This window comes from Cyprinodon tularosa, unplaced genomic scaffold (assembly GCF_016077235.1).
Source record: "Cyprinodon tularosa strain WSP-4 unplaced genomic scaffold, ASM1607723v1 ctg449, whole genome shotgun sequence".
Classification (NCBI taxonomy): Eukaryota; Metazoa; Chordata; class Actinopteri; order Cyprinodontiformes; family Cyprinodontidae; genus Cyprinodon; species Cyprinodon tularosa.
The window spans coordinates 373934-518112 of NW_024039173.1; the positions used below are offsets into that span (position 1 = coordinate 373934).

General features: G+C 39.4%; 2 protein-coding genes, 1 long non-coding RNA gene and 1 other non-coding gene across 6 annotated transcripts; 1 reads left to right on the forward strand and 3 right to left on the reverse strand.

The window, feature by feature from the left end:
* Positions 1 to 17121: 17121 nt before the first annotated feature.
* trnal-uaa lies at positions 17122 to 17204 on the forward strand. The gene has a single exon. It is a non-coding gene; the product is annotated as a tRNA-Leu (tRNA).
* Positions 17205 to 27625: 10421 nt separating this feature from the next.
* On the reverse strand, positions 27626 to 73431 carry trim71 (tripartite motif containing 71, E3 ubiquitin protein ligase). 2 transcript variants are annotated; one of them, XM_038300394.1, is made up of 7 exons: positions 71760 to 73431; positions 54213 to 54380; positions 42924 to 43058; positions 36917 to 37159; positions 36326 to 36826; positions 35869 to 36009; positions 27626 to 32099 (listed from the first exon to the last, which is right to left on the reverse strand). In XM_038300394.1, the coding sequence occupies exons 1-7, from the start codon at positions 72510 to 72512 to the stop codon at positions 31527 to 31529; spliced, it is 2514 nt and encodes an 837-aa protein (XP_038156322.1). In that variant the 5' UTR covers positions 72513 to 73431; the 3' UTR covers positions 27626 to 31526. The 2 variants fall into 2 exon arrangements, with proteins under 2 accessions (XP_038156322.1, XP_038156323.1); XM_038300395.1 differs by having other exon boundaries at positions 31527 to 32099; positions 36326 to 36823; positions 71760 to 73430.
* Positions 73432 to 79214: 5783 nt separating this feature from the next.
* Positions 79215 to 95649, reverse strand: topaz1 (testis and ovary specific PAZ domain containing 1). The gene is made up of 14 exons (XM_038300366.1): positions 95594 to 95649; positions 95300 to 95386; positions 95001 to 95058; positions 92292 to 92443; positions 88189 to 88281; positions 87987 to 88102; positions 87831 to 87894; positions 87582 to 87753; positions 87050 to 87153; positions 86813 to 86978; positions 84214 to 84366; positions 83853 to 84065; positions 83582 to 83765; positions 79215 to 79511 (listed from the first exon to the last, which is right to left on the reverse strand). The coding sequence occupies exons 2-14, from the start codon at positions 95339 to 95341 to the stop codon at positions 79289 to 79291; spliced, it is 1740 nt and encodes a 579-aa protein (XP_038156294.1). The 5' UTR covers positions 95342 to 95386; positions 95594 to 95649; the 3' UTR covers positions 79215 to 79288.
* Positions 95650 to 113290: 17641 nt separating this feature from the next.
* LOC119793280 lies at positions 113291 to 123547 on the reverse strand. Of its 2 annotated transcripts, XR_005282082.1 has the most exons (4): positions 123417 to 123546; positions 122212 to 122285; positions 120546 to 120677; positions 113291 to 113772 (listed from the first exon to the last, which is right to left on the reverse strand). It is a non-coding gene; the product is annotated as an uncharacterized LOC119793280 (long non-coding RNA). The 2 variants fall into 2 exon arrangements; XR_005282083.1 differs by lacking the exon at positions 122212 to 122285 and having other exon boundaries at positions 123417 to 123547.
* Positions 123548 to 144179: the final 20632 nt, after the last annotated feature.

The window sequence follows — 144179 nt, forward strand, 5'->3', positions numbered from 1 at the left end:
GTGTAAGAAGGGTTGTCATGTTGATTAATCATCAAGCTAAAGATAATTATCCTGAGAGGGGATTTCTTTCACGTCACTGAGTCTTTTTTATTCATGCCTGAAGACCTTTATGGTGACGCAGAATAATGAAATCTCCTAGGTCTTCATTAGAGGTTTTACTCACAACCTTTGCTGCACAGAGTGAGGGCACAAGAAAAGAGAGTAAAAAAAGGAGGTGCTTTTAGCAAAAAAGACAAAGGCTGTAACTTTGGAGAAAGACAGAAATTAGAAGTGACAGCAAATTTGCACTTCAAATGGGTTTTTGTCCTCCTTTTCAAATCGGTATATAGAGCAAGAGAGAGTATGGTATTAAACCGTGTTAGAGCATAGACACATTTAGTAGAGGAAACAAGGAGCTTAAGGGTAAACATAATGAGATGTCTAAATGCTCATGAAACCACAGATGGATAATTATTTGTGCAGCTTGACCATAGAAATTGAAAAAAGAACTATTAAGACGGCAGCTGGAGTAAGGAACAGCTGAAAGTCTGAGGAAAAGGGAACTGTTTCAGATGCATTAAGTACAGCATATTAGCCTCAACATTATGGCCACTGAAAGCTAAACTACGCAACAATTTTTATCTTTTAAAGACACAATGTTAGATACAGAAACTCTGCATCTCTGCTTTTTAGATTGAATGACTTTCATGTGATGGAACTGAAAGAAAAAGTTTTAAATTCTTGCAAATCCCTTCACGGCATTTAGTGGATTTTATCATGCTAAGATGTGTCAGGTTTAAGACGTGAACATTAACCCGGTATATAAATGTAATTATGTCTACGTTCAATAATGCGGAGAATTTGTACTGGTACTCGACGTCTGCCGCTTTTTGATGGACGATGGAAATAAAACTGGCTTTTATTTGTGACAAAAAAGAATCTGTGAATGAGGGGGAAGGTACATTGGTTTAATACTACAGATGTCCAATCAGCATAACGATATGCCACACCTGTGAAGACCTTGGCAAAGATCTGCTCAATTTAGACGGATTTGGGAACATAGAAACAGTCTTAACAACAGATGCATACAACAATTTTTTTCCAATCACTGCATTGCGTATAGAGGCTCTGACTCTGCAGGATGAGCAGATCCAGATCTGTGCAGATTTTTCCACTCCTGTGTCTGTGCCCCACAAATTGAAATGATTTCCTACATTTGACTCGGACAGATTAAGGAAAATTAGGGAAAAAACACCAACAACAACCCGGTGCTGTTACAAAGCAAAGTCCCACTCCATGGCCGCACTGCTGCACAGCATTTCAAACACGAACAGATTTTATAGGTCTATATGAAAAATATAAAGGGAATTACGTTGATAGAAAGAGCTAACGCAGCAATAAATGCTGTGGGATGGTTTATATGTTTAGTGGATAAGGCAGTGAGAAGTAATTCAGAGAGCTTTCTGCAAAGTTTGCCAGAGTTTTGGTTTTGTTTTGTTTTTTATCCTAAAGAGGGGAGAGAGATAAGCTGTGTTTACCTGCACTGTTTGCCCCTCATTTTGTTTTTTAGTAAGGCTCAAATATGATCAGTACTTGGTACATTTTTGTCCTCCTGAACTCCTAATATTGGTAAAGTCTTCTGTTTTTTAAAAATGTTTCATTTATTCCTTATGCTCAATTTGCCCCACCTGCGATGTTTACGATACGATATTAGGCTACCTCAGAATGCGATATATACTCCAAAACTGACTCTTTCCCCGTGCGACTGATAGATTTTATTTTGTATTTTCCCTTCAACGCAGATGTGTTTTATTTTGTCCTGTCAGACTCATGAAATGACCACTGAATTGCTTAGTATTTCTACTAAAATGCGCTTGGTATCTACCTCAATCAGAGCTACACAAGCCCCCTGCAGAATGGGATCATCCCTAATTTCTTTCAATGAGCACTAGACATCAAGACCTCCTCTGACATGATTTTCTGTCAGATCAGATCGGACACAAAATAGGATTCTTTGTGTCCAGGGCCTTTAGACATTTGGGGCTTGGCTTCAGAAAAATGGAAGCAGCAGCCAAGTGTTAATATCATATGCTGGTGAAGATTATTAGTCATCCAGGTCATGGTCACAAAACCCCATGTACGTCCTGTGGAGGATGAGGAGAGCCCACCTACTCCCACCCAACCTTACCACCTTCTACAGAAGCACCATAAAGAGCGTTTTGGCCAACTGACTGTGTGGAGGCTGCACCACCGCAGACTGGAAGAAAGTGAGGAGAGTGGTGAGAACAGCAGAGAAGATCATCGGGACTCCTCTTCCCTCCATTAAAGACATTCAATCCCAGCGCTGCGCGTCCCGAGTCCGTAACAAGATCCCTCACACCCCCACCATGTACTGTCGTCCCTGCTGCCCTCTGGGAAGAGGCTTCGAAGCATTTAATGCAGGTCTAGCAGATTTCAAAGCTCCTTTTTCCCCTTCGCCATTAGACTGCTGAATGTTGAATAAAACGGGGAATGTTGGAAAAACTGTAAATCATATCTCAGTCTTATATTTACATTTGATCAATTCAATTCAATTCAGTTTATTTATATAGCGCCAAATTCACAACACATGTCATCTCAAGGCACTTTACAGTTCAACCAGATCAAATTGATACAAAGTTTTCTATCTAAGGAAAACCAGTTGATTGCATTGACTCATTGACTCAAATACAATCCCCCACACTAAGCATGCTTGTAGCGACAGTGGAGAGGAAAAACTCCCTTTTAACAGGAAGAAACCTCCAGCAGAACCAGGCTCAGTGTGAGCGGCCATCTGCCGAGGCCGACTGGGGTTCAAGGAGACAGAAGCAGAGATACAAAAAGCAGCTGTAAAAGGCGGCCCCGTCCAGGAAACACACAGCCAGGCAGACGAGCTCCAAGGCAGCTCCCATGCCAGAGGACGAAGAAAGCACATCCACTCAGTCACGGTCAGAGAAACAGGACCACACTGGAAAACAGGCCGATCTCCAACATCTATAAACAAGGGTGTTGATAGAAGCAGCACAGCTGATGTTTCTTTCCAGGATGACGTCACAGCCAAACAGGAACAGACGAGGCAAAGCTACTCTGAGGAAAAGCAGAGAGAGCAGAAGGTTAGAGATTGAACTAACAGATTCTGCAGAATAGGAGAACAGAGAGAGAATGAAGCAGAATGATGAAATGGGGGTCCCTATGTCCTCCAAAAGTCTAAGCCTATAGCAGCATAACTATAGAGATAGCTCAGGATAACCTGAGCCACTCTAACTATAAGCTTTATCAAAAAGGAAAGTTTTAAGCCTAGCCTTAAAAGTAGACAGGGTGTCTGCCTCACGGACTAAAACTGGTAGTTGGTTCCACAGGAGAGGAGCCTGATAACTAAAAGATCTGCCTCCCATTCTACTTTTAGAAATTCTAGGAACCACTAGTAAACCTGCAGATTGAGAGCGAAGTGCTCTGTTAGGAACATAAGGAACAATCAGATCTCTGATATAAGATGGAGCTTGGCCATTTAAGGCTTTATATGTGAGAAGGAGGATTTTAAATTCTATTCTTGATTTAACAGGAAGCCAATGAAGAGAAGCCAGGATAGGCGAGATATGATCTCTCTTTTTAATTTTCATTAGAACTCTGGCTGCAGCATTTTGGATCAGCTGAAGGCTTTTAACTACAGTTTGTGGACTTCCTGATAGTAAAGAATTACAATAGTCCAGCCTTGAAGTAACAAATGCATGGACTAGTTTCTCAGCATCACCCCTGGACAGGATATTTCTAATTTTTGCAATGTTCCTCAGATGAAAGAAGGAAATTCTAGAAACCTCCTTGATATGGGACCTAAATGACAGGTCCTGATCAAAAACAACACCAAGATTTTTTACTTTATTATCTGAAATCAGTTTAATCCCATCCAAATGAAGTGACTGGCTAATCAGTTTCTTTTTCAGAGACTCTGGTCCAAAGACTATAACTTCTGTTTTGTCTGCATTCAGAAGCAGAAAGTTAAGAGTCATCCAGGTTTTTATGTCTTCAAGACATGCCTGTAATCTATGTAATGGGTTAGCTTCATCTGGATTTATAGACAGATATAGCTGGGTATCATCAGCATAACAGTGGAAATTAATCCCATGCTGTCTAATAATTCTACCAATTGGGAGCATGTATAAAGTAAAGAGAATTGGTCCTAGCACTGATCCCTGTGGTACTCCACAGGTAACCTTTGAGCGTGTTGAAGATCTATCATTAACATGAACAAACTGAATTCGATCAGATAGATAAGATTTAAACCAGTCTAGTGCTGTTCCTTTAATTCCAACAAAATATTCAAGTCTTTCTAAAAGAATATTATGGTCAACTGTATCAAATGCAGCACTAAGATCCAACAGGACGAGCACAGATACAAGTCCATTATCTGAGGCCATGAGAATATCATTAGTGACTTTCACCAGAGCTGTTTCAGTGCTATGATGAGCTCTAAAGCCAGACTGAAACTCTTCAAAAAGTTCATTATGGTGGAAGTGATCGCAAACTTGTTTGGCAACTACTTTCTCAAGAATTTTGGATAAGAAAGGAAGATTGGATATAGGTCTATAATTGACCAAGTCATCTGGGTCAAGAGACGGTTTCTTAAGCAGAGGTTTAATTACAGCAACCTTAAAAGCTTTAGGTACATATCCCTGTAACAGAGATAGATTAATCACATCTAAAATGGAGGAGGAGATCAAAGGGAATACCTCCTTAAATAACCTGGTTGGAACTGGATCTAACATACAAGTTGAAGGCTTAGATGAAGACAATAATTTTGCTAATTCAGAGAGTTCAACTGGATCAAAGCAGTCTAAACCCAGTTCAGATTCCATGACTACCTCAGGTACAATCGCGGATAGAGGAGTGCTTATGATCTTATTTTTAATAAGATCAATCTTATTTATAAAGAATCCCATAAAGTCATTGCTGCTAAGAGCAGGTGGAATGGACGGTTCAACAGAGCTATGGCTCTGGGTGAGTTTGGCAACTGTATTAAAAAGAAATCTAGGATTATTCTTATTCTCCTCTATTAATGAGGAGAAGTATGCTGCTCTTGCTTTACAAAGGGTCCTCTTATACAGCAGTAAACCATTTTTCCAGACTAGGAAGGACTCTCGCAGGCCTGTGGAGCGATATTTTCTCTCCAGTTTCCTAGCATTTTGCTTCAAAGTACGCAGCTCTGCATTAAACCAAGGAGCAAGCTTTCTATTTTTAACGGTTTTCATTTTCAAAGGAGCTGCGTTGTCTAAGGCAATACGCAGAGAACTAGCAACCCCATCAACAAAATCATCAACCTGTGAAGGGGAATAAGCTAAACTTTTGCACTCTGCAGCACTCTGCAGGTGTGTACAGGACTGTACCATTAGATAATTGAAGAGGGAGGAGGTTGATCTGATGTATGGTATTTTCTTTATTGAGTTTGAGTATTTGTTTGGATTGAATTAATTTATTTGTTTCTGTATTTATTGGTAAAAGTATTTCTTAAGTAGTTGTTTGTTTAAACCAAAATTTCCTTTTCTTCTTATTGTGAAGCTGAACAGTCTTTTTAAAAATGGTTTCTTCCAATTTAGTTCCTCCTCTATTTAAGAAACATGTCTGCCATTGTTCTTGGTTGGTGTGGTTTGGTTGATGTCCTGCACAAGAAGAAATTAAAATTTTGTCTGCTGAAAACTCTACAAAGCATGTTCTTCTTTCAACCAGTTTGGGTCCCACCTCCAAGACTGCTTGGCCTCCTGACAAGCATGTGACACCATTATTACATTTTATTATTCCTGCACTTTAAGAAATGGAATTGTCTTGAGAGCAGTACTGAAGGAAATTTCGTTTTTTATAACATCTGTGTGTATAAAATGACAATGAGGTATTTCTAAGTCTAAGCCCTTCCAAAAAACTTAAAAACAAACCACTGGGCTTTGTTTCCTAGTTTGAAGACATCCACATATCTAAACAAACGGCTGAACTTGAAACCTATTTCAAGTTCAGGGATAATTTTTACAGACAGAAGCATGGTTCCGCCATGGGATCTCCCATGTCACCAATTGTAGCCATCCAAAATGTGGCTGGAGTTTCTCAAAAACTCAAGAGGATTTTCTTCAAATACAAAATCCCAGTACAAGTAATACCAAACAAGACCCTTAAACAGATAATAGTGCATCCAAGGACAAAACCCTCAGAGCACTCCATTAGTGGAGTGGTATATGCAGTTCAATGCAGTGAGGAATGCTCTGATCTTTATATTGGAGAAACCAAAAAACCCTCTCCACAGACACGTGGCCCAAACTACCACAATCTTAGTGGTAGTTTACCACCAGGATTTTCTTTTGAGGAATGCACATGCCGGGTGGTTTGAAAAGGGTGTGAAGGAAGCCATTTATGTTAAGAGAGAAAAACCAACCTTAAACAGAGGGGGGAATCAGGTTTTAGCTCATAAAAACCTACAATGAAGCAATAGAGCTTCCCGCTATCATCTCAAGCCCCATAGAGTGGTACAAAACACCTCCCCTGTTCACCCAGGCCAACAATTCCCCCTAATAACCCCCCCTTTCAGAGGCATAGACCAGCATTGCAGGCTAACAAAGAACCCAAACGACTCCCTATTCCTAAGGGGCGGACATGTTCTCCCAGTTCAATTTGCATGAATGGGAGGCAGTCCCGTGGATTGTTTTTATGTTTTTTTTTTAAATGTTAACATCATATTTCACTTCAAACCCACCTATTCTCATTTCACTTTGTCAAAAATAAACCTAATCTTTTCTGAAGATGAGCTATATGTTTGCCTACTTACCTAACTAGGGGCCATACCTACATAGTGAGCACAAAAACATCCTCAAAACACCTTTTTTTTTTGACAGTTATATAGAAATAGGAATGTCTAAAACACAACAGAATTAATATTTGTCTTGTTTGGTGGTTAAAACAGCCCTGCAGTGGCCCTCTGGTCATATATCTGGTACATCAATAAAGTAACCCTGATCTTACAAGAGATTATTCATTATCAATAAGACGAGTCTGTGTTTGATATTTTCCCCCCATTGTAAGACAGAGATTTTTGGATAAAGAGGAAACAAAACAAGTTTAAAACCTGCTGATGGAGGTCTGCCTCTGGCCTGCTCTGTGAGCACTTCCTTGTCCGAGCCTTTTAAAGATGATTACTAGGAGCAGGATCAGAGAAAAAACACAATGTTGTTAACCTTGTGCATTTTTAATGCCCGTCCCTTTAATATTTGATGAGCCAAAGAGGCTTCATGGATATTGCAGCATTGAGTGTCAGATGTGAACTTTAAAAATATCCAAGCTTTGATGATTCAATCTAAGTTTCAGAAAATGAAAAAATGCATCTTTTTTTCTCTTTATTCTTCTATAAGAATATTGGCTATTTGCTGAACACTGAAGTGACATTGAAAATTAAATAACAAGACAGGGTTATTAATCAGGGCGCCTAAAGTTTCCTGAGGGGCAATATTAAGCTTTAATGTCAGCAGCAGCAGCATTAAACCTTAGAAGTGTCTTATTTACGCACTGAGCAGCCGCAGAACGCCTTTAACAATCAACAGAATATAGGAGAAGGATTTCCAATTCTAAAGCGGACTTTTTATATCAGGAGGCATTATGGGGTTACTGCTGAAACATTTACAGTGTTCCCATCAAACTGCCAATAAAAACGAGTGCTTCCAAATGACCAATTAACTGATGCAGAGATAGATTTATTCCAATGAAACCAGCGACTACAAATGGCTAGCTGGTAGTGGCTACTTAATCGATCAGTAATCTGCTGTGCCAACAGTGTCATGTTTGCTGTAGTCTTCTGATATTGGCAGAGTCATTACCTCTGACGAAACAGCGGAGCTGTTTAAACCGTTTATGATGTATTCACATGGCTTTGAAATGTTTGAGCCTATATTATTTAGCTTTGTTTGTCTGCTTGGTCAATGAAACGTTTCCCACATGTTCCCTGTAGATCATTAACACTTCCTCTCAATGCAAATACTTAAAGATGTCGGAGGAATCGTTCCAATGGGGCCCAGAAGGTTTCTGAGCCACAGGTATAAAGAGTTGAAGAGAATAAAGTATTTTAATAAATATAACCTATATGATTTAGAGTTAGAATTTGCTAAAACGGACAGGTTTCCATGACATCTCTAGGTTTGCAGTGGGTTATTGTCAAAATTTTTTATTCCTTTTGTTGATATGTTGAGAAGGCTTAACTGCAACATTTGAGTTACGATTTTAAGAAAACACCTCGACACATTTCCATTAAAAAAACCACCCACACAGGCAGGAAATGATGGTGCAGTTAATGACACATCAAAGCCTATTTAGATGTGCTAATGCCTCTTATTAAAGCACCAATGGATTAAGTCCGAAAGTCTGCTCTGGCTCATCGATTTTACAAGATACCAAAATAATGAAAAATAACTTTCCATTTTTCAATTTCTATTTATTGTTAACATTATTTCTACTTCCTCTAGGCAAGGCAAGGCAAGGGAAATTTATTTGTATAGCACAATTCAGAACAAAGACAATGCAAACTGCTTTACATGATTAAAATATAGGAAAATAAAACAGAGCAAACCAAGTAGGAAAAAAAAAATTAAATAAAAAAAATGCAGAAACAAAAAAGAACATTAAAAACAGTTGGACTAAAGAAAATAAAAAAGTTGAACTAATGATGTTTCAGTTGAACTGTTTAACAAGAACAGTCGAAGGCAATCCTAAACAAATGTGTTTTTAGTCTTGATTTAAAGGAACTCAGGCTTTCCGCACTTTTACAGTTTTCTGGAAGTTTGTTCCAGCAAGCTGAGCATAGGAAATAAATGCTGCTTCTCCATATACAATGATTATACAAAACAATTTATTAAAATCACACCAATCAAACTCTAGACTATCTTTGTGTCCTGGATCTCTGAGCTTTCCTGTTCTGATCTGTTTGCCTGACCTGGCTTCAGACTCCTGGACCTCTGAGCCTTCCTGTTCTGATCTGTTTGCCTGACCTGGCTTCAGACTCCTGGACCTCTGAGCCTTCCTGTTCTGATCTGTTTGCCTGACCTGGCTTCAGACTCCTGGACCTCTGAGCCTTCCTGTTCTGATCTGTTTGCCTGACCTGGCTTCAGACTCCTGGACCTCTGAGCCTTCCTGTTCTGATCTGTTTGCCTGACATGGCATCAGACTCCTGGACCTCTGAGCCTTCCTGTTCTGGCTTCAGAATCCTGTATGTACTTCAGGGCTGCAGCGTCTGGTTTACTCTGGGCGGCGCCCGCCACATCTTATTGGCAGCCCACCAGCTGGTTTCCTGTGGGCTGAACCAAAAAAGGAAACACTAACCTGTGTTTCCTTTTACTGTGACAGACGTTTATTTTGATAAAGGATTTCTGAGCAATCCCTGTCTTTCCTGAATACTGGGTGCTCTGTTCTGAGTCTTGAGAGTTGTGTAAAAAAAAATCATGTATTGTAAAAAAAATAATAATAATAAAAAATAAAAAAAGACAAATCTGAAGCACTGCTACCATGTGTATCTATTTATTTTATAACACAGCTCTTCAGAAAACTTTGTGGGTAATTTTAAAGATAAGTTAACCATCTTGCTAAAATACCAAACGAATTCTCCTAAACTCCATAGGAATAAAACGTCAGAGAAAAAATCCAGGCGTTTGTGCTTCAACATTAAGCAATCTTTAAACCTCCACTGGGTTTCTGCTCTCGGCAGGAAGGAAAGGGAATCTTCTCTTTCAAGCAGCTTCAAAAAAAGGAAAAACTCATAAAAGGAGCCTTGCAATCTGTTGCAAACTGTACAGGTGCTGGTCATAAAATTAGAATATCATGAAAAAGTAGATTGATTTCAGTTTCTATAAATCCTTTGTTTTTATTGGTCTTCAGTAATATTCTAATTTTCTGATATGATGAATTTGAGATTTTCATTTGTTGTCATTTGTAATCATCAAAATTAAACAAAATAAACATCTGAAATATATGAGTTTGTATGTAATGTATGAATATAATATACAAGTTTCACTTTTTAAATGGAATTACTGAAATCAATCTACTTTTTCATGATATTCTAATTTTATGACCAGCACCTGTATAGGCTGTGCTGAGTGGGACTTGAATGGGATTTGCTGATGGTGTTTTATTTCTGTAATGATTTTATGAAAGACTTCATGTATCATATCTGATTTGCTCTTCAACTGTTTTTCCTGCCAATTTCTATTTGTATAATTTAGGGATCAGTTTTTATAAGCCTCTAGTTTTCAATCGTCTTTTTCAGATTTTTGTTGTGTCCTTGTGGCAGGCAGGTCTATTTGTATTAGACCCTTCATGTGAAAGTACTTGGCAGTAGCAAAGGAAAGCAGAAAAAGACACAACATCACTTTAATGGAATTACCTTAAATGTAACACACAATTTTTTTTTCTTTAAACATCCAAAATTAAACCTTTATTTTTCTAATATCTGATTCAAACCATCTATGCTGCACCGTCTATGCAAACATCTGTATTTATCTTATATTTATCATCAAAATATATGTTTTTCAAATAAAAAGTACTCAGAAGGATCATAATGACATTTATTTGGTACGTTTGTGCATGTAAACAATGTATTCTATTGGTTCCACTTTGCTCAAAATGTAGAGATATATAAAACATGTTTAATATGAATATGTGAATAATATGTGAAGAACATGTGAATTTTTCTAAAAGGGTTCTGTAGCCCCTAACTCAAGGAAAAAAAAAATTGAATAAATAATTTGTGTCCAGGATGTGTGGGGTTTGCAGACATGTGGTTTCAGTGGACTTTTTTATTCTAACCTTGCAAGCAAGATGAATTATTGCAACATTTGTGAATTCACAAACTCATAAGAAGCCAAATAGATGTATTAGCCTGTAATACAGATATGAACCAATGAAATGTAGTGATGTGTATGATGGGAAGCAGAAGCGTAAAGGCTGAAGCAAAACAATCAAATGTCTGCACAGGTGGGCGTACCTGTGAATTCCGCTATGCAGTCTATTTTAGCTGGGATACCCTCTATTTCTTTTTCTAAAACAAGTACAAGGACAGAATTTGTTCCACTGGACCTGTAAACATACTGCATGGAGAGATCAACTCTCTTAATCCACCCTGCCCAGGGGTGGATCTACCGAGGGGCAAAGGAGGACAACTACCCAGCTGTCCCCCTGCTTTTATGTTTAAATTCATGGAAATACGAATCCCTTGTTTTTCAAAAAGCCTCTTATAGCCTTCAAACTGTACATTATTTACTAAAATTATTTGATATATACAATAATATACATGTTTATATGATATATAATTTATCATATAAAACCAGTTTATCATATTTAAATATCCGAAGATGTTTAAACAGAACTGCTTGTGTGAACAATGTGAGGGTTCTTGAACATTGCAGAACACAATTAAAAGGGAATTAAAAATGTAAAAATTTCTGGTGTCTTTCGGGTAAAGAAGAAAGCTGCCGGACCACCTGCTATGTGTTCATTCTTGGTATAAATTCCAGTGCAAAGATGTCAGATTTAAATGTCTTTATTTTACATCCCAACCCAACAATCATCACTGTAAGACCTCCTAAAAGTGATGGTTGAGATCAATCCTGTATAGTAATTCAAGTTATTTTTCTAATATGTCTTCTGTATTTATTAATTTATTAGTTTAATTTGTGTGATATTTTTCTTTATCTTTACATCTTTACCTAAAAGTTGTCTTTGTTGGAGAGAAAATGTCACAATAAAAGTTTTAAAGTGTTTTCAATTTAATTTACAATTTACACCTCAGTGATTTCTAACAAAATTCAGCATTGACGTCAGACATATTCAGCCTCCTTTGCTCCGCCAGGTAACATGTTCTACATCCCCCACTGACCCTGCATGATCCCTTGCAGTGGCGGCCGGCCCATAGGGGGCGCTGGGGCACCGCCCTCCCTGATAAGAAGAGAGAAACGTAAAATATATTTTTAGAAATTAACTCATAAATGTCAGTTTTACTCTCTAGACTGTGTACCTATAAGCAAAACAAATTATATAAACTACATTTCCCTATCTACTGTCATTAATTTGTGGATTTCCACAGACAGACTCCTACCGTCTCTGTTCTGGGGGCGTTGATCAGACTGACCCACATTTGCAGAGAATCTGTCAATCATGTATTATTGCTAGGTGAATTTAATGGCCAATCAGCGTCTCAGAACTTTATGGTCTTGGGGCGCTGAAAATACTGCGCTTTAACAGGCTTCTGAACCCAAGCGCAGGTGCAGACAGTTAGAGGGAAGATGGCGAATGTAACGAGCGAGATGCAGCTTCCACCAAATTCGGTGAGATCCTTATTTATCTATCCGTTTGCCAGAAGAACATCCCTGTTGTAGGATATGAACATTTCATGTCATGGTTATTGTGACTGTGACGAATCCACCTCGTCGCTTAAAACAACCTCTCTAACTTTGCGCGCCACACACACATTCCTGTTATACTGTGTTTGTGAGGACCAATACACTCGCGCTGAGACCAGTAGCTCCATGAACGTAAAACACACAAGCTGTTCCTGGTTACCTGCTGGCGTATTGAGGGTGCACACTTAATATTTCAGTGGGGTTAGCCGTGTGTGTGTGTGTGTGTGTGTATGTGGGTGTGTAGGGGGTGTGGGTGTGTGGGCGTGTATGTGTTTATGCTACGGGGACTTGTCATCTTCAGTCTGGCTGCGTCTTTGCTGGGTTCAAACCCAGTTTGGTGTAATTGAATAAGTCAATGAATCTGTGTAAAAGAATTAAGTTGTAAAAATTATTTGTTTTTGTACATCAATTGTTTGTGGAGGTAATATATGGACAAAACTGATTTATGAGAAGAAATCAGAAATAAGAGAGCCTGAGGTGAGGGGCTTAAACTATTTAATGAGGGCTGTGGGAAGAAAAGCGGCAATTTTTGTTTTCTGTTTCTTTGTTACATTGCTGGTAACCGGAGGGAGGCTGAGGCCCAGAGTATCTTGTACATGTTTAGTTTCTTTTGCACCCTGTTTTGAGTTTTTGAGCACAATAAATCACCAACACCGGTAACCCGACTGAGCCTGGATTCTTGGAGGCCAAAGAACCCCGTCACAGTGACCCAAATCATCACTGTTACTGTTATTATATAGTAAATTAAATCATTACTGTTAAATTGTATGTATTGTCCAATTGTTTATTTGAATTCTTATTCCGGATTAGTTGGAGACATACACTAGGCTATATCAGCCCCACCAAAAATATTTTTCACCAGCCGCCACTGATCCCTTGTTGCAGTCTAGTCTTGTAAAATGTTATGAATGAGCCCCACACTGCTATGGAGGACCAGCTCTACCATATTTAAAAATAACTACAGAAATAAATAAATGCTCAAGAAATAAATAAGCATACAATTGATTGCCCCCAAAAATACAATAAATAAATAAATGTAGGTAGCAGTTAAATTATACAGTGAGTCTTTTTACTTATTCACCTTTATAAAAATTACTTTATTTATTAATAGAGTCAATTCCTTATAACATTAGCATTGTTTTCAAAAACAGTTGCTAAATGCCTCAACTTACTGACAACTTCATCGTAGGTAGCCATGTTTTTTGTGACAGTGGCCGGTGGCATGTAGATTTCACCGATGCATTATAATGCTAACCAACCAATGGGCAGAAGTTGACCCTCTAAGACACACCCCCTCCTCATTTGCATAATAAGGCAGAAATGCATACAGAAATGTAAAAATGACAGACAGGAATAAATAGCATTGAGGAAATAAAAAGGGTAAAAAAATACAAAGGAAGAATTAAATAGACAAAAATATTATAACATGCACATAAATAAATATTTTAAAAAATAAGTAATTAATAAATAAAGTTGAAGATTATAACAGACAATAAATAAATAAGGTAATTATTACAAAGGCAAATAAATAAAGACGCTTATTACCAGAGTTATATACATTTATGTCTCACTGTATAATTAAATTTCTACCTACATTTATTTGTTTATTGTATTTTTGGTGCAATTAATTGGTGCTAATTTATTTATTGAGCATTTATTTATTTATGTATTTATTTTTAAATAGGGTAGAGCTGGTCCTCCATACACTGCAGCTTATTGCAGGTCAAGAAGTTGTTTTTCAAACTGCTGTCTGTGCCTATTGGCCAATGCTCTGACCAATGAGCGCAACTGACTGTGACGTAGTAAGCGCAACAGAAAGCTGGTGGGGGAGTGTAAACAAACCTGTCGGTAAAACAGCGAATACATCCTTCTTTAAAATGAATGAATATACAGCCTCTTCCTGCTCACGTTTCAACGAAAACTCCAAGTCTAATCCTTCCAAAACTGATTCCAAAGTTGAGTCAAAAATCGCCATCAGAGCCAGCGGTCCTACATGCAATTATGCCAAGGGAGGGCCGCTGCAGACGAGCCGCGGTTAGCCCTGGCTTCCGTTAGCCTTGGAGCTCCGCTGGTTGCCACGGTCCTCTGAAGTTCAGAAACAGTTTTTTAAAATATGCATTAAATTCATAAATGGACCATATAGTGACGCTTTAAAGTATAATATTCTCATCTCAAATGATCTTAAAACTTACTTTTATTGAACAACAGATGTTGGTGACAGTCAAAACGAGTGGCTGATTAGGGGAATCCTTGTTGACGCGCTCAAAAGTTCAGTCCAAGATTCAGTTCAGATCCTTTTGTTTCATTGAGCTTCAAAACATGCAATGCAGCATACAAGAAAAAAACAAATCCATAAGTTCGAGCTGTAATCAAGTAAAAAAAAAAACATCCAAAGCTTAAAGCGGTCAGCAAAAAGTAGACATCCCCATCACTGAAACTAATCAGGTGAGCAAAAAAGGTGATCTTATAAATTACTGCTGACACCACGTGATCAAAACTATACCTATCTACCACAACAGAAAAGAGAACTTTTAACTTTCAATCAACCATGAAAGCTGCTGCTGCCGCAGTGCATGCTAATGTTCAATGTTTGTTGCCATCTTCCTTGCTGTGTTTTCTCCAGCGTCGTGCAGCTTTGTCGTCACACGCTCAAAACCCCACCCACTTTGCATCCAAAAATTCAAAACACATCTCTGCGTTGTGATTGGCCCGCCAGTTCTAGGGCCGTGGGCATCGATCGAGGCTAGACCACTCGCAGGAAAAAAATTATTTTGGCCGCTGGCGGGTGGGGCTAGTTTACTAGACTAGCAAACAGTACTTCCATTGGGAAGGCAATACTAGTGTACAAGAAATTCAATGAATTGGTTTGCTGCATAAAGTCCAGATTTACATTTATATTGAAATATATATCCATGAGAATGGATTATGAAATTTACATTTACAAAGCTGGTAGACAAACTCAAAAAGATCTGCAGCTGTATTTGCTTTCTTAAAAATTGGGTATAAATGCCACTATATTGTAGTCTGGGGGGATAATGTCTTATCTATGTGCGCTGAACACAATGATGCATACTTCTGAATATCTATTTCTGGATATTTATACCTGCTTCAAGGAAATATCATCAATTTGCAGGCTTTTATTCAATTTCATTAAGAATTTTCCAATTTCCTTCGTCATCATTTTTCCAGTAAACATGCAAGAAAAAAGAATAAAATTCTAAATATGAGTAGACTGTATCTATGCAGACATTTCCAGGATCCGCAGTCAGTCCCGTTTTACTGTGAGGATGCATGGGATGGATGGACGGGTAATTTGTGCTGCTGAGCACAATGCCCTGAACAGAGCAGAGGTCAATGAGCTCCTCCATGGTTCCATCTTACATCTGTCACTTTGCATGCTTATCAGTCCTCTATCTACTGTCTACTGGCTCGGATGTGTGTATGTGTGCCTTATAAACCACTCTGATGCATGATGATTAGCAAGAGTTCGCTGACAGTCAAGGAAAAACTTGAGGTTAGAAGGCCATATCATTTCTATCAGTGGTCGACTTTTTTTTTCTCTTCACATTCAATCACAGTCTGTCGCACGATGCTGTTACAGCAAGGTTGCCATGACTCCCTGACAGAACGGGACGGAGACAAAGATGTTCCTGATTCAATTTCTCTGTGGAAAAACTTAATCAAAGGACATCCAATGTGGCCACATGTCCCACCGCTGCTACGTCAGCACAATGTCACAAGAGCTCATCTTTCCCAACTTTATCAGAAGGTTTCAACAAAATAAGACAAACTCATCAGTGTCGGCTGGAGGAACACGAGCCAAACTATGACTAAACATGTCAGCTCAATTTACCTCACCTCCTCGCTTTGCCTTCAATGAAAATAGTTGTTGCTTCTTGAAGTTGCATGTAGTTAATTAAGGAAAAGGCCTAGATTTATTTTTTGGTAACTATCTTGGTATTTTTATTTAGTATAACTCCTAGCTTTTCCAGAATGCTTATTATTTCAAAGCTATAGACCTCGTAGAGTCATATGACCATTGGGTCTTCTTTGCTTTATGCTGGCCAAAACCACATGCGGGCATTTTGATGAGGCAGGAGGATGTTTACTACAGAATTGTAATAAAAAAAAATGGAGAATTTTCCATTCTAACATATTTTAATATTATAAATTCAACCTTAAAGACTCTTATCAGCTTCACCTGAACCACCTGTACTGTCCCTGGTTCAGCTCAAGCCAATCATCTTGCATGATCTCCTTCATTTAGCTTCTCTCTCCCATGTGTAAGCGAACTTCACCCTTCTCATCCCTTATTCTCAGTCCTGGTCATCCTCTGGCTTATTCCACCACCAGTGTCTGGATTCCGGGGAATGACTACTCTATAACCCTTTTCTAGGTTACTCATCTAAGCGTATGTTGATTCACAGCATCCAAGTCTTCTGCCAGGGCCCGGACGCCAAAGAACTTATTTCGTTTTATGTCTTCATCTGCTTCTGTGTTCTTGACTCACACTGATTCTGGTTCTGCGGGAGATTTCCTTTTGTTAAAAGGGAGTTTTTCCTCTCCACTGTCACTAGATGCATGCTTAGTGTGAGGGATTGCAGAGGGTCAGTGAATCCATGCAATAAGCTAGTTTTCCTTTGATGGAAACATTTTGAAGAATATGATCGTGTTGTATACTTTACATAAATTGGATATCTGCTCATTGCAGACCAGGATGGCCGAGTGGTTAAGGCGTTGGACTTAAGATCCAATGAGCACTTGCTCACGTGGGTTCGAACCCCACTTCTGGTAACTTGTTCTTTGGTAGCCCAGTACTTGGCTTAACTAAGTTTAGGCTACAAAGCCAGTACTTGGCACCCAATGAAAATGTTTAAAACTGAGGCAGCTTTTGCTGCTAAGTGGCACAGTGAGTAGCATTGTGCCTTGCTGGAAGGTTGTGGGTTTAATTCCCAGCCCGGGATCTTTCTACATGGAGTTTGCATGTTCTCCCTGAGCATGCGTCCAAAAACATGACTGTTAGGTTAATTGGCTTCTCTAAATTCTCCTTCGGTGTGAGTGAGTGTGTAAATGGTTGTTTGTACTGTTTGTCTCTGTGTTGCCCTGCGATGGACTGGGGACCTGTCCAGGGTGTACCCCGCCCATACCCATACCCTGGAGATAGGCGCCTGCACCCCTTGCGACCCCACTTGGGATTAAGCATGTCAGAAAATGGATGGATGCATAATCGCAACTTTTCTCTGTGTGAGTGTCTCCAGGTTGAAATCAAGTTTAGACTCCTACATCTATTTCGTTTTATCCTGGTCGGGGGGAGTAAAGCTTTGGAGTCTTTCTAAATAAAATAAAAAACTACTTGTAGTTGGTAGCTAGCTCTGTCTCTACATGGCAGCCACTCATCTCACTCGCCTTTCTGGGTTTTTAGGGAAGCAATCAAATGAGATGCCGTCCTTTCTTCCTTTCCTCCATATGCTGAGCATGAGATCACCTTGTTTTTGCTGTATTTTCGATGTAGTATCGAGAAAACTGCAACGGCTGCTGATTTTGTACGACTTTTTTTTTTTTTGGCATCCAAGGAGGAGGATCCCATGTGTCACATGATTGGCTGATATCAGCTGGAAGGCCTCTGTATCTGATACCTTTTCTAAATATGTTTACATGCACACAGAAACTGTCATCCTCTGTCATTTAACTAATGCCTTCTTTGTAGCAACAATGACTGCAGATATTTTTAATGGTCAGTTTGTACCCAAATTTTAGAAGAATCGCTTAGAATCGCTTTGCACGTAGTAAATGTTTGCACTTTGATGAAGGCAGGTGCAAATAAAGGTTTGCATACCCTGTCTGCTGAATTGCACCTTCTATGATGATGATCTCCCCACGTAAATAACAAGTTTGCATGTATTTTAATGCATGCAAGCCTTTTACTAAATGTTTGCAGCTAGTGGCATTTGTACACGTCCAGGACAAAAAAGTAATGAAAATTTTGGTAAACAGAAAATTTGATTGATAAATTTAATCAATTAATCACCCAGTCCAATGCCAAACTGTTTAATTTCCTCTTAAAGAAACCGTCCTTGTTGTCCTTTTTATTACATATTTATTTGCCATGCAATACCTCTTTTTTAACAGGATTAATTTCATATGATGTTAAAAAATTAAAAAGGCTTTTGAGTCTCAAGTCTGTTATATAACAATATTTAAATCCATTGTTTTCTTTAGAGAATGTATTTTTTGAATAAAGAAATTTTAAGAACAAACCGCCTGTTGAAACAAATAAATGTTTTCAGTGTATATTGATTTCAGCTGTGGCGTGCATGACTTTTCTATCGTTTAATGTGTGTGTGCTAGCAGGTCCCCACATGTCGGGTAGGCGTCGCCTGCTTTCTTCTGAGCTTAGTGAAAAACTCTCTAGTATCCTGCCCCTTGAATTCTAAATCTTTTTCTGCATTCTTACCAGGCGTTCTGATGTGGCTTACATGCGAGGAGCGCCTCTGACTACCATCCTTCTAATAAGAAATTAGATGCATATTAACAGATCATGTCGTGGCTACAAACTGGCAGCATCAGACATAAACAACAGTCATTGTGAGACATAAGGATGATTTTAACACCTAACTTTTAGCCTCCTGCTGAGCTAAATCTGTCTGCTTGTTTCTGTCCTCAGTGCGGTTTGTGGTGCAACAACAGAAACTAAAAGGCTGAGAAATAAAGGCCATTAGTGGCATTTGTCTCTCAGTGGTTGGAAGAGAAATCCATATAATATTGCTTTTTTTAATTATTATTATTAATTTAAAAAAAATCAGATATTCTGACTTGATGAATCCCCAAAATTTTCTTTGTTGAAAGTGGATCTGTCAAGGCGTTATTTTTCTGATTGATGCCAGGCTTTGTGTTGCTTAAAAGTTCTTTGAAAAGGCTTAAAAAGAGGACAAAATCAATATCTGTCTCAGTTTCTGAAGCAAACCTCTTTCCTTAAGCTCCCCTTCATTGCTTTTCTCTTCTCATCACCACCTTCTTGCTGCCATCAAGGCTAAATTGAAGATGAAGGCATCTTTAGAAGAGTATCTGCTATTGGAGCTCATGTTTCATCGCCCGACGTCACAGCCTTTCAGCATGCCGAAGACGTCAGGCCAGGCTGACGTCAGCTCCCCGCTCTGATCAAGTCCGCCCACACCTCAGCATCTGACTTTAGAGACAGTTTGAGGCATTTTATATGGTAAATACTGAGCACAACGTATAAAATGCTGTAAACTATATAGATAAGGTGAAAAGGTCTTTTTAGCTTTAATATCTTTATTTAATTTCTTTCAATATATTTAGCTAGTATAATGCCAGCAGCATGTTTGAGTCAAAAAGTAAATAAAGTAAAATGAAAAACATCAGAAAAATGGAATAATGATATTAATAAGGGAGAATAATAGATTCTGATATTAATCTAGAAATACTGTTCTACATTACATGTTGTATTCTATATCTATATTAGAGTGTCTTTATTGCTAAAGATTCTTATTTGCCTTTTAAGTATATTCAGTGATAAAGATATTTAGTCATAAAAACTAGCATTAAACCTGAGAAACTTTAGCCACATCAGTGCTGGTCACAAGTTTACATACAGCACATATGACGTCCTTCAGCAGAAGACTCCTCCTACCCAGATGCACCACAGAGCGTCACAGGAAATCATTCCTACCTGTGGTCATCAATCTCTATAATGCTTCCATCAACAGATTCAGCTGAATCAGGTGACTATTTTTGCACGCCACGTATCACTTTACTTGGATTTTCACATTATTTGGATTTAGTTTTTACAAATGCATAGATATACATACAGATATATATACAGAAGAGCTATATGTGTATATATTTTTATCTCTTTTTATTCTTATTTTTTATCTTTATTATATTGTATAGTTGGATGTGTGTATATATCATATAAAACTGTAACTGGAGCGTGTAACAAAAGTAATTTCCCTCTGGGATTATTAAAGTATTTCTGATTCTGATTTAATTTAATATATGTAAATTAAAACGTGCCTATGCTTTTTGACATTAAATAGTTACCAAAATAAAAGTGTCACTTTAAATATTAAACAAAATAAGGAATAGAAATGTAGATATATTGGAAATTTGTGAAATAGTAATAACTGTCCATGATAAACAGTTGTAACAGAAACAAGTGCTTAACAAAGGTTCCTAGTTCCTCCCTTGTTCTATAATAACTGGGATTTGGGCGGATAAACATTTCATCTTGGCTGTTTAACTCATTGAAACTGTTTGCTGCATATTTGCAACAGTAGGCATTAATGGAGTTAAGTTGCCTTTTTTTAAAGCTTGGATAATTACTTGAAAAAAAAAAGCAAGATTGGAGTTCAAGTGAATTTAAATTACACATATTAACTAAAAGGTATGCCAAAGCTTCCTCTTAAATAAGTTTAGAGTTCCCTCATTGCAAAGAACTCCTAAACCTTTTTGGCAGTGAAAAAAATTCTGGCTCCATCAAAATGCTTTATTTCCTGACATGGATCTGGATTTTAAGCCTAACTTTTTATTCAGAAACCTGTTTGGATGATGGTTTGGGAGTGTTTCCTGACAGGAAACGTTAAAACCTCACTGAAACTTCCATCATCAGATCTATTGGTTAAATTTATCACTTTATTAATAAATCTATTTAATTATAATTTGAGTTTAAGGACTCTAGATAAACCAGAAAAACATAATTAACTTTAATAAAACTATAAAGTAGTAGTAAACTGCTAATGGAGGTGGAATGGTAGAACTAATGGTGTTAAGGATGTCACCTATATGAGTAGATATTAGTTTAGTCTGAATTCACGGCTCCATGTGGAGTAACCTGCTAAAACACATTTCTGTAGGTTCATGTTTGATGTTTGTGCGTTCTGCTAGAAAACACGCCTCGCTCACTAATGAGCCACCTGTCACTGATGACACTTTGACAGATTTAAAGCTTCTCTAGAAGCTGCGAGTCAGACAGCTACCTGAAGTGTCAGACTGCAGAAATAAAATTACACAATAAAGCCAGTTAATTATAATACCCTTTGCTTTTTGTTTGTTTTAGTTTTAAAATTAAGCATACAAACCTAATTTAAGCTATAAAGTCACACAGTATCTACCTATAAAAATGAAAATCAAACAAATGTTTAGAAGATTTCTATGTGATTAATAGTTTAATTTGTTTTTGAAGCTGTTAGATTTGTGCTACGTCTTCTTTCCAGGGCTATAGCTTCTGTCTTCATTGCCAGTCTCCTGAAAGTAGAGACACACGGAGTAAAAGTGATAGACACGATGATGGTGCTCTCAGATGGGTTTGGTAGAACAAAGTGAATCATTCTGGATCTCTGGGGCTCCTTCGAAGCCGGCTAAGCCTAATTGGATCCTCTGAGATCCATCTACAGTCGCTCACTCACCTACAGGATGAGGACAGGAAGGACATCCCTTCCATCTGTTGGGGGACATTTGCATGCAGGCATTCCTATGCTCCTGCTGTCCTGTCTCTAAGCCTAAGAGGCCAAGGGTGCGACCGACCCGCTGTTGGGTTTGATCGGTGGCAAAGCCCACAGGTCACCCCTGTGTGAGCATCCACTTCTCTAATTGCCTCCACCTCAGCCCATCTCTGCTGGTTCTCTCTGCCTCAGGAATGGAGGAGTGCTTTTACACAGCAGGGCATCCCAATCAGATTTATGCTTCACAGTTCATTTCTCAGCATGCAGGCAACATTGGGTTGCTCATTTTCTGTCTGATTAAAATCACCTCATAGTTTGTTGCAACAAAAATACTAGAAAAAGTACGGTAAGTAATCTCAGACAGGAAGTCACTAAATATAAAGCTCTGCTGACATCAGGCTGTGAAGCTGCAACACTACAACTGACTGGAGGTGAAGGTTTCTTTCTTTCAATTTCCTTCAACTATCAGTGATTTTTTTTTTATTCCATTTTTTTTCCTTTTCAAGTTGCATGTTTAAATCAAAGCACATCTTTTAAGTCAAATTTCACTAATCACTCCCAGGCATGATTATAGAAAAACTGCATGATTTAAGACTTTTCTCATACAGAACCAATCAGGCATCATGATGGAGGTTAAAATATTTTATAATAAATTTAGTAATAGAGAAATAAGCAAGGTTCATCATGCAATAAAAACATTGAGAAGGAGTAAACAGCTTACAAAACTATGGGCAGCATAACGGTTGTAATGAATGTGGCTTTAAAAGGCTGTAAGGTGACTACGGTCAATCAACGACTCATACAGGAGTTCACAAAAAAAAAAAAAAAACAGCATCTAAAGCTCTGCAGAGCTGTCCAGCTCAGGTAAAGTCAGAATTTCGGATTAAAGCATTAGAAGAATAGCTTTCCTTTAATGTTGTTCACTTCCTGAAATCCTGGAATCATGCAGATTAGGTAACAGGCTGATGATATATGCACCAGTTACGTTTAGGACTACTTTAATAATATATATATATATGTTTTTGTTTTTTTTTAAGTAGCTACTTTTAGGTGTAATATTATTGTATTGTACTTGTTACTTTTACCTGAGTAATACACTTGGAAAGTCATGGTACTCCTATTGGAGTAAAATGCCTGGGTAGCCTCTCCGCAGTGAGTTTATTAAGATATTCAGATATCAGCTAATTATACAGTAAACAGAAGTTGAAGTTTTTTAACCTGTAAACATGTTGATTTTTAAACGTAATGTTTCTTTGAAGTTTTGTAATCATGTCTTTTATTTTTATGTATTTTTGTCTTTAAAAAAATCAGAATTAGCACATAAAGTCCGTCTGGTTGCATCATTTCTATACATTAAATTAGTGTTGCAGTGATACCAGTATGGGGCGGCGCCCTGATCCAGCACTTAAATTATATTAACGGTATTGGCGAGTACCAACAAATAGGGTACGGATACCATTTTAAGAGCCAAAATTTTATTCATCTATTGTCACCCATTACAGGGAGGCAATAAAAAGTTCTACTGGATTCACTTTGTATTAGTCTTTTTTACTGCTTCACAAAGGTAGGCAGCAGCTTGACAAAGCCATGATGGCAATTATTTTACATCCAAGTAGTATGCAGTTCTTCATATATACACACACATCAATTCCAAACAGATGGTATCGGTAAGGTATCGGTATCGGCCAATACTGCACAGTCAGGTATCGGGGCCAAAGAATGGCATCTGCGCCACACTACATTAGATAAAAAACGATGATCCAACAATAATTTAGTACTTGAGTAGCCTTTAGAACAAATGCATTTTTTAACTCATACTTGAGTCATTTCTAGGATGACTGTTTTCTTTTTTTAATTGAGTCTATCCGAAGCACATCAGCAAGTTCCCCTTTAAATGACTCTAGAAATCTTAGGGGTAACTAATAAAATAATAATAATAATAACTGAACTTTATTGATCTCACACTAGAGAAATTTACCCCTGCATTTAACCCATCCCCTTAGAGAGCGGTGATGTGCCATGGTAGCAGTGTGGGGTTAAGGGTCTTGCTCAGGGACCCAGAGTGCAGGCTGTGTTGTTGCTAGATCTCAGTGCTGTTTCTTTGTTAACCTTCTGTAGCTAACAATACTTTCAGGGTGACAAAAACAAAACAAAAAGCTTGGTTAAATAGATTTTTCCTTATGTATCGTCGATGTTTTATTTATTTATTAGAACCTAGATTTTTTTTTTATTTTATGTCACTTCCACAAAACAAAAACATTTTTTAACACAAGCCAAGCTGAGTGAGCCACCATAAATGACGGTCCTTCTATAAAAATATAAAAAACATATTTAAGGCTAAAACGTTGAACTATGCTGCTGATGCTTTGTTTTTATTGATATTCTATGCAGATATTCAATGAAGACATCCCATAGACACATCTTATCTTTTTTTGCTTTCATAAGTAAAATACTTTCTTAAATGGTTTCCATAGCAGCACAGTGAAGGAGGCACAGGTTCAGACCATCATAATAAAAGAGCTCCTTTAGAATAAAGAGCAAATAACTAAACCAACATGTGACAGAATAAAAAACACTTGGTGTCCTTGGTCTGTAATTGTATTTAATATAGTATTTCAAATTTTAAGCTCAAGCATCACATTTATCATTCATCTCCATGTTATGTTGCTATTATACATCATTTTTAACAGACAAGATTTGTAATTCTGAATAATAAAATATTCCCCTTTTGACTAGTTGAACTGTTTCAATGGCTGTTCATTTTTATATAATTGTGAATTGCAGTCATAATGTTTATTGTATATCTATTTTCTTTAAGCAAAAGGGTTTAGTTTATTTTATCACCTGTTTTTTTAGTGAGGCAGATTTCTTCCAGGGACAACAGATGAAAATAGCCAATCAGCTAATTCTGGTGCATTTACAGCCATGTTTATTTATGTCCCTGTCCAATAAATCAATAAACTAGAGAAGGTGAAACTCCACCTCTTTCTTTCTAAAGTCTTTATCTGAATGAACGGTTTCAGTCATTGATGAATTTAGAACTGCTGCTCCTTCATGCTACATTCATATAATACTAGCACACAGTGAGAAAACACTATGACTGAATACAATCTTGAAATAGAATTTAAATAAATGTGTAAAGTAAGCTTAATCATTACTATATCTATAAACAAAAACAAAAATCACCTCTTGCGTTTGGAGGGCTCTGACTGACCTGTACAGCCTGCCCCCAGAGCTCAGACAGGCCTTTAAAATGTCCTCAGATCTGCTGAAGCAGCAGGGTGATGCAGCGCTCTGAGGATTGGGCAGAGAACAACCTATGACCCCCTTTCCCGACCCGCGTAGCTCTCATCCCCCACAGACATGCAGCACATCAGGATACGGTATTAAAACCAGAGGTTTTCAATGTGGGGGTCACAGTGAAGTCCAGACCAGGCTAAAAATAACTTTAAATTAACTTTAGTTTTCCCACAAACAAATCAGACATGGTGAGCTCTACAACAATGCTTTAGCTGGCAAATATATATTTAACTGATTACCTTAAAACTGGAAACCAGATGTGAGATTATTATTAACAGGAGAGGGGATCATGATTTATTAATAGCTGTAATTAAAGAGAGTTTTATTGATAAGTATTTTAGCGGTTCAGGACTCCAACAAGGCCGGCTTCCTTCGTTTATGGTCGCCATTGTGCTGGAGAACCTTTATTCTTTATACTATCCATTGGGGTGTGTGTGTGTATATATATATATATATATATATATATATATATATATATATATATATATATATGATATGACAAACAATACTCAGTAACTGAAAAGATTAAGAGTCATTTTAGAGATGGTTCGAAGCTCTGAAATTAATTGTAAAAAAAATAATTTTCTCTATAATTCTTTTTTATTTATTTTTTACCAGATGTATTTTCTCTAGACATTATATTTGTTTTTGTAATGTTTGATGAACATCTTCGGAGTTTGTGAGTTTAACAAGACCTGATAAATGGGAAGCCATTTTATTTAGTATGTTTTCCCTCCTCAGGTGAAAATTAGTCCTAAATCCATCTGCTCCCCTTGCATGGAGATTACAGTACTACATATGAACTAAAAAACTAGTAACTGTCCTCCAAAGGAGACCTTTAGTAATGTCAGATTGCAGCCATCTTTGGCCACATTTTAGCAGCATCTTGTTTAATTTCTACTTGAACACAATCGTGTGATCAGAGCTGCATTGAAGGACTTTATACTGTGGGTATATAGTCCTTCAATGCTGCTCTGATCACACGACTATGTGTTCAACTACTTTTTAAGGGACTTCTGGGGGTGAATTGTTGTTCTACATCTGCAAATGTTTAAGAAATATTTTTGTCTTTTTCATAAGTGCGAGAGACTGTGACGTGTTATCAAAGGTAAAACATGAAAGTGTTAGGATAAAAATATTTGTTCAAGTTCCATTAAACAGACGAGGTCTGATATTTCTGCATCTATATTTGAACCCTTATGGTGCCAATGAACTTTAAAAAAAAAAAAAAAAGGGGGGGCATGCTTGACTAACCTTTATGAAGCCCTTTGACTAGTGTGGAGGTCAGGGCAAAAGCAAACAGTGTTATTACCCAAAATTAGGATGGAATTCCCATCCCCCACCTAGACTGGGGACTGTCTAAACCAGTTTGAGCAAACACAGGGTGTGTTTTTTTCCCTGCCTCAAGCAGGTTTGGTCGGCGTTTTTTGTTTAGTCCACTCAGACACTGGGGCCAAATGATCATCTTAGACAAAACTCGAGTTGCTTCCAAGAAAAAGACAGAAGCCGGATTTTAGGTCAAAGAAATACAACTTTATTTAGGCGTAAACAAAATAGAAAAAAACAAAACAAACAAAAGAACTGCATAGGAAATGTTTAAAGTCCACAGAGTACAGAGAGGGCAGCAGGTGGCCATTATAATATAATCTCCTGTGCATTACTTAGACTAGGACCTGACTCTTGCACTTCCACCCTGCAGTGTGTGTGTGTGTGGGGGGGGGGGGGTAAGAAGGTGGCAGAGCAAAGCTTAGACTGATGGACACACACAGAGCGGTTTGGATCAGCAAGAATCAGCAGCGGCCGTCTAAATTCAGCTGGCCACGCCGGCCCGCCCTGCCTCTTGGACTGAGAGAGGATACATTCAGTGGATTTCTGCTTAGATAATCGCAGATGCGGCGCACAAACACTGAGCTCACCCCACACCCAACCAGGAGCTGGGAGAGTAGAATGAACAGGGGGGGGGTCTGATGTTGAAGCTCGTTTAGAAACAAACACGGCTATTTGTTTCGCAACACCAGACGGCCCTCCCGCCAGCGTCCCCCGTCCTGACACTCTCTCCAGAGGATGGCAGCGGAGCGTGAGCATCAACAAGAACCCGTTTATCCCCTTTTCTTCACAAAATACATTCTAAAAGGGCCAACGAGTCGAGTGGTGTGAAGTATTTGTACTTTTAAGAGAGAAAAATTAAAAGGTAACAAGACAAAAAAAAAGATGATCAAACTAATAGTTTTGAGCAGATTGAGAAATAATTTCTTTCATAATGTTTAAAAAGAAAACCCAGAAAAACAAAAAATTATCAGACTAGTACTGAGAATTCATAAGAGGGAGGGAGATACTACATCATCACTACGAGACACTTAATTTGAATGAGACCTGCAGCACAAGGCTGCTGGGAACAACCTGAGTTTATTTTAATTTTTTTTCCTGTCTAATCTTTCCTAAAACTTCCCATTCTTTTTTTTTTAGATTATACAATCATTTAAATGCAAAAAGGGAGAGCTGTGACCTCGCACGTCTCGTCTGATGAAGCTTCACGATTCTTCTTACCCTGAAGATGTTTGAACAGGCCTGAGAAATCACAGAATTTGTAGGACTTCCTGTTAAAAACCCAAGTAAATGTAATTGCACTCCAGCTTCAGCAGGGGGAGCATTCAACAGACACCTAAAGATGTGTGATTTGTTGATTTGATTAAAAAAAATGCTTCTTCTAATTATCAGGGAGGGAAACTAAAGGACTAATCTCTGAAGCCTCTCAGGGGTGAAACATCGACCGCAGAGCCTCCAACCAACAGGAAATACAATCGCCAAGGTCAAAATTAATTTCAACCAACAAACTTCTAACACACATATACACATCTTTGGGTATACATTTTTTTTTGGGGGGGGAGGGGAAAAACCCAAAACAAACAAAAAAAAAAAACATCCCAACAATCAGCTACCCACCCTATCTCAGCCTTTCAACACCTATCTGGGAGACATCAGTATATAATACAAGAACTTTTAAAGCATGCAACAAAACGAAATACAAATAAAATACATTTTTCCTCTTTAAGAGTGAAGACCTAAGGATCTTAAAGATAGAATTCTGCAATCTTAATAAGAAAAAAAAGTACAAGGAAAAAAAAAAAACCTGAAGCAACATTGAGTCAACATGTCAGAGTAATACTGAAAAGCAGAAAAAGCGAACTTATCGGTTGTTAGCAGGCGTTGCGTTCAAAGCAGCAGGGTTTTGCAGACTCCAGCTGGCTGCAGGATTTAAAGGGAAGTTCTGCTTTAGCGTCAGCATCGCGGGGAGTAACATACAAATTTCAACACGTTGGAGAACACAATGACAAGGCATGGGCTTGAAGGACAAACCTAGCCACGCATCTTTCGCTATTAATCTAGATGCCAGAGAAAGTGCCGATGTTTCCCCCACCTGTTGCTGCGCACTGCTGGCGGCGTCCATTCCTCAGAAACAGGAAATTATGCTTTAGAAAATCACTGAACTCCGACAAGCTAGCAGCGCAGCTGTGGTGATTTTAGATACAATAGCAGCCCATGCCTTGTAGTTATAAACGCTAAAGAGACGAAATCCACAGTATAAAGTTCACATTAACCTCGGTCGGTTTTAAAAAGGAAATTTCCCTTTAAATAACGAGCCAGCTTGATGTCAGACTTTAGGCGTAATCCCAGGCAATGACCATCAGATTACGGACTCATTCCAACTACCATCGAGCATCTTAAAGTCCACATAGGTTTGGTAGGTTTGTGCGGAAATCTGAGGTGAGTATGTGCATTCAATGGCGGACATTTTGAGCTGTTGCATTTAGAGAAAACCAGCTTTCCTCGAACCCCTCATCCCCCCCTCGCGCACAGCAACATATTTCACTTGTGTGTTCCAGATCATCGTGAGGTACAGAGAAACGGGGCCCAGCCCTACTAAGTGCATCCAAACCAGAGGAAGAGGGTTAATCCTGCGTATTATGGTCCAGTGATACTTGTGTCTACGACATCGTGGTCCAAATGCCAATACTGCTTTGGCACAGAACTCTCACAGATCGATTTGGCACAATACTCGCATTGGAACGATTTGTTTTGCTGCTGATTAAAAAGAGGAAAAAAAAGGCAATAATTTAAACCAGGCAGATTACAGTAGATTAAGCAGACACTAAAGCTACAGATTCTGTTTCGACTCAAAACAGTACAACCATCTTTGGTCCTTGTGCCGAGTTGTCTGACAAGGAAAATCCTTCAAGAATTGTCAAACTGAGGTATTCAGTAGATATTGAGGTATTCAAACGGTTTAACGCACCGTCACCATGAGGGAGGAATAAACCTTGAGGTATTCAGAGGTTGAGGTATACAAGAAAGGAAAACACTGAGGTAAAAGTTCTTGGTGGTACACGGACCTAAAATCTCAAACTTGTGTGGCCCATTGTCGTCTAAGACGTTTTTTTGTAGTTTGGTCTTAATTCCAGGCTTGCGGAACCTTAAACTGTTGAGTGCTTTTGATCGACTGGTTGCACCTCAAAGAGGAGATGAAGGTAAGTGGGAGGAAAGGAGGCTAATCTGAGATGATACTCTGAGTATAGTAGTGATAAAAACTATGGCATTGCTGAAGAAGCTTCGGCAATAAATGCAAGGGTTTCTCTTTGGTGAGGGTATTCTCCGTTTTCTAACATGAGCACCTCTGCGAGAAAGAGACTTTCTAGGGAGGAAGTCCTCCACAACCTGGGACCTAGGCACTCCGTTCCAGAGTTTAATGCAGACAGTGCGATGAACTAAACTCCATGAGTTGTAAGAACGTTAGGCTTTTCTAACAAGAATAATTAAAGAAAAGTGTTAAGGGGGATTCTCAGATCCCTTTTAAATGGAAATTCATAGTTGGCCATTGTGCAGAAATTCTAACTTTGGTTGATTCTAGTAGTTGGTCTGTAGACCTCCATCTTTAGAGGAATCTGTCTACCAACGCTCAAGTCTGAAGGCGTTCTTTTTATTTCATTTAATCGAAGGAGAAATAAATAGGGTAGGGCTCTATGAAGATGCCCTCTCGTTGGATAGGACTAAATCTCTGGCCCTAGGAGCCAAGGGGCGGGGGGGTGGCTTTAAACCACAATCTAAATCCAAGAGATTGTTATATTATATTAGGTATATTAGGCCTGTAATCTGATGTCGTTAGTGTCCTCTGGACGGCCCGATCGGCTTTTGTCAAACAGCATGCCTCATTTAAGAAAGTAGCATTCATTTCTATAATTACATTTCTAGGATGACGCCAAGGAACGCGTCCAGATCTCTAAGGATTCAACTCAAAATCTTTGTGGATCTTCTCGTCTCAGAGAAGACGACGCTTCAGTTGCATAATTGTTTTTTTCTTACTATCTGACTAGTGGAAACATTGTCCCAGTTCGATGATATACGTCTAGGGATAATGGTCAAAAGTTATCTCATTTAAGGGATTTTTTTTTTAGAGCTGATTTTCTACATTTTCTACTTCTACTTATTAATAAATCCATTAAATCAGCATTAGTCAGCAAAGATAGGAGAGCCTGAAGAAAAGAACCGATCACTTGGACCAGTTTTATGATGACCTGAGCTCATTTTGATTTCGTCCAGTTTGGCGTTTCTTCTCACAGTCTCGCTCGGCGAACACAGAGCTAAATGGTGGAAGGGGTCAATCTACGGATCTAAGTGGGGAGAAGAAAGAAAACAAAAACATAACAACAAAAAACACCTAACTAATTTGAAAACAGGAAAGGACAAGATCAAACCCTTTTCTTTTCGTCTCTTCCACTAGCCTTCTAATGCGAACCAAGCATGCAGTCTCTTACAGCGGTCTGAGTATTGTCTCAGCAACAACATTCAGGAGGTTCATGTTCACTAAAAATGCACAGAAAGTATTCCATGAATCCTGTGCAAATATCAACCCAAGAATCTACTTATATGTCTCTTAAATAAAGTATAGAGGTAGACGTTTCTTCTTTGTAAAACTTTGCGGACTAAAACCTCTGCTCAGAGACTATGAGTACATTCATAAAGAGCTAGATGAGGTAGGTATGGAGCAGAAGGTATGAGATTCCAACAAATGAAAGAATTCCCTGAGACGGATCTTAAAGAAGGGCAAACAGAGAGGACGGAGAGCAGCTGTCAGTCCATTAGGAAAGGTCCCCATCGTATAAACTACACCTGTTTATTGGTAAGTAGTAGTGAAAATGAAAAAAAGACTTTTTTTAAAGCATGTCCTCAGTCCTCTCTGCGCTTCCCGACTTTCTGTTGATTGATTCTCTCCTCTCTATTTCCTTCATTGTGAAAATTTACTGCAAAAAGAGCAAACAGAGGGAGAGAATGCAAAAAAAAAAAATAGATTTCTTTCTTTTTAGAATTTGAGAATGCGGTTATTTCCAAAGTCTACAACCACAATGACTCCGTCGGGCATCACCGCCACCCCGGATGGGCGGTCCATCTGTCCGTAGCCGCTCCCCTGAGTGCCGAATTTGCATAAGAAGTTTCCGTTGGGCTCGAACACTTGGATTCTGTGGTTGCGGGAGTCGGCCACGATGATGCGGTTCTCTTGGTCCACGGCGACGCCCTGGGGACGCAGGAACTGGCCGTTCCCCGTGCCCTCTGAGCCCAGGAAGCGCGCAGACTGGCAGTCCGGCCGGATGACCAGGAGGCGGTGGTTGTTAAAGTCGGTCACGACGAGGTGGTCTTCGTGGTTGAAGGCTACTCCTCTGGGAGAATCAAAGTGTTTCCACAGGGCCCCCTCGAAGCCGTACTTGTTGAGGAAGGAGCCGTCGGGGGCGAAGAGCTGCACGCGGTGGTTCCTGGTGTCCGACACCAAGATTTTACCCTCGGAGTTGACAGCCACATCCCAGGGATAATTGAACTGCCCGTTCTTGGTGCCTTTTTCTCCAAACTTCAGCAGGAACTGGCCCTCAAACGTAAACACCTGGCAGGCAAAGAAAATCCATAGCAATAAATTCAGACTTTCATTTTCTTCATTGGGATAAATTGGACCAATACAAAGCAGCTCATACGTGGCATTTTGATTCAGTGCCTTTACTCTGATACCCCTAAATAAAACCAAGAAGAACCATTTGCCTTCACCTAAATGGTAAATAGGATTCATCTTTATGAAGTTTAATCTCAGGGGGAGGCAGAGAAAGCAAATCTGGTTGATGAGAAGACATATGAGATAATACAGGACAAAGATGGATGAAAATCTGCAACAGAACGATGACCTGAAAAGTTAGAGCTACAATAGACCAGCTCACCAATGCAGATCTGTGCGCTGAAAAAAACCCAAAACCAAAATTCTTGTAGGGACTGACTAAAGCCAGTGGATGTTGTAATCTTTGACATTATTAAGTGTGATGTCATTACTTCTACCTTTAACCTGTAGGTCATTTTAATGGGTTAAAGTTCTGCTAACCTTTGTGCTTTGATGTGAAACATAGGAAAATAAGAGGCTCTAGTGCTCTTTTAATGTTTAATCTAGGGCTGCAACTAACGATTATTTTAAAAATCGATGAATCGGCCGATTATTTTTTCGATTAATCGATGAATCGGACAAAAAAAAAAATTTTATATTAACCTCTTTATTCCAAAATAAACATTTTAGACAGAACAAACAAGCACACAAGTACAGGTTGCTCATTAACTGTACTGGTGCAATATGAAAAATAAATGTTTGTGTAAAAACTACGCAAACTTACATGAGAAATGTAGCTGTACATCCACAAAATATAGGCTACTTTGGTTCATAAAGCGCAAAAAGAGACATTTTTGTTTTTTAAAGCCCCTAAGGGGTTCAACAATAGGTTGACTAGAAGAGGGCTGCCTTTTAAGACAGGAAAGTATAGCAGTTAAAGTTGCTGCTTGAGAAAATACTGAACCATAGAGATAAAAATAGCCCTGTGATTCAAATTATAAATTGTATTTGGAATAAAAATGAGAGAACTAGGGGTGGTAAAAAAACACATCCTCCAAAGACAGATATTTACATGGGAATGTGGCAGATAATTAATTGACATATTACTGATCTTGCTGGATTTTGTTCTGCTTTACTTCCATAAATTGCAGGATCTTCTTTTCTTTATCTTTGCCAGAAGATTTAAACTTTAAAAGCCTTGCCCTCATAATTTGCAAGTTAATTTATTTATAAAGAAAATATAAACGCTGCTTAAACAAATGTAAATGAAATTAAAAGTAAAATAAGTAGCCAACCTTATCACTGTCTGTAACCTACTAACAAGGTAAGGAAAGCATCAGATGAGCTACCTGAGAAACTAACGTTACGTTTCCCCACTTTAAAACCAAACAAACATGGTTACTCATCCTGCTGATCAGCTCTCTTCACTGCCATCGAAGGCTCCAAAGTGTTTTCTTTTCAGGTGCTGCGTCATAACAGTGGTGCTTCCGTGCCATGTTAATTTCTTTTGAAAAAAGTTGCATGTTATCACTTTTTTCACTTTACAAAGCGCAGGCTATTTTAATTATTGTGATCAATTTGCGCCGTCAATCCCGGCGCATGCGCGCTTCATTTGCAGTCTGGACGCTGAGGGTAAACTCCTCACTAAAATCCTGCGGCTCTGACTGCCGCGCTGAGAGGGATTCCTGTGGGAGAGGGAGAAAGGCGTTGGGATGGGGGAGGCGCCCCACGGCAGGCAAAAGCCGCCAGTGACACCGTAAAAAGTCGCCAGATTTGTCGCTAGTCGCTTTTTTGAAAAATAGTCGCTGGAGGGGTCTGAAAAGTCGCTGAGTTGGCAACACTGCAACTGCGGCGCTGACTCGCTCCGCCATATTTTTTTTTCTTCCCCCGGATGACGGCGGCGGCGGATGACGCATTAATCGCGCGACACAACTAATCGATGATTAAATTCGTTGCCAACGCTTTTAAAAGTCGATTTTTATCGATTTTATCGATTCGTTGTTGCAGCCCTAGTTTAATCCTAACTATAAAAGCAGCTGCTAAAGAGCTGTTGCCAAACAAAATTATGCTTCTTTACGACATTAAGGTTTTTAATTTATTTCTGTTAGACGGCGGTCTTGTGGTTAGAAAACTGAGCTTTAGCCTCTTGTGCCTGCAAAGATCAGCTGTAGGGAACTGTGGCTTATATCAGTCTTTTTTATGCAAATTTATTATAGTATTGCATTAGTAGACCTTGATGAAAGGTTTTCTTTTCACCCCACTAAAAAAAGATATTTATTTACATCACCTGACTGATCAGCTCAGCCGTTTTTTCTGCAGGCCTCCTGAATGCAAACTTTTCTCTTTGGATATTATGGCTGACAATAGCCGACATGATTAAGCAACGACAACCACATAATTCCTTTCATGAACTAGTTATGCAAAACGTGCAATTTGCACTTCCCTCTTTTCTAGTATTTTAAAACTTTGCTCCAACTATGCATGACATCTTGAAGGAAACAAAGGCCCCGTCCACACGAAGACGAACCCTGGCCTAAACGCACAAATTTTTCACCAAACCAGCCTCTCATCCACACGAAGCCGGCGTTTCGGGGGTCTGTAAACGATCATTTTTTTATTCAGCCTTCAGAGTGGGAAGATTTCGAAACGCCATTTACGCGTTTCCATCTTTACGCTCTAACCGCATATTTTATTTACACGCATGCGTCATAGCGTCGCCTCTAAACACGCATGCGCGACACATCACAACAACAATGGCGCCGTTGCTGCTAATGCTACTCACCCTGCTGTCGGGCTTACAACAGAATCTTCTTCTTCTGGAATATCTCCAGGAAGAACAGAGCAATATCGACGACATAGTTCAGCACCTGAATTTGACTTAACCACGAAAATGGACCCGCAGGGCAACCATGTATAAATATTAGTGCGCATGCCCAACATTTCGTCGCTTATTTTTGCTTTGGCACCACAGCGCCATTTACAGGCCTGGCATACATTTTGCAGCGTTTTCATGCATTCGTGTGGACGCTCACATTTATTTTACGTCTCCGTCTTTACGGCAAACGTTTTGGAAAATATCAGCGTTTCGTGTTCGTTTTGACTTAGTGTGGACGGGGCCAAAAAAGGGTTATGTAAAAAATTCAGATGACAAATTCACTCACTGACGGACAATGAGGGTGAAATAAAATGCATTATTCTTAAGCAAGAAGTGTTTTGAGTTGTAGTTTGCTCGTTACATTTTGACCAAACCTTTCAGATAAATTTGAGAGAAATCCTAAATCCAAACTAGGAAAAAACACAAAATTCAAGGTTTTGCAAACTAAAAAAGTTAATTAAATTGTTTAAGTCCTAAACTTAAAAGGTTTATGTTTGCTTACTTATTTTTTCTCTCACAGTTTGAAAAAAGGGCCAAAGTCCAGACCGCTGAGAGCATGTTGCTGCAGATCTGATGTTTACAGATATTTTGAATCTAGACTGACTGTTTATGAGGAACCATGAAAAACGGTCCGTTTCTAAATGTGCAAAGCTGATGGAGATATACTTCCAACGTTTATCAGCTGGAGTGCTATAAAAAAAAGTGAGTCTACAAAGGATGCACTGAATGGAGCTGGAAACATGTGCCTTCCACACTTTTCAGTATAGTTGAAGGCATCTTCCTTCCGCTTCACGTGAATGCATTGTGTTTATCTACGCCATTAAATCCCATTTAGACAGAGAAGCTCGAGACGACAAGTAAAAAGATAAATAAAAGATGGAAATATCTGATGTCATAAGATGGGCCTCCTACCTGCACACGGTGATTGTCTTTGTCGGCCACGATGATCCGTCTCTGACTGTCACAGGCAACCCCGGCCGGGCGATCGAACTGACCCGGCCTGGAGCCCAAAGAGCCGAACTTATGGTGGAAGGCACCGCACGGCTTGAATATCTATGGAGAAAAACTCTGTTTCACTGTTTGGTTTTCAACAATCGGACATTAGTGTGTTTAAACAGCTCTAGTTAACCTTTATAGTGCTAATATTCATCAGAGGTGCTAAGCTAGCTGCCTGCTGCAGATTCCATCTAAAAACCAGACAATGTTGATCTTAACATGATGTATGGCAGTTTTAACTTTACTAGGTTTAAAGATGTCAAGGTAACCCTAATATCAATAGTGGAGATAAAGCAGCAGAGTAAATGTGCTTCACGTATTGTTGCTCTTATTGTTGTTTAGTGTCTGATGAGAGAAATCCGGCTGCCCTCACCTGTATGCGGTTGTTGCTGCGGTCCGCCACCACCACGTATCCTTCCTTATCCACGCTGACGCCCCAGGGACGGCACAGCTGGCCGTCGCCCTCCCCCTCGCATCCGAAGGACGACACCTGGGATCCCAGGGACCCGTAGCTCCGTCCTGACTTCACCGTCACCTTGAAGGGGCTGCCCTGGATGTGCTGGTTGCACACCAACACCGACACCAGGTGCTCTCCCTCTATTTTGGGAAGGTAACTGACCGTGTAGGAGCCGTTCTGGTGGTCCGTCACTTCCATCGCCGACAGAGAGCCGTCCGCAGTCGACATCACCATTGCTGAGACAGGATCCCCGCCGGACAAGCGCGGCTCTCCGTCGTGATCGTACCCGATAACAGTAAAGGACGCTGGCTTCCCTCGCAGTACGTTTTTCAAACCTTCGCCGTGGGCTTTGGTTACAGGGGCAAAGGCGCCGCTGCTGATCAGCCCCATGGACTGGATGGCGATGTACAGAGCCTGCTTGAACAAATTTATAAATGAAGATCCAGGACATGGGGCTGTGTGTACAACAACTACAACTAGATTTTGCGATCCAGAGTCGGGACAAACCTGGTCTGGAGGAGTGAACATGAAGCGGTCATCCTCTTGCGGCTGCAGCAGACTCCTGAGAGTCTTGAGTTCATGGATCTGGGTGAGCATCCGCTCCCTGGCCAACAGCACGTCCAGGTGGTGGCCCTCATCCAGTATCTGGCTCACAGCGGCGATGGTACTGTCCAGTTTGGTCAGACTTTGGTGGAGCTTCTCCACCTGCAGGTACAGAGACTTGGCCTTCACCTGACGGATCTTCTCCACCTAGGGAGAGGGACAACATCAGAGAATGGAATATAATTACGGTTTCCTTTTTTTTATTATTCTTTGTCTTGATGTTATGATCAGTAAAATAAAAAGGGTATTTTGGAGCAATAAAAGTTGGAATGTCAAACTATTGTAGCTCACAATCAAAGTAGGTTTTACGAGTCTTTGCAAGTAAAATCTGAGACTTTTATGGACAATTATAACAAATTTATGAACCATAACAATTACCTTAAAACTCACATTTAGTTTTTTTTTTAAAGGTTTGATGTGTTTTGTCCTCCCTAAACTAATGGAATAAAATGTTTTGCAATACTGCAAAAGCTGCTGGTTGGGAAAATAAAACATCTTAAATCTTTGGCCTGCAAACCAGGTGGCTCCAATTTTAACTTATTATGGCAACAATTAGAAACTTCATTCACAGTTTAATATAAAAGGAAATTAAGGATATTTTAATTATGTTATATTAGAATAAGATTAAAAATGTAAACAAACCTGCAAACTTTTTCTAAATCTAAAAAAGAAACAAACTACTTTGTCTACGTTGGGAGTTTGCCAAAGTGTGGTGAGCATACAAAATGCAGAGTAGAACAACCAAACTGACAGCAGCAGCTTTGCCCTCTGGGGGGGCAGCATCAAGCAGATCATGCAACAATAAGAGAAGGGAAAAAATATCTTTTTGTAAAAAAACAAAAACAAAAGCAACTGTGTATCAATATCAAGTATTTTAAGCTTTTCTATCTATATCTAAATCTCATAGGTTTAATATTGCTAGGATATAAATGTGTGAAATGTTTGATTTAATAATTATCTGGTGAATGTGTTAAATTGGCCTCTGCATCGTTCAGTTTTTACCAGTTACATGTAAATACCGCCAACAAAAAACAGCCAATAAGACTAAAAACCATCTGGTTTTATGATGGAAACAGATCATTTTTAATATATAAACCTACTTTTTTTGCAGACTGATATTAAGATGGGTGTAAAAGGTTTATTTTTTTCTAAGTAAAGAGGTAAATTTTTAAGGTAAATGAGCCTGACATGAAGTGTTATTCATCTCATTGCTAAAGGAAGCAAAAAGCTTAATTTCTGTGTTTTTAGGGAGCCGGATCGGTTTTCAGTTAAGTCAGGGAATAAAGGCTTAAAGAGGGTGGAGGGCGGTAGAACCTGAGCCGCACGGACCAGCCTCTCTTCACATCAACTCGTGAAAAAAAAAAAAAGTCCCACACAATAGCCTGACTAGGTCTTTGTTTCTTTCAGTCCCCTCCCTCTCCAAAGAGGCCAAAAGATCTGAAACGTCAATTTGCATCTGTGAGACTAGAGTTACATTTTATAGATAGTGAGGACAAAGCCTGGAGTTGGGCTTTGTGATGGATACTCCGCTAGCTGTAGCTCCTCAGCTGAAGAGCAGACTGAGCTGGTGTGCGTTTCACAGGAACAAAACACGGAGAGAGAACCAGACGCAGCACTTGATATTCTGCCATGTTTTATAGCACCACTTCAAATTTACAACTTCCGTAGTCTGCAAAATCATGCTTGATACCGTTTTCTGTACCTATTTGAAACAAAGACTGGGGGAAAACTATAACCTTATTTAACCTTTAAAATAGGTCAGCCCTTCCACCAGTCTTGCTTAGTTTGGTTGAGAGGCTACTTCCTGTCCTCTGCCTACATCCCTTAGAAAATAAAGTGGTTCTGGATCAGAGAAATTACAGAAAATTTTAATCAGACAAATGTTCTATTGATATTGATCAGATGTTTATATAAAAGCCACCTGCTTTTTCCCCACCGCCATCAGACAGCTGAACTGTTGAGAAAACACTAAATCATGTCAGACTCTGCATCACACTGATAACAAACCAAAATACTGCATATTTGCACCATATATATTTTTGCTCTGAACTTCTATATCAATGCATTTTTTTTGCACCATGTCTCTTGTTTACATTTGATCACTGCTGCACTTTATAAAATGGAAATGTTCTGAAAGCTGTACAAAACATAATTTAGTTTTGTATACACTCTGTTTATATTTGTGCTGATGAATATTCTCAGTCATCCAGGTCATAGTCATTCCATAAAAGTTAAAAAAACAATCCACTGGACTTGGTTTCCAAGGTTTGAAGATGTTTCGCTTCCCCTCCAGGAAGCTTTCTCAATTCAAAATCTCTGTTTATACAACATGACAATAAAAGTTGCCTAAGTCTAAGGGTATCTTGGTTAACCCTAAAACACAGAAGACTTGATTTCCCCAGATTAAAGAATACCTGACATGCCTAGTTTAGTTTAAACAACTTTAATGAAAAGAATCCGGAAAGTTGCACTAAATTATCTATTAAAACGTTCACCCTTACCCTGAAAAATGACTCTTTACACGGCCTGTTTAAGTCAAAACTGTTGCATCTTTGTAATAACAGGCCGTTATGTGGTTATGAGGCTGAGCTGGGAAACGATTGTGTTTCCTGTTAGATCCAGCAGGAGCAGTAGTGGTCAGAGTTAAAATAACAACTGTGTGAAATGCAGAGGAAAAACTGCTGTCAGGGGTACATTAGACTTTAAGGGTTTCCGTCGTACCACAGCAGGACAGCGGCAGGTTTGGCCTTAACATATAAATAGCAGGTTGGTAATATGGAGAGGCTACGAGTGCTACGATAACACAAGCTAACACGTCTTCGATCAGCCATGTTGTGCTTGTAGGAAAAAAGATGTGAAGGTGTGACCCATGCAGAATGCATGCAGGTGGTCACTAACAGACAAAGGGACACATTCCACTCCAGACTAAAGGACAACTAAACAATCCACAAAACTTTACATTGGAAATGTGTCGACACTCATCTGTAATAACATAATAATTAATAATAATTTAACTTTATTGATCATACATTGGAGGAATTTACCTCTGCATTGTAACCCATCCCCTTGGGGAGCAGTGGATTTTGTGAACATGTTAAGTTTGTCAAGTTATTTTTTTCAAAACAGGCCAAACCCAGACAGCTGGTCACCTCAATTGCTAGAAATCTACAAATAGGGTAAAAAGTTATATAAAAAAACAAAACCTATACAAATGACTGCACATTTAAAATGTAATAGGCTCTATTCACAACTTTACTACTTCCTGAACTTGAGGTAGATCTTTTGTTTCCTGTCTTTTCTACTGAATAAACTGATTAATCCAGGTGTGCCTGACCACAATAACACAGACAGACACACCTGGATTCTTCCTATGTCTCAATGTTAAGGGGTGCAGTAATGCTGCAACAGATTTTATAAGGGTAGAAAAGGAAAAAGAGTAGCTTAAAACAAGCAAGGAGAGAGAAAACACCAAAAGTTCAATAGTTAGGATAATTATTATTAAAGGTGTGTGAGTTTATCACACCCTGGCTGCCTGTTGCGCATCAGAACTGAAGTTTTAATCTAATTAGGACATTTCCTCTGTCTGGATATACAGTTATAATCTTCATTTTGTACGTGGCAAAGATTTGGAAATGGAATAAGAGTGTTGTCCAATTTTATAAGGCTGGAGCCATGGATGTCTAATCATCTGCTAACGTGTGCGATGTAAAATAAGATGATGTGGCAGACTGGAGATATAAAGGTATAAAATGCCTTTTTAACTGAAATGTTATTTAAAGAGTTTGTCCCGAGTGATCTCTTTTCAGGAAAAATAACCAGAGAGAAAGAGCATCAGGGTGCATATTCAGAGCCTATCTTTAACAAATGGTGTTTCCGCCTATCTTTAACACACACAATCCACAATAAATGCTACAGCCTCTGAAGCAAAGCTAAAATTCGGTGTGTGGGGGCGAGTGTTTTCAGACAATAGACAATCCTAAATTGACCCACATTCACGAACTATGCCAGTTTGTAGTTGGTTGTGCAGATCTGGGTTCCTGCAATGAGCCGTAGCAGTGATGGCCTCAAACTGCCCCACTTAGGTTTAAAACGTCTGGTTCACTGCTGCGTCGTCTAGCAGGACCGACTGCTGGTCAAAATGTTTGTTGTGAGGACAGAAACCCCCATTCGACAAAGAAGTTTGTTGGAGACGACAAAAGCTCTGTGTTGGAAAAAACCATCAGACCGAGGAGTTGCTGGAACAAACCCAAACAGAACAAAAAGACCAAGATGTTTGTAGGACCTACTTAAGTTCCATGTGGACCAGGCCTTCATCAGCAGCAGCAGCTCTCACACAGAACACTGTTGGTTTTAAGGACTGGTAGCTGTTAGCATGGTCAGTTTAGTTCTGGGAAACAGATCTGGGATTTGTTTTTTTAACTGGTGCTTTTTCTCTTTTAGATTAAAATATTTTAATTGAAAGCAAGAGCTTATTTCTAGATCACCCCCCTCCTCATAAAAACACAACAAATAACTGAATTTAACTGAATTGTGTTTGCCCTTCAGGCAAATCAAATGTAAACAGTAGCACCATTCAACCCACTAAGAACATCTCTGATGTTCAGTAGATCTGCTGACGTCCTGCTTGCTGCTCAGCTGAAAGAGTCATGCGTTGTTCTTTAACAACCATTGAAATATTAAATTAAACTACCTACTGCTTTCTACTAAAAGAAAGGAGAGAAAAAACAAACAGCGATTTGTATGCGTTTGCATGTATACAATAAAAAAAAAACCCTGAAAAAATCTGAACTGGACTCATCCCCTGCAATTTGATTTGATCCAAACTGGATGTTTATAACTTTAAGGGGCCAGAAAGCCATTCCAAGGAGCAAAACAGAGAACATATGGCTTATTCCTGAGATGAGGCAAAAGGCTGTGAACTGTTTCAATAGGATCCCTCCTGCAGTGTGGAAGAAGCCCTCAACAGAACAGACCTCCCCCTCTCCGTCTCCATCATGATCACATTTGATTAGCTCCAGCCCCTCCTGAAACGACCCATATGGTCATCCTTAACAATGAAATTTCACACAAAGCTGATTCACTTAACCACCCCCACACAGGAAGATATTTATACATTTAACGAGATCGTTTCCTGTCTTGGCCACCAATGCACATGCTCCTCCCCCCATTAGGAAAGATATTCAGGAGAGAAAACTACAAATCCTACAGATTTCAGGTTGGATGTCCTGATGAATGAGGACAGAGAGGAGTTGCAGCAACCCTCACTCAGGAGGTGATATAAAGGAGATGATCGGATAAAGACACCTTTAGCATCAGGTGATTTATACAACTTCATATTTAAAGGGAGGATCATCACAGCTTTTAATGATTCAGGAAATTTTATATGAGACAGCTTCACACTTTAAGACTTAACGTTTCTGCGCCCTTTTAAAAGATGACAGAAAAAGGTTTACTCTAGAAGGGAAACTAATATTTATACAGTTATTATTAAACCAAAAAAAACACAGTCTGTAGGAAGGCAGACAAATGGATTAGCGTAAAGCTGCACGTAGGGACGAACACTCGGATGGCCCAACAGTTGGACATTAAAACACAAGGAGACCAGATATATTGTGAGAAAGAGATTATTTTTCTACAGTCAGAATGAAAATTATCATCTTACTTGCAGTCCTAGAAAAACAATAATAAAAAAATCAGTGGTTTCCTAAGGAGTATCTTATAGGTGGTATACTTATTGGTAGTTTTTACCGTCCTGAAGCTGAAGGTTTCTCTTTTCCATATCAAGCATGACTGCTTTGTCCATAAAAAGTAAAATAATACAAGTTAAAGCAGGATTAAACTGGTTTAGGCTTTACTCTCTGATCTAAATGCACGGGTAATGTCTTTTTTTTTTTTTTTGACATCGGCTCACCTTCCACAGAAGCTCACACTCTCTCTCTTCCAGCGCTTTCTTGTGCCTCAGGACGAGAGCCTTCACTTCAGTCTGCACCACCTTGGCCTTGATCTCCACCTGCTCTGCCATGGCTTGCACTTTTTCCATACTTAGCTGAGAAAAAACAAAAAAAAGATAAATAAAAACGGTTAAACAATCCATTGATGTAATAAGAGGGAGTAATATAAGGTAGAAACATAAAACATAGGGAAAACAAAGGAAAATCAATAATAGGAAATGGAAATTGAGACACTGGACAGAACAGGAAATGCTTATCGGTTTATCTATTATATTTCACAGAATGGATGGACGACCTTCCAAAAAGCAGGAAGCGGAAGATCAGGAAACATTAATAGAAACAAAAAAAACATCTTCCTGTCAAACCAATGCATGAACACCTGCTCATTGTTCTCATTTCAGCCCAGAGAAAAAGGAAACATGGGGCAGGAATAGGAATTCCCATCACTGACACAAAAACCATGAACATTTTTCTGTATTTGGAGACTTTCCAGAAGAAAACATGGTTGGAAACCCAAATATTAGAGGCAGTGTTGTTCCTTCTATACTATTATAAAACCACCGACGTGAACACTGAACAGACATTAAAACCAAGTCTAGAGATATTAAAATATCAGCTTCTAAAGTAACAGACACAGGTGGGGATTTAAAATTTCAAATAGGCTTTAAATAAAGAAAGTCATACCTCTAGTTAGCCGTTAGCTTTATCTCTGGGACCAACTAATCTGGATTTACAGTAATTGAGGACAACAGGTGGGTTTAAGGTATAAAAAAAAAACAAAAAAAAAAAAAAACACAGAAACCATCTAAAAATAAACGGTTAATTTTCCTAAAATCTGACTTTTTTGGTTGCTTCTCATTTTTGAGATTCTTTTTTAAGGATTTGGACTGAAAAGTTTAGAAAAAACTACTTAAGAAAATGCATCATCCCGAAAAGCAACTATGTCGCCTGCAACAGCAGACCTTTACCTGCGCATTAAGGAATATTTTTGCAAGACTTTTAATGCTTGATGATAATGTGATAGCAGACAGCAAAGTATGCGCTGTAAATAAGTCTTTTTATACTTCGTCTAAAAAACAGATTGGGCGTCCAAATTTAAAATGAACTTTGGAAGAAATTTGTAGTTGAACTGTAAAGGTAAACCAACATTTTATATAAAAGATTTTCAGTAGGTTGATTCAAAGACATCATTTTATAGGGGTGTCCTGATCCAATATTGATAACAGGAACTAGAAACGATTAAGTTTCTGTAGCTTATTGGTTAACAATAAATCAGAGCTGTTGTTTGCAATTGTCCTCTGTTTGAGTATTATTATTATAATTATTATTATTATATCTGTATTGGTCAATATTGGTCTATATCTGTGATTGGATGCCCTCTGGATTGCAGGAGTTGAGAAACAAAGGATCCTAACTAAATGAACACCTCTGTTGGATAATGTTTCCCACTCCATGCATGAAGCTGTTGCAGAACTGGAGAGCTCCTTCAGTAACAGACTGCTGCACCCTAAATGCACCAGGGAGCGTTATCACAGATCCTTCCTCCCAGCAGCTGGAAGACTTTATAACCACCACTGTTCCCAACAACCTCATAAGTTGTTACATTCATGCTGATTTTCACAGTTTGTATCTTAATGAGAACCTTAAACCTGATTTATGCTCAGAAACCAAGTTGTCTTTGCGTGTGTCTCAATTAACGCAGATATGCCCCTCCCTTCCGAAATTGTAGGTGACCGCAGACAGCATCGCAGGGAGGAGAGAAAGGAGGCCTCTGATTGGTCAATTCTACATCCGCTCTGCACTATGCGTATTTCCTGTTTGCTACCTTACCGGCTTGCTTTTTTTGTATGACAGTCATTGTGGAAAACGACTCATGAAGATGGACCCGCTAGAAGATCGAATCTGTGAAGTCTTCTATCTCTAGATTGATCAGCTGCATCTCAGTCAAAGTGCGGACTAGTTGAGTCGCCATTGTTGTTGAATGACCTCCATAACCAGAAGAACCAACAAACCACACCCACAATCCTAGCTAGTTTGTAATTTTCCCTCTTGTGTTGTGGCGCAGACCATGCTTCAAAATTGGGCTTAAATCAAAAATATCTCCTGTGGGATTATAACCAGCCCTTAAGTTAGTTAAATAACATGCTGCTGTCATTTTGCACATCCCTGATGTTGCTGCTTTTTTCAAATATAATTTACCTTAAAAATGTCCATAGCTGTATATTGGTTATTTATTCTTCATATTTGAATGTGTTTAGAGTTAAATGAATGCAAGATGCTTGGTTTAATTTTCAGGCAAATATCAAATGTTTAAACTCTGAAGATGGCATCACTTTTATTGCTGCCTGATGTAATAAAAAGGGGCTCAAGTATTTACAACGCACAATTTGGCCTAAATGAGGAGTATTCTCTTTGTCTCCTTCTGCCCACTGAGTTTTATCAGGCTTTCTCCTCGGGCATCTTCTGGGAGGTCAGGGGGGTGAACTGGACCTCACAGGCTCCGAGGGGAGGTGGGATAAGGCTTCCTTTGTCGTATCTGCCACTAAGATCAAAGGTCACCTAAACCTCTACGGGTCGTGATCCTCAATCCCCGTCTTAAGACGCACAGGGTCCTCCCCGTCACACCTCGGCAGGAACAAAGACCGGCAGCGGGCTCTTTTCTTTCTCTGGACCTGTCGTGAGGTGGCCGGCTAAAGGAACAGCTAAATCAGGCCCCCGGAGAGGCAAAGGCAGGAAGGGAGGGAATTAAGGGGAACTAATATCGTTTAAGACGGAGTCATGAGGAAATTTCAACCTTTCTAGACCTTAATGCTTTTTTTTTTTTATTTACGTCTTTCTACTAATTATCTTTCTAGAGTCATTTTTTCCACATTTTATAACATTAAATTCACCCTGTGTGCTTCTTAGGATTTAATAAGAAGTATAGAGTAGAGCATAAAAGTGGAATGATTTAGAAGGAAGATAATAAATGTTTTAGAAGATTTTACAAATAAATATGTAAATGTAATAAATCTTTGAAGTCGGTTTAAACTGGAAAGATTTCTGCTGCATATCAGGCAGGCTTTCCATCTTTTACCATTTCTTTTTTTTTTAGGTCTAATTTTTTCACTCTGGCATTTAACACTCAAAAGTTTGTTTTGGTTGATTTTTCTGTGCTTTCCCTTTCGTTTTCTATTATTTAAATTTTTTGTATATATTGTTTTAAGTCATTTTTAGTCTGTTTAATGGTATTTATATCTTATATATATAAACTTTTTTTTCAAGTGTCTTATATATATATATATATATATATATATATATATATATATATATATATATATATATATATATATATATATATATATATATATATATATATATACACAGTTGAATTGGAAATATCTAAAAAGTGAGGCATGCATCAGTATCAATGCTCCTCTAATATGAGGATGCTTATTAAAATCCTGGTTCTTCTCTCTCTTTCTGTGTTTTACACCCCAGCCTCTGTTTCGACGAGTCCTTTTCTCTCTCCCTTTCATCCGGGACTCCTTCCCAGTCTTTGTGTCTCCATCATCTTCCCCAATTCTCTCCACATTCCCAAAGGAGCACAGCTTGGCGTACAAAGACAGCCGAACTAACCAATAAAAATGAAAAAGCAGCCGAAGCAGAGAGTTTTGACCAACCAGGAGGTCACAAGCCCCAGGGGTCAAGGGTCAGGGGAGATAATGGGTGTGGAGTGGACGGAAATTTCCTACCTCAGGGGACAGGAGCGTATGCCTGCATCTGTTTGTTTGCATATTATCTGGTGTCAGCATTTAGTCCCAGGGCGACGTGGACAAAAGTGGACAAACACGCCCTGCAGCTCAAGGTGCTGCTGGACGCTTGGCTGAGACTCTTATAAACCGAATGCATCCTGTAGCTTTTACTTCAGTTCAACAGAACCAAACCTCATTGATTAGATTTCTCCCCTAATGAAACCAGATGTTTTCTGAAACATCTGTGCTGTGATATCTGGGCATTTCTGAAGAATCCAGCAACACCCACAGTGACATAAGCACAAAGACACAGAGCTCGACCCGGCCATGCAAGAGGTCAGGCCAAGAAAATGGATAGGTGGGTCACATGCTCGGTGCGCAGGAGATAATACATGTCCGAACGTCATATGACCTCAGTGGAAAAGCTTGTGTTTCATGTTTTGGGGCGGGTATTTACCAAGGTCACAACGCTGCCCCACCTTCAAGGCAAATGAGATAACAGCCGTTTCTGACCCATCCCTGATAACTCTGCACAGCAGGTTTTAAAGCCATTTTCCAAACACTTCTTCATTTTTGTTTGACATTAATTCTAGAGGATACCAGAAACTGTTCATTTAAATCCTGACAGAGACAAAGATCACAATACAACCAACTTTTTGATAAGATTACTTACCCAAATACATGATGAGAAAAAAACTACAGTATTAAAAATGAATAATAACGATGCACTGAGAAATTGTCATGTGGCCAAAGCCGGATTATTTCCTGCTACACCGGCGACCAGAAAGAAAATAAAAAATCATAGAAAAGTTAAAAAAAAATAAGTCAAAGACAGTAGAAACTGTGTATAAGCCACACCTAGGCCAAAGGCAAGGAGAAATCTGATTCTGGAATGGCAGTCTGTGGGGTTTAAAGTGATAGTTCGGGATTTTTGACATGAATCTGTATGGCATCCCCATCACCAGTGTCATGCAATCACACTGACTTACCCCTGGCAGCATCCTGTGAGCAGAGTTCTCGTCCAGCTTTGGTCAAGCCGAAAGTAGTCCGGCAGGTTTGCTAGACCCAGCGAAATAAAACGTTTCTCTTCCCAAAACATTATGTGTTCAAAAGAGTGATATTTTTGCACCCCAAAAACATTGTAGTGGAAAAAGTCACACGTCGTTATCACTTGGTCCTATTTTCTCTCTGTTCGTATCAGTGCGCGCGACACCATGACCTGACAGCTAGGGCCTACTAACCTGACAACAGCCAGATGCATGTCTCGCTCAGCCTAGCTCCTAGCTGGGCGGAGCGAGGCATGCATCTGGCTGTTGTCAGGTTAAGGGCCTACCTGTTTGATTCGCGATTGTTTACTACTGGGGAAGATGTCTGACTACGAGAGCGACGAGGAAAACATCGACTTCCACTTAGAGCCAAAGGGATATCTTTATGAACCCGAGTACACTGACGATGAACTTCGACAAATGGAGTTAGATCGGGCAGAAAGAGAGAGGGTGGACAGAGAAGTGATGGAAGCTGAAGCCGGAGCCGCAGGAGCCTCAGCTGGAGCTGCGATATCCAGGGTGGCCGACAAATCATGGTGCACTTGTTTCAAGTGCGAATTAATGCAGACAGAGGTGGATGCTACTGTTGCCACGAGTGGGATTTAGTAATGCCTGAGATACAGAACCTTTCCATTGATGAGGATGTCGGAGTTGCAGCAGCTGCTGTCTGCATCACAAACAACAGCGACTTCCCTGCCCTCCTCAAAGTTGAGCTCGCTGTCAGAATGATGGCGCGCACTGATACGAACAGAGACAAAATACGTCCAAGTGATAACGACGTGTGACTTTTTCCACTACAATGTTTTTGGGATGCAAAAATATCACTCTTTTGAACACATAATGTTTTGGGAAGAGAAACGTTTTATTTCGCTGGGTCTAGCAAACCTGCCGGACTACTTTCGGCTTGACCAAAGCTGGACGAGAACTCTGCTCACAGGATGCTGCCAGGGGTAAGTCAGTGTGATTGCATGACACTGGTGATGGGGATGCCATACAGATTCATGTCAAAAATCCCGAACTATCCCTTTAAACTCTTCTTCAGCTGTAGATGCTAGGCTACAGGTCTGTTTATGCTCAACACATTTACATGTCGATATGTTACTCAATAAACATCGCTGATAGCAACTATGCTGAATTTTATCCTCCATGTCTTTACTACAGCCAATAAACTGGCTGCCTCTAGGGGGCAGTGTAGGGCACAGATTGCAATTTTACAAAACTACGCAACATGAAGAAGTAGAAAAGAGTTGTTTCCAACTTTTTTAATCCCTCTTTGTGTTATTTAGGAGTCACAGTCACGTCTCACCAAGAATTTAACAATTTGTTGATCACAGAGATATTTATTGGCTAAATAATAAAAGGTTAATATCCTCCAACCGTCTCCAGTAGAAGCCGTTGCCTTTCCATGTTTTTTTGCTACATGGAACTGTCTAAACAGTTACGGATTTCCCTAGGTGAAAGGTGCGGAAAAATTGGGCCTTGAGGATGACATAAACATGCATTTTGTGTCGGGTGGATCCTGCAAATCTGTCAGTCATAACCAGGCTTATTGCTCCCCCTTTGTCTTTGCTAACCAATTTATAAGAAATCAGCTGGAAGGAATGCTCTTATTTCATTTAAATGGTGCCGGATTTGTAAAAAACATCATTTGTTGGTTGAATTTGTGGTTTCAACACTGAAAATGCGATCAATCCTATCTAAATTTCAGAAGCTCACTGTTAGGGACCTATCTGTTGACTGTATTGAATGATAGAAGACAGAAAATAAAGCAATTATATTATCAATCTGTTTCATCTACACCATTTGCAGGAAAACGTTAAAAAAAGCAGCAGCCTGGATTATCATCCTGCTGGTCACCAGCTCGATCACACGCTGCTGTGGGCTCTGATGGGCGTCGATTTTTAAGCCATCAAGTCAGCCAGTAGGGTTGGTCACTGTGGCAAAAAAACAGCACATCCAGGCTCAAAACAAAAGAAAAAGAAAAAACACATCAACATCTGCAGGACAGAGCTTGGTTGAGGTGACAACAAGCTGCAGAACCTCATCCTGAAATCTCTTTTAAAAAATCTGGATGAGGTATTGTCAATGAGAAAATCCCAGAAAAGAAAAAAGGAGCAGCATTTTTTTCGTGTATAAAATGTGTAGAATTGTCATAAAACCTTAAAGAAAACAATTAAGATAATAAAAGAAATACTAACAATTATAAATATTCCATTTATTTCACCAAAAGATGCATCCTTTGATTCCTATTTTAGCAACAGAAAGGATTTAACTGCTTTTCTCATGGGCAGAAACTAAACTATTTTGCTCAACTTCTAATATGCCTTTGTTTAAGGGAAAATAAAACTGATTTCTACATTTTGAAAACACATTTTAATAGTCATTGTCACAAAATAAGAAAAAACTAACAAAACAATTTATTTAAGTGGATGTGTGACTATGAACCAAGAAGCAAGACTTAACAGATAACAGGAAGGCTGAACGTATGACGACACAGTCGCTCACATCTTGGTCCTTACAGGCCACCCTACAACTAGAAAAGTTTTCTGAATTCTGATCTTCTGACTAATGAGGAACGATCTACAGTCTATAGATAAGGAGTATATAGAGGCTGCCATTACAAAAGCACTGCAATTAATGATTATTTTACTACTTAATTAAACTCGCAATTATTTTTCATAATAATTAATTAATAACAAAATAGCAAAGATGAGTTCTACGCTTTTTGTTTTTTTCTTCTACAGAGTTTAAACTAATTGAAGATTAAACTTTTCCAATTCAGGAGTTTGGATTGACCGTGTTAAAATATAGAAAAATATTTAATCTTAAATACAAAATGGATTCATATTTGATACAATTGCTAATTAACTACTGAATTAGAGGATAATTATCAACAATTCTGATTAATCGAATTGTTTCAACAGTATATTTTAGTAAAACATATTTTTTATTCCCCTCTCTTTAATGGAGAACACTCTTGTCACTCCTTTTAGTTATTTTTTTTTTGTCAGACCAAAATTTTATTAAGTCAGAACTGGGTTAAAATAAGTATTTGGAGGTCAAAACATTTACATTAACAGAGTTTTAATCTGCAACTATAATCTGGGGATTTCACAGCCTGCAGGAACATTTATGATCAAACATCCTTCATTCTGTGCAGGAATGAACCCTAACCCTAAGTTGCTGCTGAAAAGCTAAAAAGCAAGTTGATTGTTCCCCCTGGAAGTTTCACATCTTCGTGTAGAGACTTAAAACAGGACGACAATTTCAGGATTTATGCAAAGAAGCTAAAACTGTTTAGATCAGTTTGTGGTAAATTGAGTTACACCTTTAATAAAATAAACAGATTACATATAAAACCTAAATACTCCTGGTTTGTTATTATTAATGTTTTTTTAAAACACTTAGTGTCGCATTAGAATAGCCTGTCTTTGATGTGAATTTTTCTATTTAGTTTCCAACATCCAAGTCTTTCTCTAGGCGAAAAAAAAATTCATGTACTAAAAATCTATCAAATCTCTTTTTTGGGGGGAAATACTTTGTCCACCTTAATGATTTTTTTCACCAAATTGATCAAAATCAGTGTTTTTGTCATCACCCCTGGATAATAGACCTTGCTGGAAAACCGAAACAAAAACAAATCTTTAAATAGATAATAAATTAGTTTGGCCATTTGTTATAATAAAAACACAATTTGTTCTATAAGTTTTAAGAAAAAGCAAATAAAAAAAATTGTAAAATGATGTTGATACAACATATTTCTATGCTTATTTTAAAACAACAAACTATGCTTTTCGTCCAAAGGAGCTCAAAATGAAATAGCATCACTGCCAGAAAGACTGATCACATTTTATTGTTTAACTCTAATGTGCGGAGCTGGAAACAGTCAATAGATTTTTTTTTTATTCAGAGCTCATTTTAAGACATAAAACAAAAGACAAGAATCATAATAGCTTTCCTGACCCGGTTTTGCTCCAAATCATTTGTGCTTGAATAATGTTGGCAAAGTAAATCAGAGCTTATGTACTGTGATGGGTGGGTCAATGTGTACTGATTGGTTTTACAGCTAATATTTTATCCGGAGAATCCACACTAACCAGCATTTGTTACATTCATCAACTTACACCTGTTTGGGTGTTTTTTTTTCTTGTAGAAGAAAAAATATATAGATCTTAAATCATTTCAGTACATTTCAAACAGATTTTCATTAATTACATTAATTAATTAATGTAATTAAAGTGAAAATTACACTTTAATTCCAAAATAGTTCTAATAATAAGTAAAAATGTTTTACAATTAAAGTGGGTTAGTTAAATTTATCCGGGAACAGATACATTTCTGGCCCCTTAAATAAAAAAAAAATTATACATATATCACTTGAAACAAGAAAATTAGATTTTTCTCATTTTAAGTATAAATATTTATTTTTAAGCACATAACTCTTGTAAAAGAACCTACAACTTTTAGTTCAGCTGCTGCATTGTTTTTGACTTTGCCGTTTTCACATTTTTAGACTTTCAAACTGAAGTCAAGACGTTGACAGATGCAGATAAAAATGCATCTTATCACCTCCAGGACAAACCCAGTGGGATAAACGGCTGCTGCCATTAAAGCACAGCAGCAGAGGGAACAGTGGTGAGAAAAACAGCGACTCCATCTGCTTCAGCTCAACACACGTAAAAGAAAACTCTTCTAACAACTATCTGAATCCATAATGACCGAAAAGGAAAGGATTCTTCTCTAAGTATAAATAGTGCTGCTTGATATTTCCTAAAAGCTTCTGTTTGAACAAATAAAAAGACGCTAAAGCGTTTATCCTGCTGGTGTTAGACTCAAATGACAAAACAAACAGGAATGCTCACTGCTGCCAATCACATATTTTCTGATAAAAATACGATGTATAGAAGGTTCAAGAAGGTGCAACCTAAACTATAATCATGTAAATGAAGAGACTCAATTAGTATGCATGTATGTGTGAGAGAGTCAGAGCGGTGGGGGGGGACAGAGGAGTGAAAAGGGGAAGGGCAAGTGTTCCACTTCTTTAAAAGAAGTGGGTATTTTTCCTTTCTGTGAAATCCTTTAAATACCTCACCTACCCTCCCCCATCCCCTGTAAGACTCCAACCCCCCCACACCCCTCCGACCCTGAGCCCTGCCCCTGCCGGAATTCAACTCATGCGACCCCACCCCTTTTTAAGGGCCAGCTGGACACCTCTAACCCCGAGCTGTATGGTCGCCCGGGACTGGTCACTCTAGAGCTTTCTGGGCTGATCGGCTCTAATAACCGGGCCGCTTGCTACTGAGTGCTGGTTCTAAAGGACCAGCTGCTCCCCTCAGGTCCTACTTAGTCTTTGGGGGAGATAGATGAAGGCAGATTGCCATGCTTTTATCTTCAGGAGCTCCTATATAGGAGAAGACTTCTTTGTTAAAATCAGTTTGATTCCATCGCAGTAAAATAACATTAATGAAGCTTTTAATTCTGCTCGATCACCACCAAAATGTTTGTGTTGAAGTGTTGGGATTGATAATCAGCTAAATGTATTCCAGTAATAGGAAGTCAAACTCTGTTACTGTTTCACTACTTTAAAATCTTCACCTTTATTAGTGGATGGAGGTTCATTCTGCAAATTTAATCTCTTCCTAAATATTTTCAGTCAGCAGCTGCAGACAGAAATGCATGAAGCCTCTGAGGGATAAACCACAGAGAGTCTCAGGCCCCGTCCACACGAAGACGAACCCTGGCCTAAACGCACAAATTTTTCACCAAACCAGCCTCTCATCCACACGAAGCCGGCGTTTCGGGGGTCTGTAAACGATCTTTTTTTTATTCAGCCTTCAGAGTGGGAAGATTTCGAAACGCCGTTTTCGCGTTTCCATCTTTACGCTCTAACCGCATATTTTTTTTTACACGCATGCGTCATAGCGTCGCCTCTAACGCATGCGCGACCAGTATCACAACAACAATGGCGCCGTTGCTGCTAATGCTACTCACCCTGCTGTCGGGCTTACAACAGAATCTTCTTCTTCTGGAATATCTCCAGGAAGAACGGAGCAATATCGATGACATAGTTCAGCACCTGAATTTGACTGAACCACGGAAATGGACCCGCAGGGCAACCATGTATAAATATTAGTGCGCATGCCCAACATTCCGTCGCTTATTTTTGCTTTGGCACCACAGCGCCACTTACAGGCCTGGCATACATTTTGCAGCGTTTTCATGCATTCGTGTGGATGCTCACATTTATTTTACGTCTCCGTCTTTACGGCAAACGTTTTGAAAATATCAGCGTTTCGTGTTCGTTTTGACTTCGTGTGGACGGGGCCTCAGGTGTGAACAGAACATCTGGCATTTCATCTGTTTGTTTTTTACACGTAGAAAGAAAGAAAAAAAGCCTGATATTTGAAAGAAAAGGACTTAATAGCTGTGGCGGAGAAATAAGGGCGACAGATACTCCTCCTCCTCTCACCTGGACGGCCTGTCGCCCCTGCTGAGCGTCGGCCAGCAGCTGGATGGTGATGGCCCTGCAGTCCTGCACGGCATCTTGGAGGTAGACAAAAGTGTGGCCCATGTGGCGGCCCACGCTGCACTCCCTGCAGATGGGCACTGAACAGGTTTCACAGAAGAACAGGAACACCTACGAAGGACAATTAGTAATTAGCGCTTCTGTGGTTAAAGAAACTTCAAAGTCGCAGAACAAATCACCTTTTGGGCTTTTAATTTTGAAACATCTGAGGGTAATTCTCCAGTTATTAACAATAGCCAGATATACTAGAAACAAAGACAAACTTACTAAAAATGTATAATGAATTTAATAGGGTTTCATTTTGAGTGTTTTTGCTTTTCTCAGTCAGGTTTTGGACCCAAAGTCCCTCAAGACTGAAATGAAATTTGATGCATCAGTAATTTAATTGACAAATGGCACAGAAAAAGATATTAGTATTTTATCTAGTCTTCATAAAACAGCACCAGTCCCTAGGGTGCAATGTTATTTCCACCACTTAATGTAACTTTTAACTTTTTATTTCAGCCTCTATCTACGTGCAAACACATCCGCTGTCATGGAGAGCTAATGACAGGGTAGCAGCGTTAGCTCCATGGAAGGAAGGATTGAAAAAAGAAAAGAATAAATGAATAAAAACCAAGATACAGTTTTGCAAAACCAAAGTTAGGTTTATGGGTCTTCATTTTAAAACACCTCATATTTACTTTGAAGGTTAAATTATGAGGAAAATTAAATTTTTTATCGTGTATTTTGAGTACATTTTTATTTCAACTCTAAAACAGGGATTAGAATGCTAACATGCTAAGAGATTTTAAAAGACAATTTCCTCAAAATTCATTCCCATCATTATATGAAATATTCATAGTGTCATTATAAACGCTATTAGTTAAATAAGACCAAATTTGTCTGTATAGAATTAATCATGGGCAAAAATGTGAACGACAAGAGAAGATTTCCCCCAAACTTGTCGCTGCACGCTGCTGATCAGCTGGCTGAAATTACCAGATATTCACCGCTATTACTGCATCTAAATAAATAAATAGATAAACGACATGGTTTGCTGATATCTACCTAGACTTTAGGTCTTATACAAAAATCTAACGCCTCTAATCCTCCATATAATGTAATTAGTGTTCCAAACTAGTAAATCCCAGCAGTCCCATCAATGACAGTTTTATTTTGATACTCTATTCCATTTAAATAACATTATTTTGATTTGAAAGAATAAAAAAAAAGAAAGAAAAAGCCAAAAATAAATATTGCAGGCTATACAGGTATCAGGTATCATAAATAACTTCATTGTATTTCTGACTCCTTTAAAACATTGTTTCACACAAGCAAATACGATTCCTTGTAGTTGTAAACTTTAGCTACCAATCAATCAAAAGATGAAGTCTCCGTCTTTGTTTTTATCCTCTCTCAACACTCTGGGATTTCTTACATTTTCCAAATTAGGGAGGATAACCCTTGTAGCTGAAATGAAACCAGTTAAAAGCCAAAGAAACATTTGTTAGACCAGGCCTGTCTCCTAAAGTTGAACAAATTCAGGTATGGATTATTCAATTATCTTTTGCCAAAAAGGCAATATTAACGGGCATTTCCTTAATGCTTGAATAAATAAACCTTAATGGCTTTAACATATAATATAAAATTATGTTTATTACATTATTTATACTTTTAAACTATCCACATTTCTGGTTCTACATTTAGATAGCGTTTAATGCTATAATATATGAATAGCACATTTCTGTTTAATGTGTTATATCTAAATAGAAGCATGGATAATCTTTTCATAGCTGTTCTTAAGATACCAGATTCTCTTTCTGCATTTTTATTTTGTATATTTCTACCTAAATGTATTATGCTGAGAAACTTAAACCGAAGCGAGCAGATTCCTCTGTTCAGAGACCTTGTTCTTTAATGACACGTGTCAACAAAACGAGCCTGGCATCTCGACAAACTGAATAACCCGGCAACGTGTCGCTCTCACCCGTTCTACTTCCCTCCATAAAACGCAAAGCTAATTAAAAAGAGAAGGGCCATGAATGCTAATGAAAAGTCATCCATATGCAAGCGTTACCAGGGGGCCTCCCATCCTCTGCAGCCCAGAGATCACTTCTCATTCCAAGCACAGACGCACGAACCAAAAGGAGCCCAAACAACATCTATACCTGTATATAGAGAGCGTTTCTAGACTCAACATGATCAAATATGTTCACAAGTAAAAGCATTTAAAAAAAGATTCTTTTAAACAGCAGGGTTTAATATATTTCAGCACTAAGCTTTAGAATTTATATTTTAGAGTAAATCAAAGAATACTATTAAAACAACATGAAATTAAACAGATCACCTTCTACGTTTGCAGCTAAATATGCGTTTATGAAAACATTAAGCCGCATGTTTGACTGATTAGCACTCTGCCTATGTGATAATGTGCCACCCATTCGCAGCCTAATAATCAATGCCCGTTTTAATAATCTAAATGAATCATATTTCAATCATCCAGACTCAAATATTACATGTGTTTTAAAATAAAAGGTGCCACTCTGTTTTTAATCTGCTGTAACATTTCAATTTTAGAGTCTGTTAGGGAATAAAAAACACTTTTTCTTAAAATTCTCCCAATTTATGTTTATTATTTCCAGGTTAATTTAATTAAATCTGTTTTTATTTCTATGAAGATTTTTTTTTTAATCAATGCATAAGGGATGTAATTTTAAATTAGTCCTGGTTGCAGTAGCAACGTTTATATCCCATTTATACTTTAAAGGAGTCGTGTTTAATGTTGCTGCTGTATGTAAAACATTAACATTTATTAAAAAAATGTTTTAATTAAATTGCCATCTGGGGCTGCTGTGATTTATAACACTAATTCAGAAGCAACTCAACTCCTTTTTCTGTATTAACTTTATCAACCGTTAATTATTATGATAGCTTTAATATATCGTTAGTTCAGCATTACTTCGGCTAAGATTGCTTTTTTTGCAGTTTGAGCTTTACCAGCTACTTTGTTAGGAAAAAGACGTTTGAAGTGTGTTTATTTCAGGATATTAGTAATTATAGTAGGTTGGTAAATGGATTTTAAACCTGTTTGAATTTAATAAAAATCATAAATTAAGACATTTCTGTGGCAATTGTTTTTTTTTATTTATTTTTTTTTATTTAGAAAGACAGATTTCCATCACATCAGTAACCCCAGCTCCATTTAAGATTATAACTGAGAATATAACCAGAAAGTCCAAGTGATTTTGTCCATGTTGCCTTTCTGGTATTTTTTACAGAATGGCAATGATGTTTTTTAAGAAGCAAGCTCTTTTAAAACTGGAAATGAATCAAAAAAGAGGAAGTTCTTGAAAGAAAATATTTGTGTTTATTATAGTTTTCCATACTACGAAAAAAATCTAAATATTTCCATACGGTGTAGGAACCCAGATGTTTATTTTATCTCCGAGTTGGGAGGTGTTTTATGATTAATCGATCCTAGCTTGGAGTTCACAACCAAAACGGGTACACTTTGAGGTTTCATTGCAGGATTTTTTACAGATAAAATATAAGAAAGGTTTTAAAGAGGGTGTCCAAAATTTCCCAGAGGAAATGGAAACCGGATTTAACCTTTGCTGTTAAAAATGAAGCTTTGCTGTAAACCCCCATCTAAATGCTGATTGGTTGTAATAGGGGGTTAATTAAATATGCACTGTGCGTCATATCCCACAGAGACTCCGGATCAATGGCCTCCAATAGCAGCAGAACGCAGTGGATGGAGAGGAGCCTGCAATCAATCCATCAATATTGGCGGTTCCCTTGGGGAGAAGCCTAATCTAATGAGTCACACACACACAGAGACACACCTCCCCCTTTATTTGACATCCTCCTCCTCCTTTCTGCCTTTGGCTTAACCTCCTCTTTTCTTACAGCCTCCACCAGGGTGCTGCACCACCCCGTCACTCACCGCCCTCCCCAGCTCTGCCTTCCTGTCCCATCCCGTCCCTCCCCCGCTGACATCTCCTGAATTCCAGAGGGAGACGGCACACGAAAAAAGGCTGGAATGCTGCCGGGTCAGGGTGATGGATGACGATGATGAGGCTCTGGCAGAACGAGGATCATTTCTGATCAGAAACCATCCGCTGGCTTAAAGAGGAAGCAGCTACGTCTCTTTCCTGTTTCTATTCAATGTTAATTCCAAAATCTTTTCCATTTTGGAAAAGACTTCTTTTTTAACGCTACAATAAAATTTTTTTTTTCCAATTTCTGATTTTATTAATCCAATATCATAACCTTCAATAATTGTGCATTTTGTCACATGTAGGACAGAAAGCTCACAGAGGAAATCAAAGTTTTGTTTTTTTCTTGGACAAACAGCTGCAGGGCTCCTCAATGCAGCGACCTGCTCGGGTGTCATCAGCAGCGAACTGCTCCTGGAGGTGAAACACGCTCCCTCATGGAGCTGTAGATTACATAATACACGAGCATCTTGGAAAACAGCTCAATAGTATCGATCCACGCAGGATACAGGCTCTTCTCACACAGCTGCACCTCACATCCCCCTGCAAGCCATTTCGTTTTTCTCAAGCAAAAAAAAAAAAAAAAAAAAGAATTGGGTTGCTTATGAGTTGTGGAAAATCACAGTGGTAACGGGGTTTAAGATGTGGAAAAACCCCCCATAAAAAATACAAAAAGAAAGAGAGGTGAGGTGGGCGTGGTGTTGAACACGCTGAGGAGGAAATTCAGGAAACACTCAGAGAATGAAGCTTTAAAGGCAGGAAGGACCGTCCCTGATTCACTGAAGCTGCTAAGATCCAGAAAGGACAGTGAAGCTGAAAAACTAAACCTTAAAAAATGTTTTATAGGATGGAGAGGGGTGTGATTAAAGCCGAGGAGGCAGCTATCGCATTACAATAGTCCCCCGGCTCTCTTTTTTTCCATCTTAGGTCACATTTGAACAATTTAAAAATAAAATCTTTATAGTTTTCAGGCCAAAAACATCTGCTTTTCATAAGCGGAAAAATGTTTTCATCTTTCCTTTATAAGATGGTTGAAAAAGATGCAACAGCTTACTTAGGGTCAGCTAATTGACAGCGAGGGAGTAGCAACAGGTGGGGGAGGCAGCACTGTGCTAGGTTACACACTATGCAAGCAGAAAAACTGTGGTCATTAAGGGATTTTTATTGTGCAGTAATTAAAAAATTCAATCTAAGGCAAACTATATGAACAAACAGCAGATTTATCAATTAATAAAATAAAATTCTTACGTAGCGCTACTTTAACATCGTTAGTAAAAGTAAAAATGTAGTCATGCAAGAAAAGCTATTTAATAAAATGTCTACTCCAATTCTAAATAAATGTTTCCTCATGAAATCTAATTTCATATAATCAGATGGAAAGTTAGGAGCTAATTCTTAATTTGGAGGAAATTAAAACAAAAAAAAATGCAAATATATATAAAAAAATAATACATTTGTGAAGAATTTTATTTCCAAATTTCTAAGCAAAGCTTTTTTAAAACCCCTTTTTGCATATAATGCAAAAATTCTAAATGTCGGAAAAGGATGAAAAACTTCCAATTAAAATATCTACTGTTTTCCATCAATAACTCTAATTAACTCTTGATGGGTAGAGTGACCAGATAATTTACTCAAGTAAAAGCAGTGAAACTTTCACAAGAACATTACTTAAATAAAAGTATAAAGTACTCAAAACTACTCCTAAAGGTATTAATGTAGCTAAGTTGGTTAATTGGTTATTACAAACTTGAAGACTTATTTTAGAGGAAGCAGCCCATATTTAGCCATATTTATGTTTGATCTGAGATTTAAAAAAGGGAATTTTGTTCATTTCTATAAACTTTAACAGCCAAATATATAAATATATACAATAAAATAAAGATTTTAGCTGAGGACTGCACAAGGTAATTATTTGATAAGGGTTTCCAGTAAAAATTTGTCAATTTTCATTTATAAACAAAGATAATCTTATTTTATTTTATGATTGTTTTTCTTTATATTAGACTTTCCAATTGATTTTGGCTTTAAATACTTTTTTTAAGCTCTAAAGTTTTACATTTAATAGATTTGAAAAGCTTTCAGCGATGAGCAGAACCATTGTATTCTCTGAATTGGTGATTTTTATTTATATTAAATAATTAGGATAAAATAAACTAAAGCAGTGGCTCCTTTACTACCTTTCGCTCACTGCTTTGAAGCAAAAGCTCACTTTAAAAAAATTTTGGTGGCAAAACATGGACTGCTGTGAGTGACCTGGCTTTGTGTTGGCGCAGCAGTTGCATCAGCTCTGGTCCTTCCCCCCCCACCCCCAATCCATCCTCCAGAGAACTGGGGGAGAGGGCACCGGCTCCGCTGGTCACCAGCATGGCCCCCGTGCTGCATGCGCTGCCTGCATGCACAGCAGAGACAGGCGGAGGGGGTGGGGTGCCTGTAATGTCACACCGCGCTGCCAGAAAAACCAGAAAGTGTGAATCTGCTTCCAATAAAAAGAAAAAACAAGTCTGCAAAGGTTTAAAGGAGTCGTCTGTGTATGCGCTTCTCCTCATGCTGTTTTTAATTTTTTCTTCTTCTTTTTTGCAAAATTACAAAAACATAAAAAGAATGTATAGATTTGAGCAACAGTTAGAAGCATCTTAGTTCCCCATCAGCTGGGTGTCACCATGTGAGTGACGGGGGTGTGACAGAAAGCACGTCCCACCTTTCCTTTGGCTCTGCATTCACTTATCACCCGAAGCAGCGCTGAGAGAGCGAAGCCATTATTCCCAGCAGACTGTAAACATGTTTATGGCTGCTGTAAAACTGGCCCCTTTAACATGGGGGGTGTGCAGGGTTTAACCTGCTTTTCACAAGCCACTTCAAATGCTCACTTCGGAGAAGCCCGGTTCCAGCATTTTATTTGCTTTAATATATTGTAAGTGAGAAGGTTATGGGTTTTACCTCTTCTTGTAAATCGTTTATTAGATTTTTTTCATTTACAATTAAAAGTTCTTTATTTTCATAAATGACTTAATGATTTATGTGAAAATATTACCAGCATGATGAAAATGGCACTAATGTCTGTTTTAAATCAGCTTAGAAAAACATGTCTGTTTTTTCTCAGGCGGCAGAAAGATCTGAAACAAGACCCATCTGAAAAGTATAAATAAAAATGTAAAAAAAAGGACATTCTTGGAGGCCGATGTCAGCTGCAGACGCGTCAGGAAGCTGCAGGCTAACAGGAGACAGAAATCTGTCTAAAAGCAACGAAAAGGAAAATTCCAACATCTGAAACAAAAAGCTTCAGCTGAACCTAAACAAAAAGGTCACTCATGACATGTGGAGTTATCATTCAAACTGTAACTAATAATTACTCCTCTCTGCCTGGAATAACTTTCATTTCAGACGCATTTAAAGTGACTTAGACAACTTCTGTCATTTTCGTTTAAGACAGCTTTTCAGGGAGTAAATGAACATTTCCATTTCTTAAAGTGCAGCAGTGATCGAATGTAAACAGTTTGGGAGAAAAAACATGCTGCAAAAAATGCATTGATATGGAAGTTCAGAGCATTAATATCTAGGGTGCAAATGTGCAGTATTTTGGTTTGGTGTAAAGTAAAAAATGTCAACTTTAAATCAAATCTAAACCTTTTTTTAATAATTTTTTTAAAGCTCTTCCTCAGACGCATTTTAATTTCCCTTCTTGTTGCGTCCACTTTCCCAGCTCAGCCATGGTAAACCCCGCTGGCCCGTTGCCAGCAACACAACACGCAGACCTCTTCCAGACCGTGTTTTGAAACTCGGCCAGCTACAGTGTGGGGAGGGGCGGTGGCCGCGAACCAAAGCTCTGATTGGGCGGCGGAGAAAAGGAAACAAACCACAGTCAGCTGGCCCTCTTAGGCTGAGAGCGTGCTACTGGCCGGCAGGAAGAAACAGAGGGGGAGGAGCGGAGGGAGGCCCGGGGAGGTAATAACAGCCTGATTCATGAAGGGATCGATAAATTGGAGGAGCTGGGTGAATGAAATGTGGAGGCGCTGAGAGGTAACAAATGTCCACGTGTGGAAACACAATGAAGCTATTCTTAGTCCCCGACGGGGTAAACAACCCGCATCAGCAGAGCTCCTCGCTCCACATAAAGCTGGAGGGAGAAAAAAAAGACGCTCTGTGCCACTTTAAGGCCAAAGCCTGGGTTCAAGAACGCCGCTAACATCCCACTGGAGCAGCTAAATGAAACCTCTCATATTATTTCACTTAATAATTTAGTGTTTGACCCTTTAGGTTCTCCAGAAATGCAGAGAGATTCATCAACTTTAATGAAAAGAGCATTAAAAAGTACAATGAATGCAAGTGTAAATTTGTGACTTTAAGCACATTTGATTATTTTATCAATATTGTGATTGTTTTACTTTCAGTTTTTATCATCTATGCTTTTCTAACTTATTTTTACAATGTAGATTTTTTATTTAAGGTACAGTTCTATCATCAAAGTTTAAATTACTTGATGGATTACTTTAAAGGACAAATTAAGCGATGATTAAAACAATACAAATATTTTTTTTTATTATTATCATAAAGATCAAAAGCTGCAACAAGTAATTTGGTTTTAGTTATCGGTCTCTTACTTTTAAAGTCCAAATAAGATAAATCTGGCGGGAAAATTATAATTTATGAATGGATTATTAAAGTTGATTGAAAGGTTTTTATTCATTTCTGAGAATAAATAATATATAAATTGATTGATCATGCAGTTTAAGTATAAAAAATGCTAAACTAGTCACTATAGGGGATTTTTTCACAATAACGAATTCAGTAACCGAATATTTTCTACTTTGATAATGAATGATTGATGTTTTAGGACTGAAGGCTAATATAGGCGTAGCGTTTGGCCTCTGGGTGATCAAAAGACTGAGTCCTAAACTGAGTCTTAATTTTTTGGCATAAATGATCTAAAATGTAGCATCAAACAGATCAGTCCGGCTTAAAAAGCTGATCTGTGTCCGTCGTGATGCATCTGCAAATACGGGTCAAAAGTTTTAAAGTGTTAGCAGGACAATTTTAGGGAGCGAGGTCAAATAATGGCCAATTAAAAACCCATTTTGGGCCCTAGTGCTCAGTAGGAAGCGGCACAGGTTCCGGCTTCCCAACTACTTCTAAATCCCGTTGTCAAAGAGAATGTGATAAATGCCTTCCTTTCGATCCATAAAATTTATAAGGGCGAAAAAAGTCCTGGAATAGACATCAAAGCTTCCGACGCGGTTGTGCACGCTTCCATTTGGCCTAAACCAAACACACAGGAAACAAGGAACGCTCTCTAATTACTGGGCACATGGTGCACATTAAGACCCTGGAAGTCCAACTTCATATAATAGAAATCTGCTGCCACACACACACACACACACACACACACACACACACGCACAAAATCCTCTTCAGAAGATAACTATCTACAGATGGGAGATGCAACTACCGCCACCGGCTCCCAGAGATGCTTCCAGCGGTGACGAAGTGTAACGCAGAGCCCCTTCAACTGCAACAGCTGCTAAATCATGTTGAGGAGGTTTTTCTGTATCTATAAAGCCCCCCTTGGTCTTTGACAGAAAACAGACAGAGCTGGCTGACGAGAAAGGCAGAAGCCTACAGAGGAAATACCCAGCATGTGTGTGAGAGAACGAAAGAGGGAGAGAAGGGAAAAGAGAAGCCAGGAGGTATAAAACTCAGGTTACAGGAATTCCTCCAGACTTGTATCAGCGTCGGAGCTGGGTTAGGTTTCCGTCCAAACATTCTCCACCGGTGACCGAGCGGGCAAATGTTTTAAGTGATACCCTTAAACAAAAGAACCAGATAACCGGAGCAGTAAAATAAAAAAACAAATAAGAGGAGAATTGTAGAAATGTGAGGCGACGTACATCAAGATCCTGGGACCTCCCTGGAGGGTCCAACGTCTTAAGTTAATGCTACATAAACTAGGCCCTTCAGGAGACACAAAAGCAATCAAACTGATTAGTTCAACTTCACCTAATCTTTAAAAAGCCGGGCACATTCTCAGAGCTCATCGCCCAGCAACCCCCCACCTCCTCTCCCATAAAGGAAGGTCCGCGTTCGGCGCCGCGAGGCCCGCGCACGTAAGCACGACCAGAACGGTTTAATCTGAAGCGCAGGGAGACATTTGGTGGGATTAACATATCATTAGGTGCGTTTCAGATGGAGCCTGCGTGAGTTTGTATGCTGGAGCATGACATCACAGTGAGCAGAGGACGCTCTTTGATGTAATCCAGTTTTCCATTTCAACTCCTCACCCAGCGTGGCATGCTCAGCCCGTTGGCTGTCCGTGTGAGGAGAGGGAGAAAGGTGGCAGGGATGTCGCTCTGGTGAACCACTTTATTAGCCAGTCTGTACTCGGTTTTCTTTCAGGGTGGGGGCTGGAATCAGTGCAGTCTTCATGAAATCCTCTCAAAAGTAACTTTCTTTCAGAAGTTTTTAGTTTAAAATTGTATTTTTTAGAGCTTTATTCCTGCTTCTGTTGACTGCGGTCTTTTGGTGTTTAAGCTGTTTGTTACACTGAGATCAAACTTCACACCGACTTTATCATCACGTAAATAGTAGAGTTGGGTTATCCTGGATAAAAACACCGTCTATATTTTACTTTTCACTTCTTGATGCACTAGGTTGTGTTGCTCTTTTATTTGGCCTCTATTATACTTTGGTATCATTCCATCCCAGGACTCATTTTTCTTCTGTTACAAAAGATTTTTCTTTAAAGAGAGACAAGGACCTAATAAGCTTCCCTCTGTATTTTCCTCAAATAATAGACTGAAATTAAATTGAAATGTGCAATAAAATAAAGGCTGGAACAGTTTGTGCTTCATCTGGAATAAAGAGCGAAATGATAAAGAATGGAAGGTTTCCAACCGAGGGGGTGTGCAGGGCTGAAACCATCTGGGCCATAATAATAATAATTGAACTTTATTGATCTCACATTGGAGAAATTTACTTCTGCATTTAACCCATCCCCTTGGGCAATAGGGGGCTGCCATTGTGCGGCACCCGGGGAGCAGTGTGGGATTAAGGGGCTTTGCTCAGGAACCCAGAGTGGAGGCAGTGGGAGTGGGGCTCGAACGCAGAACATCTAGATTCCAAGTTCTATACCCTCTATACCCTAACTACTAGGCTAACACTCCCCCAAGATTTTAAAGATGGCGTCTCACCATGTTTATCAAACTATTGAGTCATCTGGTCATATCAGGAGTTATATTGTCTGTTAGATATGATATATTCATGTTGATCTACGCTTAAATTGTTGCAAAGTGAAAGAAATTAGTTGGGGACAAAGAAATTAACACATTTCTTGTTATCCTTTTATGATCATGAACATTAACCTATACAAAGCTCAACACTTTTTAATAGAACCATTATTAACAATTAATTATTACATTTATTTTGATAAGGCTAACATGTTTTCTAAGTATTTATGAAGTCATACAGTAGATGTGACAGATTGGCTATAACATCATTGGTAAACAAACTTACTAGGCTTTGAATTCATTCATTCATTAAGTTTAATAATTTAGTTTGATAAAGTTGTATTCATCACATCCTGTTGTGATGAGTAGAATAAAAACAGGAATCTTTTCAACAGGATGGGACGCTTCGAGTCAATAAGCCGTTAAGAACCAGAGCATTGAGCTAATCAGAAGGCTTAGACCAGGCTGTCAGAACGCTGCTCAACTTCATCGTTACATTTGGGATATAAAGTAGTTTAGAGGAGTTTTCGTTTGTCTGAAAATAAAGCTTCAAAAGGACTTTAATAAAATAAAAAGCTGCTCCACAAAAAGAACTGAAAATTAGCCAGCAACCTGAACGCACCGTGATTGGAGGAGATTTCAAATATGCATCCACTAAAAGAATCTAGGGAAGTCCAGCACTGCGCAACCAAACTGATCTTTCCAGCAGAAAGTCAAAATAAATAATAAATAAGAAAAAATGTTAACATGACAGACATGGAGATGGTTGACGGACAACAGCCTTGTTTTCTGCGTTCTCACAGGTAGAGAAAGACAAGCCCTCTCCTGCGTCACTCCCTCCCCCCAAGGCTTAAGAACAGTGACTGAGGGGGAAATGAGGCCCTTACTGGGAAACCGAACCCACCTATTTACTGGCAGTGGACTGGTGGTGATAAAGGGAGGGGGGGGGGGGAAGCAGGAGGGAGGTTGAACAAAAAAACTAATGAGTAAACTGGTAAATTAAACAGCTTTTGTTGCTGCGAAAATGACTCACCTTAAAGAACCAAGATCAATCATTTAACAGACTCGGCAAAACATTATTTTTTTCCTGTTTCCCAAACTAGTTTCATTGCTGAACCAAGACCAGTCCTACAACTGGTTTTAACTGGTTCTGCAGGACACAAGGAAAAAGAAAAGTATCGTTTCCAACGGCTGCAAGACCTGATAATTAAAAATATTATGCTGCTAATAAAATCAATATGGTTCCATTGAATCCACGAGGGATGTCTCTATTCTGATATAAATATTGGAAATTTACCCGATAACATAAAAAAAGGATCCAATAATAATTGTCCAGCATCTAAAATATCAACTATAAAATACACGCAGCTGCATCAAATATATGAAATCTTCCCAATGTGTATTTCTTTAAGCCTTTTCCAACATTCAGTCCAACAAAATGAATAAAAGTATGTATGAGTTGTTTGGATACACTATTGGGTCGATATCTACATCCGCCATATTTTTAAAAATGCTACACCGATATAGTCAAAAATTATTGCATCCCACAGCATCGCAAAACCAACAGATAGTCAACAGATACTGTATACAGATGGTTTGGAATTTCAGCGTATTCAAAAAATATATATCTGTACACCCATGTATCCCCCAGGCCAGTAGGGGGCGACACCAAAACATCAGATTTCCAAATGATTGTTACTTTCTCAAACATACTAAACTGATATTTCCAACAGAAAGTCCAAATAAATAAATAAATAAAAACGTTAACATGAAGGGTGTTATAATAAAAATATGAAATCCCATCTGGTGCTAGCTCTTTTACTGCGGTAGCATGTTTATTTTGTTATTTTACCTTGAGCTTGGACACTCTGGAACAATCACTTCTAAACCCGGATCACCATTTCTACAAAACAAAACTCCGACAGACTGCCAATCTTTTATTGGATTATAATTTAGTTTAATTAACATCCTGGAAGTTATCCTCACAAAAATCTAATCCAACTACCATCTTAACCTTGTCAGGTTCTAATGCCACAATCCAAGCCAAGTTCAGGACAGTCAAAGAAGAAAATGATTTCAAGCTGTCCAGATTTACAAGCTATACACACTTCAGTCAGAAAAGTTTAGCCTTGTCCTGACCTAATGGTTCAATCTAATCTCCAAAGTGCTGCCTTCCTGTTAGAGATGTTATGAGGCTTCTGAAAAGAGAGAGAGGGGGAGTAAAAAAGGGGGGGCAGCAGAGTAAGTTTTCATGATGCCAACCCTTCCTGAACCCACTTAACTCATGGAGCACATATAACTTCATGGTGGGCTGCACCAGTCGATTTAGTGAGTTCCTGCTAACAATGAGTGGCATCCTGCTGGGTCGGCAGGGTTTAATTGCAGACCCGGGCAGTGAGGGCCACATGCCTTCGTAACTTAATAGATTGTAACCACAGTCAATGGCGATGTAAAAAATGTTAACACAACGTTGACTTTTCCTTTCGATTAACTGGCTTAATTGGGCACACATACATCATAAATCCATCCTCGTATCACAACTCAGACACGTTTTTTCACACCTACGTGTTGCTATTTTTCAACCTTTTCTTTCTGTTTCAGCCGATCTGTATAGTATAAACTTAAAGCAGAGGGATACAACGGTTCATAAGGAATAAAGAATGACAGGAAAAACGAATGAATGCAAGTTTAACTCGTGATGGATGGACTCGACTCCAGCTTCCTCCTGTCACATGTGCCCCTGGGCAAGGCACTTAACCCCCAGTAGCCCACCAATCTGCGTGTCGGGGTATGAATCTGAGCGCGTTAGTGATTGCTACTGAGTGAACAAGGCTCTAGTGTAAAGATCTTTGAGGGGTCAATCCGACGAGAAAGACCAACATGAAATCTAAACCATTTAATATGAAGCATTTTTTCACCGCAGGCAATGGAAGCAAGTTCAGAAGGACTGATTGATCACTGAAGAGATAAAAGATACACAGATGGATGCAAACTTTTTTCATTCTAGAATTTCTACATTTTTGATATACATTATAAGAACGCCGCATCTGCAAAAGAGTGGATATTATTTTTAGTAGGAAAATTATTGAATTTTACAGATTTTATCTAAAAGAAAAAATTATGTTGATAATGAGTTTGGAAACCAATACTTCCTGTTTAGAGCTTTTAGACACTAAAGGGCAGATTATACTTCTGCAACCGCACACATCAAATGTTGCTTGGGTCTGGTCGTGAACCAGTTCTGCTGGTATGCTTTTGCTGGAATTTCTAGGGACACACAGCAGTTTCCCGCCAAAGCGCAAGGGGTAGCCTATTCAAGAACTTCAGTAGATGGTCAAGAGAACTTCTGTGGCACCGGCAAGAGTGTTCCGAAACAACAACGTCGCATCTGCAAGACATGGTCACAGAGATGGATCTAGAGTTGCTAGACAACAAAGAGGATATATAATTTGTCTGAGGCATCATCCAAGTGGTTTTACTTCCGAACCTCCTCGATTAACCTTTCGTCGTAGTTGTACATTGTTCCTTGGTTTTTAGAAATGGCGTGCCCCGGCACCGAATCGGCAAGCACGACCAGACAGACAGCTGGAAAGGCATACCAAGGACCAATCACAGCTGCTTTTTGTCTGCGCACTCCCGCTTGAGGTCTTCCACGACTGTCCGGAGTGTAGTCAGAATTTTTTGAGGTGCCAGACGACCGTTGCAGAACCTCTGCACGGGGGACGTGGTCAAGAGACAGATTTGACGGTTGCAGAGGCTATGCATCAGAAGCATAAATTGACCTTAAAGCAGAACGTGAAGTCTGTTTGCGCCCCTGGTGTTTTGAAATACTGTGAATAATGCCATTAGTTTACAGCTGCGGAAGTGTTTATATCCACAAGTCGAATATGGTATCCATACAGAAAAATATGTTAAGGTATAATAATTTTAACTAAAGAGGGTAGAAAGAAGTAGGATGTAAACAATAAACAAATGAGAGAGCTAAGAATAGAGGGTGTACAACAGAACTGTGACACCAAAGTCCACCGATATTCTTGGGACATTTTTTTTTTAAAGGACTATTTACAGATTTTTTTTTTTTTTATAAGGGGTGGTTTTCCTACAAAGGTAAGAAACAAGGATAATATTTTAAAATAGTTGAAGGCAAACCGTCCGCAGTTGTTTATTTTTAGCCAATGGGAAATAAAAAAATGACATTTGCCACTTGAGACTGGTCAATTGGCTGAATGGCTGATAATCCCACGAAATCAACGTTTTCACCTTGTCAAAACCTAATTCACATATAATTGACCTGTTCTCAACACGTTATCAACGCCTTAACTGAGTGCGAAAAATAAAAATTTTGTGGATGACGTGCAAACAGGAGACAAACCGCATGTCAGTCACATGTTGTCAAAAGTCAAGTGGTTTTGAACCAGCTGGCTTTCCGTAGGCTGCATTGGTTAGCATGCACAAACACACAGGCTGTGTACGAACATCCGCCCTAATCCATTGCTGGCACTGCTGTGACAACAAATAATGCTTTGCAAGTAGAGCTCTTGCAAAGAATTCTGGGATATATCTGCTCATCTTGTGACCATGGATGATAAATTTTTTTCAAGGCGCATTGTAAGAAATTTCGAGTCCTCAACTTTTTCATCCACTAGACACTCAGACACTTATTTAAAAAGGCGTAACCACTATATAGTGCCCTATATAGGGATTAGGATTAGGACGAACATTCTGACACAGTAACTGTGTCTCGACGTACGCCATAATCCCTAGATACCACAATCACTATATAGTGCAGGGACTATATAGTGAGCTCAGTTAACTGACCATTCAGACAGATCATCACTACTTTTCACTCCCCGTTGGTCACATGACTCTTCCTCCCCACAAAGTGCCTGCACCATCTTTGTTATTTGCCGCTGCTGTTGGGTAGCGACAGCGGGCCACTACAAATCCCATAATGCTTTGCAAGGAGAGCTCACTACTTTTCAAGGTGCATTGTGGGAATTTCAAGTACACTACCTCTTCATCCACTAGATGTACGGACAGTCATCTAAAAATAGCGCAACCACTATATAGTGCCCTGTATATTGATGGGGGCGGACATTCTGACACAGCCAGTGTGTAGCTAAATATGCATATCATGGAGCATCGTGGCAGAAATGGGAAAGGCAGGTTCAAACTTATCCACTCTGGGAGCGACTACAGTTGGTTTTGGGGGCTGACTTGTCTGATCGGACCCCCTAGCTGACCAAGAAGTCAGGGGGATGCTTAATAGGGTTTTGTTTTTGCAGATCTAACTGGGAAATGCAAATACAGCAAAAACCAGACCTGAGAAAAACAAAAGCATGACCCAAAATTCTCCCTTTTTCAGACTGTGAAGGAATCTATTCAAATAAAGCAGTAAATGTAAAAAGGATCAATTCTGATCTTCATTTGACATCATCATCTTTGTAAAAATGCAGGTCCCTGATATATAGGTCGGGCCAATTGGTGGCGCTGTGACACAGAAACACAGCATACCAGCCAGGCATGCGCAGACGACTTTTGTGAGGTAAACACAGCTTCAGTTACAGAAAGCAATGATCTACATCATCATCCTTTCAGAAAGGTCACAGATAAAAGGTTGAGACAGAAACATGCTTGATTTATGTTGACACATCCATGCTGCATCTCCTCCAACAGAAGCTGTAACCACAAATATTGCAAACAAACAACCAAACCAATCTTTTGATTGTTTTGTTATTCTTCTGAGAATAAACCTAAAACAAGACAAAGCTGTTATCTTCTTTCATAATCTGTGACGGTGCTGTTAGCCTCAGGATACATGATGCACAAAAATCATTTTTTCTACACAAATTTAAAAATTTTCTTATTATAAGGGGGGAAAAAATAAAAAAAACACTGATCCATCGCCAGCTCAGGACCTTTAAACATTTCAGAAACATGTGTTGTGCAGTTACAGCAGGGGCCTCTCTCTCCCCCTGAATGGATGGTGTGGTACAGATTAACCAGACTCTGTATTGGCCTATAAGTGTTTGTATGGATGAAGGGTCTGCGTGCGTGTGTGAAAATCCAGCTCAACACACGTGCCTGCCCCTCTCCAGGGAACTAGGTGAAGAGCCACTCAGCTCCCTTTGAACCTCGGGCCATATGGCTCACAGCAGGTGTTATGTGCTGCACACTATAGCACTGTATAGTGTGTCTGGAGGACTGATGCAAGTAGCTTTACGGTTAGTTTGATGTGTATTCCACTGATATAAACACTTTGTGACCAATTTGGAGACACTTGTACCACTCACCTCATTGTCATGGTGCTGGCAGTAGCTCATCCTGTCCTGGAACAGGGACAGCAGGGCAAAGTTGTTCTGCAGGGACTGGGCGAGGGACACGGACACCCCCGGTGGGCCAGAGCTGCTATTGTTGGAGTTGACCCGGCTCAGGTGGAGGCTCTCGCCCAGGCGCTCGATGAAGTGGTCTTTGGTCAGCCGCACCCGCTGGTGCGCTCGGACGCAGTTGTCGCAGAGGTACTCCTGGCAGTCCAGGCAATGGGACGTGGCTGGGTTCTCCTCATCGCAGGAGCTACACTGAGGCTCCCCCATGTTCTGTGTGTGCAGCAGGCCCCCATGTGAAGGGTGGAAGCCAGAGGAGCCCCCAAGCAACCCCCCAAGGTGATGGTGGCCGTTCTTGTTCTGGATGTTCTCTTCAGAGCTCACCACCACGTCCAACAGGTTGCTGAAGAGGAAGTTGGAGGAAGGCAGGGAGTCCACCCCGGCCTCGGATATGGAGACCTTCTGGTCGCAGGTGGGGCATCGCAGCTTCAGGGGGTCACCGGGGCTGCGCTGCCCCTCCAGGCACTGCCTGCAGAAGGCATGCAGGCAAGGCAGGACGTGGAGCCTTTTGGTGGGGTGGTTGGAGGAGTTTGAGGTGTGAGAGGAGGACGATGAGGTAGAGGAGCTGGAGGAGATGGGAGCAGAGGAGCCACACAGCTCCTTACAGACCGGACAGGTCTGCAGGTCGGAATCTGGGAACGAAGCCATCTGTAGCAGAAACATCAGCTCACAACACGTGTGGGAAAAAATAAGTCTGAGGTATTCATCTGAGGCTGTGTCAGCTGGTTAGGCTGGACAAACTGGGGCATCTGAGGTAGATCCTTGAGGTATTCAGTCAGTTCAACTCACTTTTTAAATCTGATTATTTTGATTAGATGCAAAAAATCAAGGAGGCATCAAAATAATTAAAACATTGTTACTTCATAGCAAAATAAAAACAGATTATTAGGCTCATCTCTATTTGGCAAATGATTGAGCGAGAATCAGCAGGATTCTAATAAGATCATTAGAAAATGTTTATACATGGGAAGAGTCCCCTAAAAGTGGAGGGGTGCTGAGGTCCTGGAAGCGAAGTCTCTCCTCCCCCACCGAGCAGACAGCATGACTTCAGGGCCCCGCAGCAGCTGCCAGACCACCGGACAGGGCGCCGCTCCTGCCTCTCACCGTGTGGGGAACCAGTTGGACCGGACCTGCCTGGGCTCCACCATGAGGGGCTCCCTTCAGAGGGCGTCACGCGCAGCCGACAGCCGTTGGTGTGTTCTCAGCGCGAGCCGCGGACACGGAGCGCGGGCATTATTCATCCAAGCAGGGAGCTCCGGGTCACCGTCATAGAAGCTGGGCTCGCGCGGGTCCAGTCTGCCTCTACGTGTGGAGGAATGCGCAGGGTTCCGTCCCCCCCTCTCCTCCTCCTCCCCCCCTCTCCTCACCTCAAAGAGAGCAGAAAAACAGAGTAGCTAGCTCCAACGGCTCCTCAGTTACCTCCTTTTCTGTTTTGTTTTCGTTGCAACGCATCGGACACGCAGCGTCCGCGCTCTCTTACGGCGCGTGTTGCACGAGCTGCAGCTCCTCGAGCCGCTCTTATCAGACTGAGAGGAAAAAAATGGACTCACTTCCGTCCTGTGAGTGAAGACACAGCAGAATCAGAGGGGTGTGTGCCACAGGCGCGCTCCCGGCGGTCAGGGGGGTGTGCCGCATGCTCGCTCCCGGCGCTCGGGGGGGTGTGTGCGGTCACGTTGGGAGACGTGCGTACGTGCATGGTTCTGTTGGTAATGTTGGGGGAAATAGCTGAGGACAATGGCCCTCTGTGTGGTTCCGCTCTGGATGCCTTTTTCTGAGCTGGATCCGAGAGCAACCTTCATATATATATATATATATATATATATATATATATATATATATATATATATATATATATATATATATATATATATATATATATAGTTTTCTTATACAAATCCAATGAAATACTTTTATAATCACAAAGCACAACAAGCAAAGCTATTCATGTAGAATTGTATCAATAGAAAGGTTGTATAATTACAATAATGCACCGTGTTCAGTCTGTGTCACATAATTGTACATTTATCAATCTATAATTGTTAAATGTACATCTATATTTTGGGTCATTCTACAATTAATACTACTATATTTTCATTTTACTTAGTAGAAAGACTCTGATGGTCGGCTGACCAGTAAAGCCGCACTGTGACTCTTTCAGCCCTGCCTCAATATTTGCGAAAGGGGAGTTTTTTTTTTTTTTTTCCTGTATTTTTCCTTTGTCGATCATCTATAACTGCCCTGCAGGGTTGTCATGGTGATGATTGTCTCCAGTGGTCAGCAGGAGAGGTACTCCCTGGGTAGGTTAGAGATCCACCAGAGGCAAAAAAGAAAAAGAAAAAAAAACATATTAAAAACATATCTAAGAGCGATTCAGTAACACTACATAAACCTACCATGGATGATTTTTAGGCTGTTAGAGGAAAGAGAAGAGAATCCATGCAGGCTGGGAAATGAAATGCAAACTCCAGCAAAAAGAACCCTGACTTGAAATTTAACCTGGGAAACTCTTTCTGCAATTCAACAGTACCTTTAACTGCACCCGAAGTGAAACGGGATTATTCCTGCAATCGGTGGTTCAGTTTATATCTGTGCCCAACAGTGAAGAGGAAATCCTTTAATCCCTTTTTTAGATGAGCTACAACTGACCAGAGAAGAAATGTTTTGCTGCTGAAAAGGATTATCAGTACAGCAGAAAGCCAAATTTCAGTCAGTTTATTTCTATAGCGCCAATTCACAACATGTCATTTCAAGGTACTTTAGAGTTTAACCAGACCATACAGTGAAATTGATTCAAAATTTTCTAAGGAAAAGCAGTTGATTGCATCGACTCGTTGACTCAAATGCAATCCCTCACACTAAGCATGCTTGTGGTGACAGTGGAGAGGAAAAACTCCCTTTTAACAGGAAGAAACCTCCAGCAGAACCAGGCTCAGTGTGAGCGGCCATCTGCCGAGGCTAAATGAAATTTAAAGGGACGGAAGCAGAGATACAAAAGGCAGCTGTAAAAGGCGGCCCCATCCTGGAAACACACAGCCAGGCAGACGAGGTCCGAGCCAGCTCCCATGTCAGACGATGAAGAGAGCACATCCAGCCGGTCAGTCAGAGAAACAGGAATACACTGGAAAACAGGCCAATCTCGAACATCAAAAAGGGAACTTATCGACTCACTAAAGGTATAAATATGATTCAATTTGGGGTCTGAAAGTAATCGCCACACATTTGATGTTTTATTCAGGAATTTATCTTTTTTATTCTCATATGCTGATGTCCTTTTCTCATCTTCCCAGCACCCCTCTTTTAAAAGTCGGTCACTCCCTCTGGATCCCACCTCCTCTGTACAACTATCTCCAACAGAAGGGTGACACAGATGTACATACTCAGTTTTTGGCATTTTAGAGGCATATTCATGGTTTTAGGCTGCAGGAGGAAACTAGAGTATCCAGAGAGAACAGACAAAAACACAGGGAGAACAGGCAGACAGACACCAGGCTGGGGTTGCTTACTTTTGAAAGGGAAACTGCGCTAAAAACAAAACTGCAAAAAGTCCATTGCAAAATAAACTCTTGGGAGTTTATGTTGTTTGAATAAAACGTCATGGTCCAAAGCATGCCACTGGATTAGCCATCATCTAATATTCTCCTCCACTAATACCTTCTTAGACTTCTCAAGGTTACATGATACGCCCACCTGCTGCTCCTTGTATCGAATAAATATGTTTTGAAACAAAAAAAATTTACCCAAAACCTTGGGGGGAAAAAAAAAACAAGCAGCTCTGATGGATAAAATAAAAAAAATGCCAGTTTATTAAGTTAGGATGACCTTTTGTGGGGGTGATCATGAGACATTCAACAAACTAAATTTGACCCAGGCTGCTAAAGCTATAAACGATTTCTGTCCATCTGAAGAAAAATAAATAAAAACATAAGGACAAGAGTGAGGTGGTTGAAAAGAGAACAAACGGTTTATAAATATCCTGCAGGTTTCACCGAGGACACGAACAGCAACACACAAGGATGTGAGAGGGCAACCAAGGCTGAAGCAGAGTTTGGTGGGGGTGTGAGTATGGCAGCTTTGCTTCAGGCACAAAATGAAATCACACAAACAGTTCAGTGTTATGGTGATTAGCTCCTATGTTACACACATGGAGGCGGTGGTTCTGCCGCCGGCACATAATCTGACTGAATCCAAAGGAGTTGAGATCCTGTAAGACTGGGAGCAGCATGTGGAGGTCGGCAGGGCAGATTTTATGAGTGCTCATCATTGAGCTTCATCTCATGACTGCCTCATAGAGGGGGATATTTGTAGAAAGTGTGAAATCACTCCCAAGCGTAGTTTGCCCCCAGTGATGTCAGTGAGGCAGTTCACCATTTTTTGATCATATAACTGTAGGTTTATTAGTGATTATACAAATAGCTGCTGAGAAATTAGTTTTACTCTTGGAGAATAAATATAGCTCTATACTGCCCCCTGCTGGTTAAATAACTGGTATTGCAAGCTTTCTATAAAGGAGTGGAAAAGACTTTTGTCTCATTAGCAATCTTCACTTGAAAATGCTTCGACTGAAAGAAGTCCAGTGCAGGGGAGACTGGTGGAGTTTTCTCCAGGGGGGGCTATAAATTCAAAATAGATGTATATCACATTTATACTGATATGAATGCCAACAACAAACATATAAAAACACTTTATTAAAACAAAAATTTCATGTACAGGTTTACTTTTTGTACATAAATGTTGCCCTTCTGAGGCTTTGTGAAGGCAAATATGGGTTTTGCATGCTCCAATATGGCGTCACAGACCTAAAAATATTAATGTACCAGTTTAATAATGGAGAAGCTATTAGTTTTATGCTTTTTTAATATATAAAAACTATTTTCTGAGAATGTGTTTAAGAGTTTATTTTTGGTTGAAAATTAAAAAATAGGAAAAAATACACTATATTCTATTATTTTCCATGTGAATCCCAGATTGTTTATTCTTCTTTGCCTTTTCTAAAAAAGTCCTACCTGTCGGACAGGTGTTTTAAGTCTGTATATCCAGACTGTGTCCTCGTCAAATCACTGTTCACTTTTAAAAAGAATGCAGAGAAAACAACTCCTGCAACTGTCGTCGTCGCCATAATCTGTACCTCACTGCCTGCCTACTAGCTATATCACCTATATCACTGTAGCAGGGGAAAAAATTCCAGGAGCCCAAAAGCCATTTATTTTGGCAATGCTGATTGGCCGAATATTTATTAATTTTCCCTAGCAACATTATACAATTGTTTATTTTCCTACATTTCAGGGGCGCTTTGAATGAGTGCCCAAGAAGAGCAATGATACGTTCTGTTGGTTGAATTGGTGGAAGTGTTGTTTTAATAATTCATATTACATGTAGCCACATACTATTAAGTAAAACTGACATTGATAATACTTTTAAAATCTATGTATATATTATGATTTTTCCCCTCTACATCTAGGGAGGGCAGCCTCCGAGCGCCCCCTATGGACCAGCCGCCACCGGTTCAGTGTAGCTCTACAGGTCCTTTGCTTTAATCTTTAACATGTTTCCCTCAAGGATTTGTTATCAAAATCCATACTTGTATCCAAACCTGCTTGGTTTGTTACCTGCAAAGGAAAAGCATCCCCACATCATGCTGCCGCCACCACCGTGTTCAGCCTGAGGCATTGACAGGGTTTATACAGGAATGAGCAACTTTAATTCAATGCATTTTAATGTTCTTAGAAATATTTTCAATGCTATCAACAAGTACCCATGACTCGTATATAACACGGCAAAATACTTTGTCATCTTTACCGTCTACAGGCTGCAGCAATGTCCCGAATTCCTCATTTTCCAGCCACTTTTGTTGAAATTTGCATTTTCCCCATTCTCTAGCTTTTTCTCTGCCCCAGCCTTCTTTTTGAAACATACGGCTTTACGATCAACCAGAAGCAGTTCAGCGCAAACACGTGGAACCAGTTATATCTGATATATCTTACAAAATTGTTTTTATAAACTTTTTTTTTAATTAAAGCATTTTAAATGCCACAATAATCACATTTAATGAATTTTAATGCCAATTAAAGCCTTAATTAAAAAATTATGACTTTTATTTGATTTTTAATGACCAGAATACCACTGTAATCCTTGTACTCGTAATCCATATGTATGAGTTTTCCTCTGAACAGAACACCTTCTTTCACACATGGTTTATAGCAGCAATAGAATTTCTTTTTACTAAACTTCACCAAGTGTCATTTTTACTGAATCTCCCGGATGAACCAAGAATGTCTGCAGCTCCTCCAGAGCTACAGTCAAACTTTTAGTGACTGTTTATTACACTCGCTGTTCGTTCATGTGTGAAAGTCACAATATACTCATTTCTTAATTTTATTTTTTTCCACAATTTTTATTTTCTTGGATTACTTAAAAAACCCTGGTTTACTCTGGTGAAACCATAACATGCGTTGAGTCTGATAAATATTCTAACGTATTTGATTAAAAAGTACCAAATAAATAGAATTTTAAGATGTAAAATAAATAAAACTATACAAATGTTGGACTTTAATAAGCCTTAATTAAGCTCATAGATGTTTAAGTTCAAGTCAAAGTTCAAAAATAGATGGTAAATTAGTCTTTAGAATAAAAATAAAAAAATCTCTGGACAAAATGCATTACAGAATTTAGTTTGTCACATAACTTTGTTAAAATATCTAATCTATAAGATGGGGGTGAAGGAATAAACACCTTATTTCTCCTCTAGGTTAGGTTAAAACAAGCCCCACCCCCATGCTACAATAATTTGGCCACGAAAACCATCCCAGATCATAAGTCCTCTACCACCGTACGTTTGCCAAGACGTGCTGTTTCCATTCTGAAAAGGCTTTTTTTTTTTACAGAAAAATAGGGTTACGGCTTATTTAGATGCTTCTTTGCAACCCAGACAGACAATCCACAAACAAAATTAGCTAACAAGCCATCCTCCCTAAGGCTCAACTAATTATAGTCATGATGTTTAACATGGAGTCAAACTGCCAGGTCATCTTCAACAGGAAGGTTTTTTATTCAAGTTAGAATGAAATCATCCTGTTTTTCCTTAATATACAATGAATAGAATTGAATCCTTAGATATATATACAAACACAAAGAAATAAGTATTTAATAAAAATGATCACATATGCTGAACAAGCAACAGGTTAGACAGACAACAAACATAATGGTGATGATAAAAATACATATTTACAATAAATGTTTATTTACAATGAAGAACACTAACCCAGACCCACCCCTACACAAAATTACAAAATTAAAGTGAAGGTAAAGGGGGGAAAAAATACGAGTACAAAAAAAAAAAAAAAAAAAAAAAAAAACGGAAATAAACATGTTATTGGTATAACAAACAGTGTTCTACATGAGAGCGGACTGATGCTGTACATAATGCTGACTACTCACCTCGCTCAGTTTTGGTCTAAACATCGAGCTCGGGGAGTCCACAGCTCAGAGGCCCACAGGTGATTTCTGTGGAGCCAGCGCCGCGCACTGGAAACGTCCAGCCTGAACACCTGTTCCTGGGAGACGTTAACGTTGGTGTAATGGACGTCCAGTTTGGGCTGAGGAAGGGACGATGCTAAGAGGAGCCGGGTCCCTGCTGAGATGTAATCCACCTCAGAGTTATGAGTCCTGCGAAAAAGACGTGAGGGAGGACCTTCAGATTGCAGTGAACAGTTGGGACGCCCTCACCTTACGATATTATCCAGAATCATTCACCATTTCTAGATAAACTTAAATGCATTTTATGCAACAGAGCAGGGATTCCCAAGCCCAGTGCTCAAAAGCAACTAACCTGCAGCATTTAGCCACATCCTTTCACAAACTGGAAATACAGCCATATGAAAAAAGCTTGGGCACCCCTATTAATCTTAATTATTTTTATTTCTAAATATTTGAGTGTTTGCAACAGCTATTTCAGTTTGATGCATCTAATAACTGATGGACACGGTAATACTTCAGTATTTATTGGACTAACAGAAAACGTGCAGTACGCATTCAAACAAAATGACAGGTGCAAAATGTGCCTTGATGAAGAATCAAACACTAAGAAATTATCACATGACTTGAGGGAATCCCATATGAGTTCAAACTCTTCAATTAACTCCCTCAGTATGCTCGTTTTCTGTCAGCATCCACATTAAAAGCAATGTGGGCCCTGTGGTGGCCTTCATCATAAAACAGAAGTGTGAGCTGACCAATGGCTACCATGAGTTCATCCGTCCGTTTTCCAATGGTTAGCTTTTCCTTAGGAAGTCTTGATCGATGTGGTCTTTAAAATGTTGGTGAAGCATGTTTGACAGACAGCACTGAAAACTCTGCAGATTTGTTGCAAGTCGCTGTCATCACTCGTAGCCAGTTGCATTAGGCTTGCAGTAGTTTTGCTATTTTAAACAGGGTTTCATGTCTCCATGCAGACCATCTGATATTATGAAACTTACCCATTTTCACGAAAGAGATCCCACTTTCTTCACACAGCTTCTGTTTTTTTGCACCAACTTTTTGTAAGTAAAACTGCAGCAGCGTGACCCCAGCACGAGCAAATGTCTTTCAATAAGGAATGGTGTCATCGGTCAACTTTGAGTGATTCTCCAGGCTTGGACTGATCATTTTTGATATCGGGCATTTGCCCGGTGGGCTGAACCTCCTTAAATCATACCGGCCCAAACACCTACTCTCCGACTGAAGCACCTACCTGTGATGGTAAATAACTCAAGAAGAAGCTAAAGAAGTAATACAATGTTAACTAATGACGCATGCAGTATATACAGCCCTTCCTTGTCATGCACATCCTTGTGACGGTTGAAATATGGTGTAAATTTCTATTTCTTCCAACTGTAAAATCCTTGCAACAAACTCAATTCTAAATAAATCATTCTAAATCTTTATTCTCTCTCTATTCTCCCATTCTGTAGAATCTGTTAGTTCAATCTCTAACGTTCTTCTCTCTCTGCTTTTTCTCATAGTAGCTTTGCCTCGTCTGTTTGGCTGTGACGCCATCCTGGAGAGAAATATCAGCTGTGCTGCTGCCATCAACACCTTTGTTTATAGATGCTGGAGATCGGCCTGTTTTCCAGTGTAGTCCTGTTTCTCTGACTGTGACTGGCTGGATGTGCTCTCTTCATCCTCTTACATGGGAGCTGGCTTGGAGCTCGTCTGCCTGGCTGTGTGTTCGCCTTTTAAAGCTGCTTTTTGTATCTCTGCTTCTGTCTCCTTGAACCCCAGTTTGACTGTGTGATCTGGTTGAACTGTAAAGTGCCTTGAGATGACTTGTTGTGAATCGGCGCTATATAAATAAGCTGAATAGAAATGAAAATTGAACAAAACTAAAGTGCTTTCTTCAAACCAAACTGTGATGTTCCTTTTATATTTGGTGAATTGATGTTTGAATATTTTGCAAAAATATGTTGCGGCGCATTGATGCATCTGTTTACATTATTCCATTGTGTAGATGGAAAAATGCCAGAGCCGAAAATCGTTCCCAGTCCGACCCTGGTGCATGGTGCAACAAAATGTGCACAAGTTGTCTGAGCTTTGGCACATTCCATTACAGCAGCCCCTTCTGTGCGCAATGCGGCCAATTTTTTGTAGCCTGTGCATTTCGGTCAGCTAACAGTTCAATCAGTCTGAGGTAAACTCTCCGTTCCTTCGACAAAGACACAGTCCCTAAAGTTCATCAGACTGCAACTTGGCTCTTAACTATCGCCCACACCGCTGAGGGTGTGAGCGATATTCTGTTTCAGTAAAAGAATATTCTCAGAATAGGAAGACATTGCTTTATGGAAACTGAGGAGAAAAATATTTTTAAAAACTTGCCGTTGTTCTTCATTCAGTTTATCCCTCCATCTGGAAAGAGGGCGACTGGACATTTAATCTCGGTTAGCTTGTTTATTAGCGATGGCTTGCGCCACACTCATATGCTCCTTACTCTTTTCATGTTTGTCAAATGAAGGATGGTTGAAATTCTTTGGGCCTTTATAAAACGCACCTGTTTGGTCCACTAGATTTGGATGCGATCTTGCACTACTTTTCAGTGCGCTCCTCGTTGGCTTCAAGCTATGGCACATCTAGGAGCAAATTATCTGAAAAAAATATTTTTTTCGGCTTCGGCCCAGGTTCCCGTTTCTTTAAAGGTGGCGAAAAGCCAAAGAAGCTGCTTAATGTTTCTTGTTTTCTGGACATATTCGACAGTAGTTCAAAACTGGTGTTGATGAGGTAATGGTCAAGTAGTACCCAATATATTAAGACAATTGACTTTATGCTTTCTTGATTTTTATTAGCATGAATTCCTAGCTAAAAGCCTGCGTGTGAAATTGACTGTTAGTGTTGCTTTCTGAGTGTGAAATAGACAGTTTGATTTCACATAAGTCTGATTTAAAGAGGTCGGGTGACCAGACATCCTCTTTTTCCCGGACATGTCCTGCTTTTCATACCTAAAAAAATGTCCGGGGGGGATTTCAAAATCATCCGGAATTTTGCTCGACAACGGCTGAGGACGGGCGGCTATTTGCTCTCTGCTGAGGTCCGGTCCAATTTCAGGGCGTGAAAAAACTACAGGACAGAACCAAATAAGGCAAAATCCCCGACTTTATGTCAACTCAGGGCTTCGTTTGGATTCGCCTGTTTTAAGATGGAAGTTTAGAATTGTGAGATTACCAGAGAAAGGAGATGTTGATGGGGTTTTAACTTCTCTGTACGTCTATTTCACTCACTGAACTGTTATTCATCTATGAAACTCTGTTTTGCATTCTACGACCCTTTTATTTTTGGAGCAGTGTATAATCTGAAATGTTCACTGCATTTTCCACCCAGGCTACTTGAAAACCCTTATAAAAAATCTCAGGAAACCATTTGGAGCAACGTTCAACTCGTCAACTTTGATTCACAGTTTGTAACAAGCCATACAGGGAGACAATGCAAATATCATGTAATCTAAATTCCTTTTTTTTTCTCTACACAAGCCTGAACCATCTACTCCTACCACAACACAGTGGAGGTGCTGTCATGCAGTGGGAAAGATTTCCTTCAGCAGTGACAAGGAAACTATAATGCTGCCGCGGGTTAGATTAAACAATATTTAAGTGGCAGAGGGGAATAGTCCAGGGGTCTGCAACCTGTAGCCCCATGTGGCACTTTGGACTCTGTGTATTATTTCTTAATAGAGGCTAAAAGGAGATAAAGAGCTAACTAATATATTTTAATAACAAAAACCAGTCTTAGAAGCTTTAGTGGTTTTTATAAAGAATATTTGAACTGAATTTTCACAAAAGAACAACATAAAAAGAATCTGAAATATGTTTTTAGAGCCATTTTTCTTTTCATTTCTTGGGAATTATGTGTTTTACCATTTTTTTAAAAGCTAAAAATACCAAGAAACTTTTGGTTGTTTAAGATGACAAATATTTGATAAAAATAATAGGGTGTCTTTGATTAAAAAGTCATGTGATATTTTGCGGCTCTAAAGGACTTTAACCAAGTCGGACTCGAGGAAAAATGGCTCTTTGTATATGAAAGGTTGCAGACCAATTTAGAATCTGTTACGCCTGGGAAGCTGCTTTGACAGCAATCACAGGTTAATAATGCAATTGCCTTTAAAACTCATTATCAATTAACCCCCCACCCAAAAAAAATATTTAGAATTTTATGTAAAAATGTTGAAGGTGTGGGAAAATGTTGTTTTAAACCACAAAATGACGGTTTACCTCTTCAGAGTAATGCTGAGGGTGGGGGTGACGGTGTCAGACAGAAGGATGACCGATGCATTCAGGGCCACAAACATCTCCAAGCTGAGAACGAGCTCCACCTCTCCAAGCGAGCAGGGGACGGTCAGCTCCATCAAACCGGGCCCTGCAGACACTTCTGGATAGTAGCCCACACTAAGGGAGTCTGGGTGAAATAAACAGAGACATGACTGGATTCTACTGTTCATGTCTCAGCTGTTTAGCACACACAGTAACCCAGAGATATATTTACGTTTGAAGACTTCCCGTGCCCGCAGCCAATGGTTCTGTCGGCCAAGTTTCTCGATCGTCGTCTGCAGCAGCAGGGGATCGACAGCCAGCCCTTTAGATAGCATGAACTCCACCGTGTCGGACGCTACAGGAAGAAATGTGTGTCTCTCCGTCTCCAAACACATTTGGAGGTGAGACGTAAAGTGAGGAGCGTACCTGGAGATGTCGATCGAGTCTGGGGGCAGAGCAGAGTGACCGATCATTTATCAGTTTTATAACAGAGACGCACAAAGTTTGCAAAGAGGAAGATTTCCACTTCTTTTGTTTGACTGAATAAAAATTGTAGCAGCTTTATGAACAAATCTGATTATGAACAAGCTCACCGATGGGTTCCTTGACTCCTGGCAGGTTACAGAGCACTTCTAATGTGTCCCTGATAGAGATTTTCCTCCCCAGTTGGATCTGAACATTAGTCCGACTCTCTAGATCAGCGGGCTTAGATGGCCGGGCCCATGAACCGAGGAACCAGCCATGCTCTGAAGGAACAACAAAGAAAAACATTTTAGATTTAAAAAGCCCTGAAAATGATTGTGTTATCCCAGTGGTTCCAATAGGGGGCGGCTTTTGCACAATTTACTGCATCACCTCATGGAAGTGATCACGCTTTAATACCAAGCTTAAGCTCTTCTGCAATGTTGTTTCATCATCTTCCTCTTAGACCCCCCGTCGTGTTTAGGTTAGACTGGTTGATTGGCCCTCAAATTCAGTGATGTACCGATCATTAAAATTAGGTATTGATGCTTTTGAAAGTCTGCAAAGTCCTAAGCTGGAAAATAAAATTAGCATCTCCATAAAAATTAGAGAGAAACATCTGAAACATCCTGGTGGGCGGTTGATGCGTTGTCTCTCTTTAAGGATCTTGATCTCTAAATTTACTTCAATATCTAAAGTGGACTGAGGATAATACACTGACAGACCACACCCATTTCCTGACTATATGATGGGGTTTTTGGCTTTGTGACTTCAGCCATAGTCCCAGCATCATCTTTCCACCTCAAAAACTCATCAATAGAATTTGCATCTCTTTTTGCCAAACTTTTTCCTTCCACTAAACTTCATATTAGTTTGCTTGATCAAGAAGTTAAGTTTTTATTACCGTATCGGTATTCTCACGACTATAAGGCGCATATAAACGTCTTTTTTTCCCTCAAACCACCTTTGGTGCGGTGCGCCCTATGTGTGTTGTTACTGCGGACTTTTTAGACCACCATGCACCATGCATCATCTCCTCATTGAGGAGATGATGAAAGAGTGGCTGAGGGAGGTGCATGTAAGGAGACAGGTGTTTTTTTTTCCACTCATCACCATTGCTGTTAATCTGTAACTCCATGCGTGCCCATCTCACAGCTGATGTAAAAAACATGGTGAAACAAATTAACGCTGTGCTCGCTGTTATTCAACCGCTCGACATCGGTGTGAACCGGACGCAGCAGGCGCAGCAGAAGCAGCGAGTTTGAAAGCAAAGTCAATGGTTGACGCGTGTATAGGCGCAGCAAAAGGTCCTGCAGCGCGTTTTGAGCAGCAGGTGCAGCGCGTCGGGAGCGTTTAAGCATCTGAAGCGCCGCCAACGCGCTGCTGCTGCTCGAGATGGAAAAATTGAAGTTTTGCTGCTGGACAGCAAATATAGCTGCAAGGCAAAGAAAGGATAGGATAGCTCAGCCCAACGCGCGTCAGACACACTTTTGCACCGCGCAGGTAGAGCAGCAGAGCTGCTTCAGCCGCGCGTCAGAACTAACTGGTACAATCTAAACTGCAGGCAGCAGGTAATAAAAGCGAACATATTCTGCCGGCAGAATAATTCCACGAAAAGTGGAAGGCAGCGCTGGGCAAGTTATGCCACCGTTTGCGGGTGGATTGTTGATGCTTGGACTAAAGTGTCTGCTGGCACTGTTGTTCGAGCTTTCGCAAAAGCCGGCATTATTTCAGAGCCTTTCCGGCACGGAAAGTGACTCTGACCGCGAAGAAGGGGAAATTGGCATGTCTGATTTAGCGCAGCTGTTTAATTCAGAAACAGAGGATGATGACTTTGATGGGTTCGATTAATTCTTTGTAATAAATACACCTTGCAGCTATATTTGCTGTGATCAGTGGGAATGAAGTAGTTTTAATATGTTTTTAAGTGAGAAAGTCCACCTGAAAACTTAATCATTGCAGTCAGTTCATCCAGATTATCATCCTGCCTACTAATATTAGTTCTGTCGGAGCCGCTCAGACCCCCACATACCAGCGGTGCGCCGACAATAGGAATGTCTCACGGCCAGCTCCCAGGTTTGATTAATACTTTGTAATAAATACATGAATAAAGCAGTCATACTCAGTTTTGCCCCTGCTGTATTTTTAAATACGCAGTAGAGGTATTTAAAGGTAGTAGAGGACATGTACCTGTATATAAAAAACGCGCCCTATAGTCCGGTGCGCCTTATGTGTGTGTTAAATACAGAAATGGCACACTTAACTGAGACTGCGCCTTTTAGTATGGTGCGCCTTATGGTCGTGAAAATACGGTAGTTGTGAGCCATATTAAAGCATAAATAAATGTCTAATAGATCTATAGGATTTTTTTTATTTTTTATTTACGTGTTTATTTAAACAGGGACAGTGCACATTAATCAACATTTCTGTAAATGAGCCAGTGTTAGCTAAGTAGCTAATTTTCAACTGTAGTCCCTGGGCAAGGTTTAAAATGCCAACATAATAAAACAACAACATTAAAATTAGTGCAAACAATAAAATACATAGTAATCTACATAAAAGCTTTCCTTTTTTTATGAAATAACTGAAATAAATTCATTATTTGATGATTTTTATCTGTAACAGCTCTTTAATTTGTGTTAGAATTTCATTCATAACCCAACCTATGAAGCGTTTCGCCATAAAGAAGAACCTTCTGTGCAGCATATGTGGAGTTTAGGAGCTCAGTACCTCTGAACGTGTTCAGCGCTGCCTCCGCCATTCCACTCATCAGGAAGAGCTCTGCAGCCACGGTGATCAGGAAACAGGGCGATGCTCCGTCCTCGTTCCCAAATAAGCTCTTCAGTGTCACGTAGTCCATTTTCAAACTGGACAGCACCTGCACCACTTTGCAGCCCTACGTTTGGAAAAGACGATGAATCAACTGAAGGCAGGAGGAAAGAAGGGAAGAACAGAAGGGGAAGTTACCTTATGCCAATGATGGTTTTTGTGGTATCTTAACATCAAAGAGACTCCGATCCTGCCAACAAAACTCCTCACCACGCTGTCGTCCTTATCTTCATTTTTACACACTGCAAACAACAGGACCAACCATTACACGATGCACCGAAGCAGTCAGATCATGTTTTTGTTCGTATTTCATCAGCTTACAGCCAATAATTTTTTGCCAAGCTGTTATTTTAGTAAAAGTCAAAGCAGGATTTAATGTAATAGCTTAAAAAACAGTAGCACCTGTGAAAATATAAAAACACATTTCAACAACAAAAGCCCTTAAAGTGTGGTTTGCTTTTTGATGAATTCCCGTTCAACCCCCTTTGCTTCACTTTACAGTCACAGTGCTTTAGAGGCGTGGGAATTTAAATGTTTCTATCAAAGGAGTGTTTGTGATAAAAAACCGAGTCCCCAAGCTGAGATGAAGACATTTAAAACAACAGAAATGAAAGATTTGTGGCCAAAAGGGAACAAAACCCCAAAGTCCTTTATTATTTAAAACTTTTACCTGATTCAACAAAAGCAGCGAAGGGCAGCGCCACCTTGTTTTTGTTCTCAGCCAGCAGGGCTATGGCGATCTGGCCGGTGATGCGCTCCACGTGGATGGGGTGTTGGCTCAGCTGGCAGATGGACCTATACACCTCACCCATCCGCCTCCAATCCTCCTGTTTGGCACAGAGCTGACAGAGGGATGATAACAGTAAAAATACAAAGGAACAACTCTAAGGGATGACTACCCAATAAAAAAAACACTAACCTGGATTTCCACATTCCCATGCACTAAATTCAGGAAGTCTGGATTAGGTGGGCAGGCAGACAGGCTGGATGAGTTCAACCACAGTTAATCACAAGATTAAATGAAGACGTTTGAGACGTAGCAGCAGCTAAAAGTATAAACATGCGGGTTACTAACTTTTTGCTGCCAAGTGAAGCTGCATGTGAAATCTGATGGGCCGTCTGCTGAAACATGGGAGTGTTTTTTACATTTTCGATGCAGTCCAAGTTCAGCTCCAAACCACTACTGACCATCTGTTATTAAAGCAAATAAAACTCCTATTGAAATCCCAAACACACTCCTCTGCTGGACAGTAGACAAGATGGAGGAAGAGACATACCTTGATTGTGTGTTGCAGTAGCTCTGGAATAAAGCCGACTAGAGCCTTGTCTCTGACGTAGCTGAAGAGAGCCAGCAGGAAGTCATGGCCCGGCTGCAAAGGTTGGGATCAATGGTCAAACACACAGCTGAAGATACAGATTTTTTTTTATGCATATGTATTAAAAATTCGTCTGCATTGTAAAGGTTACAGGGGTCTGCAATCTTTACAATCCAAACAGCCATTTTTGACTTCAGTCCAGCTAATAAAACATGTTTAATGTGGGAAACATTACATCACTTTTTTTTTTTAAGAAAAACATATTTGTCAGATATCAACCACAGGTTGCTAATACTGTGGTTGAATGTGGTGCAAGCCATCGCTAATAAACAAGCTAACCAAGATAAAATATAATATTGCCCACTTTCCAGATGGAGGGATAAGCTGAATGAAGAACAGTGGCCAGTTTTTTTTTTATATTTTCCTCCTCAGCTTCCATAAAGCTAAACATGCATATCCTATGACTTCCTATTCTGAGGATAAATGTTATCATGTTAAACAAAAACACACAAAAAACACGTATTTTTCGACTGAAAAACATAAATATATATTTATCGATTCATTTTTTTTGAAGTAAAAAAAAAAATTTGACTTAATTCCAGCGAATACGAACCGCAAGCATTGCATCACATTTTTTTTTGTTTTTTGGGGGATGTAAGAAAGGATAACTTAAATTTAATAAATTGCCACCATAGGAGATCTGTATTTGAAGAAAAAGAACAATGCCAATTAAAGTTTTAGGTTTAAAATGAAGGGAGAATAAAAAGAGAACATTGTTAATGGGTTGCAAATGTTTTTGGTAAATTATTTTCAAAACATTTTTCCGAATTAAAAAAGATGTAGGGCTGCAACTAACGATTATTTAAAAAATCGATGAATCGGACGATTATTTTTTCGATTAATCGATGAATCGGACAAAAAATATTTTTTATATTAACCTCTTTATTCCAAAATAAACATTTTAGACAGAACAAACAAGCACACAAGTACAGGTTGCTCATTAACTGTCCTGGTGCAATATGAAAAATAAATGTTTGTGTTAAAACTACGCAAACTTACATGAGAAATGTAGCTGTACATCCACAAAATATAGGCTACTTTGTTTCATAAAGCGCAAAAAAAGAAATTCTTGTTTTTTAAAGCCCCTAAGGGGCCCCCCATTTCAACAAATGAGTTTTTTTTAGACTAGAAGAGTTCTGCCTTTTAAAACCTTTTAATATAAAAAATATTTTTTGTCCGATTCATCGATTTTTAAAATATTCGTTAGTTGCAGCCCTACTAACGTTACGTTTCCCCACTTTAAAACCAAACAAACATGGTGGTTCCGTGCCATGTTAATTTCTTTTGAAAAAAGTTGCATGTTATCACTTTTTTCACTTTACAAAGCGCAGGCTATTTTAATTATTGTGATCAATTTGCGCCGTCAATCCCGGTGCATGCGCGCTTCATTTGCAGTCTGGACGCTGAGGCTTTGACTGAGAGGGACTCCTGCGGGAAAACGCGGTTGGGGTGGGGGAGGCGCCCCACGGCAGAGTAGGAACGATACATGCTTTCACGTAAGAGTCTCTAAAAGCCGCCAGTGAAACCGAAAAAAGTCGCCAGATTTGTCGCTAGTCGCTTTTTTGAAAAATAGTCGCTGGAGGGGTCTGAAAAGTCGCTGAGTTGGCAACACTGCACCTGCAGCGCTGACTCGCTCTGCCATATTTTTTTTTCTTCCTCTTTCAGTCAAGAGGCAGTGATGACGGCGCGGCGGATGACGCAATAATCGCGCGACACAACTAATCGATGATGAAATTCGTTGCCAACGCTTTTAAAAGTCGATTTTTATCGATTTTATCGATTCGTTGTTGCAGCCCTAAACGTTAGTTTCTCAGGTCGCTCATCTGATGCTTTCCTTACCTTGTTAGTAGGTTACAGACAGTGATAAGGTTGGCTACTTATTTTACTTTTAATTTCATTTGAATTAGCTTAAGCAACGTTTATATTTTCTTTATAAATAAATTAACTTGCAAATTATGAGGGCAAGGCTTTTAAAGTTTAAATCTTCTGGCAAAGATAAAGAAGATCCTGCAATTTATGGAAGTAAAGCCGAATAAAATCCAGCAAGATCAGTAATATGTCAATTAATTATATTTGCCACATTCCCATGTATATATCTGTCTTTGGAGGATGTGTTTTTTAGCACCCCTAGTTCTCTCATTTTTATTCCAAATACAATTTATAATTTGAATCACAGGCTATTTTTATCTCTATGGTCCAGTATTTTCTCAAGTAGCAACTTTAACTGCTATACTTTCCTGTCTTAAAAGGCAGAACTCTTCTAGTCTAAAAAAAAACTAATTTGTTGAAATGGGGGGCCTATTGTTTGAGCCCCTTAGGGGCTTTAAAAAACAAGAATTTCTTTTTTTGCGCTTTATGAAACAAAGTACCCTATATTTTGTGGATGTACAGCTACATTTCTCATGTAAGTTTGCGTAGTTTTAACACAAACATTTATTTTTCATATTGCACCAGGACAGTTAATGAGCAACCTGTACTTGTGTGCTTGTTTGTTCTGTTTAAAATGTTTATTTTGGAATAAAGAGGTTAATATAAAAAATATTTTTTTGTCCGATTCATCGATTAATCGAAAAAATAATCGTCCGATTCATCGATTTTTAAAATAATCGTTAGTTGCAGCCCTACTAACGTTACGTTTCCCCACTTTAAAACAAAACAAGCATGGTTACTCACCCTGCTGATCAGCTCTCTTCACTGCTATCAAAGGCTCCAACGTGTTTCCTTTTCAGGTGCTGCATCATAACAGTGTGGTGCTTCTGCGCCATGTTAATTTGTTTTTACAAAAGTTGCCTGTTACGACTTTTTTCACTTTACAAAGCGCAGGCTATTTTAATTATTGTGATCAATTTGTGGCGTCAATCCCGATGCATGCACGCTTCATTTGCAATCTGGATGGTGAGGGTAAACATCCTCTGACTGCAGCGCTGAGAGGGACTCCTGCGGGAGAACGGGGTTGGGATGGGGGAGGCGCCCCACGGCAATGACGACGGCGGCGGATGACGCATTAATCGCGCGACACAACTAATCGATGATGAAATTCGTTGCCAACGCTTTTAAAAGTCGATTTTTATCAATTTTATCGATTCGTTGTTGCAGCCCTAAAAAGATGCAAAAAGAAAAAACATTTCTGTTATAGTTGATTTTGTAAATTACTTTAAAAAAAAATTACTAAAGCTCCTTTGATTAAAACAAAAACAAAACAAAAAAACTTGGGCAATAAAACTTCATATGAACCTAGTTAGAAAAATTTAACTTAATGGAAATCTACAATAGGTAGCTGATGCAGTGTTGAAAGTATTTGAACACACTGCTATTTTGCAAGTTCTCCCACTCAGACATTGTCGTAGGTGCATGTCCACTGTGAGAGAGATAATCTATAAAAACATCCAGAAATCACAATGTATGATTTTTTTTAAACTTTTTTTTTTAAACTATTTATTTGTATGATAATGATATCTGCAAATAAGTATTTGAACACCACTCATTTCAGACCCCTCCATGGTTTCTTAGTAGGAGAACTTGAAAAATAGCAGGGTGTTTAAATACTTATTTTCTTCACTGTACTGTTGGAAAATTATTTTAAGACAAATATTTCCCTATTTTAAAAAAGAGCTTAAAACCTATATATTTATAATTAGTTAATGACGTAGGAAGTTCAATGCAATTAGTGAGTGGAGAAAAACGCTAAACACACACTTTTGTTGGTATTTCTAATGTTAAAAAATTGGCTAGTTCTGCATTACTTTTAGTCCAAGCTAAGAAGTGCCCTTGTTGAGGGTCTAAACAGCCACTTGTGGCCCCAGAGCCACAGGTTGCAGACCCCTGCTCTAACCTTTATAACTGATATGTGCTGCTGATATTGCTTTTTCTTCCTCTATATACATGTGATAAGGGGAAACAAAAGACTTTATTAAAACAAAAAAGAACATTTCCAAAGCATGGCCATTGCATTCACTAATGGGTGAGAGTGTGAAAACAAAATACTTCTAAATGTAAACACTGACCACCAGATTGTAGACCAAGCTGACACGAAGCACTGAGAAGATGCTAGACACCATGCCGGCTTTGAGCAGAGCCCAGAGCAGGGACAGGTACACAGGCCTGGAGAAATACTCCCCTGGTGGGCTGCTTTGGTAGTATCCTGCAAACACAGCTCCTGTAGAGGGAAAACAGCAGGGTGGGAAACTTCTGACCTACACATTCATAAAGCACCATGCTAAAGTAATTACATCACTAGATTTTAACAGTTTTTTTTTTTTGTTATAACCAGAAATTTGTATGCATTTTCTTAGCTTTTATGCATAAGTCAGGAGTGCTGGCGTCTGTCGGGATACTATTTATCCAGATATATCTGGCAATGCAGACAAAGATATACTTTTTTCATTTCACCTTATATGGAGTAACCATTGGTGAGTGAGTTGAGCTGGATTTGTTTGCTTGATTGGACCCATTTAGCATTGATATCACCATCAGCAGAAACAGCGTGGGGACTCCCAATCCAAAACACATCCAGGAAAAATAGGCTACAGACTTTCTAGATGCATCGTGCTGGATCACTGAGGTCTCAGTCTGCTCATCAAATGATGTTTTAGTCTTAATGGGTCAAATAACAACCTATTCTAAAGATATTTATCAGTAAAAACTTAGAAAATGTTGTAAGTGCTAAAAAAAAAGTCAATAAAATGGATGTTTGTCTATAAATATTTTATGTTAATTTGTTCTATCCAGAACTCCTCAAGTGGAAAAGTTTTAGTTTCAAGTGGATTATATATTCTTTTTTTAATATTTATTAAAGAAATCAAATAAAAGAAAAAAAAAAAGAAAAAAATTTTCAACTGGTTTAATTTTGCAAAACTGTATTTTCCACAATATAAGAAAAAACGCCTTATAATCCGGTGCGCCCTATGTATGGATCAGATTAAGCTTCAACAGGTCTCAACTATGGGGAGCAGCCGCCGACTCCATTTTCTCCCGTAGAAGAAGTAGAGCGTGGTGCATACTGGGAACTTTAATTTCCATTTGTGTGTAAGACCCTATAGTGGCTCCTTTCAAGAGACATGCGTACGACAGAGTTTAAATTCAATGCTATCAGTTACGCAGTAAAACATGGGAACAGAGCAGCAGCTCGACAATTAAAGATTAATGAATCAATGGTGCAGAAGTGGAGGAAGCAAGAAGATAACTTGCGCCAAGTAAAGAAGACTAAACAGAATTTCCGAGGGAACAAACCAAGATGATACAGTTAGAGTACAAACTCGAACAGAGAGCAACAAGCAGAAGTATCTCAACAGTCACTATTCCAATGAAGGCAACAATGCTAACATGCAAAACTCAACATCAATAAGTTTAGAGGCGGCCCTTTTAGGCGGTTTCAGTTCATGAAAAGACTTTCAGTCTCTCCATTCGCACCAGTGTTGTTGACAGCCATCTTAGATTTAGTCTTTGTCTTCAGGGCGAAAGCTATTATTAGTCTTAGTCACATTGAAGTCATTATAATATGTGATAGTTTTATTCAAGTTTTACTCCACTAAAACTTAAAAAGGTTTTAGTCTAGTTTTAGTCAGTTTTACATTGCAAAAAAAAGTTATTTTTACAATTTCAAATAACAACCAGATTTTTTACCACACTGACAGCTCTTTCCTAGATACAACTATTACTGGGTATACAATGCTGCTGTGCAGTTCATCATTGCTGTTGGGCAGAAAAAATGTGATTAATAGAATTGAAATAAACTTTATGAATTAATGTCCTACTCTATAAAAAAGGTGTCTCACTAAAGCTGTGAAAATAGCGGATCTAGTTCATCACATCATATTGGTTAATATAGCAGACAGACAAGCTAACAAAATGTACAATAAAGGAATGGTTTTAGACATGTAAGGTTTCCATCCAAAATCAAACACTTCCTGATCAACTATGAATTATGCATTACACACAGATCAATAAAAACTTCAATACTCCAAAAAAAAAAAAATCAAAGAACAAAAACATTCTTTGCCAATTTTGACTTTTTTTCTTCAATTTCCCCCTTTGTTAATTCTCTTTAGCGCAGCTGCATCTATGCACCTTATATATAGGAAAAAAATTTTAAATTAGGCATTCCATTGAAGGTATGGCTTATAGTGCGGAAAATATGGTATATTGCAAATACAACTACCCTGCCCTAATACCAATATTGTCAAATAAAATGTTGCCATATTTGCCATTTTAAATTTTTTTCTTACACCTCTAGTCAGGGGACAATAGTTGTCATCATGAAGTAAAAGGAAATCGATGTTTAACTAATAAATTATGGAATAAGTCGTTCAGATTCAGCCCATCTCAGTGTTTCATAAGACATCGTTTGCTTCAACTACATTCACAGAAAAAAAAGATTGAATGCAGGCCTATTTTAAGTCTCACTATAAATGTTATAGTTCTGTGTTTATTGGGGATTTTCCATCTCCTCTACAGTTACCAGGGTTGCAGGTGTTTTCTCTTTCTGCTTTTAGAGGATCACTGTTCTTCATGATGCCGTTTGTTGCCCAATGTTTTCTAATTGCAGTTTGAGTTTTTAAATGAAACGCTAAACTTTAGGTGTCCTTTTCCCTGGGGTCCAAGCATGCACTTGTGTTTGGTTATAATGTGACAAAATGCTGAATAGTTTTCTAAATCTGTCTGAATCTGCATCTGTTTGAGGCAGCAGGGAAGCCTTCCTCTCTAATGGTACTGACCTGCTCGCTGAAGGGATGCCAGATGATTGGAAAACCTTGCAACCGTGTCGACACACATCTAGAAGGAGACAGAATTATACAAGCCCTTGAAAATGTGCAACAACACAAACAGCACAGCAGAGGGTGACATACCCCCTGTGATCAACAAACACCCCAGAGCCTAAAGAGGAAGGTAAAAACCCAGAAACAATATTTGGACCTAAAAATCCTACCAAGATGATTTAAAGAAAATATACAGTCAAATAAAAGGAACAGATGAAGGGATAAACGGTGCCGACAGACTCAGGGTGTGGGCGTACCTTCTCGTCCCCTTCGCGAGGTAGATGCAGGAAGCGACACATTTTGAGGTCGCATGACTGCCATTCACAGAAGTAATTTCTGCAATACTGAGGAGTGGAAGTGGAAGATTACAGTAAAAACAGCTTCTTTCCTTTTTTGAAGCACATCTTTTGGCCTATCAAATGTTAACGGATCATGGTTTTCATTGGATCATTCCATTTTCTAAACTCAACTTATTCAAATCATAATTCAAGGGGTTTATTATAAGAGAAAGAAAGCTATAGGAGAACATTATGACATTAAGGAATGCTTACATCATTGGATTTCTGCCGCCAAAAATCTGTTCCATTTAGTAGGGTTTTTTTTAATGGTTCTGTGTGATGAGTAGAGATGAGAGTTATTCACCCTATCAAAGCTGTAAGTGATGTTTTTATGGGACAATTACATTTAGAGCAAGTTTAAAATCCCCGTTTACCTGTTCTTGAGGCCGTAGGATGGGTGATGTCATTGGAGAAGCTCACTCTTTGGATGGAGGGACCAGAACTACTGACCACACAGAAACACATGCTGGTTATTTTATGATAGACTAGCAGGAGTAAATAGGAGGAGTTGAGCCTGTGGGATGTGTGAATAAATACCACGTCGGGTTGCCGTCTAATTCGTTGTTGTTTCTGTCCAACTGGTCCTGTGGGAAAACATCGAGCAGATTTAACCTCCTACAGCAACCAGCAAAAGCACTGATTGCCACTGAAAATTGCTGCAATTTGTCATTTTAGAAACCACAAAACTCAGCTGATTTTAAGATGGCGGCGCTAATCCATCCAGAGGTAGGAGAATTAAGATGATAAGGCCACAAATTGAGATAAAGCTCCTCAGGAAGAGAGATATGGAGATATAAAATCCTTCATGAAGCTGAACCAAAGCTAATCCTTCATTAATAAACTGGACAATAAAAAACAAAATCAAGAACCACATCAATCTGAATGAAGCATCTTGAAAAACATGCATCATAAAAGTCAGATGCTTTCCTGTAGTAGGGATATGGGGAGATGGACGGGGCAGAGAAATCATTATTTAAATGGGCCTAAAATCTAGTTAGAAATATCAAACAAGACTGGAAAACTGGCTTCCACAGGAACTTTCTGTTGAATCTGACAGTGTCTGAGAACATTTATAGGGAAAATATAAGTTATAGATCAGAAAAAGGTGACTTTTAAACAGGGGTGTCCAAAGTAAGAACCAGGGGCCTTCTGGTGCCCGCAGAATAATTATGGGTGGTCCTAGATCCAATACGAACTGAAGTTTACAAGCTTAGGCGGTTGGTATAGATGCTCATATATCTATGCATATAGAGAGAGAGAATTTAAAATGAATTGAAAAGGTAGGGCATGAATCAGGGTATAATCAGTTCTATTTTTTTTCTTCTTTGGTGCAACCATTTACTTACGTTGGCTAAATAAAGTAAAGCTGACAAACACTATTGATTAATTCAGTAAATCATTAATCTATAGAATATTTTATTAATTATTCAGTTTTTAAAAAACTTTCTACATAAAAAAGCATTTGGAATAAAGAAAAATAAATTGCTCATTTTAAATGATTTACAAATGGCAGAACAAAAAAAATTGTTTTGTAAAAAAAACTGTAATGGACAGCCAACTTTTCAATTTAAATATCATGTTTTTTTGTTGAGCAGCCGCATTGATTCTCTGTCCTCAGTAGTTTCAACATTTGCCCATTGGCAAAAAGGAAAAAAAAACATGTATCCGACTATTTTTTGTTTTATTATCTATAGATCTACAGAATACATTTTAAAAACATACATCATTTCCTTCAGCCTCCCAGATTCACTGCATTTACTTTCACTTTAAAACATAAAAGGTGTTAAGGTTTTTTGGTTACAATGTGACAAAATGTGAAAAATGTTTTTTTTAAATTAAAGAACATCTAATGCTATTTTACACTTTATAAACCGAAACACTAGATGAAAAAAAAGCTTAAAACTTTATCAGTGAAATTATCCAAATTTCAAGCCATTAGTGTTATTGGAATCCAGGATAAGATTTTATTACCTTTGTAACATTAAAAAATATGGATATTTTGATGGCAAGAATGACTGTCAATGTAATAATAAGAAACGCCAACTTGCCCGAATATATTAAGAAAAATAACAAAAGTGCTTCTGTACGAAATTCATGAAAAACACTCTGGGAGTGAAAAAAAAATTTTTTTTTGGTACAACATAACCTTAGAGGCATTAATGCTGATACTGGCACTTATACTTTTTAGTTTATAAACCTAAATATAATTTTTAAACTTTTCAATTAGCTTTTTACCTTTTTTCTTTTTTGTTTTGTACTTAATTTACAGTAGGTAATATATAATTCAAGGGCTCATCTAATTAGTCTAATGCCAAAATAAGATATAAAGCCATGCAGCAGCATCTTAGCTGAATGGCTGGATATAGATCTTGTGCTTCTAGACCTATGCAAGTAATCAAAAATAGTAACTTGCCCTATAAAGGGTTAAAGCATCAACCAGCAAGATGTTCTGCACGAAAGCTACTACCTGGTCCAAATCAGTCGTTTTCAGTCTTCTTTGAGAAAATTCAACCTATAAAAAACACTTAGCATTAAACATTACCATGTTTCTGCTTTGGCCGACACTGACGGGGTACGGGTTTGGATTTTTGGATTGGATGCTCCTGCACCGAGGTCTCCATGGCCTGATTTCAGTCTCCTCTGCAACCAGAATAAACATTGATCCCTCCCATGAAGCAAACAGGATTTAAAAAACAAGAATATTCCACAAAAAAGGAAGAATGTTTGCATAATTCATACCTGTGTCATCAACATTGTCGTCGAGAACCTTTATGGTTACTGGAGTTAATCTGAAAAACACACAGTTTTCATTAAACTGCCGTCCTCTATTCATATGCCCTAACACAGGAAGCCTCACCTTTGGTCGAATGCTGATGACGACTGATCGACCTTTGGAGAAAACGTTATTCTGGGAATCGGTTTCTTCTTAGGAGCTGCCTTATCCCTCACAGGGCCCAGGTTCAGCAGGCTTTTCTCCGGCAGATTTCCGAACAGTTCTGGATCCTCCTGCGTTACGTCAATCAGCAAGATGTCCTGCTCGAAAGCGGATACCTCGTCCAAAATGGCCTCCTGGGGTTCTTTGGCTCGCCCTGCTTCTCCATCGCTGCCTTCTGTGTTGAAGGAGCTCAGATCCTCTTCTGTAGCGGAGCTCTGCTCCTCATAGTCATTTGGGGATGTGGGATCTTCGTTACCACTGCCAGGAGAAGGCTGGCCTTCGGTCCCAATGTCTGACATGACGGTTGTTTTTGTTTGAGGATACAAGGGAAGAAGTTCTGAGCATCTTTGATCATTCTCACCATTTGCCTTTGAATTAGACTCATCTATGGTTGTTTTTCTAACCCCACCATGCTCCACCTCAGACCTCCTGGGAGAAAACGTCGACCAAATGTCAGCGGGATGACTGAGATGTGCAGCAAGACCTTTGCTTTCTTTGCCGTGGTGCTCATGAGGGTCACTGCAGGTCCCACTGTTGCAATTGACCACTGGCACCAGGCAATGATCCAATGGCGTTGGATCCTTGTTCACAACCTTCTCCTGATGTTTGGAATCACGCCGGCTCTGGCACAAGGTTCTGCCTAAGACGCGTGTGTAGGGTGAAGTGATGGGGGAGAGCACCGGTGGAAGCAGCAGCTCCCCGCAGTCGGGGTACTCATGGCCGTTTTCTATATTGTTAGACATTGGCGGTTCTAGGATGGGTGGGCTCCTGGTGTGGTGGAACTCATCGTCTCTGCTGCAGTCGTCATGGAGGCCGATGGAGGAGACGGGCGATCTAAGGGGAGAGGAACAGACGGACACCTGGGCTTCTAAAGTCTTCCTTTCTCTATTTTGGATTTTCCCTGATGAGAACGACGAAGGCGGCCCGGAGGCACACCTGGAAGCAAAGGGTAAGGACGAATTTGGTAAACTGGACCAGGCAGAGAACGTTTCCCAGTTGTTCAGATGGAGCTCTGACTGGGTGGAGGTGGATGTGGAAGGTGTCGCTTCATGGCAGCTAAACGGAGAAGCCAACCTCGATCCAGCTTCAGTGCCTGGTTTCTTCTCATGGTGAGAAGAGTCCTCCACTGATTTCATTTTCGCTTGAACCCAACTGCCCAGTGAGGAGCTGCCCTGCTCCACCCTGACTGCGTCTGAGGAGATATTGAGGTTTTCTCCTATGGAAGAACAAGCAAGACTCTGATTCTCTGTGATGAAGCTGATTGCTGATGAACCAGCAGAAGTCTCAGTTAATGATCTGGCAGATCCATCAACTTTACATTTCTTCCAACTATCTGAAAAGGGCCAGGACATGTACGTCCGTGCACAAGAACCTGACAGTTTCTTAAAATAAGGCCGTACTCTTTGACATGTGAAGTTTTCTGGTTCCTCCTCATCACTCTTACTTAGAGTTGGTGAGGTCTGCTGTACGTCAGTTTCTGCTAATAGATCGTATTTGGTGCTTACATTTCTATTTTTTATATAAAAGCTACAAGTTCTGCTGCACTCGGCTCCATCCCTGAGCTTTATTCTTCCGTCTCCACGAATCTCCAAATCAATTGGGTCAGTTGCTGGTCCTCCGTCTTGGTTCAACACACCATCGTCCTCATCAGGTTTGCCTTTGAGGGGAGACGCAGGACTCCTGACACCTGCATCCGTCCAGCCGCTGCAGAAACTCTTTGAGGCCTCGGCGTCTGGGACTTCCTCTGTGTATTTGTTTTGTTCCGTCAGACTCTCTGCCTGACAGATGCTGTTTCCATTCTGCACGCTGGGACTTCTGCTGCTATTTTTAACCTCAGCACCTTTCTCCCTGCCATACTTTTTTTGCCCTGAACAACTGGGCCAGATCCAGCATGCAGCCCTCATGTCCCGTTTGAAGCAAAGCAATTTCTTGCTCTTGAGATCCTGCGGTAAAACGTAACCACAGCCGTGACTGCATGCGTTTAATTTGGCAGCGACGTCGCAGAGTATGACCTTGGGGTACTTGTTTATCCACACCACAATCTTCTCTGTCGTCTGGACGGCTTTTCTTTTGCCGCAGACTTTAAACGCAGTGGGAGAAGGTGCAAAGTCTGTGCTAAGGAGCTTCAGGTCCCGCTTAACCAGGTTCTTCCTCCGTGGGGAAACGTACCGACGATCCCCACAGACTGAACGCTGGGAGCCTCTAGTAGCTCTTCTTAAACACTCCTTTGAACTTGTGGGTGCAGATGGGCTCAGGTGTGTATTAAGAACAGCGTCTGGAACTAGAGAATAAAAATAAAGCCAATAAGAGCAGCTGTAAACGCATTAGCATCAAAACAAAGAGGTAAATTCTTTAAGGACTGAATTTGTTTTGGGGTTTTTTGCCGTTTTATCCCGTTTTTAGAGCAATTTCTGAAACTTTAATACAATAAAATGGTATGATAATTTAAGTCCTACTATATGAAATAATCATTAACATTCCAGCTTGTTTTTCAAACTCATCCAGAGGACAGCCCCAGGGCTTCTGGACAAAAATATCCCAATAGACTGGTCTGTTAGGCCAATATAGCTGCATCAACTCAAAAGCAAACTGTAACAGCTGTCAGGCATGGTAGTGGTGGGATTATGTGTGGCTGGCAGTGGTAACGGTTCATCTAAACAGTTAAAAATCACCACAGCTCCAAATTGACAAAAATAATGAAGACTAAAATCATATTGAAGAGGCTTGGACTGAATGACATCAGAGTTCATATGGAGGAAACAACCTGTTTAAATTTGGAAGCGTTCGAGCATGAAGCTTGTTCAGACACACAAACTTAAAATTAACTTTACATTCATGACAATAAACTGTGGATATAACCCTCTGGATACATTTCAGAAGAAAACACTTTTACAAACTAGTGCCTTTCTTTTCTTAGTTATCAAACCAATCGGACTCCCGGTCATTACCTGATCCGTACCGTCAGCTCATTTGCGGATGCACAAGATTTACATGCAGGTCGCCCTGGTTGCAATTTAAAAAAAAGGCGGAAATTAAAATTTTCCCTCCTTAAAAATACGTACTAAACTATAATGTGTTAAAGGTTAATATTGTATTTACTGAGAAAATAAATGCATTAAAATCCTTGCTGTTTTCTTCACTCCATCTGTGCTGGAAATGGGATCCTACGCTACTTCCAGAAGCTAACTTTTTTTATTTTTTAAACATAAATCTAGTCTTTTACGTTTGTATTTTTTCCTTTCGTGTCAACTTTATGGTTTATAGTGCATAATCTAAAAAAAAAGAAGAAATAACTAAAAAAAATCATAATAAACACAGGCTCTGTTCGAAAACCTAGGACGCATCCTTAGAAGACCGGATTCGAAGGCCGATTACGTCATAGCACGGCGCCGAGGTTTGGTCGGATTCCAAGAGTCCTCGTTATGCGGCGTTAAAATGCGTCCTTCTTTTTGCCCGATTTGAAGGACGGGTCCGATGTATCCTCGGTATTCTTGGATATCCCAGGATTCATTGCGAGACCAAGCAAGCTGTGATCAGAGGAAAGGTTACTTGGCGCCGAACAGTGGTGAAAATTGGAAGTTCAGTTTAATATAATACAACTCTGTGAATAGTTCCGTCTGAAATGAATGAAAATAGTTGTTTTAATGGTTACTGAGTCATATATGTGGCGGTAATGTTTGGTTTATCTAAAGGTTTTAATCTGTAACTGTGTAAATGGGTTTGGCTGTAATTTAAGGACAGATACTAATATATTTGCAGGGTGGGAACTATAAATCTGATAGGATTTTTATCTTTTTATTGCTATTTTGCACAATATGCTTAACTTTGTATTTTTTGTTGTTGAATATTAGAGATTTTGCAGATAGATTTTTTGTAAATATATTGTTTAGATTTACTTATATCTTTCTACCCCTTTTATAGAATAGAATAGAAAATCCCTTTATTTTCCCACAATGGGAAAATTTACAGCAGCAGAAAGATTATTGAAAGTGGTCACACAAATGTGGACCTTAGAAAAATGTATAAGAATAACATAATAGGGAAGAGTTAAAATATAAACAATAAAATACTGTAAAGTGTTTTAACAATATAAAACTGGGGAATAAATAACCAATATGCAGCTATGGTCATTTTTACAGTAATGGATATTTGAAAATAGCAGTAACATCAGAGATGTGCAGAATGACAGCAGCAAGTTATTTAACTGACTAAGGTTTCTATCATTACATTTGATTTTATTTGTTCCTTCTCCCGGCTGTTGGAACATTTATTCCACTCTGGATTATTGTGAGTGTAGTCTTTGTTCACCTCACAATAAAAAAGAAATAAATAAACAGTTTTGAAAACTTCTGTATTCATTCTTTTCCTGCTTTGTGTGTCAACGTTCACGGTTGCTAAGCAACAGAGCATACGGCGGTAAAACCCGCCAAAGGGTAGACCTGGTCGAATTTACAGCCAAAACTCTTCCGGTCTCCTTATTTTCAAGGACTTCAAATGATCCAGTCTAGGTAGACCGCGTCCTTGGAGGACCCGTCCTAGGTTTTCGAACAGAGCCACAGTTTTATCATATTTTGCCGGACTACACTGAGCATGTCTGATGATGATGTCAGACAAGCTGTTTAACGGGAGAACATGTAAAAAGCATAAAATTGTCTCATAAAAGTCATCATTTCTTTTAAAAAATTGTATTAGCATTCTTTAGTGATTTAAGGATACAAAACTGACTTTTAGCACGATGATTACATTATTTATCACGACCATGATTACATTATTTATCGCGACCTGGATGTATATCTGACCGCACAGGCACAAATGAGCTAATGGTACAGATCGTGCTTCCTGTACGTATCGGGTAGTGACGTATCGGATAGTGACCATTAAATATGTTGTCGGCAGTGAGGCTGATTTGCCTCGAGGGCGGTCATCTCGGGTCAGACCACAGTTCAGACTGCTGCTATCAGAATGAATAGGAGGCGCCTCAGATCTCATTTAAATCAAATTAAAGACAAGTCAAAGATAATATCACAATCTCTTACATGTCACAACCCCTAAAAGAACAAAACATGTTTTAAAATGACCTTTCAGTTGGATTACACATTTATTCTGATTAAAAACTGGATGAAATATGAACATGAAGTTATATACTGTATTTTGCAATTAAAGGGGAACTCCAATTTTTTTACATTGGGCCCTTGATTTTACATTATTGCATCATGTTCTACTCGCTTCTATAAGTTTTGTGTCATTTGGAGCTGTTCTGAAGATATTCCGTTAGGTTATATCCAGGTAACCTCTACCTATAAGCAACGAGTTGAAGGCACAAACTAAACTGTTCATAATTTGTTCTTTATGGTACGCCAGCATTCATAACATGTAGGGGAATCACTGTCCCCAGACATCCGCGGTTATATTTTTTATATTTCTATTTTTTTTAAACGAAGTGCCGCGTGTATGAAATCATCCGCGCGCGCCGGCTATCAGTCATTCATCCTGTCCGCTAAACTGCTGCTAGTTTTACTCACATGCCTGGAAGATGTCTAGTGTTACTACCACAGATGATATCACACTGAAATGGAATTGAACGATTCAGATTAGCTCGCCGAATATATAACCGGTAGAGCAAAGCCGACTGGTGTAATGTATATTGGTTGAATAAAGTTTTTTCTTTAAAAAAAAAGAAAACTCCAGTCCAGCACGCGGATGACGTCATACACATGCCGCTTTGTTTTTAAAAGATATGAATATAAAAAATATAACCGCGGATGTGATTCGCCTACATGTTATGAATGCTGGCGTACCATAAATAATAAATTATGAACAGTTTAGTTTGTGTCTTCAAGTCGTTGCCCATAGGAAGACAAACGGAATATCTTCAGAACAGCTCCAGATGACACAAAACTCATATGAGTGAGTAGAACATGATGTAATAACGTAAAATCAAGGGGCAAATGTAAAAAAAAAAAAAAACGAAATTCCTCTAAGTATTATGATCAACACAAAGTTTTATATGAATATATTCTAACATTATATTATATATAATTATAATTCAGTATTTTTAAGGATTGCTCTGATAAACTAGTATGATCTATATTGGACACTTAGTTCTAATATGATTAACAAAAGAGAGTAAAGTTATTATTTAGTATTTTTATTAATTTCAATGTAAAATCTTATTTATCTTTTTGTTGTTGTCAACACATTTTTGTCAAAATTGTAGTGAGTGGTAAATATATGCTGTGTCTAACTAAAGGTTTTTTGCCCTACCGCAGTAGACATGGTGATTCGTTGCGTCGCCTGTCTGCTAAGCTCAAAACAACCGCGCCTGGCTTGACGGAGAAACCAGGAGAACAGCTGAGCATATTTACAACAGTGCACTTTTACTTTCGCCCTCTGGGGGGAGCCTCGCTGGAAAATCAACACCGGTTGCATAGTGTACCTTTAACTACTGAGGGATATACAGGAATACAGTGTCAACTCCTCTAAGCTAGCACGGGATGCAATTTTTGGCAATTTCTTTTTTTTTTTTTTTTTTTTTTTATTCAGTGTATAACATGAATGCATAAATACCTCATTTTATTTCAGTGTTAAATTCTGTTTAAAGTAACAGATCATTAAAACATTCTCCGGACCTTTACTGGTTGATTATATTCTTCATTCGGACCCCACTAATTTTTTATTGGTTACCCCTGGTTTAATGTTTATAAATATTTATTTCACGTCATGTGCACCATCCAATGCAGATCATTGGCTCCATCCACATCTAGTGAAAACTAGATGTGTATTATTTAGCCAAAGGAAATCATCAGAAGGAAGCAGGTGTTCTTCAAACATTAATTGTCTATACCATGCTACAATGTCGGATTCAGAAAAAGATGTTGAAATGTCTTAAAGGTCGGACACAGACGAGAGCGTATGGGAGATGGAGACGGAGACCAACAAGACCGCCCTCATCCTTGGCCTTATCTCAAAGAATTTTTCAAAATAGTTGAAAAATTCAGCTTTCATCTGGGTGTTTTTTTAAAGGCTACTTTATACTTTTATACTCAAAGTAGTTTTTGGAGCACATACTTTTTCACTTTTACTTGAGGAAAGAGGTGAAGTTGATACTTCAACTCTTACCAGAGTGTTTTTAAACTGCAGTATGTATACTTCTACTGAAGTAACAAATGTGTGTACTTTTGACACAACTGTTTAAATGAGATCTAAGGCGCCTATTCATTGTGACAGTAGCAGTCTAAACTGTGGTCAGATCCAAGATGGCCGCCCTCTCGGCCAGCGTCCAATGAAGCGTCTCCCTATATAACGTCTAATGTGACACTGCCAGCTGACAGCAAGTGGACTAAAGCCTCACATTTTCTCTTAATCTAACAGCCACATTCATCCTGTTGTAAGGCTCCGTCAGTTTCAGTTTCATTTTTTTTGGGGGGGGGACAACCGCCTAAAAGCGATCAGTGGCGTTTAGTGTAAGCGGCTGCTTCATGAAAGCCTTGATCTAATATGGTCTGGCTAAATGAGTTGAACAATTTTCCCCGCCGATAGCTTAGCACGTTCCTAGCAGAAGAAAAAATATATATATTCTAATATCCAGTCATCTGTCTGTCCCGTCTACTCCCGCATTTTAACAAAAAAAAAAAAGATAAATAAAATGAAAACGGAGGGAAATACCTGATAGCGGAGAGCTAACGTTAGCTGGTTCTGGTCCACAGAGAGCAGAACCTGAAGCCGGGTAGCCATCATGGCGCCGGCCGTCACTGCTCTCCGTCCATATCGGTTAAATGAGCTTTTCCAGCCTGGTCTAAAACGATGTTGTCTTCTCGCATTTCTTGTTACAAGTTTCAACGGAAGAGGTATTTTAGTTAGTTTTCAAAACGCGCCCCCTTCCTCTTTCTCTGGGTTTACTTTAAGCTAGCTTTATTTCCACTCCCTATCGCCCCCATACGAAGTTCCGTTGCTCCTACCTGTCTCCTGGCCCGGTTCGGTTCTGTCTCCAGAAGGAGTATGTTCCTTTGAGGCAGACTCAGACTGTGAATTTTCACAGAGTTTGGAGGAGTCAGGTGAAACATCAATGGCCGCTGCTTTCAGGCTCCTTCGCCTCCGCGAGGCGACCGCTTTGATCGTCACTCGGTTCAGTTTGACCCTGTTAGAGGAGGGAAACATGCCAACTATTAGAACCGCGTCCAAATACAATTTTTTTTTCTAATTTAGGGAGGTTTATTAAAAGTAGATATTTGATATTGTAAATTTGTTTTGCACAAATCAACGAAACTAGTGCTCTCCTTGATCTTGATCTCCACCTGCAACACTGCGCATGCGTAACAGGCTTAAAAGATTTTCAAAATAAAACTGCCCTGGGTTTCCAACCTGAATGTATAAAAGTAGACTTAAACAATTTTTAAAATATTTGTGTTGCTTTCCTTTTTCATTTAAACTGAATTCTAAATTTTGTCTGATTAGATACACTTTAATAAAATAGGCCTTCCAGTGTAAGAACAGCTGCTTCAATAATTTTTTTAAAGAATATTGTGGATGATTTAATCCAGGGGGTCACCAACCTTTTTAAGGTCCAGGGCTACTTCATGGGTACTGAGACATATGAAGGACTACCAATACTGATACTTCACCTTAAGTTTCTTTTAACTCATAATTCTCTTTATCATATTGTGGTTTTGAAATATAATGATCTGTATGATTAAAATGATGAAATTATTAAAAAGAGGGGCAGCATAAAAAAAAAAAATTTCAATCTTAGCCCACTGGTGAGTTGTACTGTTTTCATAAGATGCAGTAGGCATTACATCAGGCCCCTGAGGGCCATCAGGGGCCAACCAACGTGGTGACCCCTGTGCTAGTCTTTCTCCAATTACCAATTAAAGGTTTCAATTATTTATTAGTTAAAAGTTTACATGGAAACGGTTTATTATAATGATGAGTAATAAACTATATTTCTTTACTTTTTCGATCTGTTGCGTATATACATGTATACAGTACTCGAGTTGTGGGGGGGATAAGGAGGGGTGGAACCCCCCTTCTTAAATCCCCCCATACCATCCACTGTGACATTGTATTAATGATTGTGTAAAATTTCTACTATATATTAACAGTAATGACAATAATTTGGCAGCCTATGGGCTTACGAGTAGCCTGAGCAAAATAAATACAATCAAAGAAGGGTCCCACCATGACTATGAAGCTGATCCCAGTGGGAAATTTGTCCTCTGCATTTGTGGCTAACTATTTAGGGGCAGTGATAGCCATGCCAGTCCAGGGACTGACTGTAGTTCTACTGTAAGGATCCTTGGTCAAAGTCAATGACCGGCGTACCCGACATTTAACAACCACACCATGCATAGTGCTCTAGGTTAATAGACTTTATTAATAAGGCTCTATATGCTTCCAAAAAAAAAAATGTCCCCCTTTTTTCTTTTACAACTAGACTACATACATACATATATATATATAAATATATATATATATACAGCAAAAAAAAGAAAAAAAGGAAGAAGTAAATAACACATAACTTCAATAAAAATCAACTTTCCACTAAGGGAGCAACACTGATTGATAATCACTTTTACAAGCTGTTCTGCAGATTGAATGGACAACAGGTAGAAATTATTTGCAGTTAACAGGGCACACTCAATAAAGGGGTGGTTCTTGTCAGTACCGATGCATTTTATGGCTGATGTCCAGCAGCCCACAAATATGCATGCCTGTTTGCAAACGTTAAGACCGACTCCAAGAGGATGGTATAAGGGCCCGATGTCGACAGATTGGAGTTGTGTTCACAGACCAATACCATGCAGGATGCTTGGCATTTGCCAGAGAACACCACAGTTTCTCAAATCCACCATTGGCACCCTGTGCTCTTCACAGATGGAAGCAGGTTCACACTGAGCACAATTTGGCACAATTTACCAGCAGGTCAGTAATTGAATGGGTTTGCATTTCTATGAAGGGTTGCACAGCCCTCCATGTGCTCACCAGAGGTGGCATAACTGTCATTAGGTACCGAGATCAGACCTTCAGACCTCTTGTGAGACCATATGCTGGTGCGGTTGTCCCCAGGTTCCTCCTTATGCAGTACATTGATAGACCTCATGTGGATGGAGTGTCAGCTGTTCCTGTAAGGTGAAGAAACTAAAGCTATGGAGTTTCCCACCTGTTCCCCAGACCCTTACCGATTGAGCACATCTAGGATATAATTGCTCTGTTCGAAAACCTAGGACGCATCCTTAGAAGGCCAGATTCGAAGTACGATTACGTCATAGCGCGGCGCCAAGGTCTGGTCAGATTCCAAGAGTCCTCGTTATGCGGCCTTAAAATGCGTCCTTCTTTTTGCCGGATTTGAAGGACGTGTCTGATGCATTCTCGGTATCCTTGGATATCCCAGGATTTATTGCGAGACCAAGCAAGCCGTGATCAGAGGAAAGGTTACTTGGCACCGAACAGGGGTGAAAATTGGAAGTTCAGTTTAATATAATACAAGTCTGTGAATAGTTCCGTCTGAGATTAATGAAAATTGTTGTTTTAATGGTTATTGAGTCAGATATGTGGCGGTAATGTTTGATTTATCTAAAGATTTTTATCTGTTACTGTGTAAATGGGTTTGGCTGTAATTTAAGGACAGATTCTAATATATCTGCAGGGTGGGGACTATAAATCTGATAGGATTTTTATCTTTTTATTGCTGTTTTGCACAATATGCTTAACTAAGTATTTTTTGTTGTTGAATATTAGAGATTTTGCAGATAGATTTTTTACACATACATTGTTTAGATTTACTTATATCTTTCGACTCCTTTTTTAGAATAGAAAATCCCTTTATTTTCCCACAATGGGCAAATTTACAGCAGCAGAAAGATTATTGAAAATGGTCACACAAATGAGGACCTTAGAAAAATGTATAAGAATGACATAATAGGGAAGAGTTAAAATATAAACAATACAATACTGTAAAGTGCTTTAATATAAAACTGGAGAATTAATAACCAATATGCAGCTATGGACATTTTTACAGTAATGAATATTTGAAAATAGCAGCAACATCAGAGATGTGCAAAATGACAGCAGCAGGTTATTTAACTGACTAAGATTTCTATCATTACATTTGATTTTATTTGTTCCTGCTCCCGGTGGTTGGAACCTTTATTCCACTCTGGATTCTCATCAGTCTTTGTTCGCTTTACAATAAAAAATAAATAAATAAACAAACAGTTTTGAAAACTTAGGTTTTCATTCTTTTACTGCTTTGTGTGTCAACTTTCATGGTTGCTAAGCAACAGAGCTTACTGCGGTAAAACCCGCGAAGGGTAGACCTGTTCGAATTCACAGCTCAAACTCTTCCGGTCTCCTTATTTTCGAGGACTTGGAAGGATCCAGTCTAGGTAGACCGCGTCCTTGGAGGATGCAGCCCAGGTTTTCAAACAGAGCCAATGTATTGATCCATCCACCAATATCGCATCGCACCATAGACTGTCAAGGAGTTGGTGGGTGCTTTAGTCCAGGTCTGTGAGATCTCCTTAGGAAACCAGTTGCCACCTCATCAGGAGCATGGCCAGGCACTGTAGGGAGGCCATAAAGGCACATGGAGACCACACACATTACTGACCCCTATTGTGACCTTTTTTCAGGACATTACATCAAAGTTGCATCAACATTTTGTGTCTTTCCACCTTAATTTTCTGACACTCCAAGTCTTCCAGTGGCTAATCAATTTGATTTCTGTGTGATTTTGTCATCAGCACAACTTTGTACAGAATAAAGTATTCAATGAGAATGTTTCATTCATTCAGATCGTTGAGTGTCCCCTTTAGCTTTTTAACAGTGTATACTGTATATATTTATCTTTGTCCATCAGCCTTCAATGGATGCTCCTTAGCCCAGTTCCTGTCACATCTAAAACAAGGTTAAGATCCCTGAAACATGGTGATGGCTGGAGTAAAACATAAATTCTCCACTTATTTATTCAAACAGTTAGAGCTCCATTTTCAAATATGATTTATCACACTCTGAAAACAGAGAGTCTGAATAAAAAAAAATAAAAGATTACATAGAAAGGTCTTAATAAAAAGGGTAAAAAGATACAAACCACTATGGAGCCAGCAGGAGGTATAATGTGAAATAGCAGAGTGAGATTATGACAGCAGTAATCAGCATGCCAGATGCATTTTGTGCTCTAGTCTGCTTTAGTGAAGAAAACATCGAGCTATGAAGACGGCTCTAACTCCTGTGGTAGCAGAACGAGATCCAGATGCACAGGCTGGTTGGCTTAGCCTCCCCCAGGTGAGACAAGCCAGGGGGAGATGAAGAGAAGTTGCTATTCTGCATTTAATCAAAAAATATATATAAAACTGCCAGGTTGGCTCAGACATTTGACCTGCATGCCCTCTTTTTGAGTATGTCCCTCAGGGGGAGGACCTGCTGCTGACCCCAAACTCATCCGACGGACCATATAGTACATCCCCTCTGGTCTAGAAACACCTCAACATCATCACACAGAAAGAGATGGGGAATATATAGGTTTCCCTCCTGGACCATTTAGCACTGAAATCTAATGAGCAGAACACAAAGGATGAACAACCACCAAGAGAATAAGAATTATTTAACAACAAAGCCAGATAAAAAAAAAAAAAAAAGGGTCCATAAACAAAGACTAGTGGCACAATGTGTGCAGTGAACACCTACGTGGTTCTGTCTGCGTTTTTGAGCATCCTGGTCTCTAAGATGGTTTTCCTTTTGTTTTATTCACGGTTTGTGAATTACTTAAAACTCCAAAAAATCAGTTAGTGATTGATATATTAAAAGGCTGAGGATGCATAAATACTCATCCAAGACACTAAGAATATAATTATGTTAAGAATAAATTATCCAACACAAAGCCCCAAAGAACCTGTGATCTGGACTCAGTGTTTTCAGGACCAAGCTTTTATTTTATTTTATAGTTCCTCTTTTTAAGCAGAGTGCTGATAACACAACCAGGCAGGGGTTCAGGTGTGAAATCAGTCATGAATGCATCTAAAATATCTCAGTTACGTCTTTCAAATACATTTGAAAACTATTTTTTTTGTACCAAGTGTGAGATTGATCAGTCATCTAATTAGAATGTAACCTGTGAATTTGGTTTCTGCTTTCTGAAACATTTCATGTTTGTTTCTTGTCTGTTTACCTTGCAGTTAAGTGCAATTTGAACCATAATGGTTCAGGGACTAATAGGCGGAAAACATGATTTCAAATGAAAGCAGCAAAGTGCTCACTATAAAAACAAGACACATAAATGGTAGATTAAGCAAACAAAATAATCTCAATATCAGTGAGGTTTGGCATTTCTGACAATCAAAATGTTGGTAAATTTTACTTTTTCCACGTACAAAACTGAATTTCATACCAACCTTGGGTCCATTTGTGTTTACCTTTGGAAAGCAATGGGATTTTACAAAGGAAGCAAGTCCCTTAAAGCTTATTTTGTGATCTCACAACCCATGTATTTTTTTCCCCTTTAAAAAAAAAGGAGTCAGCAGTCTAAATGCGACTAAAACCAAAAGAAAAAAGTAGTTTGATGTATAGAGATTTCAGGAAATATACACTATATTGCCAAAAGTATTTGCTCACCCATCCAAATTATTGGAATCAGGTGTTCCAATCACTTCCATGGCCACAGGTGTATAAATTCAAGCACCTAGGCATGCAGACTGTTTTTACAAACATTTGTGAAAGAATGGGTCGCTCTCAGGAGCTCAGTGAATTCCAGCGTGGAACTGTGATAGGATGCCACCTGTGCAACAAATCCAGTCGTGAAATTTCCTCGCTCCTAAATATTCCACAGTCAACTGTCAGCTGTATTATAAGAAAATGGAAGTGTTTGGGAACGACAGCAACTCAGCCACGAAGAGGTAGGCCACGTAAACTGACGGAGCGGGGTCAGCGGATGCTGACGCGCAAAGTGCGAAGAGGTCGCCAACTTTCTGCAGAGTCAATCACTACAGACCTCCAAACTTCATGTGGCCTTCAGATTAGCTCAAGAACAGTGCGCAGAGAGCTTCATGGAATGGGTTTCCATGGTCGAGCAGCTGCATCCAAGCCATACATCACCAAGTGCAATGCAAAGCGTCGGATGCGGTGGTGTAAAGCACGCCGCCACTGGACTCTAGAGCAGTGGAGACGCGTTCTCTGGAGTGACGAATCGCGCTTCTCCATCTGGCAATCTGATGGACGGGTCTGGGTTTGGCGGTTGCCAGGAGAACGGTACTTGTCTGACTGCATTGTGCCAAGTGTAAAGTTTGGTGGAGGGGGGATTATGGTGTGAGGTTGTTTTTCAGGAGCTGGGCTTGGCCCCTTAGTTCCAGTGAAAGGAACTCTGAATGCTTCAGCATACCAAGACATTTTGGACAATTCCATGCTCCCAACTTTGTGGGAACAGTTTGGAGCTGGCCCCTTCCTCTTCCAACATGACTGTGCACCAGTGCACAAAGCAAGGTCCATAAAGACATGGATGACAGAGTCTGGTGTGGATGAACTTGACTGGCCTGCACAGAGTCCTGACCTCAACCCGATAGAACACCTTTGGGATGAATTAGAGCGGAGACTGAGAGCCAGGCCTTCTCGTCCAACATCAGTGTGCGACCTCACAAATGCGCTTCTGGAAGAATGGTCAAAAATTCCCATAAACACACTCCTAAACCTTGTGGACAGCCTTCCCAGAAGAGTTGAAGCTGTTCTAGCTGCAAAGGGTGGACCGACGTCATATTGAACCCTATGGATTAGGAACGGGATGTCACTTAAGCTCATATGTGAGTCAAGGCAGGTGAGCAAATACTTTTGGCAATATAGTGTATATCCAAACAGGTAAAACAGTAGGTTTAGCATGTCCCGCTGCTAAACCACACATTGATGTGGTTTGTTTACATAGAACAAAGGAACCAAACAAGTGATAACTATTGAAGGGACCCAGAATCAAAATGAAAACGTGGATTTGATTCAATTTGAATATGGTTTTATTAAAAATCTTTACCAACCATTAATATTAAAGAGACATGTGGTAAAATATCTTTATTTACTTTGGACACATTTTCTCTCCACTACTGCATGCAGAGAAGAATTAATTTCAGCATTAATAGAAAGATGTTCTGCATGGATAAAAGTGAAAAGAACAAAACCATCCACTTTACAACAATAAAGAGTGTAGAGGGTGAAATATGTAGGAGAAAGTCATATGTCATTAGGACGTGAGGAGTGAGGGTGAGACCCTGGTGTTGGGAAGTAGCCGGTCCCTGGACTACGGCGGCCTGATTCACAACACCAGCTGTCCCACCCCACCGAGTCTGCAGATGGCGCTCTGATGGTGGAAGTATTTCTCTACTGGGAGGCAGGCAAGTGGTTCCACCTCGCTGCATCCTCCCCGGGGGTATAGAGTCAGCTCTGCCTCTTCATCTCGCTGCTATCTTCGCTTCATCTGTGGCAGCTGTGAAAAAAAGAAGAAAAAAAGAACATGCAAATGAGAATCCGAGGAAACCGTTCAAGGTGAGCAGAGAAACATGCAGACATGAGGGAACTTTCTGCTTCCTTCCTGTGGTGTAGACATCAACAATCCAGACATGAGAGATTCTGGGAGTTCATGCCCTACCTCTCTACACCTGCCAGGCATTAGACCACCCACAGCCCCCCGCCTCAGCTCTCCGCAGCTCGGAAAAAAAGCCTCTATGTAAATTTTATAATCACACCGGGGCAATGAGGAATGTGTGTGTATGTACAGTGAAGAGGGATATAAGCTTTTACTTAGCATATGAAATGAGTTGGGATTAGAATGAGATAAAGAGCACAGTGAAGAGCAGAGGGAGCGTTACGAGAGGAGAGCGGTCACTCATAATTTTGCTTCTGTGAAGCTCTTTAAATCTTCCTGACTGCTCTCTCAAAGCCGCACATGCGGCTCAACTGAGCGATAAAAGAACAGCGGCAGGTTCGCCAATTATTCTGTACTTCAGATTGAAATGTAGACTATCGGCATGATAAAAACTGGATTTATGGGCCAGGGAAAGAATAAAAAAACCTTACAAATGTGATGAACCAATCCCTGAAATCGTTAACCGTATCCATGTTAGGTGGTTAACAGATCCTAATTCACAAAATAAGCAGGTATTCCTTCTTGTTTTCAGGCTCAGTCCAAAGAAGGGAAATCGATTGATGGCTTTTCAACATGAACCTTGGAGTTCTGCTGACTTTCACACCCTGAATAGTTTGCTTAGGTCACTGGTTTTCTGTTTTAAGGACACCGTCAAGAAAAAGGAGTATTCAAAGCCAAAGAAGGAATTGCCAAGATATTTTTGGAGTTGAACAATAAAAAAAGAACAAAAATAAAGACAATCCAGAGTTTTTTAAAGTGATTTTATAACCTTACCTTCTGTAAGCAACACTTAGTGTCTTTAGTATTAAACCAGTTTAGTTGGTCCTGAACCTTAACGCAAACATCTAGCCCAAAAGGGACAAAGATCAGATCTAAAAATAAGAAAAAATAAAGCAGATTATGCAAAAACTATTCTATTAACCTTCAAACCGTTTTCCTGTTTGCATTAGGGGTCTGTTTACACAGACGTCTGCAACTGTATGGCGATAGAACGTAGGAGACTACGTGTCACTAGTAATCCTCCTGTGTCAACTAGAGCATGTAAATAGTTTTCATTTAGGGCAACCATTTAATAGAAAAAAATATAAAACAATATTTACCATTCGGATTTCTGCATTACTTTAGCTTTTTATTTATTTTCCATGTTTGGCCCTCAGTACACATTTCACATAGGAAGATTATTGATGGTGCACTGCCTCCAACCTCAATCTCTTATGTCTTATTGTTAATTATAAACTACCTAGTGAAAACATGTAGTTTAAAAGGGGCGGAGTGGATTTTGTTAGACTAGTTCTGCTACTTTATAAATGGTAATTTCCTAGCATGTTAAATATTGCAGGGAGGCTGCAAATAAAGAAATCCTGGCCAACAGCTTAACAAACAGCTTAGCCATTTGAAATGCCTCAAACAGATTGATGATATTCATCAAATCCAAGGCTAGATTAGTGGACTTTATTGGTCAATAGTCTTACAAGAGACAGGCTTTTTTCATTAAACACTAAACCAACCCTGGGTGGATGCTGTTGACCGTACAGTAGGCCACATCTCTACAGTCCTCTGTAGGAGAAAATAAAGAATTTTACAAGAAGATGTAATTTATTTTACTTTATGCTGAGTAAAATATGCTTTTCCATATTTTGTCTCATACTTTGTAGGAAAATGATTCAGGTGGTCTGACCTACAGCAGTCTGAACCAGCGGGGAATAAGACAAGAAGCAACAGGAACTTTGGAGTTTATGCCTTAAAATATTCAAATTGATAATAATGAGCAAAAGGAAGGTTCTTCTGCACAGCTCAGGATTTCTTCACTTTACAAAAAAATCCAAAAATTCACTGTCTACAACAAGTCTCCTTCACAGAAACCTGGTTCCATAAATGCAGATGATCCCCTGCATAAAACTGTACTCTGACTTTCATTTTTAGGATGAACCTGTTTAAAGATGGCAGAGGTTCCTCTTAAGCTAATGTTACCTTCACCCTCAGGAACAACCAGTCTTTATTTCTGCTAAATAAAGAAGTCAAGAGAGTCATCTAATGTAGGCAAGATATTACCTACTTATAACTAGTGACTACAACCCTATATTCCCTGTAGGTGTTGCAGTGAGCAGTAAGGAGTGAGTTTGAGTGTAATGAAAGGAAGGTAGGGGGGAAAATGTGTGTTTAAGAACATGCATGCCTTCCACTATAAGATGTTAGATGTACAGATCAGTTATTTTACATTTCATTCTTGCTTCTTCATGCATGGCCGTCCACCGACTGCCTATCTGGAGAAATATTAGTTTACAGAAAAGCATCAGTTCAGACCTCACAGTATACTCGGCCCTTCTGCAGATAACTGCTATTAAATGCTGCCGTTGACCTGCCAGCTCTGCGTTGGCATGTTATGTTTTTTATTTTCGGTTAGCGTGTGCAAATTTGATTAAACTAGTTTAAAATTTATCAACACGCTTCAAGTAATTTAAGTTATTTTTTTATCTATGATTATTAAAAATCTCCCATTTTTATTTGATATCTAATTGGCAATAAGAGGGAAAAACAAAAAGATTTGTTTGAGGTTGACAAAGGCTACATTTTAAAGCGCAAAGATCCAAAATGCAAACAAAAGCAATATTTTTATGAAACTGTGACAGAGCGCAGACGGAAAACAATGCGTGAAAAGATAGGCGTCTAAATCCGTCTTCACATGTGTGCCTTTGTCTCGTGCTGGACTGGTGTGAAGCTGATGGGGAACGGGAGCAGCAGCTGAATTCCTTTAAATAGCCTCGCCTGCCTCATCATATGGTTGCTATGGCAGCCAGCCCCTTATTTCAAGATAAAGTCCACATGCTCAAAGAGAGAGCGAGAGAAAGACCCCCTCCACCTAAAAGCTATAGATCTACGCCACTGCTGGGTGGGAGAAAAAAAAAGGTTTGCTGAAGAGATGCAGCCGACTAAACGCCACATATGAATTCAACACAGGAGCGTCTGCATATACTATGTGAGAAAAATCAATACTACAACGATGCATGATCAATCTCCTGTCAGCGATTCAAAAGAAGTGCTGGGATTAAAAAAAAAAAAATTTCTGTTGTGTATAGGAGGGGAATTTAAAATATGTAGAAAGGGAATAAGACCGAAAAGCAAATGATAGATCAAAAGTGAAGCAGATGAGTGAACAGCTGGTAGAACAAACAGGCTGATACCGGGAGAAATGAGGAGTGTACAGCAGGATAAGTTATATATACAGTGGAATATTTTCCTTTTTCAGAAAATAAAGGGGAAAAATGACTCCAGATGTAAGCTATATAGTAGTAGGTACCACCTTTTCAATATTCCCCCCCTTTAAAAAAAACAAACCCTAATAGCTCTCTAAACCACCTCCATCCTTTTCATCTGTTCATTCCCAACCCCCACCCTTTGTCTGGCTTCCCAGCTTCTCTCTTCAGTTTTATCCATCCTCTCAATTAGTCATAAGTTTAGCTGAGGGTCAAACAGGACGTAACCACTGGAGGATCCGCTGGTCTTTGGCTGAATCATTCCCTGAAGTGCAGTCAGGTAACTTCTGTAAAGCTCAGATGTCTCGTCTAAAAGTCAGAGGATGGAAGCATTTTTCTTTGTGTAAACCTATATAGAAAAAAATGATGTAAAAAAAAAAAAAAGCTTTCAAATAAGATAACTAAATTAAAGTTGGTATTCTATGGTGTATTTTACCCAGTAATGATTATAAAATGAATATAAAAATATTGGTAACAATTCAGCATGGTATTTTCACTGCAAGATTTCTCTAAATCTGAAGTTTTAAGGTGAGTGCTGAAGAAGAAAACTATACACAGGCACCAGAGTTAGACATATCAGGTTAATACAGGCAATTAACGAGAGACTGATGGATCAAACAGCAGTTCCCATCACAAACCACTGCCTCGTTTTTTATTTTAATCAGTTTTTTGTAAAAGATTTTTGCAAAAATGTTCCTAAAATTGGTTTAATACAAAAAGTGAAATTTTAAGAACCTCCTGTCTTATGTATGGTTCGCAGCGACGTATGCATGGAGGCTCGTTTTCTTCTATCTTTGCTAAATAATGTTACAACAAAGAAATACAAAGACGGATCAGGTTGTTTTTCTATGGGCAACAAAAACAGGCTAAATACAGAAAATTCAACTTAATAATTTTCAAAATCAATATGTGTAAAGAAACGTATTAATCAAACCGACAGTTTGAATTCATTATTTATCATAATTTATGTTTTAAATGTATATCCTGGAGAAAACCTACACTAAAAAACTAAACAAAACTCATAGCTGAAGACATATTTTCAAATGTAAAAAAATAAAATTCTTAACGTTTTTATAAAACTTCCAAACTGTGAGCAGCTGCCTGTGCTGAATGTTTTCTAGAGTAGCGGATGGAGTCTGCAGAGGAGGAGAAAGGGAAAAGAAGAAGTCGATAAAAATGGCACCCTCAATTTCCTCTTAAAACACAGAGGCATGCTGATTGCGTTTGAGTGAGATGGGCGCGTCTCAGCGTCTCCTAATGCATCTGTAAATCGAGTTGGAAAAACGACGACGTCTGTTGTCTGTGCTTTGGGATGGAAGCCAGGAAGGAAGAAAAAAAAAAAAAGGCTGTGCTATGGAGAACTCGCTGCCCTGTCAACATTATAAACCTCATTCTGGCTCAAACATTGCAAAACACCACAAAAATAAAAAACTTTAGGCATTTCTTTAATGTTCCACACACTTTTTGTACCTTTATCTAAGTGTTGCATCTCTCTTTTTTTTTTTTAAGGCCAAGGCATAAGTCAGACAAGTCATTATGTTTATGCAAATAACCGTTCTTCAGAAGCTCTGTTGCTTTATTTCGAGCTTAAATATTATCTCTGGAAACATGCTGAAGGGCTGCAAGGTGCTATTGAGTGCATAAATAGAAGCGACTGTGTCCATTATTAAGGAGATGCAGCGGTCAGGTCTGAGAGCAGCAGCGATAAAGATGCTGGCTGAGCATTTGCCAAGCATCCATTTCCTTTTTGCACGGCTCTGAAAGGCCTTTTTTCCAAATCACTGGCATACACACACACACACACACACATGCATGCACACGGGGAGTGATGTACTCATGTTTCCTTTCTACTCTGGAGTGCACATCTATTTGATTCTGATTTAATTGGTTAAGAAAACCAGACTAGTCGTTCAGCCTGACATTTCTGACTGTATTCCACCTAGTTGTTGTTGCACTAAATACCAGGAGTTTGTTTAAATGAAGCCATCTGCTTGCAAAGATTTAATTACGTTCTTATGGTTATTATCTGACAGTAAAAGTTAGAAAAGATACACATCAGGGTTTTTTAAACTGTCTTAAAGAATGAGGCGCCTAACTCATCTATTTCTATTTAAAAAAAAAAAGAAAAGAGAGATGCTGCAGTGAACTACTGTAGTGAAGTTAATGACTCCATTAGACTGGAATAGTTTTGACATTAGAGACGATTATCTGTAAAAAGCAGAGGTATCTTTCCGCACCGCCTCGCTCTGTAACAGACACGTTAATGCACACATCCACGGGCACGCCCTGCAGCCCAGCGTTCCTCCATCATCTTCTCACCGTTACATCGACTGGCTGCTGTGACCGCACCGCTGCTCGACAAATGCATTAGGAGCAGATGATGAGATTTGCCTTTTTCTTTTTCTGTACATGTACACATCTTTACACAGACATGCATATCGTCTCAAACCGACCCCACGCCCACTAAGAGGTGATAAGGCCCGGGCACCGGTGCTCATTTAGTTCAGCTTGTTCTTTTTAGAGTACATCCCACATGAACTGCAGAAAAGAGAAGCGCTCGCGGTGTTTTGAGTTATTAGCAGAGCGGGGCGGCTTTAACTTAATCCAGTGATGCCTTATAATCTGCGCTCGCTGGACGAGGGTGTGGGCTAATAAGAGCAGTGAAAAAAGTATGTAAATGAAAGAGTGCTTCTTATCTACCCGTGAAAATGTCCCTGCATATTTAAGAAGATAACCACCTTTAAACGAACTGTATTAAACTTTACACTGGATTTGTTCTCAAACAGGCATTGGTAATTTGAATTTACAGTTACATCCTTTAGTCCCTGCAGTTTGCAGACCTTTAAATTATATAACAGAGAAAATAAAGGGTTTGCCCCTCCCCTACATGTTGCTGCACACTGACAGTCAGCTGGCTTAAAGGGTTAACAACACTTTTCCTTTGTCACAAATGGGTATGTGCATCTAAAGTACATGAACAGTACTATATGGGGTGGGTAATCTAGAGTTTTTTGTAAAATACATTCAATTATATATTGGCAACATATTGATTTGTAAAGGTTTCTATATTAATTCAGATTATCATCCAGTGAGAAATCTTAGCTAGTGAGTAAAAATATGAAGGTATCTTAAACTTGGCATCCTGTTAAGATTTTTACAGGAAAACAAAGAAAGCAGAACATTTTCACTGTTGGATAAAAAAAAAAAAAAAAGGACTTTCATGGGCCGGGCTTTTTTGTTGTAATGCTTTTCACTTACGGTACTGGCTTTAAGTTTAAATGCAGATCTATAAATTTACAAGTTGCAGCCAGATGCTTGCAGAGGGTTTCTGGCACTGAGTCGTGCCAAACGAGCACTAACCCTGATGACTCCTGCAGGTTGCCAGTTCTGGCTGGTGTTGGACTTCGCTTCGCTGGATGGACGGATTGGTAGACTGCAGGATTGCTGGCTGGACGCAGGCGGTTGGGTGCCTGGCTAGTAAGCATCAGAGAGCTGTAAAGAAACAACAAGGTCAGCCATTTTCAGGATGCATTCAGCTCGTCAATGCTGGGAAAGACGTTGGCGTCGCCAAGCTGCCAAACTGAAAGATAACTTTGGCCACCTAAAAAGCAGAGCTTTATTTTAAAAAAAGGTAACAGAACTGTACCCCCTCCCCACTGAAACTCAATGCAACTGTTACAGTAAAGGTTTGACGTAACGCCTCCTACAGTGCAGGTATACCGGAGGAGGGTAATTACAGTAAGGATTAGTGGAGATCTCCGGCAGCAGAGGCTTCCCGTGACACAAAGCAGTCACTGAAAAGGCAAATGCAGAATTACAATCACATTTAGTAAATGCACACAGAGACGCATGCAGAGGTTGATGATGTACTGAGACATACGCAGCCATACATGCACACGCCTCAGACCTACACACTCGTCGGCCATCACAGACAGTGTGTCAGCTCGGCAGCCATTTTGGAAGGCTGCTCTAGGAAGCCCAATTGAGATAACTGTTTCGCTACACATTTGTTTCCTGCATTTTTGTTCAGGATAACCCCCCCAAAACAAAGTACTACCTCAGAACTAAGGAGCTCACATTGCAGTATCGAAGAGACGTTTTTTTAAAAGTCTGAAAACGTCTTTGGATTGTTTTAGCTTAGCCCCCTATAGAGGAAACCAGGACATGGATGATGGCAAGTCATTGTGCAGCGGTGTGCGAACTCCACACGTATGTGTGGAGGCTGAATGTACGTGTCCGTGACGGAGAGTATATCTCTGTGCCTCAATATGGAGGAGGGGACGATGGTGTGCATACAAGCTGAGGAAGGGAGGGAAAGAAAAAAGGGAGAGAAAAGGAATCATTGTAAATAGAAAAGGGAAAGAAGAGAACAATGGAGGAAAATGTACAGCTTGTTCTGGATGTTTGCTCACGGCTCACTGAGGAATATTTGCCAATAATGATATCGATCAGAGAACATACTGATCCGGATTTACCCGCCTGATAATTTCCAACCATATTGTCCGTCCTGCTGATTCTGCTTTTGGAAAAACTGCACATGAAACTTAATAAAGAAGGAAGTCCCAATTCAACAAAAATGAAAGAAACTAAAATAACTAACACATATATATCCCTTTTCTATTTATGCTGGTTAAAGCATTTATCGACAATAAAAAAATTTGTGATTTTGGTTTAAATCCCGATCGATTGATTAGTTGTTGCATCTTTAAAGTCAGCATCATCTGCGTTTCAGTGATGACAATAAGCAGCCAATTAGTCCAAACGCTGCATTATGATTTGGAACATTAAATGCTGACGTGTCTTTCTTTGAGTGCTCGACCTGTGAGCTTGTACGTCAGTCTGAGCTCAGTTCTCCACCCATGTCTCAAACCACGCCGCCGCTCACTGGTAAACGCCCCAAAAAGAGCAGAAAAAGTGGAATAATGAGTCTTACATAAGAAAACCTATTTAGAAAAGAGCACAAAATGGGGAAGCCTTTCTTTTATACTTTCTTAATGTTATCTCTCATATTCATTAGACGACTTACCATCTCTAACATATTAGACTGGAGCCCTTTTACAAAGATCTGCAATCACATGGGCAGCTTCTAACAAAGGCCACCTAAGGATAAGAACACAAGTATTACAGTAGCGAGCACAAAGAGGGGATTGATCACTTTGTGTCATATGGACGGGGTTGAACCAGTCCACGGCTCTGAGGGACCGAGCCTGAGCGACGCTCTGCGGTCGGGGGAGATTCAGGGTGGGAGGATGACCGTGGCTGTGAAGTGGGACAGGTTGAACGAGGGTGTCAGCGGAGAGCAGAGCGGTGCAATGCGCACACTGTCGTCTGGTGTCGAGACCTGAACGCCGGGATTCCAGTGCATACATGCCTTTTTACCGTTCTACATACAAAGCCGCCCCGTGAACATCCCCCCCCTCCCCTCCTTTTCCTCACGCACCCTCCCACCTCCACAGAATATGATACGAGACTGCATGCATGATCCGGCGACCCCCTTTGTCTGGGTTCATCGGTCAGTAATGGCCAACAGTTGGACAGGTTGAGCCTTTTTCGCTTCCTTATAGTGAACAGAGTCAGAGTCATGTGCATGGCAGATGACCCTGCCTTTGACACCGTTTCCACATCCTCCTCTACGTCTATCGAACATTACAGTAGTGTCATGACCGCCAAACCCCCCCCCATCGCCTCAGACGCCGTGTCCTCAGAACACATCCCCCACCCCAACCCCTCTGGCCGGGCGATCATCTCCTGTGACTGTGCTCTTTTATCACCACGAGACAGGAGTGTTCGATGGGAATCGGTGTCGTTTGTGTTCTGAGGTGGATCAGGGTTCGTCTTCAATCGCCTGACTTTTTAAAAATTATTTTTTTTTTTTTACCCCCCCTGATCATACATGGAGTATGACACAGAAGTTTCCCACCTTACGCCGGCGTTGTGAGCGGTGCTAAAGTGCCAGACGGAGGGGACCCTTTGTCTCCCACCACCATCACACTCGGAGGGCTGGCATACGCACGCACGCACGCACACACGCACGCACTCACATATATAATCTACATTCATAGCATCAAACCCACGCACAGACACGCATATAGGAACATACATGTTGCAGATCTACTTCGAATAAAATGTTGGTCAGATTAAAAAGTAACAATAGACTGCTGTCATTCAGAGCCACATCTGGATGCGCTCCACCATGAGCAGGGTGGTGTGCGTGCATGCCCTCAGACTCACCTGACGGCACCCCTGGTTGTCGTGGTGATGCAGCCTCATCTGGGGCTGTGGAGCTGTGACACCTGATGTCCCACCTACCTTCCACTCTCACTCTCTGTGCAGTAGTATGGGATCAGTAGCTACACCCTAGCACTGACAGAAGAGGGGGAGGCAGGGAGGAGGGGTTCTTATGGAGCCTGCCGGATCGTACCACCGGCCTGGCCGAGCTGAGGGGGACTCCAGGGGGTAGAGGCGGCAGGGAGAGCTCTGTCGCAGCCTGTGGAGTGGAGCCTGAACCACCCCGCTGTCTAACACTCAATGGTTTTACCCTTCTTCCGCCGCTCTGATTGGACGCTACGCTTCCTCCTTCATCGAAATGTAAAATTCCAAGACAGAGAGAGTAGTGCATCGTTTGTGCATGCGTGTGAGAGGGAAAAAAATGTGTGTCTAAAAGAAAGGCCAACAATATGAGGAAAAAAAAACTGAGTGTGTGTGATGGAGACTTGGAGGACTGCAGGCAGAGAACATGCGTGTGCTCGCCTGAGCCTCCGCGTTAACATGGGTGTGTTTGTGGCTTTGCATCAGGGAGACAACATACAGGATGCTATTGTCTGTGTGGGCGTGTGATGGAGGTAGCTGAGGGAGAGACACGAGACAAAGAGGGTGAGGGACAGGAAGACATTTTATGGTGTGTGTGTGTGTGATAGAGGGGGAGAAACAGAAAGCAATGTGTAGGGCCTGAGAGCTGTCATCATTAGTCTCTCTGCGGCGGCTGGTGCTGAGCTGCAAAAGGGCTTGTCAGTCAGTTTCTGTCAAAACATTTCACTAAAACACACACACACACTCTTTCCCAGAGGGGATCATGTCAAGATAGGGTCCGGCCCGCTTTGACAAACCGATCTGAGCTCCCCGTGACTCTCCCCCGGTAACCTTTCACCCCCACTCCTCTGACTGTCATGCCAATAGTGACACATTCAGGATCATCCCCGTGATTCCAGTTTTCCTACTGAAGGGGAGACGCTTCATTAAAGGGAGCTAAAATCCTGCTGCCTAAAGTTTGTGTGCGTGTCAAGATGCAGATAGAAGAGAACGTCGCTGAGGCTCCTGGGAACGACGCAATCGAATACTGCTGACTCACCGTACGCACGCTGCCGGGCCTCAGAGCGGCACAAAGTTCACGGCTGAGGTTCGGTGTTTTTAACAGACCCTCCCAAAACTTAACAGTCCTGCAACAATTGACCCTGTACGTCACCGATTTCAGTTCCCTTAGCCCAGTTATAAGGTGTAGAGTTTAGCATTAATTTAGGGCACACCTTTCTGCAGTGATCATTGCTTTAATATGAAACTTGTAAAAAAAAAAAAAAAGAAAGAAAGAAAAAAAAGGATTATGGATGGATGGGAGATGGATAAATTGGTTAGACTTAATGATAGATTATTAAACGGATGGATGGATAAATTCCTGCAATATTAGAAGGATGGAAGAAAAAACCAACTAAATGGATGGATGGATAGGAGGGAGGGAACTGAACGACTTCCAGACTGATAGATCAAGGACTGCCAAACATTTCAGCCTATGATCCCTAAAATAACGCAACAGACCGGGGACCCCCTAAAAATACACAGAAGAATTTTTTTTTATCTATTAATATACATTACATTCACAAAATTATACATTTTCATATTTTAAAATGTTATTTTATTTATTTATTTATAATATATATACAATTTTAAATGCTTTTTATTTAATTAATTTTATGTAATATATTTTATTTAATATGTGATATTTGAATCACGTATTAAATAAAAAAAATCTTTTTTGGCCGTCGCTCTACCTTTATTATCACATGATAATTATCATGAACACCATGTTATGACCCCCTGTGAAGTCCTGACCCTCCACTTTAGAAACCCTTGACATTGGAATTACATTAGTGAATGGAAGGATGGATCATCTAGGCAACAAAAAAGAGAGAATAAAGTTAAGATTAGACATTTCTCTGCCATATTCTGCCATTTCTTATTCCTCTTCATTCCTGGGAGATATTCCCTCCAAGCTCAAACTTTTCCAGACTGAATGAAGACCCTAAATCCACCAGGAAGCATCTTCCCTCCAGCCAACCACTCGCTTCACTCAGAGGATTGAATTCATCTGAACACACAAAACACAGAGCTTCCCTTTTTCCTTGCTTTTCTCCCCTCTCTCCTGCTGCCGATTTAATTACCTTCTATATTTATCAGAGCTCAAGATGCTATTTTGGTTTTGAGACTCTTGTTACTGATATCGGAGGCTACATTATTCAGAGAGCGAGCACTGGGGTCCGTCACACACGGAACAAGAGCACTGTTGTTAACCCTGTAGAGGAGGACAGAGGATGTGTCACACTAACGCTGTATTACCAGTGTGTAAATTGTCTAGCAGTATAGATGTATTTCCTGTAACACAAGCATGTGGGAAGCATCGTTTTTTTCTTTTTTTCCCAGAAGGTGTGGTCTGTCTTTCTTCTGTCTCCATTTTGTGACTGCTTCATATCAACTCTCAGCTTCAGAACATCAAAGTAAAGACGACTATCTTAAAACAGACGCACAAACAGATAAAAACGAGTTACCGCAGACCAAAAAATAAATAAAAAAAGAAGACAGGAGCATCTATCCTGGTGCACTGGCTGCTCATGTGCGTGCACACAAAGCAGCGGACACAGTATAGATCGCTGTCCTCCATTTTTGGTTGTGATTTATGGCTGCTCTTCAGTAGAGGCCACAGTCATCTGGGAGATGATGGCCATATTGATCTGATAAACAGTTTAATTTACTGCCAAAGCCTGCCATTCATACTCACACACACACACAAAGACACATAGATTCACAGCAGGAATAACCCAGCTTTCTGCTTCATCAATTCCCCACCTCCTCCACGTCTGCTTCTCTTTTTCTCCGCTCTTTCTTTTCTCCTCCCCCCCAGGCCACCTCACGCTCCACTCCTCTCCCAGCACGCTTTAACTCGTTTCTCTTCAGCCTCCGTTCTCGCCGTTTCTCCCACTACCAGTCACCTGGTCTTGAACCAGCGACGCTCCACCTGCAATATGGCCTTTTTCCTCTCTTAAGCTCTACATCCAGCCACTGGACAGAGGTTACAGGGCTTTGCTAAACTATTCCTGTCAGTTCAACTTCAATGCAACACAAAGTAGAACACAGTTGAAGAGATCCGTTACTCTGATCCCTGGGCTTCACAACAGAGCAGCAAGAAGAAAGCCATCATTGAAAGAAGAACCAGAAGGAAACCAATTTACAATTTGCCCAAAGCTATGAAAGCGAATACAACAAGCTGCCTTTTCATCAGCAGACACCAAAATTGAACTGTTCGGCCAATATACAAAACACCATGATGTAGAAAACTGACACCATACATCAGCTGAACACACCATCCCCACAGAGGGGCATGGTGGTGGCAACATCATCCTGAGGGGACACTTTTCTTCCGCAGAGACAGAAGACCTGGTCAGAGTTGATAGGAGGGTGAATGGAGGCTAAAAGCAGGACAATCCTGAAATAAAACCTGATCAGAGGCTTTAAAAGAGTTGAGAGGCAAATGTTCACGATCCAGCAGGAATAAAACACTAAAAATCCCTGGAAGCATAGTAATGAAAGGGATGCGCTTGTACTAGAGGTTCAAGACCTACAGTGAGGAAAATAAGTATTTGTAAACCTTGCTATTGTGCAAGTTATCCCACTTAGAAATCAAGGAGCGGTCGGAAATTCTAGGTGCATGTCCACTGTGACAGAGAGACATAATCTAAAAAAAACAAAAAAAAAAAACAATCAATGCTCTGAGGGAAGGAGGATGTTCCCCAAAATCTCAAATTACATGGCCCCGGTCATCCTCCCCTTAATACACTGCAGTCACCCTGTCCCATTTGCAGGTGCATGATGCAGGTGCATGACGCTACTACCCCCGTGCTTCACAGTAGGGATGGTGTTCTCGGGATAGTACTCATCATTCTTCTCCCTCCAAACACAGTTAGTGCAATTCTGCACAAAAACTTCTATTTTGGTCTCATCTAAACCACATGACTTTCTCCCATGACTCCTCTGGATCCTCCAACTGGTCATTGGCAAACTTTACATGTGCTGCTTTAAAGGAATAGTACACCCAAAACATGATTAGCCTTCATTTTCTACTCACCCCCATGCTGAACAACACTCTGGAGTACTTTTTTGATATCTCAAATGCATCTGGAGATCTGGGAGGCTTCTTGCTGTATGCTGACATTCAAATAATGGAGGTCTATGGTGACCGAGACAGAAAGGTCCATAAAAGTCCACAAAAAACGTGTCAATATTCCTCCATACTGCTCGTCCAATGTATTCCAAGTGTCCTGAGTGGGTAGCATCCAGAATTTACTCGAAACGAAGTCATTTAGAATGTTTTTAGAGCATAAACAGTAGTGTATAGGATTTCCTGAAAGCGCGCACACGCTCGCTCACGACGCTACGGAAGCCGGCAGACCAAACCAGCGCATTCAGCTCGGCAAAGAACTCATGCTCTTCCTCAACACTGAAGTCCTCAGATATTTTTCTTTCGTTGTTTCTTTCTTTGCACAGGTAAACAGCACATTTCTTCTTCTACGCTTGCATTATTGGAAGAGCAGACGCTGAATGCGCACTTTCATCTGGTTTGATCTGCCGGCTTCCGTAGCGTCGTGAGCGCACGTGTGCGCGCTTTCAGGAAATCCTATACACTACTGTTTATGCTCTAAAAACATTCTAAATGACTTCGTTTCGAGTAAATTCTGGATGCTACCCACTCAGGACACTTGGAATACATTGGACGAGCAGTATGGAGGAATATTGACACGTTTTTTGTGGACTTTTATGGACCTTTCTGTCTCGGTCACCATAGACCTCCATTATTTGAATGTCAGCAGACAGCAAGAAGCCTCCCAGATCTCCAGATGCATTTGAGATATCAAAAAAGTACTCCAGAGTGTTGTTCAGCATGGGGGTGAGTAGAAAATGAAGGCTAATCATGTTTTGGGTGTACTATTCCTTTAAGCAAGGGAACCTTCCGCGCCATGCTTGATTTCAAACCATGATGTCTTAGTGTATAACCAACAGTAACCTTGGAAACGGTGGTCCCAGCTCTTTACAGGTCACTGACCAGCTCCTGTGTATTTCTGGGCTGATTTCTAACCTTTCTTAGTGTTAAAGAATGCACTGTGAATGCACCCTGATGCTCCATCTCTCCAGATCACTCGGGACAAATTCTTTAAATAACATTTAATAACATATGTATTCAATAACCAGACATGACAACAGATTTTGATAGAAATTGTAATCTTAATCAGATCAGAGAAATTGCTTAGGGTTACAGAAGGCAGCTGCTCACCTCTGGGCTCACCTTTCAGGAAGTGGCCCCAATAAACAATTAAAAAGGCATTTATAGATCTCCAGTCTGCCACATCATCTTATTTTACATCACACACACGTTAGCAGATGATTAGACATCCATGGCTCCAGCCTTATCAAAATAAGACACCACTTCCAACTCTTTGCCACGTACAAAATCACGATTATAACTGTATATCCAGACAGAGGAACTGTCCTAATTAGATTAAAACATCAGTTCTAAAGCGCAACAGGCAGCCCATACCAGGGTGTGATAAACTCACATCTTCAATGATAATTATCCTAACATAGGATCATTGAGAGCCCACCAGGTGAGATCTTGCATGGAGCCCCAGTCTGAGGGAGATTAACAGTCATGTTTAGCTTCTTCCATTTTCTAATGATTGCTCCAACAGTGGACCTTTTTTCACCAAGCTGCTTGGCAATTTCCCTGTAGCCCTTTCCAGCCTTGTGGAGGCGTAAAATGTAGTCTCTAGTGTCTTTGGGCAGCTCTTTGGACTTGGCCATGTTAGTAGTTGGATTCTTACTGATTCAATGGGGTGGACAGGTGTCTTTATGCAGCTAACGACCTCAAAGAGGTGCATCTAATTTAGGATAATAAATGAAGTGGAGGTGGACATTTTGAAGGCAGACTAACAGGTCTTTGAGGGTCAGAATTCTAGCTGATAGAGAGGTGTTCAAATACTTATTTGCAGCTGTATCATACAAATAAATATTTCTTTTATAAAATGATATGATGATATCTCTGGATTTTTTTTTTTAGATTATTTCTCTCAGAGTGGACATGCACCTACGAGGACAATTTTAGACCGCCCCCATGATTTCTAAGTTGGAGAACTTGCAAAATAGGGTGTTCAAATGCTTATTTTCCTCACTGTATAACCTTATCTAGAATTTACCTAGACTCCTGATTTATAGCAACTCAGAAGAAAAAAAAAATCACAAGCTTCTGCATCTAGATTGGACATGTGTCCAAAAGAGCTTAGGAGAATTATACATGATATAGATTATCGTTATCTTATGGTGTGGACCATATGTTCCCATATCAGCCGCTTTAATCAGACATAACCATTTAATCAGCTCCAGTGTTTTATTTCAAGCTTTAAAAGGATTTAATGCACAGATGTGAATCCATTTAAATTTACATCCTTTTTCAAATGAGAAGTGAAGCTTCTTAACTCCTCTTACAGCAGAGGTACACGATGTTCAATAATATAGGCTTCTGTTTACTCTGCTGCATCTGTGAGCACTCCCAGCTCCACCAGCATCCTGGAATGTTATTATCTACTCTTCGCTTAGCTCTGCAGGGATGTCTGGGTGCGTTCATTTATGCTGGATGTGCCACTACTTTAAGAGCAAAACAAGATCACTGCTCATCTCCTTTTCTCTTTGGTTTTATGTTACATTAAATCCAAGCAAGCAAACTGACCAAACATCTGCTTTTATGAGGCTGAGTGTTGGTTCAATCAGCACAGCATCCATACAGCAGGTCATATTTACAGTTTCCTTTATCGACACCAAGGTAATATATACAGCCGTTTCTTTTCCATTTATTGTATTTAATGTATAACGACAATGCAATATCACACTCTGCTTTGAATAAGTTTTCAAATACTCTTTAATAAAAAAAAAGATAAAAAAAATCTTTCTAGAGTTTTGCTACCTCCGCTATGAGTGTATTTATTTTAACAGGCTAAGGTTTATTTAGTAAATGTTATTTTATGACCATTGAGATGACCAACCGTGTAAAATACATATATAAACAGGCTGAAGTACATATAAATACTCTGATTTAGTTTTTATCTCTGGGATTTACTTTGTATGCTGAAAGTTGATATACCCAACTAGAGAAAATTTTATATAATCCACATAAATAATAAAGACATAATAAGAATAATTGTCTATATATATTAGTGAACTTAAGTCCATTTTGTTTAGCAAATCACTAATAAAATAAAACTATGAAATTTTGCTTTGTGGCTGAATGTTTTTGCTTGTTATAAAATAAATTTTGATTTTCTTCATTAAATCACAAACTTGGGTGTATTCCATTGTGGTTTCCTGGACAGACCAAGTAAAAGAAGTGTGCAACATTAAAGTCAAAAGAAAATTGATTGCTTTTTAATGACCTCAATGAAAAAAATCTGGAAAGTGCGGCATGCTTTTGTCTTAAGCTCCTATGAGTCATTACTTTGCATGAGAATCACCTTGAGCTGCAATCACAGCTTCAAAGGTTTTTGAAACTCTGCACATCTGAAAACCGACATTTTTAAGCTGCATTTTTTGCAGCAGTCTTTTCATATATTTGCAACTGGCCTGAAATCTGATCTTTGACTGGGCCATTCTAACAGATGAACATGGTTCCACCGATTCTAGCTGCGGGTTTAGGATTGTTTTCCATCTAGAAGTATGGCCCCATATTTTACCAACTAACTGAAGAAAGCACCCCTAAAGTGAACCGTGATGGTGTAAGCTTCATGCTCTGGAGAAGCTTTTCCTTGTGTCCTGGGGATCCTGCTCATAGAAAAGCAATGTTTTACATGGGAAACATTCTGTTTCCCATGTAAAACATCACCTTTCCAACATCAACTAATTGAGGTCATACTAAAATTTAAATCTAGACGAGTCAATTTTTCTTGATCTGAGCATAAAATAAGATAATTTGCTAATAGAGCAAGATTAATTACATATATAAAAAAAAGATTTTCTAATTTCAAATGCATGTATAAATGCATTAATGGTAATTCCATGGGCAGATTTTTTTATATATATATTTTCCTGCTCAAATTAAGGAAAACTACACTTATTTTAAGTAATATTGACTAATATTTACATGAGTTTCTGCAGTGCATTCTGCAGCTCCTCCAAAGCTTCTATGGGCCTAGCGGCCTCTTCTTTGGTTTCCAGGCTCTGTAAATCACACTGTTTCCAGCTTAAGAAACTGCGCCAGTGTATAATCTGGTTTTTATGAGGCTGTTAATCAATATTCTTCAACAAGAAACTGATCAGACTGATTGACATTAAGTAAAACACAGTAGGACTGAATTTACTAAAATGTTCTCTTTCCTCCAAAAAATCAGTTGATTCTGAGGAAACTCAAAAAGAGCCAAACCTTTTCTTTTCCAGAAAAAAAGAAAAATATTTCCCCCATGTCACAATTTACCATACTTTGTAATTTTCCAATCATTAAGGGGAGTGGTGGCCTAGTGGTTAGAGCGGTGCACTTGTGCTCTGAGAGGGTTGCAAGTACCAAGTTTGATCCCCACAGCCTTCACTCTGGGTTCCTGAGCAAGACCCTTAACCTCACACTGCTCCCTGGGTGCCGTAGAGTGGCAGCCCACTGCTCCCCAAGGGGATGGGTTAAATGCAGAGGTTAATTCCCCCATTGTGGGACAATAAAGGGATTTACATATAATAAATCAACACAAAAAACATTGAAGTTCTTTTTTAACATGAACAAATTTGTACATCTTCAATAAGTATATTTACTTTTGCAGCTGTTACAACTTTTTCTGCCACTGATGAACGCTACACTCGTTAGCCGGGTTACTCTGAACTGTGATCTTGAAATTAAATGATCAGTTCATTGTGTCTTAAAAAAATTTTCCTCCAAGCAGTGATGTCAAGAAATATATTCCCACATTAAACAGAGTTTTCTAGAGTTCCACTGCAGTGTAATAGATGTGATAGGTCAGGCCGTTTTAATTAGTCCTTCTGGTAAAGGCTAAATTTAGTAGTAGACATTCTGTGTGGTGACAGCTTAAAACATTCACACAGATGCTTCCACACTCGAAGAATTAAATTATGCAATGAATATTTGCTTTCTCTTGATTATTTAAAAAAAAAATGCAAATAGGAAGAACGCATTTTGAATTTCAATCTTGGATATTAGTTTAAAACCAACCTTCCTAAATACTTGGTGTCTTACAGTGTGTACATGCTTTGTTTGTCATTTAAAAGATAATTTGGGCTAAAGAAATAAATACAAAAAAATCACAACTATAAGTGCAGAAGTTACCCATTCGCTCACACAAACACACAGAGTAGAAGGCTTTCAGTTTCTAAATCAATCCCACATCCGTAGCTAATGCAGTGCTGGGCCCTCTTCAGGAAGCATTAGGCCTATTAGTCAAAGTGCGTACATTCCTGTATGTGTGTGTCTGAGCGCGTGCAGAAGCCGCACATTCAGCAGTAGTCCATCTCAGTGGATCCTTTGGGTCAGCAGGTGCAACAGGGAATGAGGGACCTTCTTATAGAGTGTGTACGTGTGCGAGCCAACGCTCCCTCCCCTCGGTATCCTCTGGGCTCTTTATCGCTCTAAAATTATCCTCCATTTACTGGAAGACACTGGGCAGATTGAGGAAAAGAGAAATATGGACGCTCCAGTTTGAATGTTTTCCTGGATCGCTTACTGCTGCAGAACAAAGAGAGAAGCAGCTGATTTCTTTGTCGAATTATCTGATCTATGTGGCACAGATAAGTTGGGGAGTCAGTTACTTGGGAGGCGGTGGTGATGGCGGCTTAGTTTATCACATGGGACATGTTAGCTCGATGCAGCCTTAGCACACATCTGGAGTGTTCATGTGCCTTGAGCTCCACGGCTCCAATCATGGTTGCTAAGCAGTTACAGTCAAACAGCTGGGTGCCTAGCTGCATCCTGCCACACTCTGCTGCTATGGAGCATGACGTGGAGACGTGGATGCTGTCATCGGTCGTCTGGTTCGCCTTTGATAATCACCGGAGCGCTACAACCGCACACAGGGCTCAAACCCACACGATTTTAACAGTCAAAGCAACACAGGAACCATTCTTTATAATCAATTCTTTTCGTAATCGATGCATTAAAGCAGCGCGTGCATTTCAAACCAAGCATCAGAATGGGGAATAATGGGATGCGAGAGGCTGAATGCTGCCATTTGGCGCCAGCTGGTCTGATTATGTCAGAAACTGCTGATCTGAGATTTCCACGCGTTGCCATCTCTTGAGTTTACAGATAATGGATAGAAAACATCCGACGACCAGAAGTAGAGTGGAGAAAATGTCATAAGTCAGGATGCTTTTTGCCAAAACTGGTTAGAAACGACTAAAAGCATCAGAAGCTCCATCAACCCCTCCTTACATTATGTGGATTATTCTGAATGTGATAAAAATAATCATAATAACTGAACTTTATTGATCACACAATGGAGAAATTTACCTCTGGGTTTAACCCATAATAATATAGTAATATTTTTTTTGCATCAACTGAGCATTGTTTAAATACAGCGCGACTGTTGTTGCCGACCATCTCCATCTGATGGTTACTTCTAATATATTGCACCATATCACAGATTAACCCTAACTGGCACACTGAGCATTAACACGTTAATTTCACTGCAGTCCAATGGTCTCCAAACTCACCAGCACCTTTCATCGTTCTGCAACATAGATGTGAGGCCTACAAAACACAATGTTAGAGTTAATGCCACCAAAACCTCTGAGGAATCTGACTAAATCTAAACCATGAAGAATAGAAATAACGTTTACTGTCCTTTTAGAGGGGACGTGTTTGTGTCCCAGGAGGAAATTGGAAGCAGACAGATAAGGACAAGGTTAAAAAAGATAGATCATTAAAAAAATAGACTGCACAGCAGGGTAAACTTACAGTTTTGGGGAAAATAAATACTCTACAGCTAAAAGTTGTCAAAGAGAACATAAAGAAAATGGAAACTGAAGGCAAGCAGGGGTCCAAGGAAGGTGTTCTTAATAAAGTGGCCAGTAAAAGTCTGTTGACACACAGACCTGTTAATAATGGTACAAAAATAGTAAAATGACTCTTGATTGATTCTTTTTTCAAACAGACGTCTTTCAGCCTGTAGCTCTTTGGATGTCAGTTGATATTAAAACTGTTTTAATAACTCAAACTACTTTATAGTTGAAAGGAGAAAAATTGGGGCACATTTAGAGCACCTTTTAAAGTCTAAAACCTTGCAATAATTCATTTATTCAGTTTACCATCACATTATGTTGTAATTTTACTTTTTTTCTCCAAGAATGTTCAGTACATAAAAAGAGGCAACCTGCCATTTTTCTTTACTGAGCCTAGATTAGATCATGGAAATGTGCTTATTTAACTACAAAAAGTAATATATGAGCAGGAGATTGTAAAGTTATCGGCTGTTGTGTTTTTTTTTTTATGGGTCATAATCTGTCATTTTTCAAGGCTGGACACTAAAAAGGGTCAGATTCTAATTTAAATATGTAAAATAATATAAAATCTACACAAACTCCTCAAAGAGGTGAAGAAACTTATTTCAATTGTTGACTTTATTAATATTAATTTAGATAATTTATTAAGTAAACTAATATCCTCAGGTTAAACTGCGCCAGGAGATAAATATTTACCTCAAACTATCTTTTTTTTTTTTGATCTTCTATAATACCTTAGCATTTTAAGCTGGTTTGTTGTTATGAATAAAATCCCATATAGATGTTTTAGCTGTAGAAAACAGAAAAAAGAAAAAAGGTTCAAGACAAAAACAAAATATTTGCATATGAACAGACCAAAGGAAAATCTATCTAGTCCTGGTTTAACAAAAGGTGAATTTATTCTTCTAAAAACGTAGTTTGTAATGCACTAATAGTGCATTCGTATGAATATATACAGAGTAGTTCCTAAATATCAAAAAAGTATAGACTAATAGGAGTTTCTTCAAGGCCTGTAGGATTTTAGATATTGCACATTCAAGATTTGATCAATGTTTAATCGAAAAGAAATACATTAGTCTTAAGACTCTGTTTAGCTATATACAGAGTAAAATAAACCTGCTGATTCTGTGCTGAGGTTTTTTAAATAAAATGTGACCATAATATAAAGCTGCTCTCGCCCACTGTAGTTACAGCCTTGGTAAAACATTCAGTATATGCAGATAAAGTGGTTACAACCAGACCTACAGTACCCATCGCCTCCAGAACAGCGTGTCCCAAAGAAATAAAACAACTCTGGGCATTGATGTAATACGCGTTATTATGTCCAATAAATATAAACTCACTGTGAATGTGTGGAGTTTCTAAAGGAAAACCTGCAGGGAAAGGTTTTAAAGTAAGTGTCTAGTACAGATCAATCCTCTGTACCAACGTCGCATCCTTCCAAATCACATGCAATGTGCCACATAGAGAAATGTAGCCAAGCACACACACAGAGCACTGAACGTATGCATGATGCATGAGAGGAATACAGGTATCCCCGACTAGAAAGAGACGCATCCAGTAGCAGGATCAAGATGAGCCAGGAAAGCACATTAGGAAGACAAGGCAAAATGAACCCAGATTTTGCCTGAAAGTAGCTAAAATTAGATAGTGAAAAAGCAGAGTTTCAATGCATGGCTCCTGCATATCACAGAGCCTCCAACAAGCCTTCTTTAAATGAGTTTTTACACACAATAATATTGAAACAATGACTGGGACATTATCAATTTTGCAGCTTTGCCAAGGCCTAATTGAAATCTAATTGTTTCAATTATAAATGTCAACTAGTGCCTGATGTTGGGTTATTACATACTCTACTAAATGATCCACATTTATTTGAATTTCCTTTTTCCAGTTCTATAAGTTCAGCAGCTCTCAGGGCCCTCATTCAGATGGGAACAAACTGAAGGCTCCTCCCTATAAATCTGGACACGCTGCCCGTACAGAGACAGATATGGGGGGTAATCTGTGGGTTCAGTCCCTTCGATTAGTAGATGACCACCGTACAAGTGAACAGCTGCTGACAACAGTTGGAGAAAACAGAATTAAGACCCTAATAGAATTAAAGCAGAACTGAACCTAAATTCTCTCATGTTTCCCTGTGAAAGCCCCATTAATGCACTCACTGTAAAGAGGTTTCTAATTGACTCTTCTGGAGGAAGCAGTTGTTCAGAACAGCGGTCAGCGAGCTTAGTGAATTATTCAGGAAAACCTGGGTCACGCCTTACTTGATCTCAAACTCCGTACTCCTGTACATCCCTTAAGACGTTCACATCTAGAGGTGGATCAAGTGTCTGCAAATCAATACCATCCGTTCATGCACTTCCATGATCATGCATTATCAAATAAATGTGCACATTCATTGTCGGTAGGAGTACTGCTCTGCAAGATCCATTATTTGATTCTTCTTGGCCAAAGCTCATGCTCGCAAATTATTTATAGCTGAAACAAATCTAGTGTCATAAAAAGATATAACATGCAGAGAAATAGAAACAAAAAACTAATCAAATTGTGAGGAAAGTAATCTGCAATAATCTCTCCAAAATAAGGGGCTTAAAATTGGATTTTAAAGACCCCTGCAAGGTTTACTAAGGTTTTAAAAAGGTGGACACTCCCTGCAGGTACAGTATGGAGGAACCTGGCAGGCTAGTCGCCAAATTCTGTGGAAATTATAAAAATAGATGTATTAATCTACTGAAAGACTAAACAGAGTAATCCTACCGCTTAACAGCAAATAAGAATAGCATTGTGTCATATTCTCAGATAAACTCTTATGTTTGACATGGCATCTAAGACGACCTCAGTGGTTGACATCTGATTTACGAGCAGAACTCTCAAACTTTATTTTAAAAAGAGGTGCATCAGGATCTGTAAGGATGATTTACCAAGGCATGAAAAATAGTCACATCATTCCAGTTGACAATGGAAATTTGATCTAACAAGGAAAACTTTGACCATATGGCAAAAACTAGTATTTCATTTTTATTAGATAAACTGTTTTTATGTTAAATAAAAGAGAGATTAAATGTCATATATTTTAATGTTGAATCTTTGTGTAAAGGCTGCAGCTAAAGACATTTCAGTTTAGTCTGTGAGAAGTAAGTCTGGGAAACACCGACATAGATATAAACACTCAGATCCGTCAGACATGGCATCTATAATGACCTGTGGAGAAAAAAAAAAGAAAGACGGAAGGAGAGAATCCTCTGAGAAGAAGAAAACTAGTGGGAGAAAGCAAGACGGTGAGCCTTGCCATTATAAATCATGTCTGCTGTTGGCGCCGGCCGCGTATCCTAGCAACCAGACAGACCCTCCACCTCTCCTCCATCCCCTCTCCATCTTCCACTAACAGCCTGGCCACTCCGATTACCCAGAATCCACCGGGCTATGCCCTAAAAACTCCTGACAGAGTTTGGTTTGAGCTTACAGCTCGACCAGCGATGGAGGTAGAGTTAGTGGTGAGCAAACCCAGAGGGAACCGACCCCAGAACAGCCAATCACAGACACTAATCAGGAGCTTTGTCCTACATCATCATATTCTGATAGGAAATAAACATCATTTCATCATCACATAAAACCATATAGTAATAAAACAAAAAACAGAACCTGACATCTAACAAGCCTTTCCTTCAACTAGCAGCAAATGACAAAGTCAGGTGAGGCCAGATACACCAGTAAATAAGAAACATCATGTTGGATACCTACTAATGTTCGAAATGACAACATTTTCCAACTCAATTTGTCCAGGCGCTAATGCAGATGCCAATATATGCACATATATTTCCACCTAATTGCAGAGAACATCAAGTCCCTCATGTGGAGGAATTTACATATCATCATGCCTACTCTGATAGAGAACGCCCACTGGCAGTTACACACATTAAATACAATGCTTTAGAAAAAAAAAAAAAAAGGTTTGCATTCACAGAGTAGGATTTAAAAAAAAAAAAATTTTTCCATAGCAATTAATCCATTTCAGAGTAAAATTTGGGCACAGTGTTTAGGCTAAACAATATGGACAAAGAATGACAGACAATAGGACAATAACACAATCTCCTGAAATGTGATGGCAGCATCATGCTTTACTTCAGGAAGCTCGTCCGAGTCCACATAAAAAAGGCATTAATGACATAAATCTAGCTCAGAATTTAATAGAATGAAATAAATGCAGATGTCTCCAGATGTGCAAAGCTAACAGAGCTATATGTCTCCATCAGCTTCAAGATTTGCATCTTGGTTCCGCTCTGAGAACTGTTAATCAGGAAGCTGAACACAGTCTTTACAAAACATTTGATTTTCCAGGTAATTTTGCACTAGTTTACAATGGATTTTTCTAATTAAACTTGAAAATTTCAGTTTAGACAACTGGACATGAAGCTGCCTAAACTCAACGCTTTAAGCTTGAAAATGACCTGAATCACTGAGAATCTTCACAGATAAGACTCTAATTCCTATTAATTCAATCTACCAAGTAGCACATTTAGACTGAAACATTCCTCAAAGTCAGAATTATGAGTCGAAGTGTCTGTGCCACAGGATGCATTTAAGATGGATGCTTAATGCATCAACAGCAACTTCACTCTCCTGTTTTGATCGTTTAAAGTAGTTCTTCATTATGTTTGTAGCATTAAGTCAGCTGTTCAGGTACTTGGTGTTCATACGGCAGTATGTTTCAATGCACAGAACACCACATACAGTGTTTTTGTGCTTCTTATGGCTCCACCTGTGGCCATAGAGAATAAGAGGGTCTACAAGCTGAATACATCACTACAAATTTGTGTTATGAGGATAATGGAAATCAGCTTAACATGACAAAAATTGGAAAAATGTCAACAGATAGCAGTTCGATGAAATGCATTACATTTAAAAGAGGATGAGGATGAAAGAAATGACGAATGAGCTGCATGAGGCATTTTTATGAATCAGCTGAGGAAAAAAGGCCATATTGAAGGTACCAGTGTCCTTCTGCCTTAACAGAAGAAAACAAGGTACCAGTGAAGGAAAGGATGGACACAGGATGAAAGGAGGATTCGGTGATGAATACTGAATGTGCATTTGCTGAGGGGACGATGCAAAAACCTTTGTTTGTTCCCATTAAACATATTAGATTGAGGGCCTGGAGATAAACAGGCAGATTTCCACAGTCACGAGAATAGAAGCTGCATGTCAGAAACATCAGCAGGGCTGATGGAGGTCATTACGCCGCAGCAAGCAACTTAAAGGCAGACGCTGAGATCGTCAACATTGATCTTATTGCATAAAGTGAAAGCAGGTGAAGTGTTTTTACAAGGGCTGCAACAAACGATTATTTTACAAATCGATTAATCTATCAATTATTTTTTCAATTAATAATCAGAGAGCAAAAGTTTCCTTAAAGAAGATTTACCAAATTGAACAAGACGAGTTGAAAAAGTTATTTTTTTTTTGAGACAGATTTATTTTATGTTGTATACACGAGTGTATACAAAATTTAATTTCATTTAAAACAGCTCTAGACAATTTAATTTTTAAAATGCAGCCTTGAATACAGTAATACATAAAAAAAATAGTAATATAAACATATGACTGTATTTAGAGTTCTAACATATTTTTTAATAAATAGAATAACCCATTTTACACAACATTTTTTTTTTCTTTTTTTTAAAATCAACATTTTTTTTAACCTAATGCAAAATGTTTAGAATATATATTTTTTATTCTTATAAAATTACTGCTCTAAGTGGGTTCCTCTTTCAGCAAAATGTGTCTTTTACAGTCTCAATAATCCATTTAACTATTAACAGATGACTAAATTAGTTGCCAATTTTTTTAAAATAATCGATTAATCACAATTAATCTGATAATTTTTTCGGCCCTATATTTTACAGAGTGCAGAGGAATATATTTTTTTTTGTGATAAAATAACTTTCAGATTGTTATTTATCCCATAGGCTGCTTTCTTTTTATTACAACACAGAGTGCGCTTACAAACTTATATTTTAAATTATATTCCACACAGACACAAATCCTAGAAATATTCAATTTAAAAAAGAAGAAAATCTGTAAATCCATATTTAGTAAGAGAAATATGTTGATTAATCCCTATAAGATAAATTGGGTTAATTTTTTTTTTGCAGTTTTTGAATAACACAGTCATCTGGTAATAAGTTTTCATAATCCAGACCACAGCTAATCTAATGGTTTATAGAATTTTAAAACCAAGTAACAAATCTCTGTGAATGTCAAACACTGTAATGCTAATCTGCAGCCAGACAGCAATAAAACACGACCGAGGATAAACATGTTCTGTCTCACTCTGCTGAACAACTAAAGCAGAACATTCATTATGGATATAGAGCCTCTGCACAGCATACGTCTCCCTCCTCAGTTCATCGATGTCGTGATTGTAGCGCCGCAGCCGTTCTGCACGCCAGGGGCACGACACCCAGCATTAGTCAGCATTATCTCATCAGCCTGTCAAGGTTCATTTTAGTCCTGCAGGGATATTTAACCTTAAAGGCCTTAAAACCTGATAAAGGTCACGTGGTAATATAATCTGACACGACACAATAAAAGCAAATACAAGGATGTGTTTTTAAATCTGCTTTTAAAGAGCTCAACGTCTGAGCTGAACGTATAACCGTAGCAGGACTCGGATGACTGATTCGGCAGTTTCTGCTTCCATTTATTCACTAGGAAATATTTATTAGAACTCAGTTCAGTTATTTTTCTCAGTGTTTCACATGAAGAGTTTTTTTCAGAATTGAATGATCAGTAATCTGTAGGACTTTTTAAAAAATTGGCTTTTAAATTCATTGTGGTTTATATATATATATATATATATATATATATATATATATATATATATATATATATATATATATATATATATATATATATATATATATAAAGTCTCAGAGAATCTAAACACCTTTAGGTTCTAGTAAAACTAACAATATTTCCAGGTAGAAATCCTAAAAATCATTTCAATTGGTGGTTTTCTAACTCAGATTTAGTTTCTTTGTATTGTCAAAGTTTAAAAATAAGGTCAGGGCTTTGATTCAAATGACCAAATTTGAATGTTTCACTGGAAAAACCTAAAAGGTGTACAGATATCAACCATCTGAGCCCATCTGGGATTCTCTGATCAGAAAAAAATAAATCCTCGGATGTTAACGGACCAATAGGAATCAAAGAAATCACGACCTGGACGCTGTTGGAAGACAGAGGTCTCTGCCCACTGTAAAATATTTACCTGGATGGAATGGGGGGTTTCTACTTGAAAATCAGCATGTTCAGCTGATATTTGCAGCTTCCTGAAAGAAAAAGAAACAGGCTTCCTATTTCAAACCTAAGAACGCTGCACCACCTTTTAAGTATGGTGGTGGCAGTATTATACTGCGGGGTTGTTACATTACCAATGGTACTGGTACTTGAAGCAAAACACAGCTGCAAGTAAATCAGTATCTGGGCTGATGAAGCTTGGATATGATCGGATGAGCGTTCCAGCAGGACATTGAAAATAGCTTTTCCAAACATGAGGCTAACAAATACTTAGCTTCGAGAATGGCCCTGACCTCAGAGCTGTTGAAAATGTAGGGACCTGGACACAATACCAATATTTTAAAAAAGTAAACTTTTATCCACTAGGGGGAGCTAAACCTTCAACCTTCAGGTTTGGCTCTTTTTGAAGGTAAATTGTCTGTCTGCCTTCTTTTGGAATCTTATGAAACCCTACATCAGCGAACCAGATATGTGTCTGATCAGCCTTTTATCTGTTTGCTCCCCAACAGCAGCTTTTAGTTTGGTAACTGACGGATCCGACCCTCTCAAATTGGATTGACTCGTTTGCAAACAGCAGCCTGCAGAGAGCATCTATATACACCAAGTGCTGAACATTGACCTGAAAAAAAATCAACCATTTAATATCTCAAATTAATACTTTGTAAAAAAAAGTTACACAATATAAATAAAACTTCCTGCAGAACAGCGACCCCATATCCAGCCAGGAGCATCAAACCATGAAGCCGAGGTGCTCAAATATTAGTGATGTGTTTTTGCGTGTTTATATTTAAGCCTAAATCATTTGAATCTGTGATGAAATAAGCTAATAAACCCAAATATGGGTTTAAAAATAAAATTTAAAGTATTTAAAATAAAGCTGAATTAGAATACTGAATAAAAATACTTCTGATTAGAAATGTACGACGAAAGCAAACTCTCCCAAGTTACTTTATATATATAAAAAAAAGGTTTTCTGTTAAATTTAACCATGAACAGAGATTTAATAGAGTAAAATTTGGATAAAACTATGAATAAATCATCAGTATTCTTCAGAATCCTGAATATAGGAGCACCAACAGATCCATACCTCCACCGGCTGAAACATTATATACCCCAGGCACACCGGATTTGGAGGCTCCATAGATTATAGAGGTTTGCTGAAATTTAAAGTTGATCTGCAACCAGACCAAAGGTTACTAATACTTTATTACTGGAAGATAATGAATGACCTGAGGCTAGCACAGCTAGCTCTTATTTTTAGGACACAATAAGGAGCGGTTGGTGCTCTGCTGCAGATTTACGTCGTCTCCTCACTAAAAGCTTCACTCGGTTACTGCTCTCCAGACAGCTAAGGTCTCACACTACCTCTGCCGGTCCATGGTCTGGGCTGAGGCCTGGCTGTCTGCTGGCGTATGAAATTTGGAGCTCTCAGCTGAGTGAACGGACGGCGAGAAGGAGCGCGAGCATCAGTGGGAGCAAAGGAAATGGAGCACTCAGAAACCACTCAGCCAAGCCACAGTCTGAGAGCGGCTGGAAGTGGGTGGTGTGAGAGGAAAATTGTGTTAGAGGTATAAAGCTCAGAGCAGCAAGAGTGAGCGCACTGCTGGAGCCTGGCTACGCCCCCTTGTGGAACAGAGCTGAAGGGATTTACCTCTAACCAGTCCTCTAACCTTTCCTTTATTTTACTAATCTTTTCTTAAAGAAATTATAAAAAAAGATTTTGAACATTTGTGGAGAAAAGTGACCTCTAACCTGGACTGATGAAAGAATGATTTAGCCAACGTTGTCTTTGGTCCATTTCACTGGGATCTTATGTTAAAGACCAACACAGAGCAGAGCATCACTGAGCAGAGGAAGGGAATGGAATATGGCTCTCAATGATTTAAACAAAAAATAAGTATAATTTGCATTAAGACTCCATAAGTCAAAACTATGTAAAACCTCCATTAGCTAGAGATACAGGTAGCGAATTCAATTCAAAAATCCTTTCTCAATCCCAAGAGGGAAATTCAGTTCTTCTTAACATAATGATCAGACTGAACATTTCTGGGAATTTCCAACCCTTTAAAACGACTCAGCTGGATTTAGATCTGGACATTGAGTCGATATAAACACTACAGCCTATTGGTTCCTAAACCTGTTCCTCAGGCACCCGTGTACTGCACGTTACCAAAGTCGCCTTGTTGCATCAAACCAGAAAATAATGGATGATCAAAAGGCTTCTGCAGTACTTGATTTCAGAGGAGGTTTATCTAATATGAATTAGGTGTGCTGGAACAGAGACGCTTCTAAAACAAGCAGGACAGGGGTTCCGGAAGACCACTGTTATGGCCTCTTTCCCACTGAAATTAGCAGGTTAACGCAGGTTTTTCAAACACAAGTCGACCCACT

Excerpts from the sequence above, each read along its gene's own strand:
- topaz1 (XM_038300366.1), bottom strand. The coding sequence starts at position 95,341 with ATGTGTCGCTTCCTGCATCTACCTCGCGAAGGGGACGAGAAG. Across the intron at positions 88,103-88,188 it reads TACTGCAACACACAATCAAG|ATGGTCAGTAGTGGTTTGGA; the intron begins GTATGTCTCTTC and ends CTTTAATAACAG. Across the intron at positions 79,512-83,581 it reads CTCAGCATTACTCTGAAGAG|GACTCATAACTCTGAGGTGG; the intron begins GTAAACCGTCAT and ends TCTTTTTCGCAG.
- trim71 (XM_038300394.1), bottom strand. The coding sequence starts at position 72,512 with ATGTTTCTGCTACAGATGGCTTCGTTCCCAGATTCCGACCTGCAGACC. Across the intron at positions 54,381-71,759 it reads GCCAGCACCATGACAATGAG|GTGTTCCTGTTCTTCTGTGA; the intron begins GTGAGTGGTACA and ends TGTCCTTCGTAG. Across the intron at positions 37,160-42,923 it reads AGTGTGAGCTTCTGTGGAAG|GTGGAGAAGATCCGTCAGGT; the intron begins GTGAGCCGATGT and ends CCCTCTCCCTAG.